Source organism: Trichomycterus rosablanca, chromosome 9 (assembly GCF_030014385.1).
Source record: "Trichomycterus rosablanca isolate fTriRos1 chromosome 9, fTriRos1.hap1, whole genome shotgun sequence".
Taxonomy (NCBI): Eukaryota; Metazoa; Chordata; class Actinopteri; order Siluriformes; family Trichomycteridae; genus Trichomycterus; species Trichomycterus rosablanca.
In genome coordinates, this window is record NC_085996.1 from 3,359,723 (window position 1) to 3,503,901 (window position 144,179).

The 144,179-nt window shown below is 41.7% G+C and overlaps 5 protein-coding genes and 1 long non-coding RNA gene across 15 annotated transcripts in view; 2 read left to right on the plus strand and 4 right to left on the minus strand.

Moving 5' to 3' along the window:
• The first annotated feature begins 20,566 nt into the window (after positions 1-20,566).
• LOC134320301 (uncharacterized) lies at positions 20,567-36,815 on the plus strand. 5 transcript variants are annotated; one of them, XM_063001650.1, is made up of 8 exons: positions 20,567-21,857; positions 22,194-22,455; positions 22,550-22,587; positions 22,691-22,760; positions 23,487-25,949; positions 26,650-26,681; positions 27,033-34,082; positions 34,800-36,815. In XM_063001650.1, the coding sequence occupies exons 2-5, from the start codon at positions 22,200-22,202 to the stop codon at positions 24,164-24,166; spliced, it is 1,044 nt and encodes a 347-aa protein (XP_062857720.1). In that variant the 5' UTR covers positions 20,567-21,857; positions 22,194-22,199; the 3' UTR covers positions 24,167-25,949; positions 26,650-26,681; positions 27,033-34,082; positions 34,800-36,815. The 5 variants fall into 5 exon arrangements, with proteins under 5 accessions (XP_062857720.1, XP_062857721.1, XP_062857723.1 ...); XM_063001651.1 differs by having other exon boundaries at positions 34,051-34,082; XM_063001653.1 differs by having other exon boundaries at positions 34,051-34,082; positions 35,703-36,815.
• Positions 36,816-40,471: 3,656 nt separating this feature from the next.
• Positions 40,472-99,448, plus strand: LOC134320409 (dynein axonemal heavy chain 8-like). Its single transcript, XM_063001778.1, has 94 exons — positions 40,472-40,496; positions 42,171-42,301; positions 42,385-42,519; positions 44,401-44,485; positions 44,863-45,014; positions 45,104-45,293; positions 45,842-46,005; positions 46,540-46,716; positions 46,838-46,951; positions 47,774-47,881; positions 47,982-48,083; positions 48,162-48,308; positions 48,395-48,592; positions 49,779-49,855; positions 50,598-50,697; positions 50,784-50,903; positions 51,226-51,361; positions 51,442-51,626; positions 51,725-51,805; positions 52,456-52,572; positions 52,649-52,768; positions 52,845-52,980; positions 53,069-53,172; positions 54,202-54,308; positions 54,391-54,472; positions 54,562-54,701; positions 55,185-55,198; positions 55,424-55,596; positions 56,202-56,328; positions 56,650-56,885; positions 56,976-57,080; positions 58,076-58,189; positions 59,374-59,436; positions 60,060-60,160; positions 60,319-60,456; positions 60,543-60,783; positions 61,469-61,668; positions 63,043-63,196; positions 63,276-63,439; positions 64,544-64,646; positions 64,723-64,827; positions 66,083-66,244; positions 66,341-66,565; positions 67,407-67,579; positions 67,651-67,829; positions 68,696-68,883; positions 69,142-69,228; positions 69,313-69,420; positions 70,356-70,490; positions 70,600-70,761; positions 74,694-74,940; positions 75,237-75,478; positions 76,550-76,690; positions 76,875-77,106; positions 77,816-77,958; positions 78,049-78,183; positions 78,261-78,383; positions 79,224-79,437; positions 79,996-80,105; positions 80,182-80,345; positions 81,344-81,536; positions 81,769-81,891; positions 81,969-82,099; positions 82,186-82,339; positions 82,934-83,098; positions 83,251-83,477; positions 84,090-84,208; positions 84,292-84,395; positions 84,475-84,651; positions 85,465-85,632; positions 85,723-85,938; positions 86,462-86,599; positions 87,661-87,788; positions 87,865-88,036; positions 88,422-88,577; positions 88,659-88,814; positions 89,298-89,480; positions 89,568-89,673; positions 90,567-90,819; positions 90,898-91,088; positions 92,179-92,300; positions 92,647-92,765; positions 93,716-93,918; positions 93,997-94,070; positions 94,457-94,609; positions 94,705-94,860; positions 94,934-95,050; positions 95,576-95,677; positions 95,776-95,936; positions 97,087-97,243; positions 97,366-97,518; positions 97,629-97,818; positions 98,513-98,634; positions 99,004-99,448. The coding sequence occupies exons 2-94, from the start codon at positions 42,173-42,175 to the stop codon at positions 99,289-99,291; spliced, it is 13,791 nt and encodes a 4,596-aa protein (XP_062857848.1). The 5' UTR covers positions 40,472-40,496; positions 42,171-42,172; the 3' UTR covers positions 99,292-99,448.
• Positions 98,877-102,013, minus strand: LOC134320415 (SAYSvFN domain-containing protein 1-like). The gene is made up of 2 exons (XM_063001786.1): positions 101,978-102,013; positions 98,877-100,876 (listed from the first exon to the last, which is right to left on the minus strand). Exons 1-2 carry the CDS (start codon positions 102,011-102,013, stop codon positions 100,541-100,543), a joined length of 372 nt encoding a protein of 123 aa, XP_062857856.1. The 3' UTR covers positions 98,877-100,540.
• Positions 102,014-110,551: 8,538 nt separating this feature from the next.
• Positions 110,552-111,538, minus strand: LOC134320322 (uncharacterized). The gene is made up of 3 exons (XR_010013686.1): positions 111,437-111,538; positions 110,745-110,900; positions 110,552-110,638 (listed from the first exon to the last, which is right to left on the minus strand). It is a non-coding gene; the product is annotated as an uncharacterized LOC134320322 (long non-coding RNA).
• Positions 111,539-122,668: 11,130 nt separating this feature from the next.
• The window catches only part of LOC134320292 (uncharacterized), a 150,331-nt gene continuing 128,820 nt past the window's right edge, over positions 122,669-144,179 (minus strand). Inside the window, exon 5 of the transcript XR_010013656.1 lies at positions 122,669-122,749. The gene's annotated coding sequence lies outside the window, so the exon portion shown is untranslated. The remainder of the gene's footprint in view (positions 122,750-144,179) is intronic.
• Positions 122,743-129,600, minus strand: LOC134320291 (uncharacterized). 6 transcript variants are annotated; one of them, XR_010013649.1, is made up of 5 exons: positions 129,448-129,600; positions 128,370-129,000; positions 127,624-128,289; positions 127,334-127,543; positions 122,743-123,683 (listed from the first exon to the last, which is right to left on the minus strand). XR_010013649.1 is itself a non-coding variant. In XM_063001632.1 (3 exons), exons 1-3 carry the CDS (start codon positions 128,998-129,000, stop codon positions 127,416-127,418), a joined length of 1,425 nt encoding a protein of 474 aa, XP_062857702.1. In that variant the 5' UTR covers positions 129,001-129,061; the 3' UTR covers positions 124,125-127,415. The 6 variants fall into 6 exon arrangements, 1 of the variants encoding a protein (XP_062857702.1); XR_010013652.1 differs by lacking the exon at positions 129,448-129,600 and having other exon boundaries at positions 122,743-123,029; positions 123,428-123,683; positions 128,370-129,061; XR_010013651.1 differs by lacking the exon at positions 129,448-129,600 and having other exon boundaries at positions 122,743-123,194; positions 123,428-123,683; positions 128,370-129,061.

Here is a 144,179-nt window from a genome sequence, read left to right on the forward strand (position 1 = left end):
GCAGGGAGTGCTGGAGCCTATCCCAGCTCTTCAATGGGCGCAAGGCACACAGTAACACCCTGGACGGGACTCAGTCCATCACAGGGCACACACACACACACATTCACCTACAAGGCAATTCAGTGTCTACAATGAACCTGACTGCATGTTTTTGGACTGTGGGAGGAAACCGGAGCTCCCGGAGGAAACCCACACAGACACTGGGAGAACATGCAAACTCCACACAGAAAGGACCCGGACCGCCCCACCTGGGAATCGAACCCAGGACCTTCTTGCTATGAGGTGACAGTGCTACCCACTGAGCCACCGTGCCGCCTGGTAATAACAAAATTAGCCAAATAATGTTTTACCTAATAATCTTATTATACATGTATGTACAGTATGCTCTATATTTCACTGATGAAGTATATTTTACATGAAATGCTGAATGGTGAGAATGGTATGAGTGTATTTGTATTTTTTACTGTTTTATTAAAACATTTTACTACATTTTACACTGTATGTTTCTTCTGTATGCTTTGAGAACTGGAGAAAAGCTGTAAATGTTTAACAATATTCAATATTCAAGTGTTTATATAAATTTGTTAATGAGCCATTTTTACTGGCACACACTGGGATAAAAGGCTGATGAAGCACTGAGGTGGTTCATGTTGGGGTCACAAACATTAAGACCTTAAAATCAGATCACTGGCCAAAATGTTATGACGTGTAACATCCATAATCTCAGACATACGATCTTTACAGGTTGTACACAGATTGTATAAACGTATCTCAGGGGCTCAAAAAAAGAGCAAAACAACTTTAAATCTTTCAGCTCAATCACATTAAGAGCGCCGAGCTCAAGCTGCTCTGCAGGTAAACAGAATATAAATAACCTAACACTCACATAACAACTCTTACAAGAACAACATTTCAGTCTGTGTTTCATCTTCAGACTCGTTCAAACAAATACAGTAAATTCAGAAAGTATTCAGACCCCTTGACGTTTACAGGCTCTGTGATGTGAATTTGATTTTGCAAGAATATAATTTATCATTTTTTACTGTTTTTAAGTGAAAACGTTTTGAGTTTTCCGAGATGTAATTTAAAATAAAAAACCCTGTAATCTCTCCCAAAGATTACACCCAAACTCACGTGTGCAAAGCTTGTTGAGACATATCCAAGTGCAACTTGCAGGTGTAATTGCTACCAAAGGGCTTCTACAAAGTATTGGGTCTGAATACTTTTGTGAATAAGAGACTTCAGTTTTCGTTTTGTTAGCTTTTTTTAAATTCTCCAAACACCAAACAGCAAGTTTCGAGACATTCGAGAGGTCTGAATTTATTTTCTGAATTTATTGTACATATCGTCGCTGTCTGTTGAAAAACACGTATCTCCAAAAACCCAACTTTTCAGGAACTTTTTCCTCTGACAGTAACGGTGCAAACAAACCACAGATACGCAATTTAGATACAATAGGGCTCATTTACCACTGCACATAACTTATCTAAGATGTTTCTAGTCTGAAAAAGACTGAGTTCACGCAAAACATAAAGTGAACTAGTTAGTTTTTGGTAAGTTAGCTGGCTAAGGTTAGCTGGCTAGTCAATATGCAAGCTAATCTTCAAGTAAACATGTAATAAGAACCACTCATATGAACGCGAGCTCACACACGATTGTGACAAATAAAAGCGTATTTTAGAGACCAAAGTGCTCATTTTAAGAAGAAACAGAAGTTTCATTCTTACCTTAAAGGCTTGAACTACTCGGACGCAGCAAACAAGTTCCAAATCTTTCAACTCAACTCAAACTGAGCTTTATTAGTTACATATTAGTTACAATATAATCACAAAATAAAGCAAAAATAAAAGCAGTACCAAGGGGTGGGGGGGGGGGGGGGTGGGGGGGGAGATACACGGTTTTGATGGACAGGTCTAGCAGCCAATGGAAATACTCGTTAAAGAGATTGAATGATTTTTCATCTTTTTATTGGTCATTTTGATATTCGCTGCTAAGGACAGACAGAGATTTATACCCATGTAAAAAAACTCCGCCAAGGACGGTCCCAAGCCCGGCTGCAAAAGGAGGAGGGTTGGGCGTGGGGCTAGCTACCCCACCCTGTAAAAAAAACCCCTAGCTACAGAAACGCCAACAAGAATACTAACAGACACCACGGACCTGGGAGAAGATGGACCTCCAGCTGGAAGGCGTATGACGTCGGACGGTGAAAGCCAGAGTCATCTAGAAGCCGTCGGGCCGAAGACCATCGTCTCCACCAGGACCACCACTACCATCGCTACATGGAACGTCCGGACCATGTATGAGACTGGAAAGACAGCGCAAGTGGCCGCAGAGATGAGGAAGTTTAACCTCACCGTCTTAGGAATCAGCGAGTCAAGGTGGACTGGCTCCGGGCAGAAGCGACTGACTTCCGGCGAGTTACTGTTGTACTCGGGACACGAGCAGGAAGAAGCCGCACACACCCATGGAGTGGCCCTGATGCTTTCCAAGTCGGCACAGAGAGCGCTCATTGGGTGGGAGGCGCACGGACCACGGATCATGACAGCCTCCTTCCATACAAAGAGGAAGAGGATCAATATGGACATAATCCAGTGCTACGCCCCGACGAACAACAGTGAAGAGGAGGAGAAGGAGAACTTTTACAACAGACTGTCAACCACCATACAAGACAGACCAAAGAGGAACATCGTCATCGTAATGGGTGACTTCAACGCCAAGATCGGCAACGACAACCGAGGGTACGAGGAGATCATGGGGCAGCAAGGGCTGGGCGAGATGAACGAAAACGGGGAGAGATTTGCCGATCTATGCGCCGCAAGTAACCTGGTCATCGGAGGAAGTGTTTTTCATCACAGGAGGATACACAAGGCGACTTGGGTGTCACCAGACCTGTCGACGGAAAACCAGATCGACCACGTGTGCATCGGGAAGAAGTTTCGCTGCTCTCTTCAAGACGTACGCGTCAAACGAGGAGCAGACGTTGCTTCCGACCATCATCTCCTTGTGGCTAGATTGAAGCTGAAACTGAAGAAGAACTGGACAGGGGGGTCCAGCCAACGACAGCGCTATAACATCGCTACGCTGAAAAACAGCAAGAAGAAAGACGAGTTCAAGGTCACCCTCTCCAACAAGTTCCAGGTCCTAGAAGAGCTGCTTGAAGATGAGACGATAGAACAGAAGTGGCAGAAAGTGAAAGAAGCGGTGACTTCAACATGCCAAGAAGTTCTGGGCTTCAAATCTTACACACACAAGGAATGGATCTCAGCAGAGACGCTACAGAAGATAGAAGAAAGAAGAGAAAAGAAAGCAATGGTGAACAACAGCAGAACAAGAGCAACAAAAGTAAAAGCACAAGAAGAATATACAGAAGCTAATAGAATTGTCAAGCAAAGCATCAGAGTAGACAAGCGGAGTTACATAGAGTCACTGGCAATAGAAACAGAAGAAGCAGCGCATCAGAACAGCACCAAGGACCTGTATCCCATCATCAGGAAACTATCTGGAAAGTTTGCCAAGCCAGAGAGGCCAGTAAAGAACAGGAATGGAGAGGCGATAGCAGACGAAGAAGGACAGAAGAAGAGGTGGATCGAGCACTTTCAGGAGTTACTTAACAGGCCAGCTCCTGCAAACCCACCGGAGATACCGCCAGCCGAAAGCGACCTGCCAATCAGGTGCTGTGCACCCACGAAGGAAGAGATCCGAAGCGCCTTCAAGCAATTGAAGAACGGCAAGTCTGCAGGACCTGACAGCATCCCGGCAGAAGCGCTAAAGGCGGACGTCGAGACCAGTGTGGAGCTCCTCCACCCACTCTTCTGTAAAATCTGGGAAGATGAAGAAGAACCAACTGAGTGGAAAGAAGGCTACCTCATTAAACTCCCCAAGAAAGGTGACCTCAGTTCTTGCTCCAATTACCGAGGGATAACGCTGTTGTCCATCCCAGGGAAGGTGTTTAACCGCATCCTGCTTAACAGAATGGAAGACGCTGTTGACCCGCAGCTTCGTGACCAACAAGCCGGCTTCCGTAAGGAAAGATCGTGCACGGACCAGATCGCAACCCTGCGCATCATTCTGGAGCAGTCCCTAGAATGGAACTCGCCTCTCTACGTCAACTTCATCGACTACAAGAAGGCGTTTGACAGCGTCAACAGGCAGACCCTCTGGAGACTACTGAGACACTACGGAGTGCCAGAGAAGATTACCAACATCATCAGGAAGTCATATGAAGGAATGACCTGCAGAATAGTGCATGGCAGACAGCTCACCAACGCCTTCGAAGTAAGAACTGGAGTGAGGCAAGGCTGCTTACTCTCGCCCTTCCTGTTTCTGCTGGCCATAGACTGGATCATGAAGACATCTACAGACCAGAAGCGTAACGGCATTCAGTGGACACTTTGGAAGCAGTTGGACGATCTAGACTTTGCCGATGATCTGGCTCTCCTCTCCCATACCCAACAACAGATGCAGGAAAAGACCAGCATCATTGCGGACAACTCAGCTAGATTGGGCCTTAGCATCAACAGAGGGAAGAGCAAGGTGTTCAAGATCAATGCATCTAACGAGACACCCATCGCAGTCCAGGGTGAGGCGCTGGAAGAGGTGGATAGTTTCACCTATCTCGGCAGCATCCTGGACAACCATGGAGGAACAGATGCAGACGTCAGAACCCGCATCGGTAAAGCACGAACAGCCTTCCATCAGCTGAAGAACATCTGGGGATCCAGCGAGATCAGCATCACCACCAAGATCAGGCTCTTCAACACCTTAGTAAAGCCAGTACTACTCTACGGAGCAGAGACCTGGAGAACCACCGCCATCACCATGAAGAAAATCCAGGTCTTTATTAACACCTGCCTCAGGAAGATCTTAAAGATCCGCTGGCCCGACAAGATCAGCAATGTAGAACTGTGGCAACGAACAAAGCAGCAGCCTGTTGACCAAGACATCCTTCAGAGACGCTGGCGATGGATTGGCCACACCCTCCGCAAACCTACATCAAACATCACCAAACAATCCCTCACCTGGAACCCTCAAGGGAAGAGGAAGAGAGGACGGCCTAGAAATACCTGGCGCCGAGACCTGGATGCAGACGCCAACCAGATGGGCAAGACGTGGGGACAGCTGGAGAGACTCGCCCGGAACCGTGATGCCTGGAGAGAGCTTGTCGGCGGCCTATGTCCCAGACGGGACCACAGGCGGAAATGAAATGAAATGAAAAAAAGTGAAAACTGCTTTATGTTTTTCATCAGACAGCAACGATATGCTATATAGTGGAAGCCAAAAGACCAGTAGTGAAAATGCTTTTATTTTTATTAATGGGATTTTACTGAATTGAAATTTAATAATCAGTTTAAAAATTAAATAAAAAAGTAAATGGCTGATTTGTATAGCTGTGTGTCATCTGCATAACAGTGGAAATTTTTTATAGATACTAATAATAGATAATAATCCAGGTATGCCTTCTGTATCAGGTACTAAATAACCATGATGATTTTTATTTAATCAGGAATAATCGCCGAGGCACCTGACTTCTGTGAAGAGATTAAACGGAGCTCTTACGTGGGCACCTTATTCCCTTATAGTGACCATCTGCGAGAAGCGAGGATCACCAATCCTGCTTTATCCTCTTAGTCACTTGACTAGTGGAAGAAGGCACGGCACAGATGAGAAACTTCTGGTTATACTGATTTGTTTTTGAAGGAAAGATTTTGCAGGGAATAATAAGGAGCCAAGACAGGAGTCATAGGATGAAACTGAGAATCTAAGAAGATGACTGTGGAATATCTGTGATAAGTAAGGTTTGCTTTAACTCAATCTAATTTAAAAAAGCTACGGATCATTTTCATTTGGTTCATAAAAAATGGGATGCTCACCTTTGAAAGGTCAGCTCTGTACTGGAGTCTACAACCACAGCCAGAAAGATCTGCAGCTTCAAAGCAGCAGTGACTTCTCGTCTAACAGGACAGAAGTACAGAGCTGGACCGAGACAGGTGAAGTTCTCACTGGACCAGCGGTTTCAGAAGAAGAAAGCAGTGCTGCACCACTCCAAGGTAAAATATCTGCACCCAGTGACGTGTTATGTGAAACTACTACAACTGCTGATGAAAGTGTTGATGTACCAGAGACAAACTCACAGGAGGAATTACTGACCGAGGAAACAACAGACATGAAGGATAAAAACGGCAGCAAAACAGCCAGGAGGAAAAGAGGCAAAGAAAAAGTGTCGGTTTTCTTAAAAGAGCAGCAATTGATCAACAAACAGCTTACAAGTACCTGAAACCCAATTCCCCCAAATACGAGTCCCTGCTAGGACTCTTGGACAAGACAACCCAAACCCAACTGTCTATACAACCTTTGGTGGATTTACTAGTATTACAGTATGAGGAGATCATCCAGACCTTAGAGGAAATGACGACTCAGGGGGAACAATTGCTGGACCTTCGCAAAGACATGGCCGACTGGCCGACGGCACAAAAGGATCGACAGATAGACCCAGACATCCGAGAAGATGATGTGAATTCAGATGAAACCCCTCCAGACCTACCGCAGATGCTCCAACACTTCATTGACGAAATGAAGCAAGTTGGAGATTCACTGAAAGGACTTGGTGACGCCGCCATAGAGGAAGCAGCTGAATATTTTGGCTCAGTCTCACAACTGCTGGGGGAAAAACTGGCAGGCCAAGAGAACAGCTGAGGAACAATTGAATCAAGTGTTGGCTAGTGTGGAAGCTGCCAGCTTAGGGAAGTCCAGTCCAGAAGACTCCTCTCTGCACAGCGAGGACAGCGGCATCGGTGCAGACAACGACTGCCAGATCGGTTCAGCACGAGTTCGCGTCCATCGCAAAAGCTCTGGGTCTGGAGCCAAACCTGGTTCTTCCACTGGACATCCTGAGAATCCTGAAGATTCACCTGATCAGCTTAGAGAAGATAAAGGGGATAAAAATGATGAAGATTTTGCTGATGATGATCATGCTGACAACACGCCTGATGTGAAAGAGGAAGTACAAGATGAAGTGGAAATGAATAGTAATTTGGAAGCCAAAAATATGTCGATTCAGTCTCAGAAAGACCTCAAAGCGCAGCTTCAGTTCAGCCTACAAAATAACTGGCCAGACAATAGTACTGTTGATCAGACTTATCGAAAAGATAGAAACATCAGACGACCCCAAACTGTAAATAACCCCCCTGTACCTTGTCCAGGTAAACCTATGTATCCTGGTTTGAGAGGCACATGGAGGTCACAGTCTGCTGATTGCTTATACAGTAAAATAGACTACATGGTGCAAAGGCAGGACAGATGTCAGAGCATCAAAAAAAACAAGACGGCACAAAGTCCACAATATGGAAACAGGGTAACAGTTAAACCTAACCTAGTTCCTCGCTTGCCTCCTGTATTTGTACCTGAACCACCTGGGAAAAATGCTGTCAAACGACTTATCTGCACCTTCAGCCAGGGGGTACAGGACACGTCCAACCACAAGCCCAGCAACAGGTCTGCAAGATTTAGAAGCAGAAGGGTCTTTCCTGCCTGCATTAACTAACTACAGGGCAAGTGTTTCCACCACTGACCACAACAATTATCCTCCTGAAAAGGAGTTCTCGGTACAGCCTGAGGAAGTGGACGCTGACAGTCTTCCACCTCCTCCACCCGAGGTACTAATGGACAGCTCCTTTAACAGCAATGATGATTGCAATCCAAGACAGGATCGTGGTAGAATTCAGGGACTACGAGTGTCACTACAAACGGTACCTTTGCTTCCCAGCCAGGACAATAATTCAGAGGGATCTCTGACTGACTGCCACATTTGCTTCAGATAAACAGGAAGCTGACAGACTTTTCCAGCATTCCCATAAATTCAGCCCAGGAGATTACACTACTCCACCGGCCTCCAGGGCCCAAATTCCACCCTCAAGTTACTCTGTACGCCACAGAGATCCAAGTCTACCCACTGTATCTTCATCTTCAACCTGTCCTGTTCAGTGTGAAACCTTCACAGCTCCACCATCTTCATGTGTCCAAAGCTGGACCAGAAAAAGCAGTGATGATGAAAACGGATTTTTGTTGGCCTCTAATTCATCATCATTTGGTAGCGCTCAGACCCAGCTGAAGACTCAGTCGTCCTCCCAGGCTCTGACACCTTCCTGTAGGTCCACATTACCACGACCGTGGGGAGAGGTATCCAGAGGGAGACTGCAGAGTTCCTGCTCTGGCCAGACCTTTACAGGAAGTTGTTTTTTAGCCTACAGACCAACTCCCAGGCAGCGACCATCTTTATCCAGTGTCTCAGAACCACACAATGAAGGCAGTGATGATAATACGTCAGCCAGTGAGAGGTAAACGTGTCCCAACACATAAAACACCATGTAAACGATGTGCTATAACTTTCTTTAATGTAACAGGACATGCTGCAGGATTGAAAAATGTTCTAATCAGGTCAGATAAATATCATGGTGAGGAATGTGTGTTCTGTTTTTGTGGTGAATCTTCATGCCATCAAGATGATCTGCAATCACTATAAAGGATCTTTATGTGAAAATGTGTGTCAACCCATCTGCAATACACTATATGGTCAAAAGCATGTGGACACCCCATCCTAATTATATTTATGGGACCATCCAACTACAGGCCTTGATCAGGGGCAGTTGTGGGGCTTGACTGGCAACCTGATTACTAACCCAGTACCTTAACTACTGAGTTACCACCACCCTAGGTATTATTGAGTCCTGGTGTAGCCATACCAATCACTCTAAGTGTGGTTTAATGTGTGTGGTGTGGAAGAACTCCAGTTGAATGCACATCCTGTCCCAAACCACACTCCACACCTTTTTTAGAATTTGGAATTCTGACACACTTCATGACCCTGTTGAAAGCCCTTCTAGAAAAGAGGAGTGAAGAAGAGCCCTTGGTTTTGTACCGAGAGGTTCAACAAACGTTTGTCCATATAGTGTGTGACAGTGAGGTAAATTAGAGGTAGACGTGTAAGAACCTCATGAACCTCAATAGTGCTTTTTTAGTCAACTATTAATAAAGACACTGCGCTCCAGGTGAGAAGATTCGTGAGTGTTTATGTAAGAACCAAGACGCTTCCACATTAGCTGCTGAACCGTTCTGAACTCGTGACCAGGATGCAGCGTGGAGCTGCAACACTAGCGCATTCACCTAGTCTGATTGGGAGGATTAAGTTTAATCCCCCTAGATTAAGATTTACCTGATCATGACTGAACAACAGCTTAGACGCCTGCCCTGCTGCCTTACATACAATTCCCCTGCATTCTCCAAACCCAAAGCTGAATAATAATAATAATAATAATAATAATAATAATAATAATAATCCTTTCAATGAGTTTTACTATTAGCTTCACTGCATTTGAAAATCTTGGCCTTAGCAGATACTTCAGAGCCAAAATAATGCAGCATGGTGTGCCACAAGGTTCTGTTCTAGGGCCCTTTTAATCTTCTAAAATATGTAACAGAGTGTGTAACTATTTAAATAAATAAGAGTTATTCTAAACAGTTTATTCAGACTGAGCAGCTCAGAAAAACTGAGTTTTGGATAGATAAAAATAAATAAAATACATTTAAAAATGATTTTTGATTGTTTACTTATTCTGTCATAATTCTTTTGGCTGCTCCGGTATATTAGGGGTCAACACAGCATCTGTATCTGGTCTTTACATAGCTTGGCACAGCTTTTATTCTGATACAACCCTCCTGTTTCTGTCTGGGCTTGGAACCAGCACTTACAAGTGCACCTCCTAGTGCTGTTTTGACCATCCAAACCCTGGATCCCCAGATCTCAACAGTAAAGGACAAATGTACCACTGTGCCAACCGAGCGCCGCTTTATTCTGTCATTATAAGATCACTGATTTAATTCTTGACCTTAATGCTTGTTTTGTAAAACCAAAACTTCACTTAAGGACTCAGCCGTAACCCTCAACACTACTTTCATAATTCTGATATAAACTTTTCTCTTAAATCTCATCTGTTCGGTGAGTAAAGCTTATAATAAAATAATCAGTGAATGTCGGTAAGTTTGTAATGATTCACCTCTGTTGGATCTGATCACAATGGTTGCTCTTTTATCTTTGCTCTTTTCTAGAAGAGACTTGGAGCAGGACAGTGTTTACAGCGCAGCAGGTCGAACCCGAGTCCAGCCAGATTAAAGATAATCAGGATTAAGTCCTTTTTTAACCTCTCCATCATTCTGAGGGGCGATTTTAAAAAATACGTCCAGATGCTGAAATAGGAGACACTTTGTTGTCAGGTGATCATGTGTTTATAATGGTGTAATTATTTGTGTTTGGATGCAAATTTGTTAGCGTTTTTATGTTAATTAAATGTAATACAGGTCACTTATTACGAAATACTTGCTGCTATTTAATACAAGATTATAAAAGGTCCTTGTTTTTGATTGGCTGACAGGTGTATTAAGTAATAATAGGACAGATCTAGGATAGAGCCAGTAAATAGTTTAAACATGACCAGTTTTCCATTAATATTATTAGATATTTTACAAAAAAAAAAAAAAAAAAAAAAAAAAAAAAAAAAAAAAAAAAAAAAAATATATATATATATATATATATATATATATATATATATATATATATATATATATATATATATATATATATCTTATATATATATATATATATATATATATATCTTATATATATATAAGAGCTGAAAATAAATAGGCCAACTGCCGTTAGCACTGAAAGGAAACGTGCTTATATGTGTGTTGCCCTCTCTTCTTGTGAACCACAATGGGACCAGATCATACATAGCAAACAGGCCCATCCTTCTCATTGAGTAAGTGAATTTTGTTTGTTTTGTGTTTTAGTATACATTTATAGAAATATATATTTTTATGTTGCCTGGGTCGCGTTAAAACATCATGGACAAGATGTGGGTCACCAGAAAAAAGTTTGAAAAACCCTGCTGTATTGAATGCAGTGTAGTGGTTCATTTTGTATGTTCTTAGTTCCACCTAGTGGGGAATAAAAATGGCTGCACTGAGAAAAATCTAAAGTTGTGCATGAAATCCTCTTTTCTTCATGGGATCATAGAGTCAGAGTGAGCATCTCAGTGTCAGTGTAGCAATCCTCTTAAACCCAAGACCTAAGAGTCCAGTAGCCCAAGAGTCCAGTAGCCATGAATTGAGTATTGGGGGGACCAACTCTACTGGGGGTCCCTGATGTTCTAAACATTTCTGCCAAATCAACGACTAATGCTAGAAAGTTCAACAGGTTTATTTGTCATTTTTATGTCAGTATATGTCCCTCACATTTGAGAATTGGGGTGTTCCCCTAATATATATTGTGATTATTACAGCTCTTGGGGTACCGTATTTTTTGATGTTGGTTAATTTATTGTCAGCTACATACAGATAATTTAGTGTTTGGTGGTTAAAGTTTGGGTTTTAAAACGTTTAAGTTTGATATCTGTGTTTTGGACATGTCTTCTACAGGAAACTCTCATCTGCACATTTATTTTAAAGCTGTTTATATCTAATTATTACAAATAGTGACATGTATTATTTTACTTTATGTCACTAATGTATTATATGTGCATGCACACTGTAAAAAAAAAAAACTGGGTGCCAAACAAATGCCAGCCACTGTGGGACAGCTCGGTGTGACTGGGCATTACTGCTGGCAGGGACACAGGGAAGAATGTGGGTATTATTTCAGACTGGTAGTGAACTCATGCTCTCTCTGGCCCTAGAGCACGAGATTTAGCTTCCCTTAAGAGCTTTAACTTCACACTTTAATAATATCGTTCACAAATGTTAGTCATGGCCGTGCATTAGGCTCTCATCCCACATGTTAACAGAGCGTGGGCATGAATTATGCATATTGATAAGGTCACCAGCAGCTCTCTGTAGGGTTGTTTGTTCTAACACACTGTTTGTTTGCTGTACAGGCGCCATGGCAGAACTCGGTGCAAAGCATTTTCTGAAGAAACACCAGGCGGAACTTATCAAAAGGACAAGAAATCCATTAGGTCTGGCTGATGTTCTGCGTGGGAAGGGCATTATTAAAGCTGAAATGTATTCTAACATCAAAAGACAGACAACCAGCCAGAAACAAATGAGAGAATTATACGAGCACCTGAACAGCGAGAAAGCCTATCAGTGTGTTTATGATTGGCTAAAAGAGAACGAGTCTGATTTAATGAAAGAACTGGGTAAGCCTGACTTTTGAGTTTTGTTTTTAAATCATAATAATAGAACTAATAGAATTAATTGCTTCTGTGATTTTGTTCCAGCTGACGACTGTGTTTTAGATAAATACCTCTTCCCCTTACCAAGTCCTAATGGTCATTAGTTGATGGTAACCAGTAACCAATGGGCATATATAGTGATCCTTCAGAATAACACATCACTGAGTGTGAGGTCAATAAGTTTTCATGCTTTACTGAATCAAAAACCAGCCCAACATAACAAACATGGCAGTAAAACAGTAACATCAAAAGAATTTGGTCACTTTTAGCTTTAAAACTAATAATTATTAGACAAAAAAGAACATACTTGTTATGAATTGTTGCTACACCTGCCGGTTTGGAGATGGGGGGGGGATTCATCTGATCCCAGGGGTGCAAAGTTAAGCATTTTACTGGTGTAGCTTGATAACAAGTTCTGTAGAGAACTTATTCACTAAAGGAGCCGAATATTAACTGCTGGCTGTAAGAAATGACAGAATTGATCATGATCATTGGTTTGTTGGTTGATTTATTAACATTTCTAACAGAAATGAGGTTGACAATGCCGAACCAGAGAGTAAGTCACAGTAAAACTCTGACCTATAGGGCTGAGGTCCCCAATCTTTTTTGCACCATGGACCGGTTTTATTTAAGACATAATGTCACGGACTGGCAGGGTGGGAGGATTTAAAATAAAATAACTATGTAACTGTGTAATAACTAACTCACAATAATGGAAAATCAGCTTTTTTCAATGCAACAAGACGCAGCTCCCACCTAGTGGTGATAGGAGGCAATAGCGCCTGAAGTGTGTTGAAAATTGGCGCAGTGTTTTCATTGCTATTGTAGCGTCTCTAATTATTTTTTCTTTCTGTGCGGCCCAGTAATAAATGACCCACAGACTGGTAGCGGTCTTTTTTTTGCGCAACGAGATCTGATCTGCACATCAGTTCAGCATGGCAGAAGCTCAAGTTATGCCTGGTTCACACTACATGATTCTAGCCCTGATTTTCGCTCGGTGACGGGTCGGTGCTGGATTCGGGAGGAACTCGGTGTTCGCTCTGCGATCAAAACTCGGCTCTCAATCAATGTGAGAAACAGCGAGGGGAAACACAGGGGCGAGGTTGTAAACAGGTGGTTCAGGAGCGGAATATAGTTTCTATCAGAATACATCAGCACACGCGAGTTTTACAGTATTTCTGACCTGATCGTTCTCTACAAAACAAAATATTTATTAACCTCCAACTCACTATAGAACAAGCCATGCTGCTCGTGTTGCCAAATCCACTCAGATTCATTTATTTCATCGGCGCACAAACTTTCATCTCTCGCTACTTGTTGATGTGCATGTTTGGACGTGGTATCATTAAACCTTTCATCACTTCTCACGTGTGTTTTCGTGACAGAACGTAGTTTTGGAGAGCAGAGAAGCTCACCTGTGATTCCCCCTGGTGATAGATGGTGTAGTGTAAAAACCCCCATCGCCGATCAGTCGTGTAGTGTGAACATTACAGCGACCAGGTGTTAATCAGAGTGTCGTGTCGTGTAAACTTGGCATAAGCTGTTCAACAGCCAGGTGTATGTTTACATTACATTTACAATGTTGTAGCGTGTCAGACATATAAAATAATAATAAAAAATGAATGTTACTGTTTTCTGTTTTGGAGTAATTATTTATGTAAACAAAATACACAAATATTTTTAATAATGAAAATATTATGTTCTTTGTACAATTAGCACATTCGTTCTCTGAACATCTGTACATATTTAAACAAAACCTGTTAATGTAACTCAAATATGCCTAAATGTGTTGAATCGAAATCGAATCGAATCGGGACCTTGTGAATCGAATCGAATCGAATCGATCCAGGAAATTAGTGGCGATACCCAGCCCTACTCTTTTCCAGACATTATTTATTTCATATAACTGATTTGGCTGAAACACTTAAAGTAAATCATTAAAATACCTTTATACATTTAGTCATTTTTAGGTATATTAAGGTCTTGCTTGATGATTTGAAGGTATTTGTGATTTTTCTGTGTGTGTGTTATTTTTCCTTATATGTTTACACAGGGAAGAGGTTTAGGAGTCAAACAGAGGACGGCGTGGATGAACCAGATAACCGTCTCAATAATTCTCCAAGTAAGTAAAAACTAAATTCTTACTAACCCACTAAAATCTATTAATGCTTTAATGTCGTCATCCCATCCAGGGTATTCCTGCCTTGCACCCAGTCTTTCCTGGTGAAACCAGACCATCCGCGACCCTGACCAGGACGACAATAAAAAAATTCAAAACTACGGCAATCATTTATTAATCTGTAATTGAGCAACACAGACGGGTCACGTTTAATACATGACAGTAAAAAGAAGAATGTGTGATGTGTTACTTCCCTTAAATCTTTATTTAACTGATAAAAGTACAAAGAAAAGATTCTTAATGTTTCACTGATCAACCTCATTCTAGTTTGTAAATAGAAACACGTTTAGAATTTGATGCTGTAACTCCAAAAAAGTCAGGACGGGGGTGTGTTCCCTACCAAGTCCCATCAGCATTTTTATTAATGAGACTTTTTAATGCGTCTGGAACTGAGGACACTGATTGTTGCAGTGTTTCTTGTGGATCTGGACTGCAGGCAGGCTGGTCAAGCACACACACACTCTGTGTCTAGGAAGCCGCACTGTTGTAGTGCAGGCAGAATGAGGCCTGGTATCACCGTGCTTAAATAACTACGAACTTCCAAAGAAAAGATGCCTTGATGGTAACTTGTATCTTTGTTAAGTCCCAAAACCCTTCTCCACTTCAACATTCTGTAACTTTTATTGGAATGTGTTATACGCATCAAATTCAGGGTTTGGGTTTCAATAATTCGGTCAAAGAAAAGAAACCATTGCAGAAAATTATTTAAAGTGTAGTACTGTCATGATATGTGTGCTGTGACAAATTATCTGCCCCTTGTCTTATATTACACTTTTTTAAGAGGTGCAAAAAAACTAAAAGTTGCAAATATGCAAAAATAAAATAAACCAGTAAGGACACAAATTCCTTTTTACGATAATGTGTTCCCTACCAGTGTTTGCAAAGCTTTGACCTTCAACTGCAGTAGCCAGTGTACAAATGAAAATCTGATACACTGTGTAAACAACTACATTATCTACATTTCAACAGATCTCAAGACCTTATCCACCATGGCCAAACTGGAAGACTGGGTCTCTGATCCTGAAAACAGCCAGAAACTGATTGATGACCTGGAGAAGAAGCTCAAACAGGGTGAAATTGAGGCTTTGAAAGATTCTCTGAAGGATAAGAAGCTGAAAAAGAGTCTGTGTCTCACTGCTAAAGAGATTAACGAGATCAGTCGTAAAAAAGAACTAAAGTTGTTTCTCGAACAGAGAAAAAGCTACATTTCCTAAATCGATGTTAGGGTTGTTTTTTGAAAAGGACAAAGACCACGTTACAGCTGCAAAAGTATCGATGTTGGTAGAAAATGATGATGATTAAGAGTTCATGCAGATAAATGCAGAAGAGTCAGGCAGCAGTAGATATGGATCGTCATTTAGCTTGACTGACCGCTCACTGTCACAAACTAATGATCAGTTACAGGTTGTGACAAGCCTTCATACCATCAGTCACCCAATAGTCACTGGCGTTCCATGTAGTGAGAAGAAAACTAGCGACAGTGAGTCCAAAAACGCTGATCTGGGCTGTGTATCGCCAGCAGAGGAGCTTGGTTCTCGATCATTACAGACATGTGAACCAACAGTGGTCCAGGAGAAAGATAAACTTCTACCAACAGAGGACCTGCAGGAGGTACAGTTTAAGAATACACCTCAAATATCAGATGTTCCGAGATCTGAGAAAAATTTTTATGATGGTCATCAGAATAAGTGTTTTGGTACCTCTCTACATGCAGTAGTGGACGAGCCAATGAAAAACAAGGGGCTGCAAGATCTTAAGATCAAAGCAAGAAGTGGTTCTGATGTCCCAAAGCATCCATATGTTCTTCATGGTGATCAGAATAAGTGTTACGGTACCTCTCTACATGCAGTAGTGGATAAGCCGATGCAAAATGAGGGGCTGCTAGAACTCCAGTGTAAGGAAAGATGTGGTTCTGATGTCCTAAATCATCCAGATGTTTTTGATATCCTTCAGGACCAGAATGAGCATTATGTTACCTCTCATCCTGCAGCAGCAGGTGACCTGATGCAAAACGGGGGACTGCAAGATCTTCAGTTCAAAGAAAGAAATGGTTCAGATGTCCTAAAGCATCCAGATGTTCTTGATGGTGATCAGAATGAGAATTACGCTACCTCTCCACATGCAGTAGTGGACGAGCCAATGGAAAATGAGGGGCTGCAGGATCTTAAGATCAAAGAAAGAAATGGTTCTGATGTCCCAAAGCATCCATATGTTCTTGATGGTGAACAGAATGAGCATTACGGTACCCCTCTACCTGCTGTAGCAAACAACCTGATGCAAAACGAGGGACTGCAAGATCTTCAGTTCAAAGAGAGAAGAGGTTCTGATGTCATAAAGCATCCAGATGTTCTTGATGGTGATCAGAATGAGCATTACGATACCTCTCCACATGCAGTAGTGGACGAGCCAATGCAAAACAAGGGGCTGCAAAAACTTCAGTGTAAAGAAAGAAATGGTTCTGATGTCATAAAGCATCCAGATGTTCTTGACAGTCATCAGGACCAGAATGAGAATTATTGTACCTCTCTACCTGCTGTAGCAGATGACCCAATAAAAAACGAGGGGCTGCAAGATCTTCAGTTTAAAGAAAGAAAGGTTGATATCTTAAATCATCCAGATGTTCTTGTTGATAATCAGAATAAGCATTACGGTACCCCTCTACCTGCTGTAGTGGATAAGCCAATGCAAAACAAGGAACAAAAAGATATTCAGTTCAAAGGAAGAAGTGCTTCTGGTGTCCCAAATAATCCAGATGTTCTTAATATCTATCAGGGCCAGAGTAAGTGTTATGGTACCTCTCTACCTGCTGTAGCAGACAACCTATTGCAAATCAAGGGGCTACAAGATCTTCAGTTCAAAGAAAGAAATGGTTCAGATGTCCTAAAGCATCCAGATGTTCTTGATGGTGATCAGAATGAGAATTACGCTACCTCTCAACATGCAGTAGTGGACGAGCCAATGGAAAATGAGGGGCTGCAAGAATTTCAGTGTAAAGAAAGAAGTGCTTCTGATGTCATAAAGCATCCAGATGTTCTTGATGTTGATCAGTGTTATGGGACCTCTTTACCTGCAGTAGTGGATAAGCCAATGCAAAACGAGGGGCTGCAAGATCTTAAGATCAAACAAAGAAATGGTTCTGATGTCCCAAATCATCCAGATGTTCTTGATGGTGAACAGAATGAGCATGACGGTACCTCTCTACCTGCAGTAGTGGATGAGCTAATGCAAACTGAGGGGCTGCAGGGTCTTCAGTTCAAAGAAAGAAATAATTTTGATGTCCCGAATCTTCCAGACAATCATGATTATGATCAGAATATGCGTCACTGTACCTCCCTACCTGCATTAGCAGATTTCCTGATGCAAAACAAGGGACTGCTAGATCTTAAGTTACAAGCAAGAAGTGGTTCTGATGTCCCAAATCATCCAGATGTTCTTGATGTTGATCAGAATAAGCATTACGGTACCTCTCTACCTGCAGTAGCAGGTGGCCCAATGCAAAACCAGGGACTGCAAGATCCTAACTTAAATGAAAGAAGTGCTTCTGATGTCCCGAATCATCCACATGTCCTTGATGGCCATCAGGGCCAGAATAAGCATTATGGTACCCCTCTACCTGCTGTAGTGGATGAGCTCATGCAAAATGAGGGGCTGCAAGATCTTAAGTTCAAAGAAAGAAATAGTTCTGCTATCTTAAATCATCCAGATGTTCTTGATGGCCAGCAGTGCCAGCTACAACCAGTAGAAGAAAGCATGGATGTGCAGGAGACGGTCAGTGAACCAAATATGCAGTTTTACAAAAATTCTTTAAAGCCTCTGCAGCCTGATGGTCTGTTTGAAGCAAATCACAGTAAAACTTAATTTTCATCCCGTTTTCAAAACACATCAGTCATGCAGCTCCAGTCTGAGGGTCGAGATGATGCACGGCTAGAGGAAAACATGGACATACAAGAGAACGTGTATGAACCAAATGAGCGTTTTAACCCCACGTCTGTTTACAGTAGGTTTAGTGATCCAGCTGTGAGTTCTGTGACTGGTGCAGTGAAGGATCAAGATAAAGTAGTCACTGGGTCATGCTGAAAGTTCTTCAAAACTATTTGCTACAGACATTACAGGTCAACCCTTAAACCAAAGTACACCTTTAAATGAGACCAAGAAAAGAAACAATAACAGAAAGAAAGTGCTGAAGGAAAATAAGCTGAAGAAGATGAAGAAAATGACGGAGCGGGACATTGTGCTCCGTAACTGGGCTATGAAACAATGCAGCGGCAGTGAGGGGGAGATAAAGGAAGTATTTGATTGTATATTGATCAGTGATGTTGTGGAACACAGCGAGTACTCGTTTCTAAAGGCTGAAAATGTCATGAACTATAAGAACCCAAAAACTGGTGTAAATAAAATGATTTACCTCACTGATGAGAAAAAGTTCTCAATCGACACACAAACTCTGCTCCAGTATCACATGTACGTGTGTGACATTCCATCGACGATCGTCTTAGGTCCTCAAGAGGAAGAGAGGAGCATCGACAGGTCTTTCACTATAGACCCGTATCTGTGGTGCATTTCAAAGGTTTTTGTTCCTGCTCTTGCTGTGTACAAAAACATCCAGCAAAAGAAAAAGCTGTACTCTCTGATTTGAAAACGTGCAAAGATCCGAAGCCATCCGGTCACATTTAATTGTACAGAATTTTTAAAACATTTTCTTAAAGCAGAACTAAATGAAACACGAAAGTATTCATTAAACGAGTTATAATCACCTTCAATGCCACCACCCACTTGGAAGGACAAAGGTCAGGTGGGGTCACTTACAGCTGCCGCTGCAATATGATATCTTTGGGAATGGGGTTAGGCACCGTGACTGGCCAGCAGAGGGTGTTGCTGCAGCGCTTGACCACTGTCCCTTCCACTTACAGACACCCAGCCAGTCGTGTGCCTGTGCAGCCACCTTGGCCGGTCAGTAGCACAGCTGAGATTCGAACTTTGATCTCAAAGTTATATAATGCTTTATGCTTATTAAAAATGATGCTTTTTGTTGTTTGCAGTATAATTACTGATTTATTTTCCTGATTACAGTTGACTTATTTTAAAATGTCTGCAAATTATATTAAAATAAAGTGTTTTTCATTATTCAGTTTGTAGTTTTTGTTGTTCATACACTTCATCATTTATGTTCAACAGGTAGATCAGTTCTAACAGTGACAAGCTGTAGCTCTCGTACCACAGACAGACTGTTGACATCACTTCATTGTTGATGTCACGTTGGTTTACACAATTATTAGTATTGTTACCGGTCGTCTGGGTGCCCCTTAGCAGGCACAATCGGCAGTGCAGGCGGTGCAGCGGACAAAATCAGTCGCTAATCTGCTGGGTGAGAGAAGACGGGACTATAAAAAGTGGACGGGGTCTTCAATGCTGTGTAAGCACCCCGGTTAGTAGTCCACAGCACCAATCCTGCTCCTCACTGGTAATTCTTTCCAAAAACAACAGTGTGTTTTTGTGGTTAAAGTATGCATTACAGTAATTCACTCACAGGAAAAAAAATACCATTAAATACTCTGTGGTCGAAACTATATGGACATTTGATCATGAGCATGTTGGTCATTTTTTTTCAAAACCAACGTTAGTATGTGGTGCCCCTCCATGATTTTGGAGTTTGTGAGAATTGGAGCACATTTTATTAAAAGAGCGCATTTATGTCTTGCACACAGTGTCCGGGCATGGTGCCTGACCCACTGTGACTCTGACAATGAAAAGAAGATATACTTTATTTGTCATATATACGTATACAGTTGTACAGGGAGCTGGGGTCAGAGCGCAGGGTCAGCCATCATACAGCACCCCTGGAGCAGACAGGGTTAAGGGCCTTGCTCAAGGACCCAACAGTGGCTGAATAGCAGAGCCTGGATTTGAACCACCAATCTTCCGGTTGATAGTCCAAAGCTCTACCCACTAGGCTACCACTGTCCCTCAAACAGTTGTCCCTAAAGCAGTTGAAGGTCTGAATAAAGAAATGAATGAAGGTTCCATGTTGGTTTCTCCTCCCACACGTGACGAGTCCTGACACGAGTCTGAAGTTCGTCTCTCTGTGTGACATTTTTTACCTTTATTCTATCTGACACAATCAGGAGCAGGGCATTTCCTCTTTGCTCTACAGTCTGATCTCCGCCAGGTAAGAACGTTTAATATTCACGCTGCTGATGTGAGAAATGCTTTTCTTTATTACGGCTGCAAAATGAAACATTTATTATTGTTAATTTATTACGTGTTAATAATAATTTATTAACACTGTCGTGTAAAATATGCTTAAACTAATATAATGAATAAATGTGTTACTAAACTGAAAGTGAAAGTTTATATCTTGCACCAAAAACACGATTCTTATCTACATTTTCGGCATTTAGCAGACACTTTTATCCAAAGCGACTCACAATTATGACCTGAACATGATTTTGAGCAGTTGAGGTTAATGGTCTTGCTCAGGGGCCCAACAGTGGCAACTTAGCAGTGGTGGGGCTTGAACCGGCAACCTTCTGATTACTAGTCCAGTACCTTAACCACTGAGCTATCACTGCCCCTGAAGATAAAATTCTGGACTATTAATGTGCATCTCCTTATATTCAGTGATTCATTTATTTATGTAACTATTCATTTGTTAGTTATGATGCTGTATATCACAGTGTTATTAGAAAGAAACCATGTAAACAGGAAACACTGATCTAAAAGCACTGATCTAATGTAAAAGAATATTGCTGAACTGTGATAATAACATGAATTACAGCCCTAAGTGGAGAAAAAGACATATTTTGTTTATACTGACGCCATTTCTACCCAACAGTTACATTCATGTAATAAACAATGAACAAAATTATTATTTTTTGTGGCAGAGTGGCGCAAAGGGTAGTGCTGTTGCGTCACAGCAAGAAAGTCCTGGGTTCGATTTCTTAGCAGGCTGGGTGAGCAGGGGTCAGTGTGGGTTTCCATCAGGTTCTCCGGGTTTTCTCTCACACACGCAAAAACAACTGGAGCTGCAAAATTTACTCGTGTGTGTGTGTGTGTGTTCTGTGATGGACTGGCGACCTGTCCAGGGTGTTTCCTGCCATTTGCCCAGTGAATTAGTATTTTGCATAGAAAATAGGACAATCTGATTTTTTTGCTGTTCTCACTCTTTAACGGTTCTAACAGGCACATCAGTTATACATCAATAACATCAAATAAATAAAATATTCTCATATTTATAGCAACAGTATGGTGAAGGGCCTTTCCTTTATTTCTGTGCACAAACAGCCATTTTCAAACAGTGTTTTAGTTTGTAAACCTAATCACTCTTTTTTGTCTTCAACATGCCGTGCCAACATCTGAGGGCGTGTCAGGCTGTAGAGGAACAAGAACGTTCTCTTATCACAAATAGTTGATCCATACTACCTGTACATCTGTAACAGCTGCACAAATCCTCACAGGTAATCTATGCACTCCTTCGGCTTCTTGCTCATGTTTACTCCAGCCGTGCATTGTGCAGCGCCCCGTCTGCTGGTGACACATCCTCGGGTCCAATAGCACCGGCGGTTCTCAGAATAGTACAGAGATTCTTAAAAGCCTGAACAGAACCAGTTCACGATTCAGATTTATTTAGATCGAGAGAGTGAGGTCCATCATGACACAGGGCGAGGAGTTTGGTGTGAATGTTGCTGAAGCTCGATTCATGCTGACTTACTCTTAACCAGTTTGACCCACTTAACCATTACAGATGCTTCAATATAAAAAAGTGCACCGACATTGTGGTTGATTTTGAACAGGTGAAGATGGCGTCCCCCGCCGAACGGTTCCTGAAGGTCCACAGGAGTGAAATCGTGGGCCGAGTGAAGAGCGTAAACGGTCTGGCTGATTGTCTGCTTGAGAAGGAAGTGATTTCTAAGGAAGCATTGAATGAGATCAGTAGCCAGAAACCAGAAGAGGAGCAGATGAGGACAGTTTATAAGCATCTGAACAGCAGTAAGGCCTATGAATTAACATTAGAATGGCTGAAGAGACACGAGTCTCATGTGATGGAAGATCTGGGTAAGTAGCTTCATGCGGTGTGATTCATCCTGAAGATTAAAAAGATGGAACATTTTCTGAATTCTCAGTTATTCATGTTCTTTTTATTTTAAAGCAGAAAAGACAGAGACTCCGGAACCGAGCCACTCGAGAGTGAGTAACGTGGTGAAAGCTTCGGTTCTGTTTGTAACTCTGGGATTTATAGACATTTAGAATTGTATTAGAGTCACATTTTCTCTCTGGTGAACCCACATAGGAAAAAAGACAGAGAATCCAGAACCATGAAGCCATGGATGAAACAGATTGTGATCTCCAAACATCACCAGGTACTGAGTTCAGAGTATGTTGTGCGCATCTTGCTGCCACTTCTCATCTGCTTTTCGTCTTTTCTCTGTTTTTTTCCCAGTTTCTCTTTCACTGTTTGAAATCAGAGAATTGCACTGGCTTTCAATCACATCATGCATCAAATTCAAAATTCTGTTTCTTACATTTAAAGCTCTCCATGGTCTGGCCCCAGCTTTTGTTTAAGAGCTCTTACACCCCTACACTCCCTCTCGCTCCTTAAGGTCCTCCGGTGGAAGGTTCCTCTCTACGCCTCTGACTAAACTGTCCTCAAGGGTGGCAGATCTTTCAGTGCTGTTGCTCCTAAGCCCTGAAACTCTCCACCCCAAGATTGTTCTTATATCACTTTTTTAAATCTCTAGACTTTTCTTTTTAGTCAGTATTTTGGTTTTTCCCTCTACTGTAAAGTGACCTTGAGACTGTGAAAGGTGCTATATAATCAAAACATTATTATTATTACTATTATTATTACTGTTATTATTATTATTACTTTTGAAGATTTCTGTCGATTGTAGTCGGATGTGGAATTAAATTGCTGCAATTCTGACATTTAAGATTTTTTATTAGTAAATGTTTTACATTAATTGGTAAACACACACATTGACATTTTTGTTAATTTGATCTTTAATGATTAATTGTTTAAATGCTCTACCAAGTCAGGAAATGTAAGTGTATTTTATTAACAACAACTTTGTGTGGTTTTGAAACAGATCTCAAGACCTTATCCACCATGGCCAAACTGGACGACTGGGTCTCTGATCCTAAAATCAGTGAAAAACTGGTTAATGACCTGAAGGAGAAGCTTGCTCAGGGTGAAATGGAGGGTTTGGAGGATTATCTGAAGGACATAAAGCTGAAAAAGAGTCTGTGTCTCACTGCTAAAGAGATCAACGAGATCAGACAGAGAAAAGATCTTCGTTCATTTCTTACAGACGTTAAAGGAGCCAAATTTCCTAAAAATACACTTGACCACTTTTTTGAGAAGGTCAGAAGTAAGGCCTCAACAGCCAAGAAAAAGCCTGAACAGTACAGTAATTACGACGACTCCATAAACCATAATGCAGATGATTTGAACAGCAGTGGATACGGATCTTCATGCAGCTCAAGTTTTAATAGCAGAGTGTTTCCTCACACTGTGTTCCCAAATGAGGACGTGTTCATATGTGAAGGTGTCACTGATGTCAGTCACACACACAACATGGAGGTCACGGATTACGAGTCCAAAAGCGCAGACCTAGACTTCAAAGCGGACGTTCCACACCCAACAGAAAACGCAGATCAGATTCAGCAAGCTGTCAGAAGCAGTGGAGGAACCAGGGAATTAAAAGAAAAGCAGGAAATGGACGACACTGACTGTCCTCCTCAAACATCCTCTCAAAACCTTTTTTAATGTTCCTCTGTTTGCCAAAAAGAGCAAGTTGTCCAGCTACAGTCCAAGCTACAGGACAAAGTCGATACCTCATTTGAAGAAAGAGCGGTGGTCTGGTTGTGGAAGGTTTGGAGCCAGAAGATAAGCAGCAGAGCAGTTACAATCATGGAGATGATTTTGATGAGCCGGATGGACCACAAGGAATGATCATTTTTCCAAAGCTTGAAGACGTTCCCCCTAGTACTTGGAGCCGAGACCTTCAACTACAGTCCGCAGATGGTGGACGGCTAGAAAAACGCACGGACACACTAAGGAACACGGGTGAAGAGCTTAAGAAAGCCAACTGCTCCAACATGTCTTCATTAAAGAACCCAAAACCAAAAAGAGAGAAGAGGAGGAACGTGGAAGGACAGCCGAACAGAAGAATCGAGCAGTACGGCACTGTGCTTTGTAACTGGTTAATGAATCAATGCAGCGGCAGTGAGGAGGAGTTCAAGAAATTATTCGACCGTATCTCAGTAAAACACGTAGTAGAACACAGCGAGTACCCGTTCTTCATAGCTGAAAACATCACAGTGTTTAAGAACCCACAAACTGGTGAAGAACAGATCATCGTCGTGAAGGATGAGAAGAAGAACTCCACAGAGACCACAAGTCTGATCCATTATCAGATGTTTGTGTGTGACATTCAGAAAACTGTCCTCTTAGGTTCTAAAGAGCCTAAAGAGAAGCAGATCGGCTTTGAGGAGTCCGAGGTTCCTGTAAATCGCTGCCTGAGGAGCATCCTGGAGGTGTTCGCTCCTGCTCTCGCTGTGTTCAAAAATATTCAAAGAAAAGAAAGACTGGACTCGTATCTGAAAACGATCCAAGGGCGGAAAGAAAATCCTCGTTAGTGTATTTGTGGAGGATCAGAGAACAGTACATGGAACAGGAGTTTTGCCTAGGTTACAAACCCAAACTGTCATCTTACGCTGGGAAAATACGTCCATTTGTTCAGATATAATCCAAGATTTTGATTATTTCTCAATATTTTGAGTCTTTAACGTTCACGGCTTCACACTGCAGCCCCGATCATGAATGTTTTTTAATCCATTGTTTTGTTTCCACACTCGTCGACTGGCTGATTAAGGACGTCTGTGCTGAAAATACTCAGAAAAAAAATATTTACTGTTTTTTTATTTCTTTTATTGATTTTTAAAACAATACCTGCACAAAGCTGTAAAATTTCTCCTATTTTTGCATATTTGTCACACAGAAGTTTCAAATCAAACTACTTTTAATATCAGACAGACTGAAAAAATCATTCCAACCTTCTGAGACCGCATTCCAACAGAAGAACATCGTACCAGGGTTTTTAATCACACACGACTCCTACATACAGGAGCAGCCGAAAGAAGAAAAGAAATCTCATTTTTTATGTTTTTTTAGGTTTGACAGGGCAGTGGTAGCTCAGTAGTAAAGGTACTAGATCAAAAGGTCACTGGTTTAAGCCCCACCACTGCCAAGCTGCCACTGTGTACTTTGGTGTCCTGCACAGAAAACTGAAGCTGAACGTTTTAAAGTTTATGTTCCACTAATTCAGTCACTGTATAAGATCAGCTGTTAATATTAATAAAATCCCAAGAATAAAACTGAGCATTTTATCTTTTTTATCACTCATGTCATGATATGATTCCAGTAGTTTTCAGCAGTGTTGGACTTTGCCTCATTATGACGTCCACACACTTTATTATTCCAACCGCAGTGAGGGTCACAAGAACCTCGGTAAACTAACACAGAGCTCCACAATCCAACCACCACAAAGGTAAGTGAAGATTTACCACAGAGATCAGCTTCTAAAATCAAAACTTTGTGTTTTTAAAGCTCTACAGGTTTAATAATGGAGATTATTTACTGTTTTAAGTTTACTTACTTACATCAGACAGATTCTATGTAGTCAAGAGATATGATTAGCTGCAAAATGTACAGTTTCATGTTAAATTTTTCCCTTTTATTTAAGTTTTTTGTGTTGATTCTGTCACTTATTGGAAATAAAAACAAATAAAAAGTATGTGGACGCCTGAAACTAATTATTGACGTTTTTGTTTGGCTTTCTGTAACATTAGTGTGACAAAAATAATGACCAGAGCATGAGAGCAAGTTTAAATAAACCAAGATTTGTTAATTAGATTTAAAAATAGTAAAACTTTAAAGTAAAATAACCCACACCCACGAACTACAGGAAACCTACAGAGAACTTCACACGTGTCTGAAGAGGCAGCGCTGTGTGTAACCGGCAGAGGCCGCCAAATTGCACAGAATTCAATCCTAACTGACACCCTGTGAAGAATCACCTCTATTCTACCTCAGTTCAGTGAAACAACGATTATTTCCATTTTTAAAACTTGCGTGCAATTAAAAAAGTCCAAAGACAAGATTTTTATATAATAAATTTTTATTGTTTTTATGTACCATGGATTCATGGAAAGTTTAGTTTTATTAATTTTTTTTCTCGTTATGTGCAGGATCCAGACTGACGAAGCTATGGGTGCAATAAGTAAGTTCAGAAATATTATAAATATTATAAATAATAAAACTGAGGGGTTCTGCCATGGCTCAAAACTTCTAAACTTTATTCAGAATTGCCAGTCAGTTAAAAAAAAACATTTCTCAAAGCAAGATTGCAAATAATGTGGGTCATTCACCATCTACCCTACATAATATTGTAAAAAGATTCAGGGAACTCACAATCTCAGTCGATGTAGGGCAAGGCTGGAAGCCACTTTTAAATGTACGAGACTTTCATGCCCTCAGATATTGCATGAGAAACAGTCAGTTACTGTTTGCTTTAGTCAATTAAAAATAAATGTTTTATATTGATGGTTTTTCACTATCCAATTTGAAACAGATCTCAGGTCTGTATCCACCACTGCCAAACTGGAAGAATGGGTCTCTGATCCCAGAATCAGCCAAAACCTGATTGATGACCTGAAGGAGAAGCTCGCTCAGGGTATAATGGAGGGTCTGGAGGATTATCTGAAAGACATGAAGCTGAAAAAGAGTCTGTGGGTGTGTTCGAAAACCTAGGGAGCTGCCTTGCTGTCTTACTGTCTACATAGGCAGCTGACTTAGTAGAGAGTATTCTAATAAGTCAGTGACTTAAAAGGCAGGTTATTCGAACGCACTACTTAGATAGCGATAACATCGGGTTTAGCATTTCACGTTTAGCATTTAGCATCTTGCCATTAAAACCAATAAACTGAGGTAGCACAGCACGCTAACGTCAATAACATCTCCCTTCATGTACCGATAACGGTTAAATTTCCTGACAAGCCCGAACTTGCAAATAAAAACACTCGGTACAAGTTTATACAAGTTAAAAATCAGTAATATTTTATTTACGTTTGAAAATAACTCCATTCGTTTCTCCGCCCCGTCAGCCATGAATGCTGGGATTGTCTTGATCACTAAGGCAGCGTCGGAGCTCACTCGTTCTTGAGCCAAAATAACATTGAAATAATAAGATGCCTCAGAAGTGAGGATTTTAAGGCATCTAGGATTTCGAACAGCCTCCTTCTCGGGAGCGCGCACAGGATGACGTAAAATGCTGCCTATGTAGACAGCACACTAGCTTTTCGAACACACCCTGTGTCTCACTGCTGATGACATGGATAAGATTAGAAACAACGATGAACTTGGGTGGTTCCTTGATGTGATGAACGGTACTAAATTCCCTTTAGGTTTACTGGATTTGTTTTTTCAGAAGGACACAGACCTACCGAATCATTTACAGGTGTGTGAGGTGGGAGAATAATAATAATAATACTTTAAATTTATATAGCGCCTTTCAAGATACCCAAGGTCGCTTTACATCGAACAATAAACAGTTCAGTGAGGTACAAAAGAAAACATAGTTAATTGAAGAGATGGGTTTTTAACAGAGATGTAAATTGTGGAAGTGAAGAGACAGAGCGAAGAGAAGAAGGGAGAGCGTTCCACAGAGTGGGGGCAGCCACACTAAATGATCTGCCACCCAAGGTTGACAGCCTAAATCTAGGTGTGGCCAGCAGGCCAGCATTGGAGGACCTGAGTGAACGCCTGGGTTTGTAAGGTGTCAGCAGATGGTAGAGGTAGACCGGGGCAAGTCCATGAAGGGCTTTAAAAGTAAGGAGTAGTATTTTAAATTGGAGGCGTTTATGCACAGGGAGCCAATGCAATTGCTCCAAAACCGGGGTGATATGGTCGTGTTTTCGAGTGGATGTGAGGATCCTGGCCGCAGCATTTTGAATAAGTTGTAGAGGGCGTATCGACTTGTTAGGAAGACCATAGAGCAGTGAGTTGCAATAGTCCAGCCGAGAAGTAACAAAAGCATGGACCAAAAGCTCTGCTGTCTGAGGTGAAATCATGGGGCGAAGACGAGAATTGTTACGTAGGTGGAAGTAAGCAGACTTTGTGATGGAGCGGATGTAGGGCTGAAAAGTTAGGAGAGGGTCGACTGTCACACCAAGGTTCCGTGCAGTAGCAGCAGGAAAAACAGAGGTGTTCCCAATGAGAAGAACAGGGCAAGAGAAAGAGGAAAGTGCAGCTTTCGAGCCAATATACAGAAGCTCAGTTTTATCAGTATTTAATTGAAGATAATTCACCCGCAGCCATAGGATGAGATCTTGAAGACACCTGGAGAGAGCAGTAGGAGGAAAGGGATCAGAGGGCCTAAGGCTAAGATAAATCTGTGTGTCGTCCGTGTAGCAGTGGAATTTTAACCCGTGATTTCGGAAAATTTCACCCAGGGGAGAGATGTATAGAATAAATAGCAATGGTCCAAGGACCGAGCCCTGCGGCACACCCTGATGTATGTATGCATTATTTGAGACATGGCACCCTAGCTGCACAAAATGTTGCCTGTCAGAGAGGTATGATTTAAACCATGCAAGTGGCAGGCCGGAAAGACCAATATTGGACAGTCTGGACAGAAGAATAGTGTGGTTTATAGTATCAAATGCGGCAGTGAGTTCGAGAAGTAGAAGCATAGAGACCAGCCTTTTGTCAGCGAACAGAAGGAGGTCATTTAAAACGCAAAGCAATGCAGTCTCTGTACTATGATATGGACGGAAACCAGATTGAAAATCTTCGAGCAGGTGATTAGAATTTAAGAAATCAAGCAGCTGGGATGCCACGACTCTTTCGACTGCAGCGAGTTTCCATGATGGAGGAACATAGCCAGAAGAAAGTGATAAATTGACCATGTGACAGATAGGGGCAGCAAAAGCAGGCACAGAGGACTGAAGGAGGAAGGTAGGGATTGGGTCTAGACGGGCGGATGTGGTAGACTTTGACTTAGTGATGATTTGTGAAACTTCAGCAAAATCAACTGGTAGGAACAAAGAGAAAAGTTCAGAACCAGGCACCAGCGAAAGATGGGATGGGGCATATGCAGGTGCACCCTGAAGCCCCCTATAGATAGTTGACACCTTGTCACTAAAAAAGTTAAGGAAGGCCTCACACAAACCAGGGGAAGGGACAACTGGGTCACTGGGGGGGCATACTAGTTTTTTGACTGTGGTGAACAGCCGTTTAGGATTTTGACCAGCTTTTTTAAACACCTCAGTGTAGTACAAACAGCGAGCTTTATTTAGGGCCGCTTTATAATCGGCCACGTGGTCCGTAAATGCCAAAAAATGAACCGTGAGGCCAGATTTCTTATAACGCCGCTCTAGGCGCCGACCCAACGTTTTGAGGGCACGAAGCTCGCCGTTGAACCAGGGTGCAGAATGAGAGGAAGGCACAAACCGGGACTTAATCGGTGCCAGGGTGTCAAAAATCCTTGCCAGTGTTGTGTTGTATGATAGTGTAGCCTCATCGAGAGAGTGAAGTAAACAGATGTCATTGAAATGAGACACACTAAGAAGAGTAGACAGGGAAGAGGGATCAGCAGCAGAGAGATTTCAGTATGAACGTAGCAGTTTGGGATGAGACTTGGGAACGGGTAAGGAGGCACAGAAGGAAATAAAGAGGTGATCAGATAGGCCGGTAGAGTGCCCAGAGAATTTACTGACAATCCCATTATTAGAACAGATGACATCTAGAATATGACCATATTTGTGAGTTGGAAAATAAATAAAAAGTTGGAGAAGAACCCTCAGCCAGTAGTTCTGCACCTTCAGCTCTGAACAAGGACAATGAAAAGCTTAGAAGAAAGGAAACACAGCACCGAGTTCTTCTGGATTGGGCAATGAAACTATGTGATGGGAGTGAGAAAGAGTTAAGCAAGGTTCTTGAGAACATCTCAATAAGAAATGTGGTAGAACACAGTGAGTACCCATTTCTTGTAGCAGAAAAAGTCATGGTGTACAACGAACCACTAACTGAAGAACAAAAAAACCTCATGAAGTACAATAAAGTAGAAATTGACAAACAAAAAAATCCTGGTCATCACTGATGAAAAGAGAAACTCGGTCAAAATGATGAATCTGATTAATTATCAGATGTTTTTGTGTGACATTGACACAACAATCATGTTAAGGCCCGAAGAACCTAAAGAGCAGCACATCAAGTATAACGAGACTCTGGTTCCTACCAATCTGTGTCTGAGGTGCATTTTAGAGGTTTTCCTCCCCGCTCTGGCCGTCTTAAAAAAAAAACAGAGAAAAGAGAAGTTTTCACACCAGAAAACAAACGAGTAATAATAAACCTCAGTGATCTCAGTTCATCTCAGTGCACGTGGAACATCATTCTGTTCATTTATTTATGTTTTATAGAGTAAAAGTTTATTTCCTGGATGTGACCTGAAGTAAATGTACAATCTTCAAAACGCTTTGATGATTTTTACTTTTAGTGAAGATGTTCTCTACATTACTCTTTATCACATATGTAACATGATTCATGTGCACAAATGATAAATGTGATATTCTTTTGTTTTCGCCGAGCGAAAATCAGGGCAAAAATCGTGTAGTGTGAACCAGGCATAATATGTAAAAGATAGTGGTGCTAAATTCGGTTCATTTTATGGACTCAGGTTAATCTGAGTCACTCAGTAATGTGATCCGGTTCACTTGAGTCATTTGAGTCACTTGAGTCACTTTACTGACATCTTGATTGCGATTGATTTACTGCATGAAAATGCATCTAGATATCACTTGTCCTCCGTGCTCTTGTCTTCTGTAAATAAATCCTTCTCTCTTAATTCTCTTGTCTCCTCACACTTCTCCTGTCAGTGACAAGTTGACACTTTTTTCTAAGTGGAATCTTGATCATGGGGGAGAGGGGGGTGGACTCACCTAGCAATCAGATGGGTATATTAATGGGTCAAGGGTTCAAGGGGGATGGTCAACAATAAATTGCCATTTTAACTTCACCCAGTCAGGCAGCCACAGTGGCACAAAAACAAACAGTCAATAAATTACCATGGGGGCTATGATACTCCTTAAGTGGTACAGTAATTAAGTAGTCTGTAAGCATTTGCATGTTAATAATAATAATAATAATATAACTATATTTTGTTGTTGTTCTGCTTACAAGGAAATATGCTGCATTACTAATCTACATCACTACTACTGATAATAATAATAATAATAATAATAATAATAATAATAATAATAATAATAATAACGTGCATAAAATCAGCCACATAACGAACACCAGTGTGTTTAACCGCTTGTTTATCAGAATATTTATCTTATTACTGAGATTCACGGACTGGAGTGAAGCCGGTTCAGCCAAATCATCCCGGTGTTTCCGTGAGTCTGATCACTGGTCTTGTGTACTTAACAGCAGCCAGTCAGAGGACTTATAGGATCCAGGTTCATTGACATCTCAGACTCGTGATTCCTGATTCAGTACAAAGATTCGAATCATTAACCCGGGTGATTCAGGAACCACCCAGCTCTAGTTTGCACACACACACACACACACAAACACACACACACACACACACACACACAAGTCCAATTTTTGATAAAACGGGAGAAAGGTACTGAATGTAGCCGAGAAAAAAACTGAAACGTAAGTATCGATCCCATCACGTTGGTATCGATCCGATTCCAGTACCAACGTTGGTATCGATACTATCGATATTTGGATCGATCCACCCACCACTAGTGTGAGAATAATAGAATAAGGAAGTTACTTCTGAGCTCTACAATCCAGCCACCTGAAAGGTAAGTGAAGATTTACCACAAACAACAGCTTCTAAAATCAGAACTTTGTGTTTTTAAAGCTCTACAGGTTTAATAATGAAGATTAATTGGTGTTTTAAGTTTACTTATGTTCACACTACACGACTTTCCAAGTGGTCAGGTCGCTGTACAGTTCTCACTACACGACTGGATCTCTTGTAATCGGGAGTCTTTCAGGTCGGTGTGTATTTTACACTACACGACTGATGGGTGATAGGGGGTTTCACACACTACACCATCTATCACCAACTGGAATCGCAGGCGAGCTTCTCTGCTCTCCCAAACTACGTTCTGTCACAAAAACAAACGTGAGAAGTGACGAGGGGTTTAATGATACCACGTCCAAAAATGCACGTCAACAAGTAGCGAGCGATCAAAGTTTGTGTGCTGATGTGCAGCGTAAAATCAAAGAGAAAAATAAATGAATCTGAGTGGATTTGGCAACACGACCAGCATGGATTGTTCTGTAGTGAGTTGGAGGTTAATAAATATTGTTTGCAATGCAGCGTGGGTGTTTTGTAGAGAACGATAAGGTCAGAAATACTGTAAAGGTTGTGTGTGTGCTGATGTATTCTGATATAAACTATATTACGCCCCTGTCCCACCTGTTTACACTCCTCCCCTGCGTTTCCCCTCACACCGTATTTTGCGTTCCCATTGGCTGTTTGACACAGCACTCATTGCCAGTCGGGCAACTCAGATTCAAATATCTGACATGCTAGATATCTCTCTTCAGTCGTTTGGATCGAGTTGTTGAGTAGTTCACACATAGCGATTGAGAGTCGAGTTTCAATCGCAGAGCGAACGCCGAGTTGCTCCCGAGCGCCGACCAGAAAATCTGGGCAAAAGTCGTGTAGTGTGAACCAGGCATAACTTTCATTAGACGGAAAGTAAAAACTCTGTTTAGTCTAGAAATATGATTAGCTGAAAAGTTTACAGTTTTATGTTTATATTTTCCATGTTCTTAAAGTTTTTTTTGTGTTGATTCTGTCGCTGGAAATAAAACAAATAAAAAGTATGTGGATGCCTGAAACACATTATTGACGATTCTGTTTGGCTTTCTGTGACATTAGTGTGACAAAAATAATGACCAGAGCATGAAAGCAAGTTTAAATAAACCAAGACTTGTTAAATAGATTTAAAAATAGTAAAACTTTAAAGTAAAATACACCCACACACACACACAGGAAATCTACAGAGAACTTCACACGTGTTGGAGGAGGCAGCGCTGCTGTGTAACCGGCGCCAAAGTGCACAGAATTCAATCCTAACTGAGACACTGTGAAGAAAAAACCTCTCTATTACACACACACACACACACACACACACACACACACACACACACACACACACACACACACACAAATACAAACCCAAGTTAAACCAGAGGGAAAACTGACAATTTTTTTCAATTTTGATAAAAAAAATTTTAAACCTGTGTTCAATTAAAATAGTCCAAAAACAAGATTTGTTTTATGTACCATGGATTCAGAGATTGCGATCTTAGCGCAGGTCCCAAGCCCGGACAGAAATAGGAGGGTTGTATCAGGGTATTTGGGGAAAAACTGTGCCAAGTCTGAGGACCAGATTTTTCCACACTGGGTCATTTGATTTTATATACAGTACAAGACAAGAACTGTATTATTTAAACAAATACGCTAAAATTAAATAAATCAGGAAGGAGCAAATTCTTTTTCATGCTGTATTTATGGTTTAGTCTGTATTTTATTGAATTTTTTTTTTCATTATGTGCAGGATCCAGACTAATGTAGCTATGGCTGCACTAAGTAAGTTCAAAAATATTATAAATATTATAACTGGGGGCTTCTGTCATGGCTCAAAACTTCAAAACTTTATTAGGAATTGCCAGTCAGTACAAAAACAACATTTCTCAAAGCAAGATTGCAAATAATTTGGGTCATTCACCATCTACCCTACATAATATTGTGAAAAGATTCAGTGTATTCTCAGTCTCAGTCCATCGAGGGTCGAGGGTGGAAGTCACTGTTAAATGTACGAAACCTTCAAATGGTTCACCAATCGTCTCACACCTAGTCGCCTTCTAAATCTTTTAATAGTTCATTATATTAATAGATAATTATAAAAACAGCACAAACACTCACAGGTAATCTACCTGCTACACCATTGTGTTAGTACTGTTACTTTTCTCATGCCACGCCCACTGTTTATGACGCATTGCGGCTCCCAATTACTGGTGGAAACGCTACCAGTTCTTTAAAAAGCACCAAGGTTTTAAGAAGCCTGAACCGAACCTGTTCAAGAATCCTTTTGGACAAAATGGGCTATCAGATATCATTGCATGAGAAACAGTCATGATACTGTGATAAATACAGCCACTTAGGCTCGGGAGTACTTCAGAAAATCGCCTCTGCTTTGAGAAATACAACCTGAAACTCTGTTACACAAAGAGAACGCTGTACAGCAATTCTATTCAGAAGTTCTCTGCGCCTCAACTTGTTTCATTTCATGTTTTATTTCTTTAGCTGAAATCATTCAGTGTGACAAACATACAGTAACTGAGACTTTCAAACAGACGGGGGGCCAAAAGGTTCTTACAGCACTGTAGGTGTACATGTGCGTTTATGCCTGGTTCACACTACACGATTTTTGCCCTGATTTTCGTTCGCGACTGGTCAGCGCTAGATTTGCCGGCTCGGGAACAACTCGGCTTTCGTCAAAGCGAGATTTCTAGTATGTCAGATATCTGATCTGAGTTGCCCAACTGGCAGTGAGTGTTGAACAGCCAATAAGAACGCAAGATCTGGTGTGAGGGGAAACGCAGGGGAGGAGTGTAAACAGGTGGTACAGGGGTGTAATATAGTTTATATCAGAATACATCAGCACACACACGAGTTTTACAGTATTTCTGACCTTATTGTTCTCTACAAAACACCCACGCTGCATTGCAAACAATATTTATTAACCTCCAACTCACTATAGAACAATCCATGCTGGTCGTGTTGCCAAATCCACTCAGATTCATTTATTTTTCCTCTTTGATTTTACGCTGCACATCAGCACACAAACTTTGATCGCTCGCTACTTGTTGAGTGTATTTTTGGACGTGGTATCATTAAACCCCTTGTCACTTCTCACGTGTGTTTTCGTGACAAAACGTAGTTTGGGAGACCAGAGAAGTTGGTGATCCAGTTGGTGATAGATGGTGTAGTGTGAAACCCCCTATCACCGATCAGTCCTGTAGTGTGAAATACAGACACACCTGAAAGACTCCCGGTTACAAGAGATCCAGTCATGTAGTGTGAACTGTACAGCGACCTGATAACTCGGAAAGTCGTGTAGTGTGAACTTGGCATTAGTTATCTTACAATAAATGTTTTATGTTGATGATTTTTTTACTATCTGAAAATTGTCTAAATTTAAAACAGATCTCAGGTCTGTATCCACCATGGCCAAACTGGACGAATGGGTCTCTGATCCCAAAAACAGCCAGAATCTGATTGATGACCTGGAGAAGAAGCTCGATCAAGGTGAAATGAAGGCTCTGGAGGATTATCTGAAAAATAAGAAGCTGAAAAAGAGTGTGTTTTTATGCTGATGACATGGATAAGATTAAAAACAACGATGAACTTGGGTGGTTCCTTGATGTAATGAACGACACTACATTCCCTTTAAGTTTACTGGATTTGTTTTTTCAGAGGAACACAGACTACAACCCGTCGAATCATTTACAGGCATGTGAGGTGGGAAAAGAACCCCTTAGCCAGTAGTTCTGCACCTTCAGCTACGAACAAGGACAATGAAAAGCTTAGAAGAAAGTGCAGGAGCGAGTTCTTGTGAATTGGGCAATGAAACAATGTGATGGGAGTGAGAAAGAGTTAAACAAGGTTCTTGAGAACATCTCAATTAGAAACATGGTGGAAAACAAAGAGTACCCATTTTTTGTAACTGAAAATGTCATGGTGTACAACAAACCACTAACTGATGAGGAAGAATCAGGAAGTAGGTTCTACAGCCAAGCACGTAGAGAACGTAAAATTCTGGTCATCACTGATGAAAGGAGAAACTCGGTCAAAATGATGAATCTGATTCATTATCAGATGTTTGTGAGCAACATTCACACAACAGTCATGTTAAGTACTAAAGAACCTAAAGAGCAGCACATCAAGTATAACGAGACTCTGGTTCCTACCAATCTGTGTCTGAGGTGCATTTTAGAGGTTTTCCTCCCCGCTCTGGCCGTCTTAAAAAAAATGCAGAGAAAAGAGTTTGTTTTCACAGTTTAAGTTGTTTTTACACCTGAAAACATGTAATAATAAACCTCAGTGATCTCAGTTTATCTCATCATCATTCCCTCCACTCATTTATGTTTTACAGAATAAAAGTTTATTTCCTGGATGTGACCTGAAGTAAATTTTACTTTTAGTGAAGATGTTCTCTACATTATTGTTTATCACATATGTAACATGATTCATGTGCACAAATGATAAATGTGATATTTTCTTTTGTCTTCTTTCAATAAAGTAAAGACACACCGCTCATTATTTACCTGTTCTTGTTGAGAGAAAAGTGGACAGTTCTGGAGAACACATGATTAAAGCACAAATCGGCTTGTTTTACATTCCTCCTCTAGTCATGTGATAGACATGCCCCCATAAGCCAAATCAACCACCCCACCACCCTACTCCACAAAAATTATAACGAGAATGATTTTTTAGGTCCACTGGTCCATGCACTTGTAATGGGCTCAATCAAACTAGCCCATGTAGCGGAATGCTGCTAAAGGACTAAACCATAAATTCAAATAAGCATAAGTGATTCAACTACGGTTCTCTTCCTGCAGAGACTTCCTTCATCAGCCGACAGGTACGCATGTCTCACGTGCTCATGGTGAAGTCTTTGGTTTCAAATCCTTTTTATACGCTTCAATCAGGCTCTAAACCTCCTGGTTCTACCCACTATTCAATCCACTCTAGATAATCATATATTATTTCCCAGTAATAGTTCACCTACAGATTTATACTTCTATAATTACCACTTAGTTATGTAATTTACTGATTAACTGTTATTATTTTTGTTAATTCAATGAACATTATACTGATTTAAAATTTAGTACTGTGAGTTTGATTACCTGGGTGAGAGAAATAATCAACTAACAGACTTTACCTCAACAGAAAGTGACTGATATGATATGAATTTGGTGTTCTTTCAGATTGTAAGATTCACAGTTTTAGTATTCAACTATCAATAAAAATAACATTTATTATATTTTTTATGTTACACAAAGAAGTGTGTTATTAAAACCTGAAACCCCCAGGACCATTACACACTCCAACTAGGGTCATAAACTTTTGTCTAAACCGTAACCCTGCTTCAGGTTTCAGACTCAAACACCACGCATTGTTCAAGCAAGACTGTCGACTTTATTTAAATCCAATGAGCACAGTTTAATCTTCACGTCTAATGAAAAAGAAACAAAAGAAATAAAAGTGGCTCTAAAGTAAAACGAGACCTTCAGGAGAGAGAAGAACGCTGATCAATCACAATGGTGCTGCACTCATTAACGTGGGGTTTGGACCGTCCACCTTATTCACATTAATGTTTAAGAAATTATGGGTTAAAAGCATCCTTTGGCTGTCTTTAAACATTAATTTGTCCAAATGTGGATATATGTGGTGAAAATTGACTGACCAACACTGTACTGAACAAACACACACTTTACACTCTCATACCTGCAGCAATCCACCTTCCGCATGAGCCCGGTGGTTATGAGTGCTGTAAATCCACCTCAACCCTGACCAAGATGATTTGCTTAGTGAAAAGAAAATAAATAAAGTATTTTGAGAGCTGTTATTATTACTTATATGCCACCATTTCAAATGTTTTGTTCGTTTTGTTGTAGTGATAAGTTGGACCTTGACATGGAAACGAATGACAACCCCTGATTAAGTCACTTTAAATTCAAGCTTCCATCCTTGTGGTGTTTCTTGCTGCTTTGACATCTTATTTAAACAATAAAAACTAAACATTTTAGAGCAAAAGTTCCTGCAATGAAAGACACAAGCAGCAAGAATCTGATCAGGTCTGACCTGCCTAGCTGTGCTCATTCAAACTGATGATGCAGGAAAACCCGAGCAAACCTGTATTATATATTAAACACAAAACACATATACATTTATATTTAAATAATGAGAAATCATGTGTTATATACTCACAGTGCTCACAGTCCCAGCAAAGCTCAGGATTCAGAGTGCTGGATCAGCTTTACACTCATACTGAACTACACGGTCTTGCCTGAAAACAGGTGTTTCCACAATCTTCACCCTACCCGTATTCAGACGAACCCGCCCTTGTGCAAATATCACTTTCTTCCGCGTGGTATGAGCCAATCATATCCTCTGCCAGTCCTCCAATCACGGATTAGGAGGCGGGATATTTAGAATACTACCGTACTCGATAGTACTCTTCTCACCGCTCATACACGCACACTAGTTTATTCTGCTTACACACACACTGTTAGTATAGTAGTATGCATTCTAGATAGACTCTTCTACCCACCACGTAGGGGCATCAGTTAACACATGGACTTTGTATCTCAAAACCTTGACCTGAGATAATATTGAAGTCGTTTTTTTTTTTTTTCACTTTAACCAGAACAGATAACTCTAAAAACAGATAAAGGTCAATTTTGTTGCAATTAAAAATAGAAAAAATTCAACCTAGTGTAAATAACCACACACCATGTGTGTATTTTGTCTGTCAGCTCTTAAATCTGTATTTTATTCATTTATTTATTTCATTTTTAATGTTTCTTCTTAGTTGTTGTTTCTTTCTATTCTTTGCCACCCTTGTCTTGTACTGCTATAACAACTTAATTTTCCTAGGAGGATCAATAAAGTCTTATCTTGTCTTAATATTTTAAAGTCGGACGCTCTGTTGGCACGGTGGTAAATCACACCATCCCGCAACTGCTGAAATATGGGGTTAAAATCCCTGTGGTGCTATCAGCCAGTCTGGCATCTATACAGCCACTATTGGCTATGTCTGAGGGCTGGGGTATGCCAAACATCCTACCCATTGGAAGGTGCACGTGTCAGTGCCATATCCTTGTACTGGTGTTGCAACACAAAGTTAAAGCAGGTAAAGCAGGAAAAGGTTGTCAAAATGTGTTGGGTTTACTGACACTACCCTATTTACAACCTAAATACCAAGAAGTAAGAAGTCATATTTAAACATACTGCTATAATTTTTCTCTTTTAGGCAGGGGAAAGAGCGCCCATTGATATAGAATGTAACCAAGCTTTTTTGGCATAAAAAAATGCCTGTATATATGCCTTAAAAGGTCAAAAAAAAAGTTTTCCCTGCACATTGGTTTTAGAAGTTGGAAGGAAATTGATGATTGATTTAGACCACATGTTTAAGCCTGGTAAAAAAAAAAAGCCAGATGTACTATGCATAGGGGACAGTTCCCTCTGGACACTCAGGCTTTCTCCCACTTTCCCAAAACATGTTACTAGGTGGATTGGCTGCCCTAACGTGGCCCTAGGTGTGTGAACGAGTGAATATAAAAGTGTGTAGCCTTGTGATGGATTGGCACTCTGCCTAGGGTCAGTGACAGTGGGGACAGTGGTAGCCTGGTGGGTAGAGCTCTTGGCTATCAACCGAAAGGTTGAAAGTTTGAATCCCAGCTCGGCCATGCAGCCACTGTTGGGCCCTTGAGCAAGCTTCAGGGGGGCCGTACACTGGCTGACCCTGCACAAACAAGCTGGGATGCGCGAAGAAAGAATTTAATTGTACTGTACATATGAATATGTATAAATGACTAATAAAGTTTCGCATTTTAGTGTGTATTCCAGTCATGCCTTACACAGAATTAAGAAAAGAATGTAACTTTTATTTCTGTTATGTTAATTTATCAATCTTTACATTTCTGCATATGTGTCCAGGTTATTATTAATGAGCGACCTATCATAATCGTTTTAATGATTTTGTAAGTGCATTCTGGTTTTATACCAAACATATGCGGATTCCTGGCTGCGTTATCTCATACAGGTTTAATATATAGGATGCCTAACGAGTGCACAATAACATGGTATCTATGGTGTTTTTACACACTAGTTAGTACAGCAGTGTGCGGTTTGGGACGCGACCATTCCTTCGCGCCCTTTCTTCTCACGAGACTCGAAATAACGGTTTTCTACCAGACGGTTCTTCTCTTATCGGTAATTTTCTATCCAAACATTTATAACTTTTATATTTGAAATCGAAATGAAACTGAAATATTAGCCAAAAATTCGAGGGAAATTCATTTTTAAAACGTTATTTTGAAAGGTAAAGTTAAGGTAAGTCCGTTAAAAGGTAAGCTAACGTTAATGACAGTTACTACTGAATCGACCCTGGCTCTGAGCTAGTTAGTAAGTCCTGTTTAATATTCATTTAGATAAATTATTACTTAGACCGTTCGGTATTTATTTTCATTTCATGATTTTGCAATGAACCCGTTTTATACCGGTTAACGGTTTCAAATGATTTACAAATTATTCTTTTTGGTGAGTCGGTTCGTTTTAGTCAATGTGTAAATGAATCGATTCCTCTATGAATTCTCGGTGCAGGTCCTACTGAATCGATTCTTTTACTTACTGATTCCTTCAGAACGAATTTAAATCTATTTATTTATTAGGATTTTAACACACTCTGGTTACATTCATCAGGGGTTTTGCGAGCGGCCGACCGGGGGGGGCGTGGCACTACGAGATTAATACTATGAGCCGGTGGCACACGGGACTGACGGAAGATGTTCCAGGCATCCGCGATTGAGCCGTGGCTCACTGAGGGGAAGGGGGGCGTTTGCTCCGCGCTCTATCAAGGGGAGGGGGCGTGGCCGCGGTAGGGCTTAGCACGCGCTTTCGCGCTCCAACAAGGGGAGGGGGGGCGTGGCAGAAGCAGCGCTCGTCACACGCGTTTGCTCCGCGCTCTATCAAGGGGAGGGGGCGTGGCCGCGGTAGGGCTTAGCACCAAGGGGAGGGGGCGTGGCCGCGGCAGGGCTTAGCACGCGCTCCCAGAAGGGGAGGGGGGGCGTGGCAGAAGCAGCGCTTGTCACACGCGTTTGCTCCGCGCTCTATCAAGGGGAGGGGGCGTGGCCGCGGTAGGGCTTAGCGCCAAGGGGAGGGGGCGTGGCCGCGGTAGGGCTTAGCACGCGCTTACGCGCTCCAACAAGGGGAGTGACAGAAACGGTATTGACTCGTTACACAAGGACAATTTTGTTTCTCCAGTTAACTTGGCACGTCTTTGTACTGTGGGAGGAAACCAGTGTTCCCGGAGGAAACCCACATGGACATGGGGAGAACATGCAAACTGCACACAAAAAGGACCTGGGTATCGACAAATCTGTTATGTAACTAACTACAGTGCACGGGTGCGCAGCAGATCGAGTAGATGTGGCCTAGCAACATGAACTCCGAGGGTCTGGATTCGAATCGCCCCTCCGGCTGCTGACTATGAGAAATTTTGCACGTTCTCCCCAAGTCCACATGGTTTTCTACTGTGTACTGTGGTTTGATAGCACCATCCAAAACATGCAGATGGTGGAATGGCTAATCTAAACTGTACAGTACACACACATTCTAAATTGGGGAGGTTGGGCATTTGTCTGTGTACTATTAAGTAGGGAGGGTCGCCTCAGGAAGAGCATCCAGATCCATTGTGGTGACACATAAATACAGTAGTACAAAACAAAAACTCTTATTGTCTATTAAAAAACACTGACGATCCTTTAAAGTTCATGTCACATCAGTGTTTGTCCTGTTACAGGAAGTGATGTGACTGATTCATTTTATATGGCAGCTTTAAATATCACATAAATTTATATGGATTTAATGCACTTGTGCTTTTGATAGACATGAGTGGAGCTTCGCAGGCAGAAATGGGGGACACGAACCCATCAGAGTCTGTAAAGCGAAGGCCAGGCAGGTATCACCAGTCTGCTTTGAGCATGCTGGCCATTCACAAATCCACAATGGAGAAACAGGTGAGATGAATTTACATTAAACCATAATGAAAGACCTGTTCTGTAGACGTGAAGCTGACCAGCAGGACTTTGTTAACCTGTAGGCCAGATTCAGACAGGAGAGGGAGGTGAGGAAGGCTAGTCTGACGCCAGCACACCAGTACATGTTTGAAGTCCTGGCTGTTGGGCTTGGCCTGGAAGTTTCAGCGGTAGAAGATTTTATTCTTGATGCCCCATCAGTAAGTTTTACAGCAGATTTATAGGGCTGGGCGATTTTGCAAAAAAAAAAATCTCGATTATTTTAAAATTATACCCGATTGTCGATTATGATTTAGATTTTTTTTTGTTCTTGTATAATGCAATTAAAATAAGACTCAAATTTCTTTTTTTGCATTGTAATTAAAGGCTGCAGAAGTGCAAAAATAGTAACAGCACCACCTATAATAATCCTTTTAAGGGACTCAAACTTTATAACAATAACGATATCACAATAATTAAAACAAAATAGATCTAAATGATCTATATCCTTATCTATCTATATCTAAGAATAGCTCACAAACAACTTTAATTTTAAATGATGTTCAGCAGAACCTCCTTACATTAGGAAAAAAAACTACAAAAAGTCCTTTACAGGTTTCTTAAAAGGAACTCGTACGAGCCTGTACTGTGCTGTTTCCACCACTGAGTGAGTCTGTATCAGTATCTACACTGGGGGGGGGGGGCATCAAGCGATCACTCAACTCAGCTTTGATTTTGTCCTCTTGTGATTTGGGGGGTGGATACAACATTTTAAACATGTAAGGATGTGTAATGTGTCATTTTAGTCCCATAAAACCTTCAAACTGTGTTAACCACTATTATGTGTCGTAGAATGATTCGATTCCATTGAACGGCCCTTTAAGCCAAAATAAAGGAACCGATTCGCGCATTTGGGAGTCATTACATACATACGGCTCTTTAAAAGGAACCGAGACAAAAGATCCGACTCCCTATCGCAGAATTCACTGCAGCAGTTTCCCAGACGCGATTTCTTTACTCAGTAACGGATGTGATTTAAAATGTAGTGAATTACAATTCTTAGTACAAAACTTACTTAAGGCTACGAGGCTGCGCGAGCCTTAAGGTCGTCATCTCAGCTACTTCTTTTTGTTCCACGATCCAGATCAAAGCAAAAAGGAGATCGGGCCTTTTTAATTGCGGCCCCAAGATTGTGGAACAGTTTGCCGCTAGAGATTAGGGCTGCATCATCATTGACCTGTTTTAAAACTAAATTAAAAGCTTATTTTTATGCTATGGCCTATGATAATAGTTGAGATTGATGGGTTATGTCGTTGTGTTTGTGTATGTGTGTATATGTATGTGTGTATATGTATGTGTGTACATGTAAATTTGTACTTTTTGTGAAGCACTTTGGGCAGACATTATTGTCTGCAATAGTGCTATATAAATAAAATGAACTGAACTGAACTTAAGTAAAAGTAAAATGACAGGCTGTAAAATCTACTTTAAAAAGTACAAGTACACAAAAAGACCGACTCAATTACAGTAACGCGAGTAAATGTAACTCGTTACTTTCCAGCCAATCCTGATCGCGCTCATCGGCTCCGTATTTTGATTCAGTTCAGCGGTGTTTGATTCAGTGAATCTTAATGAAACTCTTCTGTTTGTGTCTCGTTTTGCCGATCGTGTTTGCGCTCCTTATTTCTGAATCTAACCGTTAGCGTGTATAATCCTTGTTATCTTCCGTTTACTGTTTTGGTTTTCGCTGGTTTTGGACTCCAACTGGTTTTGTACCCTGTTTTTATATGAAACTTTCCCTGATTTATATTCCGCGAGCGTCTGCTCAGTTTCTGCTTCGTGACATGTTGGTATTTTCATTAAAATATAAAGTATGTAAACAATCGCGATTGAAAACGTTCATGCGAATTAACCGAATTAATCGTGAAAATCGCCCAGCCCTAATTTATACAGTGAAAGCAACAGAGGTGGACAAAATAACGGAAACAAACTACAATTAAATGTATTGCTTAGCCAAACAGTGATGCATAACTCAGTTTCTTTCACTTATTTTGCATTTAAAATGCACCACATAACCAGGCCTTTCTGTCTTTTTTTGATAGTTAGCACCGTTTGATGATTTCTTTGCCAAAGGAGGGTCAGAAGTTATTTCATTTGCGTACCAGGAATCAGAGGTTCCAGGAGTAGGTGAGGACATGAAGAGCTGAACGTCTTTATGTTGCTTTTTATCTGTATTAACAGAACAAATTAAAGAATATCCACAAATCAGCTATATTGTTATAACAACAGCATAGTCGTGTCATGCACAGTAATAAACAGCATGTATGTTCTGCTCCCTACGTCTCTTAAACATTGTGTATTAATTCATTTATTTACATACATTTATGTTTTATTATTGACAGGGTGTTGCTGTTATGTATTGATTCAATATTTGTTAAGGAAGCATATTATTATTATTTAAACAGGATTTGGCCAATTAAGGACATTCACTATAATATTACACAAAGGTAATTTCTGCTACTGAACACTCTCTTTTCTCATCCTGTTCATATTAAATGCTGTAGAATGTGGTCGCACTTTTCCTGGCGTGTCGAAGGGAACCAAAATGATGCGACTGTTCCTGGCCGATATGTCCGACACATGCTTTGAAGGACTTTGTTTGTTTTTTCTGAGAACCAACGCGGATGTTGCACTCAACCCAGCGAACATCCACAAGGTGACAAACTGCACTTAGTTAGCACATTGTTATTATTTCTGCAGTGAGCTGTGCTCATTTCAGAGATGCCTGGTCTGTTTTTATTGTAGGAGATTTATCTATCCATGCTCAGCGCCACAGAGGGGATGCTGAAAGGAATAAGAGATTTGTTATCAAATGTGTACATACCAGCAGTTTGTACAACTGAGAACTGGGGGGCTTTAAACCAGTCTAAACATGGAGAGAAAATCAAGCAGAACTTTAGAGATGACCTGTTTCACTTCACGCACTTTCTGGATGGTAAGAGTATGTTTTAAAAATATGTGTTTTTATATCTTCTGTAATTCTAAAAAGGTTATAAACAGTGGTATGTAGGCTGGTTCTGATAAAGAATTAAAAGGCAAATAGAATCCTGACTGGTGTAATTTATGTTTAGATAATGTAAATTAACTGAGGTTATTTCTAGGTTTCTTTTTTTATTGTTTTTATGCATTTTCCCTTTTTCTCCCAACCTAGTCATATCCAGTTCTCTCGATTATATCGCCCCTCCACTGCTGCAGACCTGACCCTGTTTGAGGAGGGCAGTATCTAACACACGCCCCCTCTGACACGTGTGCAGTAGCCAAACGCTTCATCTGCATGAGTCGGGTTCTTTTTGATGTGCCTCTCTGTGATATGCTGTTCCTGGCAGGAAAAAAGAAGCGGTCAGTGACTGCACATGTGTCAGAGGAAGCGCTTGATAGTCTGTGCTTCAGCGTGGGAGTAGTTACAGTCGAGGAATCGGATACGACTAGATTGTGTTTAGACCCCCCCGTGTTTAAGCTGGTCATGTATGATTCATTCTGCAGAGATGCAGCTGAGCATCGAGGGTACCGTTAAACTAACAAAAGCCTCAGAGATCGACTTCTCCAGACTTGTGACCTTTGAGAATATAAAAGCGGCGGCTGAAGACGCGGACATGGTGCGCAGACTCGAGGAGATTTTAATGGGGTGGCACAAGCAGATCGAACAGGTGCGCGCCTTCACATAACAACAGTACAGTCATGTTACCTGTGTAAATTTGCCCTTACAGCACATGTACGACTTTTTAAAGTGTTTCAGTCACATTAGCTTTCAATTTACCATAAATGACCTGTTAAAATTTAAATCACGTCACATGGTTTCTTATCAACAAGGTGTTTAAGCTTCATTTAATTAAAAACAGCTATCAAAATCACAGCAAACATGACAGAACAGGAACATGAAGATGTATACTATAGCTAGAGGTACAATAGCCCCGTCCAGGGTGTTTCTGTGTGCCTTGCGCCCATTGAGAGCTGGGATAGGCTCCAGCACCCCTTGCAAATAAGCAGCTTAGAAACTAGAGATATTCCCTACAGCTTTGGGTAATATTAATGTACCATACTAATGTACCATACATGTTATTTATTAAGTTATTTTAGCACGTCTGACACACTGCCTTGCCACAAATCTATGGTCTTTGTACTGCCACTACATCCTGTCGTGCAGATTTAAAGGTGACCGTGTGAGACCTTTTGGGTTGTAGGTGCTGACAGAAAGGAATCAGATTCGTAGAGAAGATGATGCGTTGGGGCCTTTGACAGAACTCGAACACTGGAAAAGGATGTCTGCAAAGTTCAGCTCCATCATAGAACACATCAAAGGCTCAGAATGTAAAACTGTGGTGAACGTCCTTCATATAAACCGATCAAAGACCATAAAGGTACAAGACATCATAAAAAATATCTGTTTTTTAATGGTGATGTATAATGACGTACAGAGATAGGCATGATATCGTACACCACAGTTTATTGTGGCTCTAATAAAATGGTTTTGTTCTTCAGCTATGGCGGGAGCTAGATAACAGAATAACTGACTGTGCGAACGAGGCTAAGGACAACGTAAAATATCTCTCCAGCCTGGAGAAAATATGTCGGCCTCTTTATAACTCTGATCCAGTAAGTGTACTTTACTCCAACGTGCTCAGAATTAGTGGCTCACTAGGGTAAGTGAATAAAAGAAAATAAGAATTTAATCTTTGTGCTCCTAAGTATATGACCTATATGCACACCCATGAGCCAAAACATTAGGACTACCCGCCATATGTGCTGCCTAAACAGCTCTGACCTGCTCAGACATCTGAAAGAGTCCTGTGGTATCTTATAGCAGGACATTATCAGCTACTCCTTTAACTTCTGTATGTTCTGAGGTGGATCGTTCTCTTGGAGTTTGAGGGTGCCCCAGTTTGACTGCACCCCATGCACATAACCTGGTTAATACAGACATGGTTTAATGAGTTTGCTGAGGGGACTGAAGTGGCTCGCATAAAGCCCTGACCTTAGCACTACTGAACATGCTAGGAAGAAATCAGGAGCACAAATTCCTATAGATATTTTAAGATGTTGTGGAAAGCCTTCCCAGAATTGAGTAGGCTGTGACAGCCTCAGTTTGGGTGGGAACACTATACTTGCACCCATGGTTTTGGTATGGGATGTACTTGTTTTTCACCTCACTCATCATCTTCTCAGTACCATGTACAGGCCAACACTACTCTTGCCTCTATATATTGTTTTTTTAGATTAGAAATGTCTTTTGTATTTATTGTAGGCCTTTTTGTTCTGTGTTGCACCCTGGTCCTGGAGGAACGTTGTTTCTTTTCAATATGTACTTCTCCCTCTAGCGCATGCTGTGTGTCCACATACTTTTGGCTAAATCGCTCTTCCCTAATACTATCACCGTTTATTAGGTTTGTATCACTTCTGTGTTTATATTATTTTTAGGTCACCATGACTAAAAGTATCCGGACTCTCATCACCACCATTTGCATGATACATGATGTGTCAAGATATTACAACACGTCTGAACGAATGTCTACACTTTTTATTAAAGTACGTGCATACTTGTATATTTGATTGGATTGTTTTAGTTACCTGGTGGTTTCATTTGATCATACAGAGAATCCGAAATACTGTGTATACATCATTACAGGTTACTAATCAGATGGTGACCGCCTGCAGAGCTTACCTTACTAATAATGGCACCTCAAGCATTTGGGATCAGGACACACACGATCTCATTAAGAAGATGCAGGTAGGGTGTGGTTTGTTTATTCGGCTCTCCTCGTTTTATATCCAGTTAAACGAATCGTCTGTTATCTTTTTGCAACAGGAGTGTATCTGCCTGTTTGAGGAGTATCGGTCATGCTTCCAAAGTACGAAGAAGCAGAGGCTCGAGACGCAGCCCGGGAAATCATTCGAGGTGTCGGAGATGTACATCTTCCGCAAGTTTGACGATTTCTGCAAGAGGCTCGAGAAGGTGACCAGCCATTTTCACATGACCACGACACCGAGCAGAGCCGTCCTGGTCCATCCCTGAATCCCTGAAGTGTTTTGTGTTTTTAGATAACTCAGATGATCACAGTGATAAAATCGTTCTCGGCCCTCGGCCAGTCAAGAATCGAAGGGCTCGAGGCTCTAGCTGCAAAGTTTCAGAACATCTACATCAACATAAAAAAGAAGGAGTACGACATACTGGCTCAAAGAAGAGAGGTGTTTGAGGTGGACTTTACCGAGTTCATGTCTCACATCAGTAACCTGGAGGTGAGTGGAGTGTTTGACTTAAGAAACATTAAACAGACTAAACTCATTAGTACTTTTTTCCAGTGCCGTTGTTAGTAGTTAAAGTTGGAATGTCTACACTAAGACATCATTTGCTTTTTATAGCAGCGGTCCCAAACCTTTTTTGCACCATATACCGGTTTCATATAAGATATAATTTCACGGGCCAGCGGGCATAATAAAAACACAAAGTGCATAACAATACTACTCACCAATAATGGACACCCCCACCTAGGGGTGATAGGAGGCAATAACACCTGAAGTTTGTTCCTTATGTTCGGTCTAATCCGTAACTTTCACCACTGCAGAAAATCCCGCTTCACAAAGATAGGATGTTAGAAATGGACCCAGTGTTTTACATTTTACATTTTCAGCATTTAGCAGACGCTTTTATCCAAAGCGACTTACACAATGAGCAATTGAGTGTTAAGGGCCTTGCTCAAGGACCCAACAGTGGCAACTTGGTGGTGGCGGGGCTTGAACCGGCAACCTTCTGTTTACTAGTCCAGTACCTTAACCACTGAGCTATCACTGGCCCCAGTGTTGTCATTGCCTTTGTAGCGATCTCTAATTATTTATTCTTTCTGTGCGGCCCGGTAATAAATGACCCGGCCTGTGGCCCAGTGGTTGGGCACCACTGTTCTACAGCATTACAGGTTGGATTTGGCCCGTTCCATTTCACAATTGTGGTATTTCTGATGTACTCACAGTTTAAAAAACTGTTAAATTTCCAAAATAATTTATGTCCGGAGATTCGGGCATTATCATTTTATTTTAGAATCACGTCTCGAGTTATTTTCGTAATATTACGATTATTTCTGTAGTAAGTTCTGGTATGTTCCCAGATTTTGTGCTCTTGTAGCGTTTACAGAAAAGCAGCCTTATATCCTAATGCTTTCAGCTTCATACTTCTTTGTAGGTGTGCTGTTTTATGGATATGTGCCATCCTTCTCCCTCCAAACTGAATGTGCCAACCAAAGAGTTCTATTTGTTGTGTCTGACCAGAGTAGATTATCCTTTCATACGTCATTTATCATTATGATTAATGTAATATAAACGTCTAGCATAATTACAGGATAATTAATTCAGCTGCAGTTTGCACTCTTTTACATGTATACAATTACTTTTACATATATACAATTAAACATATCATTTTTTTTTTCTTCAGCACCAACTTCAAGATTTAATGAGAAAATGTTTCTCCAAGATTTTTTCATCTCAACAAGCCTTAAACCTCCTACAAAGGTGCTCTTTAACATACAGCTATTCAAATCCACATCTTACAGTACAGACAGTGTATCGTATTGGGTTTATAATAGTTAAATCGGGGCTTCAAATGCTTTTGAATTTGCCTTCAACTGGTTAATTGTTTGAAAGTCTGATGAAAAAAATAGAGGAAGGACTGGATCAGAGATCTATACAATCAGGCATTGGCTGATATGATGTAAAAAGTCTTAACCGGTCTTTGTAAGTTTGTTTTATTCACACTGAGTATCAATAAAAAGGACTGACCATTATAGCAGTGGGTGACAGAAACACTCCAGACAGGATGACCAGTTCTCAATTCAGACACCCACATCAGAGAGACTGATTTAGCTGGAAATGTGTGTGAATAATTTGCCAGAAACCGGTCGCTGTAATAAGGCAGTATGACGTATAAAAAGTCACTAAAAACCCAGATTACATTATGGCAGGATAATTAAGTTACACTGGCAGTCTGGTACATTTGTTACTACAAAGTCCGGTTTAGCTCCTGCACGTCTTGCTGATCTCTTTAAGTATTATAGCTGATTTCTATCACTTTGTTCAGAACTATGTTATTGTTATTGTAATTATTATTCATGCAGAACTATTTAATGGTACAGTTTAAGGTGGCAAACAGACTGACCCTAACCCTAACCCTAACCCCCCCCGTGTTATCTTATATCAGCTAATGTTTGACAAAGCAGATCACGTTCAGTCGTTAATGAATGTGTTTGGTTTCTAGGTTTCAGAAACTGAACATGTCGTGTCTGCAGGCAGAAATCTCCACAACCCTCCACCTGATTCTGCAGCACTACGTCACAGAGCTCGAAGCTGTAAACCAGGTCTCTGCTGGTCTAAAGATCTGAGGATCATTGTCACACTAAAAGAACAACAGAATTAACATTAACTCCTGTGTTTATATGTGTAGCACTATCAGACCTACAGAGAAGATCCTCCCATAGGCAGAAACATGCCTCCAGTGGCGGGCAGGATTGTCTGGGTCAGGCAGCTGTTCAGCAAAATACAGGAACCCATCAGTTACATTGAGGTGCACACAGACTTTATGAACGCTCCTTGTTTTTAAAGGAACATTTCATATTGTGCTACACTGCTTTCATAAGCCTCCCTGACTCACTGTTTCATTTATTTATACAATCACTATGATTTGTTGCTAGTGAAAGGTCCTGCAAAATAATCTAATGCTAATAATTCAGTATAATTAAAACAAAATAGCTCAATCATTTAATAAGAATTGTTAGTAGAAGTCCCAGTAAATGTGTATTTGGAACAGTTCAGTTTTATGTAATAATTAAAAAACATTTTCACCATATACACCAAGTACTTACACATGCTGTATAAACAATATGCAGAAAAACTCAGAGGTCCTGTCCACATCTGAGGGGCAGGATGTTGTGCAGCTGTACAACAGGTCTGCAGCGGTGTTTGTGGAGTTTGAGATTCTTTACTATACAGCCTGGATGAACAGGTTCCCACAGTTGGAATATGGCAAGTATCTTAAGCGTTTCTGTTACATTTGAACCCTAAAGGAATGATGGAAAACACTCATGATTTTACCTCTTTTACAGCCCTGTATGAAACCCTGCTTGTTCGCGACCCAGAATCAAAGAAACTGCTGGTGAACAGTTCTACAATAAACGAGACATTACGAGAGATTAAATGCTTGATTAAACTGGGATTGAAGGTTCCCGAGAAGGCTCTGTATATGTTTAGGACAGAGAAACACCTAAAGACAACACAATTCAGATTAGAGGTGGGAAAAAATGAGCTTTCAGTTCATTCACTTTACAACAAACCTGCTAATCACAGTGAACTGTGTGTGTGTGTGTGTGTTTGGTTTGTGATGTGTAGACGTTTATCAGCAGTTATGAGGATACGCTTGAGGAAATTCCTGCTATGTTTTACAGTCTGATGATATCAAAAATAAAAAAGGTATGATATTCTTCTCACTGGCTTTTATATCTGATAAATTATTAAATAGAATATATCAACATGTAAATATGAATTAATGCCAGATCAGTGTTTTTCGAACCCTGGGTGGGTCGTGAATCAGACAAAGTGGGTCGCAGAGAAATGGAGGCTTTATATTACATCTTGTAAATCACAGTGAGACCAGATACAGTAAATAGCATTCTTTGTGTTGCCTGGGTTGTGTAAAAAATCATGGACAAAATGAATTTGGGTTGCTTAAAACCCTGGTCTAGATTAAGTGTCTTATCACAGTGTGCATCAGCTGGGTCTCCCTTAAATTTCTTCCATGGCTTGTTTCACACTGTAGGTCTGATTGCTTCAGAGTAAAGCAGAATACACAACAGCAGTAAGGGCCTGGGCTTGATTCCCCTAGGTCTAGGGTCCTTTCTGTGTGGGGTTTGCATGTTCTCCCTGTGTCCAAGTCCAAGGACATGCAGTCAGGTTAACTGGAGCTACTAATAATTGCCCTAATTGTGTGTGTGTGTCTGTCTGGGGTGTTTTCAGCATTTTGCCTGGTGAATCAGACCCACTGCAGCCCTGACCAGGATAAGGCAGTGGTAAAACAGAGAATGAATGATTATATTATCTAATGCAGTTGCTCTGTGTACCAGGTGGACTCTGTGCTTCGTCAAGGCTTGGTGTTTCTCAGCTGGTCGTCTCTCATCCTGGACACATTTTTCAATGATCTTGATGCTGCCATGGCTGAGCTGCAGCATGTTCTAAAGAAGGTACATTCTGAGTGTGTATGTGAGAACAATAGTGACATGATTAACAGTATCTTCTAACTGCATGTAACATGTTCAGGTGACAGATCTTTGCGAGATTCGCATTGAAGGTGTTTTACACAACATCTCCGAGACTGTCCTCATCACCCTGCCAGAGGACAGAGCCTCATCTCTACAGGACCTGATTACCACCAACGAGGTAACGTCATGTTACCCCCAGCATTCGGGATGCTTAAGAATACTTTATGATGAAGTAACATTTAAATCTGATACAGGCTCAGACTAAGCTGTGGGCTCAGACTCTCAACCAAAAGAGCAGCCACGTAGAGGAGGCAGTGAAGGAACTGACTTTAATCTTCAGTGCTATTTATGAGCCAAAAGAAAGCAAAGACCCGGCTGAGAAACCTAAAGGTATTTTGATTAGATTGATCTGAACAGGCCTTGCAAACGTTTCTATATAAACAGAAGTAACGAAAATGATGCTGTTTTGTATTTGTAGGACACAAACGTGTTGCATTCTCAGAAGATCTGGGCTCATCAAACGATAAAGACAGGTTCAAGGCAGAAGCCCGTGAAGCTGATAAAGACGAAGACTTTAAAAACGTAAATGCTGGGTCCACTATTTGTCAGCTAAAATAAATACTTCACCTATAGTTAAGATTAATCTATAACTAAAATACTGCCTGTAAAACAAACTGATATATATATGTATATATGTATATAATATATATAGACCTTCTAGTTAGAGCTTCCCATGTTCTACATAAATCAAGGACGGTGTTAAATAAGTACAGGATGTCAATTTATCACATGGCTTCAGCTACCCATCTCCCTTTAAGACATATCCAATCATGCCACTGTAGATGCTTGCCTGCCTGGTAGCACCTCTGAGTTTCGAACCCCTGATCTCAGCAATAGTAGGCCAAAGTAAATGACCACTGCTCCACCTAATATTTGTTATACCAATGCACCAAGTGAAATGTTAACCACTAATACCCTGAAGCCACCGTATTACTGTCTCACACACAAAACCTTTAGCTGTAAATGGTAAGCAACACAGTGATGTGCATCGTGTACTCATACTTCCCGTGGAGCATCAGACACAACAGTAACACTTCTGCATCGCTTTCACTAGCAATCTGGTTTCTGCTTAGCAAACAGCATTCTCTTCTTATTATTATTTTTATTTTTATTATCACAAGTAGTTCACAGTTCCAACAAGGAGCTGGCAAATCTGATCCAACAGAGGTGCTAGCAAATCTGTAAGTGTGAAACTGTAATAAAAAGAAACATCTCCACCTGGAACAAATGAAAGTTCAACCAGGCGCAGGTGACTGTCTGTTACGCGGAAACAATGGCAACCATCTGCACCTCCATGCCTTCTCTCCCGACCAGATTTGGAAAGGCAGAAAGACATTATTCTGTAATCGAGCCACACCGTCAATCTCCACCTAGTTCTGTTTGGCCTGCAAGGGCACCAGTTATGATGTAAAACATACCATGTATAAAACAAACAATAACAATTTTATGTTCATGTGATAAAGAGACCTAAAAACAATGTAATTACATTTAAATCATTTTTAGATTTAAATCATTAATGGCCCTGCTGTTTATTTTCCTGGTTATTTGTAGGAGTGCAGAGAACTGTATGCTCACTTCAGCGCAAAACTTCTGGACGCTTTGGTGAAGGCCACATGTTTGTCTCTGGACACGTTAAAAAGAAGATTGTTTATTTCCAGGTGAGAATGAACATGTTTCACCATGTAAATAAATCATTAAAAAATACACAAAACATTTAAAGCAGTAATTTTTTCTTTCTAGCTCATCTGGCGGCCATCCCAGTGTCTCAGATGAGGTGATAACTTTAATAAAATCTGAGATCCACCTGACCATACCCAATGTGGTAAGTGTTTATATTACTAATGCTTTACTCTGTGCTGTTACTGAATCTTGGAACCATAAGCACATTGAGAGTTCTGTGTTCTGATGAAGGTGATGATACCGAGTCTTGATAAGATCCAGCAAGCAATCATTCACCTGGTGCATCTGGTGCTGGAGGTGAGCCGCGGCGTGGCATGCTGGAAACAGGATTGCCGCTCAGACGACGTTGGAAAGTCTGGATGTAAGAGGCGGCATTAACAATCATTAAGAATCTTCCACGGTTTCCCTTCAGCTTGATGCATTTGGAGTTGTTTTGTTTCCTGCAAAAAACAGAAAGACATATTCTGTACTGTAAAGTCCGGAAGCGTATTGCTGCCACACAGATGAAAAGAAATGTCAGTATGTTGTTATAAAGAGAATCAAATTTTACTTCATGCTTTTTTTACTTCATGAGTTTTGGTGTCACTGAGCAGCACAGATGATATTTTTATCACTATTTAAACACTGCGAAGGATTCTTAAATCTTAGTCTTTATATAGACGTAAAAACCGCTCACATATCTTAGACATGCACTATTCCTAATGGAGAATCTTGATCGGCACAGCAAGCTACAAGGTTACAAGCTACAGCATCTTAAATGTCTTCAAGCTGGGTTCGGCTACGCAGCATTTAAGGAAATGAACTTTTCTCGTTATTACGACATACTGACGGCTTTTTTTTCATCTGTGTGGCAGCATGGGCACCAGGTGTAAACCAAAGTATAATGTACACGCCTTTGTTAATATGTTTTTAATTGGTTCTAATCGATTATAAAGGCTAACACAGCTTTTTAAAGCACTAAGGCTGTGAATGTTAAATAAAGATCGTGAAATAATTCCAATAAAACATTATTAACTTTTTCTCCTCGTTTTAACATTTGAAAGCATCCGACATTTTGAGTTTAAAAACGTTTAAATGGAAATTTCTTCTCTAGCTGGGCGGCTGAGGAACTTCTTCCAGAGTGTTTCTGAAAACAAGGATGTGTGCAAGCCTGTAGGACTTCTAATGTCAGGGGTGAACCTCCTGGGTAAACAGCCCGGAGATGTGCTCAGTCAGTTCAGAGCCTTCAAAGTAATCTGGGATCAGGACCGAGACGACCAAGTCAAGGTAGCTCAACACTCAACTCAACTTATTAATGTAAAACGGACAAAACTACTGGACTTGGATAAACAATTACAACATGTTAAATTTGTCACAGACATTGATTAGATCAAACCCAGGTCATCAGTCCATGTCACTGTGCAGCTCTCACTTTCTCAGCGGCACCGATGTGCCACCTGAATAGATCATGTTATGTTTACATTTTGTTAGGTGTAATACAGCGGTAATACAACAGTAATACTCAGGCGGCAGGTGTTTCCAAATATTGTGCCGGCCTCATGATTGAGGAGCCGACAAATCTGTGAATAAGAAACCATGATGAATGGAAACACTTCCTACTGGAGTGACGGGTGACTGCTGTTGATCTGCGCCTTCATGCCCCCTCTGTTAGCCATATTATAGCTCCCAGTAGATGGACTTGTTACAGATAGAATGTGATATTCTGCTGGAGTTTTTTACATTGTTAAGGAGGATTGAAAATAGTTTGTAAATGGTGATTATAAGTGGAATAAACACCCAAATTTTGAAGAATCACATTTTAAAGACATCACTATAACAGTGTACATTTGTTTAATATGAAATCATAAACGCATGTTTGTGTTTTCTGTCAGGAATTCATCAGTAGCAACCCCGACCTATACCTGATAAAGGAGCAAATTTTACACTATGAAACGGTTGAACAGGAGATCGCGGACATCACGCCCATCGTCGTTTTAGGTGGAATGGAATTGTCAACAGGTAAAATAATACCAAATATTCACATTAGCTATTACAGTTGAGGTTTTTATGTGTTATGTGTGAAAAATGGCACATTAATGTCATCAAAGCTGCAGTGCATCACTGGTTTTGTTTAATATAATTATATTGCACTGTTAAATATTGAAAAAATAGGTGGATTGAAGTTAGGGTTGGGATGTGCCAGGTACGCCTATTCCACGTCTTCTGTGCATACGGCTGGTTCAGCTCAGACTCTGAAGTCATAACCTTAAATCCTACAGAATTTTACAGTGTTGCTTCATTTATTCACATGCTTGTTGTTTGTGTTGGTGATGTCTGTAGCTCCACTGAAGATGTCCCTGAGTGTGGAAGCGAAAGCCTGGAAACTGATGCTGTGCAAGTACGTACAAAAGGAATACAAGAAGAAGCTGATGGACATGATCGCTTTCATTAGTGAGCAGCAAAAAAAACTCTCACGCCCTATAGCTGACCTGGACGACGTGAGATTCGCTATGGAAGCCCTGTCCAATATCCGGGACTCAGAAATTATAATGGACATGACCATGGGGCCCATCGAGGTCCGACATAATGATAAGCCATATTTCTAATCCTTATCTTACTAATCTATGGTTTATTTTAGACATGAAATTGATTAGTGATGTTTTTAGGAAGCCTATTCTATACTAAACAAGTTTGAAGTGGAAGTGACGAAGGAGGAGGCCGAGGGTGTGGATACACTAAGATACTCTTTTGCTAAACTGCAGTCCAAAGAGGTACGTTCCTCATTCTCAACTCAGATTCCACAGTGTCTGTCTTTATGAAAGATCCATCACAGATGATTCATGGCTGATTCTTCCTTCATTTAAACATTTATTCAATCATTTATCCATTCTGGTCAGGGTCACCGTGGCTCTGGAAAGCAGTGAAAACACTGCTGGTGATGCCCTAGGTCTAAGTAATGTGTTTAGTAGTGTGTTATTAACTGCAGTCCAGCTTATATGAAATATATACACCGATGAGGCGTAACATTATGACCACCTTCCTAATACTGTGTTGGTCCCCCTTTTGCTGCCAAAACAGCCCTGACCCGTCGACTCTGACACCTTTCTATCAGAACCGGCATGAACTTCTTCGGCAGTTTGAGCTACAGTAGCTCGTCTGTTGGATCGGACCACACGGGCCAGCCTTCGCTCCACACGTGCATCAATGAGCCTTGGCCGCCCATGACCCTGACGCCGGGTTTACCACTGTTCCTGACCACTGCAGACCGGTAACACCCCACAACAGCTGCGGTTTTGGAGATGCTCCGACCCAGTCGTCTAGCCATCACAATTTGGCCCTGAAATGTAACCTTCGAGGATAAAACATTCACTTGCTGCCTAATATGCCCCCCCCCCCAACAGGTGTTGTGATGAAGAGATAATCAGTGTTATTCTCTTCACCTGATAGTGGTCATAATGTTATGCCTTGCCAGTGTATAGTTATACCCAGTAGTATAGTATTACCCAGGAAATACATCTAAACAGTGTGCCAGTGCATCACCAGGCATCCCTGACTACCTTACCCTCTCATTTACTTGCATGAGATATGTTTGTGGAAAACATACCAAACTCCTTATAGACCATTTAAAGCGTTGCTTTGAAATCGAGTCCTCTGTTCTTTCTAAAACCATGTTACATATTCTGGTGTTTTAATGAAACATGTGGGAGACGAAGGGACAGCATTTAGATGAAGTCTAATGTGTTTTTTATATAAAACCCCTACACAGAGAGCAGTCCAGCATGAACTGGTCAGTGCGCAGCCCAAGTTGAAAGAGAATCTCCTGGAATCAGTCGGCACGTTTCAGAATGACTTGATGACTTTCGGCCAGAAGTATGAAACGGTGAGCAATCAACTCATTCCTGAGGGCCACACTGACACTTTTGTTTCAGACCCGAGTCCATCTAATTGTAAGGGTGCAGGGATTTAAGTGAGTTCGGGAATAGAATAATGCAATTGACTAAATAAATCATCTTATTTTTTGTTTGAAGTAAACAGCAGACAATGAGACACTGACTAGCAGATAAACTGAAACACTTTCTTTAAGCATGATGTGCAAATAAAACAAGTACATATTTATTTAAGAACTATTGAAATGTATTTAAAAGTTAATTCTTCTGTATATAAGCAAGCAGCTTCAATTACAAAGTAATTATACCTACACAATTAATCTATTAAAGGAGCAAATATAAGAATAATAAACATTATTAAGTGAATATGTTTTGTCACCTCTGATGTTTCTGCTTTTGTATTTGTCACTAGTCATTGTTAAAATAAAGACAAACTAAAGTTTAAACACCACCCGGCCATAATAAAAAAAATATCTGGACAAAAAAACAGACAGGTTAAATTAACTAGCCAAAGATCTGAACAAGCAGCAACTATGTACAGATAATTGTCTGGTTTGAGTTTTGTCCTTGTGTGGCATGTCATCTTTCTGGTTGTTTGCTGCTGATGGTTTTCTCACTTCCCCTGTCTGGTTCCTGCAGTGATCGTCTGAGTTACACTTGCTGGCGGAGCTGCCCAGACGTTTTTGTTTTGTTTGTGCTTGTGTCTGTCTCTGTGTTCTCAGTGTTTCTGCTCTCACATAAGCTTTTTTGTCCTCGAGTCACTTTAGGCTGTGGCTTTGGTATGGTTTTGTGAATTTAAAACTGAACCAGTGATATTAACCGACCAAAGTGTGTGAGAATCACATTAGATTAGAATAAATAGAAGAAAGCCGATCATAAGAATATTATTATAAAACGGATAGTTCCGGTCCTAAAATCTGATTGGCTGAGCCGCGTTCGAAGCCGTTGTAAAATCCCCGATAAACTCACACCTATGACCGCCTCACATCATTTATTATATTTTATGTTGACCGCCGTTTTATAAAAGCAATAAGCCACTCCGCTTCGCGTCGTACCAAAAACGTCATCCCCGTGCTAAAATCACAGTAACGTACGGCCTCTCGTGGCTTATTGCTTTAATAACCTGTTGTATGACACTTAGCGATTCATATATGGTTCCTTGTCTGTCTGATATCAGGAAGGCCCGAATGTTTCAGGCATTTCACCTGAGGAGGCCAGCATCAGACTTCAAATCTTCCAGGTATGACAGATGCAGAATTCAAAATGCTTTTATTCATTATTCTTTCTATATAAATCTCTCACACCTCGGCTCGTTTATACTTATAAATATTATTCATGTGACATTAGGTGGTCCCAGACATGCACTCAAAAGCAAATGTATTATAACTGTTTCAAAAACTTACTGTAATCAATACTTAGGAATATAACTCAGGTGGGATTAAGCCGGATAGGGACTCTCTCTCATAACTGATGCAATTACGACCTCTGCTGGCTAATTGATGGCACCTGCACAGAGATGGGAAAAGAGTACTGTCAGGGTGTGTCTCTCCGTACACAGTGCTGATCCGCATTGCACTCGTCAAAGTGTAGGTGTTAAGATGCATACCGCTGCTGCCCGCTTGTCGGAGGGGGCGTGTGGTAGCTTCTTTCTCCTCAGTCAGAGCGGGGGTCAGCATTGGTGGAGAGGAAGCGTGACACAATCGGGCAATCGTACGCGCTAAAAGGGGGGAAAAAGGGAGAAAATGCATAAACAAAATATTATATATATATAAATCAGCCAGACTAATGCCGACTGTACATCTAACCATTTTATATTAAATATAATTTTATTCCACCTTAAACGTGCTCTGATATTGATCTCAGACTGGGTTTGATAACCTGTGGAGGAAGTTCACCACATATTCTTCTGGAGAACAGTTGTTCGGCCTGCCCGTCACTGAATATGATGTTCTACAGAAAGCTCGGTAATTACAGTCTGTCACTGTCTGGTAAACACTCTCCAGAAACATGATGATGCTCACTGCTGATTGGCCTAAAACATGCATACAATTCTGTATTATTCCCGTGTCACTTTTCTATTCTATTATAATGGTGTTCCTCTCTCTTATGTTATTGAAACTAGGAAAGAGCTCGGGCTTCTTCAGAAGCTGTACGGCCTCTACGATGCGGTTATGAATAAGATCAGCGGCTATTACGAAATCCTCTGGACCGAAGTGGATATTGAAAAGATCAACACGGAGCTTTCAGAATTCCAAACCAGGTAACCGTCGCGACTCTTGCACAGTGTTACAGCAGCAGCTCCTCTCAGAACTGTAAGAACTCCTGTGTGTTTTGAATTGTACTCAGATGCCGAAAGCTCCCCAAAGGACTGAGAGACTGGCAGGCGTTTTTAGATCTGAAGAAAAGGATCGATGACTTCAGCGAGTCGTGCCCTCTCCTGGAGATGATGGCTCACAGAGCGATGAAGCAGAGACACTGGGAACGCATCGCTGACCTGACGCAGCACAAGTTTCACGTGGATTCGGACACGTTCTGCCTTCAAAACATAATGGAGGCCCCACTGCTGAAACACAAAGAAGACATAGAGGTAATGCTACACTGAGGCTCTGTGTATGTAGACACTGATCAGTCATAACATTATGACCGCCTTTCTAATATTGGCCCCCCTTCTGCTGCCCCATACACAACAACCCGTGATGCTCTGTGTATTCTGACACCTTTCTATCAGAACCAGCATGAACCTCTTCAGCAGTTTCAGCTACAGGAGCTCGTCTGTTGGATCCGACCACACGTGCATCAATGAGCCTTGGCCACCCATGACCCTGTCGCCGGTTTACCACTGTTCCTGACCACTGCAGAACGGGAACACCCCACAAGAGCTGCAGTTTTGGAGATGCTCTGACCCAGTTGTCTAGCCATCACAATTTGGCTTTTGTCAAATTCCCTCAGATCCTCACGCTCGCCCGTTTTTTTTTTTATATCAACTTTCAGGATAAAATTTTCACCTGCTGCCTAATACACCCCCCCCCCCCCCCCCCCCACTAACAGGTGCCATAATGAAGAGATAATCAGTGTTATTCTCTTCACCTGTCAGCGATCATAATGTTATGCCTGGTCAGTGTATGTACATACTGGTGTCTTTTGCTCTTTAGATGACATACATTGTTTTGGGTTCATTTAAGCTATCCCTGTGCTAAAGTCATGCTTAGTCTAACCAGGGTTTGAAAGAGACTTGTGTTATAATGATGACCTTACTTTTCTCCTCACACTAGGACATCTGCATCTCAGCAGTAAAGGAGAAGGATATCGAGGCCAAGCTGGCACAGGTGGTTGATTTATGGTACAGTCAGTTGCTCACATTTATGGCTTTTAAAGGCAGAGGAGAGCTGATGCTTAAAGGAGCTGAGACGGCAGAAATCATCACTGCCATGGAGGACAGTCTGATGGTGCTTGGATCACTTCTAAGCAACAGGTAAGTTTCATCAGGTTCTGTTCATGTCTCACACACTGATGTTCTCATTAGAAATAACAGTCTAGACTAGCACTTTGTAGATTTTTTGGTATTGCTTTGACCATTGCTTTGATGAAGTTTAAATATAGAGACTATTCTCCTTTATACGGATGTATAGGGGTTCAGTAAGCTTAGCAAGCTTAAACAAATAAAACAGTGATGACTTCTGTCTGTTTAAACACTGGAGCATAGTCATAATGCACATAAAACTTTCTTTGTTATGGTAATTTTGGTAGATTGAGGGGTGCAAGTCATAATTCTGATGATTCTACAGATTCATTATAGGGTAAATTAGTTTAGTATTTCATTGAACTTAATTAATCAAACTAAAGTTTATTTAACTGTGTAGTGGGCGCTCTGTGTGGGTGGCACATGGGTAAATAAGATAAGATAAGATTCCTTTATTGATCCCCATGGGGGAAATTCGAGTGTTACAGCAGCTCCAGTACAGTGTAAGTAGAGTAAATACAGTAAATGAAAATAGAGTAGAATAAAATAAAAAATAAGGAAATTATCAAATAAATGATGGTAAATAAAGTATGGTAAATAATGCTCGCTTACTACCACTGGCATCCAGGGTTCAGTGCTATCGGTCAGTTCAGCGTCTACATACAGGCATGATTGGCTATGCCTGAGGTGGGGGGTAGCCAGGACCCTGCAATGGATCGTCGTCCTGTCGGGGGTGTGTTACTGCATTGCGCCTGATATTTCCAGGACCCACCAAGACCCTGACCAGGATAAAGCAATGGTAAAAATGAAATGAAACTGTGTAGTTCAATTTAATTTTGTGTTTGTACGATTTGTGTAAATTCTATTTATTTAAAGTATCCTCCAGGCCACCCAAAGAGGACGGGGGTCCCTGCTGAGTCTGGTTCCTCTCAAGGTTCCTTCCTGTATTTTTAAGGGAGGTTTCCTTGCCACTGTGGCCCTCGGCTTGCTCAATAGGGGTTTTTGATCTGTTGGTCCCGGACTTTGTAAAGTTGCTTTGAGACAATGTTTATTGTAAAAAGCGCTATATAAATAAATGTGACTTTACTTGACTAGTAAAAAACTCTTTTTAAGGAAGGGACACAACCCAACACTCACAGCTGTAATCGATCGAACCAGTTTGTTTCAATCCCAGGCAGTGGTGCTACCAACCTGGCTGGGCAACCAACAGGCACATTAGGTTTCATTGCAGCTGTACGGTTGTGCCCTTCGTTGTCTGGCCGAAGCACCTGCACTAGCGTTGCTCATGATTTGCTTAGCGTGGCAGCACTATATGAGACTCAGCCACTGGCAGGTGAATAGATGTGGCAGCGACTGGTAATCTCTGTTTGATTTCTCTGTACATAGATACAACACTCCTTTTAAGAAAGACATCCAGAACTGGGTTTTTAAGCTCTCCACATCATCAGACATCATCGAGCAGTGGCTGCTTGTTCAGAACCTGTGGGTGTACCTGGAGGCCGTGTTTGTGGGTGGAGACATTGCCAAGCAGCTTCCACAGGTACATCATTAATCTGCAGCCTGTATGTTTACTCACCTGTAATCATGAACTGCTTCATTTACGTATTATTACCTTGTAGGAAGCGAAGCGCTTCCAGAACATCGATAAATTATGGATAAAGATCATGCAGAGAGCCCATGAGATCCCCAGTGTGGTGCAGTGCTGCGTGGGAGATGAGACCATGAGCCAGCTTCTACCTCACCTGCAGGAGCAGCTTGAACTCTGCCAGAAATCTCTCACAGGGTATGAACACAGCCCCACACTGTACAGGGTGTCGATCTATTTCAGGGCAGAAGAAAACCCATATGGACAAGCGAAGAACATACAAAACTTCTCATGGTGGATGTATATCAAGCAACAAGTGGCAGTGGTGTAGCTTGAACCAGCTTATATATTGCCCATTGACCAAAGGCACGGATCAAACCTAGGTCTGCAGAACTCTGGTTTCACCCCTTCTTATTATTCAAATGATTCACATGTTTCAGACACAACCGCTGAAATTCATGATATAAAACTATAATACTGTGCAGCAGCAGTTTAGGGAAGGTCCTTTCTGTTCCAGCATGACTGCGCAAAGAAGCTCCAGTGTCCTGCACAGAGCTCTGACCTCAGCCCCACTCAACAGCTCTGGGATGAACCAGAACATTAACATCGATGCCCAGTCGTACTAATGCTCTTATCACTGAGTGGGCACAAATTCCCATACTTCAGAACAGAGGCTGTTGTTCGAGCTAAAATATCACACAGAGGTCACTAGATAGGGCAAGCCGTAGCCTGGCGCTTAGGGTACTGGACTAGTAACCAGAAGATCGCTGGTTCAAGCCCCACCACTGCCAGGGTGCTGCTGTTGGGCCCTTGAGCGAGGCCCTTAAACCTCAATTGCTCAGACTGTAGACTGTACTGTAAGTCGCTTTGGATGAAGTCGTCTGCTAAATGCTGAAAATGTAAATAGGATGTCTAACACGCTCACGGTCCAAATACTTTTGGCCATATAGCATGCATCTGTGTAGGCATGAACACAGTGTGAGCCATGTCTTTTACATGATAAATCACTAGATCAGTGCTAACTAACTAAACCTGGACATACAATTCAAAGCAAATGTCCTATTTATTTTTTAATTAATTAATTTATTTATTTAATTGAATGTAGAAAATGTCAGCAAATCACTGATTTGATGCTAACAAACAAACAAAAACACTCACATTATTATTTTCCTCACTGTCCACACATCCCTCATCCCAAAACCCTGTATTATTACCGTGCATTAGTGAGGCTTTATCTAAGCACATGTGACAGCAGCTGTCTCAAAACATCTGCATCATCAGGCTTCACCTGTTTCTGTACAGCTACCTGGAAAAGAAACGACTGCAGTTCCCCCGCTTTTTCTTTGTGTCCGATCCTGCTTTACTGGAAATCCTCGGACAAGCCAGTGACTCTCACACCATCCAGGTACGAGCGGCGCACCAGTATAAACGCTCTCCACGTCAGTCCAGCTTCATAACCATCTTTGCACTCGTGATTGCAGGCTCATCTCCTGGGAGTGTTCGACAACGTCAGTGAGGTGGAGTTTCATGTCAAGGACTACGACAAGATTTTGGCGGTGATCTCTCAGGAGGGCGAGAAAGTACCCGTACGTATCAGCTGGAGCTCAGAAGTGTGCGGTTGTATTTATTTCCACACACACAGGGGAACAGAGTACAGATGAGAAGTAGGGGTGGGTGATGTTTCCAAAATCCTTCATCTTATCACGTCAAATAGAGATCAGTCGTAGTTAGTGATCAGCCAGGATTATAAAGGGCAACGGTAGGTGAGGCTGGGACAGTGGGAGCCTAGTGGGTGGAGTTTTAAGCTGTCAACTGAAAGCTTGAGAGTTCGAATCCCGGCTCTGCCATGCAGCCACTGTTGGGCCCTTGAGCAAGGCCCTTAACCCTCTCAGCTCTAGGGGCGCTGTACGATGGCTGACCCCAGCTTTGACCCAAGCTTCCGAAACAAGCCGTGATATGCGAAGAAAGAATTTAGTCGTTCTGTACGTGTGTATATGTATATATGACAAATAAAGGCATTCTATTCTATTTTATTGTTGTGTTAAAAACACTATATAGACAAAAGTATTGGGACGCCCCTTCTAATCTTTTAATTAATGTGTTTTAGGCACAACAATCTATAACATGTGTAATAAATCAATTATACAAGAAGTCATGAATTCAACTTTGCAGCAACAGTTTAGGGACTTCTCTTTCCTGTTCCTGTTCCAGCATGACTGTCCCCCTACATGAAGAAAAGCTCAATTTAATGAAACTTCACATGCTGCCATCATCTGTACTACTGAATGGACACAAATTCCCATAGACATACCACAAAGTCTAACCCTAGAAGCTTCTTAGTAAAGCGACTGTTCTACCTGAAAAAGTCACTTTATTTTAGACAGTGTATTGTCTAAGCAATTAGGGGTTAGGGCCTTGCTCAACAGTGCCAACCTGGCGGTGGTAGGGCTTAAACCAGTGACCATTTGGTAACTGGTCCAGTACCTTAACCACTAGGCTACAGCTGCCCTTAGTGAGGCGTTTTGCAAGCTCATGGTCAGGTGTCCACATACTTTTGGCCATACAGTGTAGATCCAGTTGCCTCTTACCTTATTTGATGTTATGTTATGACATTTTTTAATGAACGATCTGAAGTAAAGACTCTCGCAACCTGTGAGTTAATGAAATAAATTGATGATAGAGATAAACAGTGCACCTCTAGTGGTGTGGTATTTTATATATACATTATATATACATCCTACTCACTAAGAGGAAGAACCAGTAATAAAGTTTTTATTTCTGTGTTGATTATGATAATTGATTTGGATGGAGCTGCTCTGATGTGCTGTGTGTGTTTACCAGCTGGACAAACCAGTAATGGCGCGCGGTCCTGTGGAACTCTGGTTGGGAGAGTTACTGGTGCAACAGCAAGCCTCACTGCACTCAGTCATAAAAGCAGCTCAGCTGCAGATTAATGAGCCCGACTTCCAGCTCCTCACCTTCCTTAACCAGGTCCAAGCTCAGGTACGCAACAGCTCAGAGCGTGCGTATCATAACAATGCGTATAACATATAGCACAGCCTTAAAAATACATGCACCGGTGATGTTCCTCTCCTTCAGGTGGGCCTGCTGGGCATTCAGATGCTCTGGACTCGAGACTCAGAGGAGGCACTGCAGAATGCCAAGAAGGACAAGAGGGTCATGTCTGTGACAAACCAGAAGTTTCTGGATCTGCTGAACACGCTGATAGCACAGACGACTCACGACTTGTCCAAGTTCGAGCGTGTTAAGTTTGAGACGCTGGTTACAATCCACGTCCATCAGAGAGACATTTTTAATGATTTGGTAAGAATATGACTTCTGTAATCACGTGATTCCTTTTATGGCATGTTTATCAGCATCTTTATCCTGGTCAGGGTCGCTGTGGGCTCGCTTTCACCGGAACCCACCCATCTCAGGACTTCAGCTATCCCCACACTCCTTAGACATAGCTAATTATATCTGTGTAGACGCCTCGCACCGCTGAGGTTCGAATCTGGATCTCAGCATGAGTGTGATAGACCTCTGCACCACCCGAGCACCCAGTCCTTTCATTTTATCTTTATATCTTTATATTCTGGCTTATAAAAAGAGAGTTATTAAATTAACATCATTGTTTATCATCATTTTTTATATTTTTGTTGTACAGTCTTGGGCAAAAAAGGTAAAAATGGAGTCAGAAGATGTTTTGAAAACATTTAATCATCTAGACATGTTACTTTGAGTTTTATATCAAGCATTGAAATCCGTTCATGAATTTTTCTGTGTATAAGAAGATTTTCCACCCAACCGAGCAGTGCGGAACAAACGGTGGCTCAGATCTTCCTTCTGGATCATTTTCTGACCGGCCAGTTGTTGTTAGGACCATTATAAGGAATTTTGGGTTGTGTGCACACACCACACACACACACACGTAGTTTACGATGAAATAAATCTCTTTCCTCTCTGTGATGTTATCTGTTCAAAAAAGCATCACACTTTTTTACCCACCCATTTTATATTCCATACAAACATGAATGTTTACTTTGTCTAGCGTCAGTAAATCCTTACCAGCGTGTTATTATTTTATATACTAATAAATACAAGGTTAAAGCGCAGTTGTAGTCTGTATCAGGAATAGAATTAACCGTAGCCCTGTGCTTGTTAGGTGAAAATGAACATCAGGTCCCTCGGTGACTTTGAATGGCTGAAGCAGAGCAGATTTTATTTCCGGGAGGATCAGGATCACGTCGCAGTGTCGATCACGGACGTCGACTTCATCTATCAGAACGAGTTTTTAGGCTGCACGGACAGGCTGGTCATCACTCCTCTTACAGACAGGTGCTTCTACTCGTCCTTTAGGAGGTCCTCGTGTACATTCAATAGAAATAACAATAATGTTTTTCTCCCAGGTGTTACATTACCTTAGCTCAGGCGTTAGGTATGAGTATGGGCGGAGCTCCTGCTGGTCCGGCTGGGACGGGCAAAACCGAAACCACCAAAGACATGGGCCGCTGCCTGGGGAAGTACGTCGTGGTCTTTAACTGCTCCGACCAGATGGACTTCAGAGGACTGGGCAGGATTTATAAAGGTGATTTTATTTAGTCAGTCAACACGGCGCTACACTATAGGTCAACAAGTATGTGGACACCTGACCCTGAGCGTATTGGTTACCCGTTCCAAACTCATTAGATTTAATATGGACTTGCCTTTCTATACGATTTTGGTAGTGTGCATGTGGAAATTTGTGTCCATGTAGGTAAATGTTGGGTGAAAAGACCTGGCTTACAATCAACATTCCAGTTTTTGCTCACTTGTGTTCAGTGAGATTGAGCTCAGGGTGTTCTACATCGGGGGAGCCAAAAAAATGGGTTGCAGAGAAAAAATTAACAGAAATTAACTTGTACATAAACGCCCCCTTGTGAAGGCTTTACGTTACATCTCGTAAACCACAGTGGGACCAGATTGCTACCATTTTTATTAATGAAGTATTATTTGTTTTGTGTTTTGTTTTAATGCATTGTTTGTGTGGCCTGGCTTGCTGTAAAAATCATGACAGAGAACATGTGAGACGTTTAAAAAAAAGTTTGAAAAACTCTGATTTACATGATACTTGAATTCTTCCACACCAGAGACTTTAACCTTTGTGCATAGTTCACAGAAGAATAGTCATACTGGAACAGGAAGGGACCTTCCCCAGAATGTTGTCTAAATGTTTATAGCATAACATTATAGCATATAGCATTTTTACCACTCTTAGTATTGTGTATAGAGAAACATGTAAACGTAATGATTAGGAGGGGTGTCCACACTTTTTGACCATATAGTGTGTAACAGCAGAATAAGTCTGTATTAAAGAGACGTATCTGAGTGTGCCATCAGTCCAGATTTTATTCAGAATGGTACTGAGGATAAAACGATCACGTATATCCACTCTAATAAAGGACTTTCTGTTAGGTCTGGCTCAGTCTGGGTCCTGGGGATGCTTCGATGAGTTTAACAGGATCGACCTGCCCGTGCTGTCGGTCGCTGCACAGCAGATCCACATCGTCCTGAGCGCTCGCAAAGAGCGCAAAGCTCAGTTCCTCTTCACCGACGGAGACTGTGTGGATCTGAACCCCGAATTCGGACTCTTTATTACCATGGTAACGTATTTACAGATGTTCAAATATACACGTGTGGTCCATATTTTAGCACCTTTGATTGTTTGGTATAAAAAGCCAATCATTAGATAAAAATGGACATGGAGTAAGTGAACGTTGTGTCATCAACATCTTGCCCAAATACATTCAACACAACATTGACATTTCAGTCATGTAAGAACAGTAATATAAGAAACACAGTGAATGACACGGGCAGGATTAAAGGCGTCCTTTACTTTAAACTAATGTGTCTTGTTATAGAACCCGGGCTACGCCGGTCGCCAGGAACTGCCCGAAAATCTAAAGGTGCAGTTCAGGACCGTTTCTATGATGGTTCCTGACAGACAGGTGAGGTTTTTATACACTGGTACTGGTACGTGAACTCATTTCCCTTCTGTAGAAGCTCAGCTAAGCGAACCCTCTGTGTTTCAGATCATCATGAGAGTCAAACTGGCCAGCTGTGGTTTCATCGAGAACGTTATACTGGCTCAGAAGTTCTTTGTGCTTTATAAACTGTGTGAGGAGCAGCTCACGAAGCAGGTACATGTCAGCAAACACACACCAAATGGCCAAAAGTATGGAAACACCCATCCTAATTATTAAAGGTGGATGGAACGCGCAGCCTTCCTGACTCAGCAGTGTACTGAGCATGTGCAGTTCATCCAGTTTCATTATTGATCAGTGGTGTATCTGTGAGATCAAATTCAGATGTTGAATGCTTGCTTGTAGTTAAATCAAACATATTTTCATACAGTTTGTATTATAATTAATAACAAAATGGGCGCTCAGGTGGTGCAGGGGTAAATTCCGCGGGCGTAGCGTACTACCGCTGGGATCCAGGGTTTAAATCGGCGCTGCTGTTGGACGTCTACATACAGACATGATTGACCATGTCTCAAAGCTAAAGGTGGCCGAGGGTTCGTTTCTGACCAGGGTGTGTTTCTGCATTGCGCCCAGTGACTCCTAAAAAAGTGGACCCACCGTGACCCTGACCTGGATAAAGGATAAAGTGGTAAATAATAAAAAAGAAACAATAATGATAAAAGTGATTAAAGCATTCGTGGTAAATTGCGCTGAGCCACTAACACTGAGATCCTTGGTGCTATCGGCCGGTCGGGCATCCAGATACAGATATAATTGGCTATGCCTTGGGGGATTTGGAATTGGGGGCTGAACAGCCTAGCCATTGAGAGGTGCACTCGTCAGGGTGCATTCACTGCCGGTCCCAAGCCAAGATAAAATAAAAAAAGGCATCCAGTGTAAAGACTGTACACACACCAGATCTGCTGTGGTGACCACGAATATGGAGCAGCCAGAAGATCAAATAAATCTGGTCAGTTAGAGTTGATCAGTGAACAGTTACAGAATATAAATAAGGATTTTTTTTTTTCATACTGGATTGTATATAATTCTGTTCACTTGTTGTTAAGAATGTAAATCAGAATATTCATGTATAAACTCTTCTCTCTCTGTAGGTTCACTATGATTTTGGGTTGAGGAACATTCTGTCGGTTTTGAGGACTCTGGGAGCTGAGAAACGGGCTCGACCCTCAGACTCTGAGTCCAGCATCGTGATGAGGGTTCTGCGTGACATGAACCTCTCCAAACTGGTGAGAACCGTAACCATTGCAGTATCAGTACTAAATGACGCCACGGAAAGGACCCACGTTGTGCTCCTGGTTTTGGGGATCTTCATGCACCCTGCTTGTGCTGCTACAGGTGGATGAAGACGAGCCTCTGTTTCTCAGTCTGATCAGTGACCTGTTTCCTGGGATTCAGCTGGATAACAGCACCTACGCTGAGCTGCAGGCTGCAGTCGCCACACAAGTGCAACAAGCAGGAATCGTTAATCACCCGCCGTGGAACCTCAAGCTCATACAGGTAAACTCACCTGAACATGTGTGTCTGTGTGTGTATGTGTGTGTGTATGTATGTGTGTATGTGTGTGTGTATGTATGTGTGTATGTACAGTATATATATATATATATATATACTGTATATGTGTGTATGTGTGTGTATGTGTGTGTGTATGTGTGTGTGTATGTATGTGTGTATGTACAGTATATATATATATATATATACTGTATATGTGTGTCTGTGTGTGTATGTGTGTGTGTATGTATGTGTGTATGTGTGTGTGTATGTATGTGTGTATGTACAGTATATATATATATATATATATATATATATATATACTGTATATGTGTGTGTGTGTATATGTGTGTGAGGATGTATGTGTGTATGTGTGTGAGGATGTATGTGTGTATGTACAGTATATATATATATATATATATATATATATATATATATATATATATATGTGTGTCTGTGTGTGTATGTGTGTGTGTATGTATGTGTGTATGTGTGTGTGTATGTATGTGTGTATGTACAGTATATATATATATATATATATATATATATACTGTATATGTGTGTGTGTGTATATGTGTGTGAGGATGTATGTGAGGATGTGTGTGTGTATGTATGTGTGTATGTACAGTATATATATATATATATATATATATATACTGTATATGTGTGTGTGTGTATATGTGTGTGAGGATGTATGTGTGTATGTATGTGTGTGTGTATGTGTGTATGTACAGTATATATATATATATATATATATATATATATACTGTATATGTGTGTGTGTGTATATGTGTGTATGTATGTGTGTATGTATGTGTGTATGTACAGTATATATATATATATATATATATATATACTGTATATGTGTGTGTGTGTATATGTGTGTGAGGATGTATGTGTGTATGTACAGTATATATATATATATATATATATATATACTGTATATGTGTGTGTGTGTATATGTGTGTGAGGATGTATGTGTGTATGTATGTGTGTATGTACAGTATATATATATATATATATATATACTGTATATGTGTGTGTGTGTATATGTGTGTGAGGATGTATGTGTGTATGTATGTGTGTATGTACAGTATATATATATATATATATATGTATATACTGTATATGTGTGTGTGTGTATATGTGTGTGAGGATGTATGTGTGTATGTATGTGTGTATGTACAGTATATATATATATATATATATATATATACTGTATATGTGTGTGTGTGTATATGTGTGTGAGGATGTATGTGTGTATGTATGTGTGTGTGTATGTGTGTATGTACAGTATATATATATATATATATATATATATATATATATATATATATATATATATATACTGTATATGTGTGTGTGTGTATATGTGTGTGAGGATGTATGTGTGTATGTATGTGTGTGTGTATGTACAGTATATATATATATATATATATATATATATATATATATACTGTATATGTGTGTGTGTGTATATGTGTGTGAGGATGTATGTGAGGATGTGTGTGTGTATGTATGTGTGTATGTACAGTATATATATATATATATATATATATATATACTGTATATGTGTGTGTGTGTATATGTGTGTGAGGATGTATGTGTGTATGTGTGTGTGTATGTGTGTGTGTATGTACAGTATATATATATATATATATATATATATATATATATATTAGGGCTGTCAAACGATTAAAATTTTTAATCGCGATTAATCTCAGAATTTCATATAGTTAATCGCGATTAATCGCATTAAAAAAAATCTGTGTAAATGTTATAGAAAACAAGGATTTTTAAGTGAAATGTTACAATTAAAATGGTGAACACATTTTATGCTAAATGTACTGATGTTAAAAACTGCTGGGACAAGAGAAAACTGTAAGGGAGTTTTATTCACTCACATACTAGGCAGTAAATGTCAGATTGTAGGTTAGAATTTCTCCATCAGCAAACATTGTAGATCAGCGGTGCTTTAGGTGGGATAAGGCGTAGTTATTGTAACAGACTTGTCTGTGGTTGTATCGTGACGATGGTTTGATGGACGTTTCTACACGAAGTGAGTGTGTTTTGACCCTTTGGGGCTTCCATAGTTCATGAACTAACGTGCTCGACTCAGCTTTCCGGTATTCGGTACAGAAGAAGAAGTTAATTAAGTGTAATAAAGTGTTCTGCTCCCGACAACTTGTGAATATAGCGTGTATTTATTTCTTTATTATGCAAGTGCATCACTACCACGATCGGTTACATTATGTTAACAAACCGCAAATGAACAACGGTGGCAAGTCCGACATTAAAACGTTTGTTCTACCAGTCAAGTCTCAACATGAACTAGAATTTGCGTTAATGGCACTAATTTTTTTAATCGCGTTAAATTGAGGTCGCGTTAATGCGTTATTATCGCGTTAACTTCGACAGCCCTAATATATATATATATATATATATACTGTACATACACACATACACACACACATACATACACACATACATCCTCACATACATATACACACACACACATATACAGTATATATATATATATATATATATATATATATATATATATATATATATACTGTACATACACACATACACACACACATACATACACACATACATCCTCACACACATATACACACACACACATACACACATACATCCTCACATACATCCTCACACACATATACACACACACACATATACAGTATATATATATATATATTAGGGCTGTCGAAGTTAACGCGATAATAACGCATTAACGCGACCTCAAGTTAACGCGATTAAAAAAATTAGTGCCATTAACGCAAATTCTAGTTCATGTTGAGACTTGACTGGTAGAACAAACGTTTTAATGTCGGACTTGCCACCGTTGTTCATTTGCGGTTTGTTAACATAATGTAACCGATCGTGGTAGTGATGCACTTGCATAATAAAGAAATAAATACACGCTATATTCACAAGTTGTCGGGAGCAGAACACTTTATTACACTTAATTAACTTCTTCTTCTGTACCGAATACCGGAAAGCTGAGTCGAGCACGTTAGTTCATGAACTATGGAAGCCCCAAAGGGTCAAAACACACTCACTTCGTGTAGAAACGTCCATCAAACCATCGTCACGATACAACCACAGACAAGTCTGATACAATAACTACGCCTTATCCCACCTAAAGCACCGCTGATCTACAATGTTTGCTGATGGAGAAATTCTAACCTACAATCTGACATTTACTGCCTAGTATGTGAGTGAATAAAACTCCCTTACAGTTTTCTCTTGTCCCAGCAGTTTTTAACATCAGTACATTTAGCATAAAATGTGTTCACCATTTTAATTGTAACATTTCACTTAAAAATCCTTGTTTTCTATAACATTTACACAGATTTTTTTTAATGCGATTAATCGCGATTAACTATATGAAATTCTGAGATTAATCGCGATTAAAAATTTTAATCGTTTGACAGCCCTAATATATATATATATACTGTATATGTGTGTGTGTGTATATGTGTGTGTGTATGTATGTGTGTATGTATGTGTGTGTGTATGTGTGTATGTACAGTATATATATATATATATATACTGTATATGTGTGTGTGTGTGTATATGTGTGTGAGGATGTATGTGTGTATGTACAGTATATATATATATATATATATACTGTATATGTGTGTGTGTGTATATGTGTGTGAGGATGCCAGGGCCTTGTTTACCCCCAGACATTGCCAGTAAAGTCTGTGTGCACCACTAGGGATTTGAACCCTGGATCCTGGCATAGTGGCCACCCAAGCGCCCATAAATAAATATACCGCCTCTATATGCATTAACTACTAATAACAAGCATCTAACTCACCCCACAGTCAGTTCCATTACATCAGTGAAACCAGAACCGATGATCATGACTACACTATAATCACCTGTTTACGTTTTGTAAATGTTTCCGGCAGTTATACGAGGCGTCGCGGGTGCGTCACGGCCTGATGACCCTCGGCCCGAGCGGAGCCGGAAAGACGACCGCCATTAACATCCTCATGCGCGCCATGACAGAGTGCGGCGCTGCTCACAGAGAGATGAGGATGAACCCCAAAGCCATCACCGCGCCCCAGATGTTCGGCCGTCTGGACGCCGCTACCAACGACTGGACCGACGGGATCTTCTCCACCCTGTGGAGGAAAACTCTCAGAACTAAAAAGGGTGAGCATGAGCTGGGTTTTAAAAACTCTTCCAAAGTTATCAGCCATTTGAAGGGCAGAGTGAACCATTGTTCTGGTCTGAAGTGAGAAAAATTAACAACTTCAGGCTTTAAAACCCCCAGGATTCTTTGCTGTATTTGAAGTAGCAGCATAAACCAGTACAAACACATAACTGCAGCTCATGTATTAAACATGACATTAATATTATTCAATTATTATCTTTAGGCTTTGTAAATGTTTTCACTCCCTCAGAATGAGCACTGCACACTGCACATCATGTATTTATTCTTTATTCAGGAGAAAACATCTGGATTGTGCTGGATGGGCCAGTAGACGCCATCTGGATCGAGAACCTGAACTCGGTGCTGGACGACAACAAAACTCTGACCCTGGCGAACGGTGACCGGATCCCTATGTCCCCGAGCTGTAAGCTGGTGTTTGAGGTGCACAACATGGACAATGCTTCTCCCGCTACCGTCTCCAGAGTGGGCATGGTGTTCATGAGCTCCTCCGCTCTCAGCTGGAGACCCATTCTGCAGGTTCTCATTTATAACTGCTAACTCTCACTTACTGCTTAGTCCTGATCAGGGTCAAGGGGGATTCAGATCCACCCAGGAAAAAAGCTAGATGCAAAGAAGAAATACCACATTGACAGACAGACTCAAACCTAGAGGGAATTTAGATCTGCTAATCCACCCACTGGCAAGTATTAAGAAGTAGGAAGAAAATAAGGATTCTGTGGGAAAGTGGATCTTATGATCTTAAGTTCTAATGGGCTGAAGGGATTCCTCATTACAGGCAGCTGTAGCCTAGCGTTTAGGTACTGGACCAGTAATCAGAAGGTTGCTGGTTCAAGCCCCACCACTGCCAGGTTGCCAGGGCCCTTAACCCTCATTTGCTTAGATTGTATACTGTCACAGTACTGTAAGTCGCTTTGGATAAAAGTGTCTGTGAAATACTGAAAATGTAAATGTACTGCTGCAATAGCGGCCTCTGCTGGCTGGTCGAGACACCGCATGACACAGATGGTGAATAGCGGAGAGCAGTGCGTGACTCTCAGTACGCCATACTGATCCCTGCCCACCTAATGCAGGTGAAAAGAAGTGGCTGCTACACATGTGTCGGAGGGGGCATGTGTTAGGTACTGTGCTCCTCAGTCAGGGTCGAGATTTACAGCAGTAGAGCAGATATTTATATGAGATATTTATACTACAGAGATACCATCAGCCAGAACCAAATTCCTTGTGTTTATCCGATAAATCTGATTCTGATTCTGAGATATAACTGGGGAATTGGATGTGATTAGATTTGGAGAAAAAGGGAAAGATGCAACCATGCTGCTGTAGAAATAAAGTCTCAAATAAAATAAAACATGATGTGTCGTTTTCCCTTGGTGGTTACAGTGCAGTCAAACTAAATAAAAATATAAATGTACAATATTTATTCTTCCGTAACAGGATTCCTTAACAGGTCTCACTCTCATCATCTGCTTAGTAAAATAAGGAATAATAATAATGAAGCTTTTTGTGACCAGTTATAAGTCTGGTTAATAACAATTCAAGCTGCAGTATATCAAAGTGTGTGTGTGTGTGTGTGTGTGTGTGTGTCAGGGCTGGACCAACAAGCGCAGTGCTCAGGAAGCTGACAGCCTGATGAGCCTGTATGATAAGATATTTGAAGATGCTTATATATTCATGAAACAAAACCTCAAGCCAAAAATGCAGCTCTTGGAGTGCAACTACGTTATGCAGGTAAACTACAGTCATGCAGTATGAAAGAGTGTGGTCAGTACTTCAGTACTTCATTATCAGCATCCAGATCAGTTTTAAATCTTTATTAATGATCATTACACTTGAATAATTACTCGGTTACTATTACGTTACTTTACTGCGCTGATACCCGTACTGGTGCTCACCACCTGACGTGTGTGTCCAGTCGGTAAACCTGCTGGAGGGTCTGATTCCTCCTAAAGATGCTGGAGGCACGTTGAGCAGCGAGCACCTGGAGCGCCTCTTCGTGTTCTGCATGATGTGGAGTCTGGGAGCTCTGCTGGAACTGGATGACCGGGACAAGATGGAGCTGTTCGTTCGCTCTCATGAAAGCAAGCTTGACCTGCCACCGACAGAGCCTGGCCAGACCATGTTCGAGTACATGGTCAATCAGAACGGCAAGTTTACCACATCGACTTAATAAAGCTGGAGGCAACAGGTATTCCTGGTGTTTTTGGGACTGTGGGGTATTTTGGTGATTGGAATCGTGTCTCTGCTTCCGGAAGCAGATCAGGGAACAAACGACTGCGTCCAGCCTAATAAAAAATGAGCCCTCACTATTAGGGATGTAACGATGCACCACCAGACAGTTAAAAATCCATTCACATGTGTAACGATTCAAATCGGTTTACATGTACAGTATAATGAATCGATATTGACTTTAAGCAGCAGAGGGCGCTGGTGCTATTCACCTCGCCTGGTTGAAGTCACTACAGGGTTGCCAGGTTCAGAATGTATTTATGTGAGGATACTTTCTTTATTTGTATCATTTATGTATTTATTTAATGTGGGGTTTGTTTTAAAATTTCATTTCAGCTTTTTTACACAAAAAGGGAAACGTGCAGCATTGTTTTGCATAGTTTGCACCTACCTCAGAAATAAAAGGACTTTCATTATTTAGATAAATAAAAGATAAGCACAAATGCAGTATTTTTTATTTTTTTTTAAAGAGAATAATAAAAGGAAAATTTGTCTTCAATTTAATTTTGTTTAAAACAATCTGGAAAAATTCGTATCGTGAATCGCATCGTGGGTAGTGTATCGTTACATCCCTACTCATTATTGCTGATTATTTGCAGCCTATAAAGTGGATTTTTTTTATTTCAGGTGACTGGGATCACTGGAGTAAATACGTCGTGCAGTACGTCTACCCCACAGACTCGGCACCAGACTACACGTCCATTCTCGTTCCCAACGTGGACAACACCAGAACGAGCTTCCTGATTGAGGCCATCGCAAAACAGCGCAAGGTCGTCACATATCTAACTGCTGGAACACACGTGGACTGTGTGTCTCTGACCCTTGATTAGAAATTTTGTGTGTGTGTGTGTTGTGCTTAGGCTGTTCTCCTCACCGGTGAACAGGGGACTGCCAAGACGGTCATGATTAAGGCCTACACGAAGAAATACAACCCTGAGATGGATCTGTTCAAATCCATGAACTTCTCCTCCGCCACGGAGCCGATCATGTTCCAGGTGAAGGAAAGGAAGGAGATGCAGTAAAACTCACCATTACCGATGACTGATTCTGATTAACGCCGTTCTGATTACAGCGGGCAGTAGAGAGTTACATAGAGAAGCGGCTGGGCAGCACATACGGACCCCCCGGCAGACGGAGACTGACCGTTTTTATTGATGACATCAACATGCCTGTCGTCAATGAATGGGGAGATCAGGTCGGAAAATTAAACATCGATACAAATATACACCGATCAGCCATAACATTAAAACCACCTCACTGTCCATTTTATCAGCTCCACTGACCACATAGAAGCACTTTGTTTTTAACCTGCTTTCACCCTGTTTTACAATGGTCAGGACCCCCACAGAGCAGCTATTATTTAGGTGGTGGATCATTCTCAGCACTGCAGTGACACTGACATGGTGGTGGTGTGTTAGTGTGTGTTGTGCTGGTATGAGTGGATCAGACACAGCAGCACTGCTGGAGTTTTTAAACACCGTGTCCACTCACTGTCCACTCTATCAGACACTCCTACCTAGTCGGTCCACCTTGTAGATGTAAAGTCAGAGACGATCGCTCATCTATTGCTGCTGTTTGAGTCGCTCATCTTCTAGACCTTCATCAGCGGTCACAGGACGCCGCCCACGGGGCGCTCTTGGCTGGATATTTTTGGTTGGTGGACGATTCTCAGTCCAGCAGTGACAGTGAGGTGTTTTAAAACTCCAGCAGCGCCGCTGTGTCTGATCCACTCATACCTGCACACCACCACCATGTCAGTGTCACCATGAGAATCATCCACCACCTAAATAATACCTGCTCTGTGGGGGTCCTGACAAAGCATGTAGACAAACAGATGGACTACAGTCAGTAATTGTAGAACTGCAAAGTGCTTCTATATGGTAAGTGGAGCTGATAAAATGGACAGAGTGTAGAAACAAGGAGGTGGTTGGAGTTAAAGTCCAGTTTAATTGTTGTTTGTCCAGTAATGGTGATAAGAAGTGGAGGCCACACAGTCTATAAATAATCTGTAATATTTCATGTTTTTTTTCTGTAGATCACAAATGAAATAGTGCGTCAGACGATGGAGATGTCGGGCATGTACAGTCTGGATAAACCCGGTGATTTCACCACCATAACAGACGTTCAGATGATGGCCGCCATGATCCATCCCGGCGGTGGCAGGAACGATATTCCTCAGAGACTGAAGAGACAGTTCACAGTGTTTAACTGCACGCTTCCGGCCAACTCCTCCATCGACATGATCTTCGGTAATAATCACGTCGGTACTGCGCTCGGTCAGGAGTGAAATATGATGGGGTAACTGGATACGACTAGATTGGGAGGAACACTGGGGCAAAATGTGGGGATGTTTTGGTGTTTTTAGCTGCTTTACACTGATTGCTGATGTAACCGAGCGTCTTTAATGTTTACTGAGTCTATAAAGAAAGAAATCAACTGAACACAGACAAACTATTTAGAGCAGAAAACTTTACTGGTTTGTTCTTTTTGAGGTGCAGCACAGAGACGATCACGTGTGTAGAGAAACACACTTTTACATTCATTATGGATCCACAAAGGGACAAAATGCACTTAATACGTAAAACACACATCAAACACGGTCAGGTAGTGAAGTCTCGTAGGTTAATGTAATTACTGTAAGATTGCTAGGATGCCTTATACTGCACATTTCACGATCCGTGCTGTGATTTTCACGGTCTGAATTAGGCAGGACCTTAATTATTCATTATTAGTGGGTTCTGTCTTTCTTTTTCATGCCAAACCTTTGAAGCTGTTTCACAGAGAACTGACCAGTACTTTTCTATTAGGAATTATTGGCTGTGGATATTTCCATCAGTGTCGAGGATTTACACCAGAGATCTCTGACACTGTACAGCGTCTCGTACCCGCTTCCCGGATTCTCTGGCAATGGACCAAGGTAAAATGCATCGTTAGTAAAATGATCACTCCCTGTGAGGTGAAAGAGTCCAAACCTCTCCTGCACTGTGTTACAGGGGAAGATGTTGCCCACTCCATCAAAGTTTCACTACTTCTTCAACCTAAGAGATCTGTCCAGGATTTGGCAGGGCATGCTGAAGATCAGAGCAGAAGAGTGTGAGACAGTCGCCACCCTCCTGTCCTTGTTCAAGTGTGAATGCACTCGAGTCATCGCAGACCGGTAAGGTGTCTGTCTGGCTGTCTGTCTTTCTGTCTGTCTATCTATCTCTCTCTATCTATCTATCTATCTATTTGTCTATCTGTCCGTCCGTCTATCTATCTCTCTCTGTCTGTCTGTCTACCTGTCTGTCTATCTATCTGTCCGTCCGTCCGTCTATCTATCTCTCTCTGTCTGTCTATCTCTCTGTCTATCTATCTATCTATTTGTCTATCTGTCCGTCCGTCTATCTATCTCTCTCTGTCTGTCTATCTATCTATCTATCTATCTATCTATCTATCTATCTATCTATCTATCTATCTATCTATTTGTCCGTCCGTCTATCTATCTCTCTCTGTCTGTCTGTCTATCTATCTATTTATCTATCTATCTATCTATCTATCTATCTATCTATCTATCTATCTATCTATCTATCTATCTATCTTTCTATTTGTCTGTCTATCTATCTCTCTGTCTGTCTGTCTATCTCTCTGTCTATCTATCTGTCTGTCTGTCTGTCTATCTATCTATCTATCTATCTATCTATCTATCTATCTATCTATCTATCTATCTATCTATCTATCTATCTATCTATCTATCTATCTATTTGTCCGTCCGTCTATCTATCTCTCTCTGTCTGTCTGTCTATCTATCTATTTATCTATCTATCTATCTATCTATCTATCTATCTATCTATCTATCTATCTATCTATCTATCTATCTATCTATCTTTCTATTTGTCTGTCTATCTATCTCTCTGTCTGTCTGTCTATCTCTCTGTCTATCTTTCTATTTGTCTGTCTATCTATCTCTCTGTCTGTCTGTCTATCTCTCTGTCTATCTATCTGTCTGTCTGTCTATCTATCTATCTATCTATCTATCTATCTTTCTATTTGTCTGTCTATCTATCTCTCTGTCTGTCTGTCTATCTCTCTGTCTATCTATCTAGGGTCAATCTATCTGTCTGTCTGTCTGTCTGTCTGTCTGTCTATCTATCTAATGACTAGCTGTGTGTATTCCAGGTTTGTGTGTGAGGAGGATAAGCACTGGTTCGAGAAGTCTATAGCCCAGGTCATTCAGGAACACGTGGATCCTGCTTTGGTGCCACACCTCCACCCCGACCCTTACTTTGTGGACTTCCTGAGAGAGGCTCCAGAGCCTACAGGAGAGGAGGCTGATGACGCCTGTCTCGACGCTCCCAAAATCTATGAACTGGTACGTTTATTTTAAAACATGGTCCTGACCTGGTCTCAGCTGGGCTGTAATGAGAGCTGATTAAATACACCAGCAGCTCCTGCTGTCTGCTCGAGGTTCCTCCAGGACATTGCATGATGCTCCATACACAGTAAAGCACCTGGCCGGTGTCACAGATCAGCCAGGCACATGTGGGAAGGGACGAGGGCTAGTATAAATCTTACACACATCACACTTCTGCTATATTTCCCAGGTGCCGGACTTCCAGTTCCTGTCGGAGAGACTGCGGTTCTATCAGAGCCAGTATAACGAGGCTGTTCGGGGCTCACATCTGGACCTGGTCTTCTTTACTGATGCCATGACCCACCTCATCAAGGTCAGTGTAAAGTTCTGACCACAGCTCAGCCTTTAAACCCAGAGTTTATAAAAACTGCTAGTTTCTCTCGGCCGCAGATCTCCCGCATCATCAGGACCGATGGAGGAAGCGCTCTGCTGGTGGGAGTGGGAGGGTCGGGCAAGCAAAGCCTTTCACGGCTCGCGTCGTACATCGCCGGTTACAGGATATTCCAGATTACACTCACTAGGTGAGACGGCGTAGTTCCCTGGGTTGAGTGATTTGCAGAATATCAGTGATTCTGCACTTTTTACATCTTTATCCTGTATCACTCAGAACCTATAACATCAGCAACCTGATGGATGACCTGAAAGTGCTGTTCAGAACGGCCGGCGCTGAAGGAAAAGGCGTCACGTTCATCTTCACGGACAACGAGATAAAAGACGAGGCCTTCCTAGAGTACCTTAACAATGTTTTGTCATCTGGAGAGGTGAAGCAGCTTCACTAATCACTAATAACTAAGTCCCTACCGATTCACGGACGTGAGAATGGCGCCATGGACCGTGAAATGAGCCGTTCCCCGTGTAATATGTAATTTGCTGTGAAATTTAAAATGTACGGTTTAGCGATTTACCATTTTTTATTCACGTGCAGTACAAATGCATCAAGATTACTGGTTAATCCGCACTGTGAGGCGCCCTAGTGTAACCGAGCGTCTTTAGAGTTTGATGATCACGTGTGTAGAGAAACACACTTTCGATTATGGAATCCACAAAGGGACAAAATGCGCTCATTATCAGCAAACAACATCACAGAAAAGTCTCTTACACTAGCAGTCCTACGGCAATTCAGTTTGCAATGAGTTAGTCAAAATGACCAAGATGTGGAACACGGACAAGAGCTTTAATATTTAAATTAATGACATTTTTAATTAATGACATAAATTAATGAAAGACTGTAAAGACGTCCGTAAAATGAAGCACATTTCCCAGTGAATTTAGTCGAGCCCTAGTAATACGGATCATTTCTGCGGAAGTAAAAACACACTGCACTTGATATTCACTTTCTCATGTTTCTCCTCTAGGTCTCGAACCTTTTTGCTCGTGATGAACTGGACGAGATAACACAGAATCTCATCCCCGTAATGAAAAAGGAGACGCCCCGAGTGCCGCCCACCTTTGATAATCTGTATGAATACTTCATCTCCCGGGCCAAAAAGAACCTCCATGTGGTGCTGTGTTTTTCCCCGGTGAGTCTCACCCCTCTGTTTGATGCTCTTCATTTTATTCTCTCAGAATGTGAGTCAGATTCACTCACAGTAAAAGAGCAGTTACAGAAATCGTTGTAATTTTAAGACTGAAGTGAATTAACACGCTTCATAATGTGGAATATTTTGATCAGGTGGGGGAGAAGTTCCGCTCCCGCTCTCTGAAGTTCCCCGGACTGATATCCGGATGCACCATGGACTGGTTCACCCCGTGGCCGAGTGAAGCCCTGATGGCCGTGTCCCAGTATTTCCTCTCGGACTTCCACATGGTCTGTTCGCCTGAGGTGAAGACTGCGGTGGTCCAGACTATGGCCGTCTATCACGACAGAGTCTCCTCCACCTGCGAGAGCTACTTTGAGAGGTACCGTACTGTACTTAGAGATACAGCCATGTTAGAGAACCTCAGTTTTATAGACACTAAGTCACCCAAACTAGTAAAGAGGGTCAAGACGAGGATCAAACCCAGGTCCTCGGGGCATATTTTGCTGCCTCATCAATCGAATCTCACAGTGATGACGTCTAACATTCATTTAAAGGGAATTTATTTAATGGGTTAAGGGCCTTGTTCAAGGGCCCAACAGTGGCTGCACGACAGAGCCTGGATTTGCATTGACAGTCATTGACTGGTAGCCCAAAGCTCTATCCACTAGGCTCCCACTGTCCCTTGTACCTTATATCAAGGGTTTAACCTATGCTGTTATCTTTTAACTTAACGGGCACAAATTCCCACAGGCATACTGTAATATCAGAGTCATTTGAAGCGCTTTATTAGAGAATCGGCTATTGTTCTAGCTAAACAGCTCATTGTCAGGTGTCCAGATACCTTTGGTCATACCAATTCCACTTATACCAAAAGGTATTCATGTATAATCGAGCTGAATTCATGAAATCTGTCCCTTTCTTTTGCTACAGATCAGGTTTTGTGGTCCAAAGTCTGGAATCAACCTTTCTGTTCCTCTTTCTTTTTATTCAGATTCAGACGAAGGGCCCACGTCACCCCGAAATCCTACCTGTCCTTCATCAATGGATACAAAACCCTCTATACAGAGAAGCACACCCACATCAACACTCTTGTTGAGCGCATGAATGTCGGTAGGGACAAGGCCAGTACATTTGTAATGTGTTTTGTGTGTGTACGAGTGTGTTTGAGTGATCAAGCCCTGCTCGTTTCCCAGGTCTAGCCAAGCTAATGGAAGCCAGCGAATCCGTCGCGCAGCTGTCCAGAGACCTGGTGGTGAAGGAGCAGGAGCTGGCGTTGGCCTCGGCCCGAGCCGACAAGGTACATCATTCGATCAGAACTGAGCAGAGCGTTTTCACTTTGCTAGATCGATCGTGAGCTCATGGACTTGGTCGTGCAGGTCCTCAAGGAGGTGACTGTGAGCGCCGAGGCCGCCTCTGTGGTCAAAAACGAGGTGCAGGTGGTGAAGGATAAAGCGCTGAAGATCGTGGAGGAAATCGAGAAGGAAAAAGGTGTGGCAGAGCTGAAGCTGCAGGCGGCTGAACCTGCACTCATGAAAGCTGAGGCGGCTTTAAACGTGAGTTCCAAAAACTGATGTAGCAGCTCAAAAGTATTTGGACACCTGACCATGGGCTTGTCAGACCTCCCATTTTAAAAACACACAGTGGCGTCTGATCTATTCAGCTAGAACGACAGCGGCTTTTCTAATAAAGCCTCTTTAAATGACTTTGAAATACAGAATGCCTGTGGGAATTTGTGCCCGTTCAGTCGAAAGATGACAGCGTTTGTATGGCTCGGCACATGAATTCGATAATTAAAAGAAGTGTCCAAATACTTTTGTACTATATATACAAACCTGAAGAAGTGAGATCCAAGAGTTACCTCTCTTTAAATTTTAATGACAGAAGAAACCTAAAATAGAAATAAGCAGGAAACGCTTATAGGTGCTTATAAAACGATTTCTGAAGCACAATGCTAAGTGAGACCCAACCTGCCACGCCCACACAGGCCGACAGAAAGCGTAGTTCTCTCTGAACTAAACTTCAAAGCATTTTCTGCGCCTCATTAAAGGTTCCTCACTACCTGAGAAGCACCGTCTAACAGCGTACCTCTGACTGACTGGCTTTGCCCTCTGAATTATTTGCTAGATCTCCTGCTAGCGCTCTCTAACTTTTGTCATTAACTCAGTTGATACAGGGTAGAGTCGTTCTGGGTCTTTGATTCTGTTTTATGAGTTGACTTGTTCGGTTCCCTGCCGAGTGTGTGTGGTTCTGTTTGTGTGGCCTGTCCTTTCTACCCTTGTCCTGTCCTGTTCACTGGAACGACTGTAGGATCTGAAACCACTATATCCTAGATTTGTAAATCGTTTTTGACCTCGTGTCTTTAACAGACCATCAAACCGGCCGATATCGCAACAGTGAGGAAACTGTCCAAGCCACCACATTTAATCATGAGAATTATGGACTGCTGTCTGCTTCTCTTCCGCAAGAAGCTGGACCCCGTCGTCATGGATCCAGAGAGGCACTGCCTTAAGCCCTCCTGGAGCGAAGCCATGAAGGTAAAATCCCTGAAACACCGTGCAGGACCTCACGAGATCTGATGGTTCTAATGAGACTAATGATACGAGTCTCCTCTCTTCACCCCTAAGCTGATGAGCGGCGGCGGCTTCCTGACGTCACTGCAGCAGTTTCCTAAGGACACGATAACCGAAGAGACGATGGAGCTGCTGGAGCCGTACTTCCAGATGGAGGATTACACGCTGGAGAACGCCAGTAAAGTGTGCGGAAACGTGGCGGGTCTGCTGTCCTGGACACAGGCTATGGCCACCTTCTTCAGCATCAACAAGGAGGTGCTGCCACTGAAGGTAAAACACGAGAGCCGGACCCACAGAAATCACTTCAAAATACATACGGTGGTTTATTAATCATGGATATATACAATCTATACGATTAAAAACTCAAAGATTAAAGGCTTTTCTTACAGGTCTCACTTTTGTGTGTTGTGTGATTATAAATATGGACATGCTGAGGCAGCAAGACTAAAATCACTGCCAGTCATTAGACTCCTAAATTGTGAGCTGGAGTGGTGCAGGGGGTTTGATTTTGGGCTACGATCGCAAATTTAATTTTCATTAACCTCGAGACAGGAATACCCTGAACTCGGTGCCAGTCCATTGCAGAGCAGGGTGCCAGTCCCAGATCTCAGCTGTGATGGGCGAGCGTAATATACGATACCCCTGCACCTAAATGTAACGTGTGATGTTCACTTCTGGTTCATCAGCGGCAAAAGCACATTCGTTACCAGCATCCCAACACACACACACACACACAAGACTCTTCTCTAACTTTATTAGTAACACTGGCATATCCTGCCTTCTTCCTACCCAGGCTAATCTCAGCGTTCAGGAGAACAGGCTAACGGCAGCTAATAAGGAACTGGCTAACGCTCAGGCCCAGCTGGATGAAAAGCAGGCAGAGCTGGACATGGTGCTGGCCAAATTCGAAGCAGCCATGAAGGAGAAGCAGGTACGTCCTCTTCTACTGGTGACTGGTGCATCATACATCAGTTTTAACTGTAGATACTGGGATTTTCATCTCAACAGATCAAGCACTCAGTGTGTGTATGTGTGTGTGTGTGTGTGTGTGTGTGTGTGAGCGCTTCCTACCTAATCAGTCCATCTACCTGCACTAAAATTCACTGTAGCCAATCAGACTGCAGTTACCACCTTAAATTTCCAGTCACCAGTCAGACTCCACTTCAGACACTCAACGTCAGTCGGTTCTGGGCGTGGCGTTGAGTTTTAAAGACGTTGAGTTTCGAGGTATTTTCCCCCATAAGGATGTTTGGGGAACCTGTTAATGCGTCCATGGTCCCGGTGAGCTGCAGATATTTTAGTCTCATGTAAAATAATGAGGTTGTTTTTGACTCTTAAACACTGAAAATAACACAAATATAATATAAACACACTGAAATACAATTACTAACTGTTAAAAATGCAATAAAAGCTGCACTTTAGCTTTACTTTATTGTTTTGTTATGCTTTTTAATGAGTGGAGAGAACTTATGAGCAGTAATAATGAAGAGAGGTTTAGTGTTTTTATGTTGTTCTTTTAATACATTAAGTTAAGAGTTTTAGACTCTGGGAGAAGCTGATTCTGATTCTCACCATTTCTCAGAAGCTGGAGCTGTAACACAAAGTGAAACAGGAAGGAGAATCATGTGGAGCTGTAACCCTGGATCTGACGCTTATTCCACACTAATGCAGATTCAGCTCATGTTCACATGACATCTTACCACACCGCTCAAGCCAAGCGCTGATCAAAGCACACGTTGAGTTTGAGGGAAACGTTGAGTTTAAGGGTACAAATTTCTCAAAGAAGGCCGTCGAGTTTCAGATTTTGAGTTTAGGGGACGTACAGTTACAAGGTACCACAGTACTAACATTAGCTGTTGATCCAAGTCCACATTCCCTAATACCCGGGGCCCAATCAGAGCATTTCGTGGCCTTTTTATTTCACAAATCACTGTGTGTGTAAACGTGCATCTAATGCTTACGAGACACTGGAATAACGTTAACTGTTTTCAGGATCTGCTGAACGACGCCGAATCGTGCAGAAATAAAATGCAGACGGCCTCCGCTCTGATCGACGGGCTGAGCGGGGAGAAAGTGCGCTGGACCGAGCAGAGCAGAGAGTTCACCTCACAGATCAGCAGGCAGGTTTCTCTCAGTCTCTCCACGGCTCCTGGGGTCGAACCGAGGTTCACGTGTCTGTCTCTGCTCTGCTCTCAGGCTGGTTGGAGACGTCCTGCAGCTGACCGGCTTCCTGTCCTACTGTGGTCCGTTCAACCAACAGTTCCGTAACATGCTGCTGAAGGAGATCTGGGAGGCCGAGCTCACGAAGAAGAACATTCCCTTCACTGAAAACCTGAACCTGATCTCCATGCTGGTGGACCAGCCCACAGTAGGATTTTATTTAACATCCTGGTCTTAATACCACCTACATGATGTGGGATTTAGTCCTAGATACTCAGTTCTGGTTACAGTGCTGGTACTGGTGCTTTATCTAAAGCGACTTAGAGTAGAGTGACAGTACAGTCTCAGCAATTAAGGGTTAAGGGCCTTGCTAAAGGGCCCAACAGCAGCAATCTGGCAAAGGTGGGGCTTGAACCAGCAAGCTTATGATTGGATGAATCCAAAACAAAACAGTAAATGTTCTGAGTGTAAAGAGAAGCCCTGATTAATCAGTAGTCAGTACTGATGCCTGATGAGAGTGGGATCAGTGAAGGCTGTTGATGGAATGTTGATGGAAGACCCTCACAGGTGGTATCTTCTCCCCCCTCGTTCAGATCAGCGAGTGGAATCTGCAGGGCCTTCCGGGTGATGACCTGTCGGTGCAGAACGGCATCATTGTCACCAAAGCTACCCGCTTCCCCCTCCTCATCGACCCCCAGACTCAGGGCAAGGCTTGGATCAAGAAGAAGGAGAAAGCCAACGAGCTCCAGGTCAGATCCGTGGCTCAGGCTAGCTAACGTCAGCACTAGGTACACGACATGATGCTAACGAACGCTCCGTATCGTTCCAAGGTCACGTCTCTGAATCACAAGTACTTCCGCACCCATCTGGAGGACAGCCTGTCCCTGGGTCGCCCTCTGCTCATCGAGGATGTACCCGAGGAGCTGGACCCAGCGCTGGATAACGTGCTGGAGAAGAACTTCATCAAGTCTGGATCCTCCTACAAGGTGAGCGTTACATTTACATTTCCGGAATTTAGCAAAAGCGACTTACAGTCTGAGCAATTGAGGGTTTAGGGCCTTGCTTAAGGGCCAAACAGTGGCAGTGGTAGGGTTTGAACCAGCGACCTTCTGCTTACTAGTCCAGTACCTTAACCACTTGGCTACAACCGCCCTACATGTCAATCATTTCTATCACATTTCATCCAAAGGCCCTTACAATTATGACTGAATACAGTTTGAGCATTTAAGGATTAAGGGCCTTGCTTAGGGGCCCAACAGTGGCAGCCTGGTGATGATGGGGCTTAAACAGACAACCGTATGATTACTAGTCCAGTACCTTAATCACTGAACTACCACTGCCCATGCATGTAAATAAATAAACAATGAATGGATTAATCACAGGGCAGATGTAGGTGGGTACCAGAGCTTTTACATCAGGACGTGCCTGCATATCCTGTTCAGTGTTAACCGAAACACTGCGTACGACAGGTTAAAGTCGGAGACAAAGAGATCGACGTGATGGACGGCTTCCAACTCTACATCGCCACCAAGCTGCCCAACCCGTCCTACACGCCCGAGGTCTGTGCCAAAACCTCCATCATCGACTTCACCGTGACCATGAAGGGCCTGGAGAACCAGCTGCTGGGCAGAGTCATCCTGACCGAGAAATACGTACGTCTGCACACGTTTCACGTCATCCCTTACATTCCTTTCAGTGATAAATAATGAGCCGGTCCATCACTGACTGATGTTACACAGGAACTGGAGGCTGAGAGGCTGAATCTGATGCAGGACGTCACGGCCAACAAGAGGAAGATGAAAGAGCTGGAGGATAATTTGCTTTACAAGCTCAGCACCACAAAAGGTGCGTATATAAGACCATACCAAAATAATAATTTAGTATTTAGTCATGAAGTCATGAGTATATTCATGTATTCATCTGTAACAGATCAGGTCTAACAACCGCTACTGTAACGTGGCGGAATGAATTTACCATGTCGGGCTTAGTGGGTAGCACTGTCGCCTCACAGCAAGAAGGTCCTGGGTTTGATCCCCAGGTAGAGCGGTCTGGGTCCTTTCTGTGTGGAGTTTGCATGTTCTCCCCATGCCTGCGTAGGTTTCCACCGGGAGCTCCGGTTTCCTCCCACAGTACAAAGACGTGCAAGTGAGGTGAACTGGAGATACAAAATTGTTCATGACTGTGTTTGATATTAAACCTGTGAACTGATGAATGAAGTGCGTCAAACATGATGTTAAAATCCTCATAAATAAATAAAGAGTCATGTCCTTCTGTGTTGCTATGCTGGCTGACAGAGGGGGCACGGAGGCGCAGATGATTGATGTGTCCAGCTCTCTGCTGGCATGGGAAACCAGCATGGTCTCAGCAATGAAAAGTTAAAAAGTTATTTATTTAATTTACTTTCTTTTCTTAGTTTTTTGGGAGTAAACTAACACGTCAACCAAGGAGTAGATCTGGCCCAAACAAGAAATACAGCTTATTTTTACCCAAGTATTTAGACTCAAAGTAAACTCAGACAAATGGTTGAGCAGACCATTAAAGGGTTAATAATGTGCTGACTGGACACAACTGTGATTCTTACAAATATCACAATTACCGGTTGAACTTGAGTAAACTTACTGGTCCATGTAGCACAAGGTCACCGTAAGTTATTTGAGTAAGTAATAAAGAAACTTTTAGAGGTCTTGTAAATGAAAATAGACTTGTTGTTTAGTCCACCCCCGTCTCTGTCTGTTCAGGCTCTCTGGTCGACGACGAGTCCATGATCGGGATCTTGAGAGTCACTAAGGAAACAGCAGCGGAGGTGAGCGAGAAGCTCAACGTGGCCACCGAGACGGAGACGAAGATCCTCGCCGCTCAGGAGGAGTACCGTCCCGCGGCGTCCCGCGGCAGCATCCTCTACTTCCTCATCACAGAGATGAGCATGGTCAACGTCATGTACCAGACCTCGCTCGCCCAGTTCCTCAGGATCTTCGACCTCTCCATGTCGAGGTGCCGTTAACCCCGCACCTCCATCTGTAACCACTTTATTATGAGTGCGTATTTTAATTATGAGTGAATCTTTTCCAGGTCAGAAAAAACCCCCCTGACCCAGAAGCGCATCGCTAACATCATCGACTGTCTGACGTACGAGGTGTTCAGATACACGGTCCGAGGCCTGTACGAGAATCACAAGTTCATCTTCACTCTGCTGCTGGCTCTCAAGATCGATCTGCAGAAGGGCAACATCAAGCACAGCGAGTTCCAGATTCTTATTAAAGGTGCCACCTGAGACAGAAAGCTACAGCACACGAGGGAATATTTATCCCTCTGTCTCTTTAACTTTCTAATTTAATGCCCTAAACTCATTTTTAACTCGCACAGGGCAAATTAACACTGTAAACACGGTAAAAACAACACAAAGCAGGCGATGCTGTCCTGACAGGATATAAAAGGAGCATTGATGAGTTCTTATAGAAGATTGTATGCAGTAGTAGACCTAGAGCTGAACTCTTTTGGAAGTAACATGTTTTCATTGCTGTAATGTTTAAACCTGACGATACTGTGACGGTATTGTAGGACCATTCCGCCGAATCGGTGCCATTTCTGTCCCCAGGAATCTTTAAAATGCATTTATATATTTATTTATTTATATTTATATATATATATATATAATATATATACTGTATATGCATTGTCTCCCTTTTTCTCCCAACTTTAAGTGCGAGAACGAAGCCAACCCACGCCCCCTCCGACACGTGGGCAGCAGCCGTATGCATCTCATCACCTACACTTTGACGAGTGCAGTGCGGATCAGCACTGTGTACGGAGAGACACACCCTGATCAGCGCACTCTCTCCCAGTCTCTGTGCAGGTGCCATCAATCAGTCAGCAGAGGTCGTAGTTGCATCAGTTATGAGAGAGTCCCTATCCGGGTTAATATCCCACCCCTATATGAACAACAGGCCAATCGTTGTCCATGTGGCTGCTCAGCCCAGCCGGCAGGCAGAGCCGAGACTCGATACGATGTATGTGAGATCCCAGCTCTGGTGTCCTAGCGCGTGTTTTTACCGCTGCGCCACCTGAGCGGCCTTAAAATGCATTTTTAATTAAGCAAAATATCCTGCACATTGATTTAATAACGAGTTCGGGAGATATAATTTAAAACGTTCATTAAAACTCCCTACAACACTGAAAAAGTAGTATTTCTTCATGTCCCCACTTTGACACGACAGCTTACAGTGAAATATAAGGATTAATGGTTGTGGATCCCTCTGATGTTTGGAGCCAGGTTCAGTTTATCAGAGCAGAACTGAGAACATTTCACAGTGATTGTTTATCTGAATTTTGTTTCACTCTCTCTGTTTAAAGGTGGTGCCGCCCTGGATCTCAAAGCTTGTCCTCGTAAACCCTTCCGCTGGATTCTGGACATGACATGGCTGAACCTGGTTGAGCTGAGCAAACTGCCCCAGTTCACCAACATCATGAGCCAGGTCAGTAACATCCTGTAAAATGTGCTTTATAATATAATAACTTCTAATGGCAAATTCACCAAAAAATGTGCAGATAGAAAAATGATTTAAACAAATATGAACACTTGTTTGAAAGCTGTGGTCAGAGCTCAGGGTCAGTCATTGTACCAAGAGATTTAAGGGCCCTACTAAAGGGATTTAAACTCACAGCCTTCCAGTTGATACCCAAAGCTTGCTTTTTACTCTGACACACTGTAGCCTATGAATAATGATGATTACACATTTGTGTTGAGTTTTATTGGCATACAGTTAATAAATAGTATTATTATATTGATGTTTATGCACACGTTCCTGTTCATACACAAAGGTGTCCCGGAATGAAAAGGGCTGGAAGGCGTGGTTCGATATGGACGCACCAGAGGACGCAGTGATTCCCGATGGTTATAATGATTCACTGGAGATCTTCCACAAATTACTGCTTATCAGGTACAATATCAGTCGTCTAAGGGTACGATTCTTCTCCCTCTGGCTGCTGCAAATTAATTTGATGCCAAAAGTTTTACATCAAGAGTTACATCAACTCAAGACATCATCAAAAAGCATCATCAGCCGTGCAATCATTGTAAAATTTAGCAGAATGCACCTCATTTTACTTGGAAGATGGGTCTGGGTCTGGATCAGGTCTGATTCTGTGTTTTAAGTAAATGGGCTCATTCAGATACATGAGCTCTGATTTGCTCATGATGGTTAATGCCATTACTCCAAACCAGAGAAAAGTTCAGCTCTCCTTACTCCTGATATTAATAATGTATTTATTTTTATGACTTCAGATGGGGTGACCTTAAAGATGCTGTAGATCTTAAATCTAAATCTACTTTTTTTATTTTCTCCCATTTTTCTCCCGATTTAGCATAGCAAATTAGTCTTCCACCGCTGGGGATCCCGACTGCGTCCGAGGAGGGTATATTCGCCTGTCCCATGCCCCCTCTGACGCGTGCACAGTCCCTTAACCCCTTCTTATTTGCCCACGCCTCAGTGGATTGGCACATGAGGCCGGATATCACGCGCCTCGGGCTACTTATCAGGGTCCTTACACAGCATCGAAGACCTCGCCTACTTTTTAGTCCCGTCTTTTCCCACACAACAGACTTCGATTGCCAATTTTGTCTCACATTTGTGCCCGCTAGAGTCCCAGCACTGGTGTGCTAGCGGAATATATCGCTGTGCCACCCGGGTGCCCTAAATCTACTTTTGTGATAGTTTCAGTGTTTATTAACAGAACCATTCATTAAATTGCTTTCTCAGTTAAAAAGAGGATGAAAATTAATCACCGCTTGTGATTAACCATGTGTGGATCATTACAGTATCAGCAGACCAGGACTTTTAAAGCACCACCATTGTGAATGAAGTGAATTTAAACAAATGTCATGTGACAGATCCTGGAGTCCAGATCGCACGCTGTCTCAGGCCAGGAGCTACGTAGGGCACGCATTGGGCGCGAGGTTCGCCCAGTCTGTTATTCTCAATCTGGAGGCAACGTGGGGGGAGAGCGACCCTCGTACCCCTCTGATCTGCTTCCTCTCCATGGGCTCGGATCCAACCAACCAGATAGAAGCTCTCTCCAAGAAACTCAGACTCGGTAATAAAGCCGTAACTAATTACAGTGGAGCAAAAAGTGGAGGACTGTTTTTTACTGTATGTTGGGTTGCTTGTTTAGAATGCAGAGCTATATCTATGGGACAGGGACAGGAAGTGCATGCGAGGAGGCTGGTGCAGATGTCCATCGCACAGGTACCAACACTACCTACAGAGACGTTTATTATATTCAGAAATTAAATCCTGTGTAAATAAGATTTAATCACACTAAAGATAAGTCTGAGAACTGGTATAGGGTACTGGGGTTCCAGTCTCAGTGATGCTATAGGCTGACAGGGTGTCTGCACATACATGATTGGCTGTGTCTGAGGGAGGAGGGATAGAAGGAAGTCCTTGCACCCAGTATGCGGTCTGTGAAACCGGACCTGCCGTGACCCTGACCTGGCATAGCCATGACTAAAGCATTTCTGTATGGAGCAAACATCAAGTCTTATTTAGAAGACCTTACAAACCTTCTTGTCATACATTCAGTTTAAAGCTCATCACCAGTAATTGTGTGTCTGACCGTCTGTGGTCCACAGGGAGGCTGGGTCCTGCTGCAGAACTGCCACCTGGGTCTGGAGTTCATGGACGAGCTGCTGGACACCGTGAGCACAGTGGAGAACGTTCATGAGAGCTTCAGGGTGTGGATCACCACGGAGCCACACGACCGCTTCTCCATCACGCTGCTGCAGGTAATGTAACATCATCAACAGGGGGGAAACTTGGGGGAAACCAGGGGGTCGAGGTCTCCGATCATCATCATCAAAGAATCTTCTTGTCGTTTTAGTCCTCCATCAAGTTCTCCAACGATCCTCCTCAGGGAGTGAAAGCCGGACTGAAGCGAACGTTCGTCGGGATCTCTCAGACTCAGCTGGACGTCAGCAACCTGCCCATGTGGAAGCCGCTGCTGTACAGCGTCGCGTTCTTGCACACGGTGGTGCAGGTAGGAACGACCTGGCGCTTACAGGATACGTGGTTTCCCAGAATTACACAGTCTTCACCTTTTTTTTACGCAGGAACGTCGCAAGTTCGGACCCCTGGGCTGGAATATTCCGTACGAGTTCAACTCGGCAGACTTCAGCTCCAGTGTGCAGTTCATCCAGAACCATTTGGATGAGTGCAGTCCCAAAAAGGTTCGGAATAATGTCTTACTTTGATAAAAAGTCTTTGGGTCTGTGTGAAACCGAGCTCTCTCTGTACATAGACGCGTTTCCCATCATTCTACACTCCCGAGAAGAGGGCGTGTCTAAATTCTTAGCTCCCTTAAAATGCTCCTACTGAGGCGCCTTAATTCTGAGTGATGATCTGACTGAGCGTCTCCTTAGCGCTGAAGGCAATCCCAGCATTCAGTGCGGCACAACTTTGCTCACAAAAAACTACAAACGTGGCGGATGAATCAATCCAGAGCAACTAACGGAGTTCCTTTGACATGTAAATAAATTCACATTGATGTTTAATTTGTATAAAGGTGCAGGAGTGACGTTTATTTGTAAATTCAGGCGTAGAGCGTCTAAATAATCTGATTATGAGCTCCATGTCTGATTAGAATGCTCTGTACTGAGGGAGCTGATCAGGTTTACAGTGGGGAGCGGGGCGGGTCACTAGGTTCAGTGTGTGTCCTTTGCTCGTGCTGACCAGTTTGGCTTGTTTATCTGCAGGGCGTGTCGTGGGACACCGTGCGCTACATGCTGGGAGAGGTGCAGTACGGAGGCAGAGTGACGGACGACTACGACAAACGACTTCTGAACTGTTTTGCACGAGTAACACACGACCCCCCCAACCTAATAATAAATATAATAACGTTAGCGTATGATGTACGAGAGACGTTTTTAATCGTAACCGCCGCTCTGATTACCAGGTGTGGTTCGGCGACCGGCTGTTCGAGCCCTCGTTCTGCTTCTACACCGACTACAATGTTCCCGTGTGTAAGACGGTGGAGGAATACCTGGAGTATATTCACACTCTGCCCTACGTCGACACCCCTCAAGTGTTCGGTCTGCATCCCAACGCTGATATCACGTAAGAGTCCATCAGAGCTGCTCACACACACTCACACTCTCACCTGAACACAACACCTCACTCTCCACCCAGAAACCCCAAGAAAACTTTAAGGAATTATGTGCTTCATCTTTGCAGCAACAGTTTAGGGAAGGCCCTTTTTTGTTCCAGCATAACCCTACTAAACTTAATAACCTCACAATGAAGTTAAATGTCTTAATAATAAAATAACGACGTGGGTTTTACTCTCACATTTACACCGATCAGGCATAACATTAAAACCACCTCCTTGTTTCTACACTCACTGTCCATGTTATCAGCTCCACTTACCATATAGTAGTCCATCTGTTTCTCTGCATGCTTTGTTAACCCCTTTCACCCTGTTCTTCAATGGTCAGGACCCCCACAGGACCACCACAGCGCAGGTATTATTTAGGTGGTGGATCATTCTCAGGACTGTGTTTGTTGTGCTGGTATGAGTGGATCAGACACAGCAGCGCTGCTGGAGTTTTTAAACACCTCACTGTCACTGCTGGACTAAGAATAGTCCACCAACCAAAAATATTCAGCCAAGAGCGCCCCGTGGGCGGCGTCCTGTGACCGCTGATGAAGGTCTAGAAGATGAGCGACTCAAACAGCAGCAATAGATGAGCGATCGTCTCTGACTTTACATCTACAAGGTGGACCGACTAGGTAGGAGTGTCTGATAGAGTGGACAGTGAGTGGACACGGTGTTTAAAAACTCCAGCAGCGCTGCTGTGTCTGATCCACTCATACCAGCACAACACACACTAACACACCACCACCATGTCAGTGTCACTGCAGTGCTGAGAATCATCCACCACCTAAATAATACCTGCTCTGTGGTGGTCCTGACCATTGAAGAACAGCATAAAAGGACTACAGTCAGTAATTGTAGAACTACAAAGTGCTTCTATATGGTAAGTGGAGCTGATAACATGGACAGTGAGGGTAGAAACAAGGAGGTGGTTTTAATGTTATGGCTGATCGGTGTACGTCTACGCTTACAACTGTGACCGAACACAGTTCAAGCCATTAAGGTCTAAGGGCCTCGTTTAGGAGCCCAAACCAGCAATCCTCTGTTTACTAGTTACTGGTAAGTTGTGAGGATAATTGTCTTTGTTAAATGCTAGAAATGAACTTCTGACAGGTATCAGGGTAACACCTCAGCCGAAGTCCTGGACACCATCACAAACATCCAGCCTAAAGAGAGCGCCGGAGGTTCAGGAGAGACGCGAGAGTCGATCGTCTACCGCCTCGCCCAGGACATGCTGGATAAACTCCCTCCCAACTACGTACCTCATGAGGTATAAGAGTGTTTAACAGTGCCGTTTACTTTATAAAGAAATGAATTTATAAGTGGTGCTTATTAAATTACAGCCACGCTTAAATGTCCCCGATTAATAATCTGTGTAACATCACTGACCAGGTGAAAGCCAGGCTGGTGAAAATGGGAGCCCTGACCTCCATGAACATCTTCCTGAGGCAGGAGATCGACCGCATGCAGAGGGTCATCAGCGTGGTCCGGACTAGCTTGATCGATCTCAAGTTGGCCATTGAGGGCACCATCATCATGAGTGAGGTAGGAACTGATGACTGGGTCTTACCCACTGTTGCACATTTTCACCACCACTGTAGCTCGGTCATTCTGAGGCTGCCTGGCCAGTAACGAGCGTTTGTATTGGCTTGCAGAGCCTCAGGGACGCGCTGGACAACATGTTCGACGCTCGAGTCCCAAACCTGTGGAAGAAGCTCTCCTGGGAGTCGTCCACCCTGGGGTTCTGGTTCACCGAGCTCCTGGAGAGAAACGCTCAGTTCCATAGCTGGCTGTTCGATGGGAGGCCCAAAACATTCTGGATGACCGGATTCTTCAATCCCCAGGGTAACCAGACTGTAATCACTTTGTTCTGTTTATTAAAAATGTAGAAGATGCACATTTAATCACTAAATTTGGAGTTTTTTTAGATTGTATTAGGAATTAGAATGAATGAAAAGCCAGCCAGTATGAGACACCAGCTCACGTCAAACCAGTACTGCATGAGTAAGGCTGGATTAAACACTTATTAGTGCCGGCTGTGCCACTGTTCCTTGTGAGGCCGTGCCGTTTACCTTGCCTCGGTGCTACCTCAAGTAACATTTACTCCATTTATTCTTTGACGCTCGGTTTTTACCGCTACACTCAAACTTTAATCTGATTTGTCACTTACCTTTTCAAAGCACCACCAGTAGGACAGTGAAAAGTGAAGCATTGTTTCACAAAACCCAATTAGAACCATGGCATTGTGGGAAAAACACAGAAAGGTGAGAGCGGGTTTGCATTATAGGTAGCAGTCGTACATTTCCTAATCCTGGAATCACATCGTAGCTCTTTAATAAGATTTAGTGCATCTTTTAGAGTAATTCAGGAATAAAATGTAATGAAGCCGCTTTATTATTTGGCTGTAAGTTTTTATCTTATCACGTGTCCAAATGACGAGCATTCCTGTTTTACACAAAAGTCCGTATTCTAAACAACTGCATGTAAATAAACCGTCCGTACCATGGTTAGTATTTATTATTGTGTGTGACCGCTGCAGGTTTCCTCACAGCGATGATGCAGGAGGTGACGAGGGCACACCGAGGCTGGGCGCTGGACACCGTCACTCTACACAACGAGGTGTTAAAGCAAACCAAGGAGGAGATCACCACCGCACCCACGGTAAGAGCGCCACACAGAGGGCAGAACACTCAACACCAAATGATGTACATACTGTACATTGCTGTATTTTCATTTTAATTATTTACTATTTATCTGTGCTATTTCTCTATTTTCTGTATATATACAAAATTCTGTCTAGTACATTACCTGTATAATCTTGTCTGTATATTGTAGAGAGATAACAACAGCTGGAAACGAATTCCTCGTGTGTGTAAACATACTTTATATAAAGCAGATTCTGATTTAGGTGGTAAATTCTTTATTCCACAGGGTCACGCAGGGCTGAACGTGAGTCCACAGCACAGCCTGCTCCTAATTTCAACACTGTCCATGCTTATATTTATTCATGTATTTATGTTTGTGGTGTAGGAGGGCGTGTACGTGTACGGCCTCTATCTGGACGGAGCCGGCTGGGACCGCAAGAACTGCTGTCTCGTCGAGGCCACGCCCAAAGTGCTGTTCACCCCTCTCCCCGTGGTGCACATATTCGCCATCAACTCCACCGCCCCGAAAGACCCCAGACTGTACGTCTGCCCCGTCTACAAGAAACCCCGGCGCACCGACCTCACCTACATCACCGGAATCGTGCTGCGTACGGTGCAGCCCCCCGACCACTGGATCCTGCGCGGTGTCGCCCTGCTGTGTGATATCAAATAATCGCACCAACACACACACACACTGACCCACACACGCGTTCCGTTTCTTTGTTCTTTATTCAATTCAGTTCATGGAAAAATATTTTAATTGTTATTAAAAGGTTCAGGTTCTTGTTCAGCATTAAAAATAAAAAAAATATGAGTTTATCTTCACTAAACTGTGTTTGATCTTTGGTACAAGTTCTGTCACCACAACTGCAGTTTTTCTGCATTTATAAACAAGATTAATTATATTATTATCAATTTATAGTCTGAGACCCACGACTTTTACTTTATTAAATTCACTTAAATGACTTTCTGAACTGTAAGTAGCTGATCTGTATTCAGCTGGTATGGTCAAAAGTATTCGGACGCCCGACCATTAGCTTGTCGGACGTCCCATTTAAAAAAAAAACCAGACTGATCCTCTGTGTGATCTCTCAGCTAGAACAGCAGCCGCTCCTCTGAGAAGCTTCTCACAAGGCTTTAAAGTGTGTCTGTGGGAATTTGTGCTCATTCTGTAGTACAACAGAGCATTAGTAAGGCTGGGTACTGATGATGATGATGTTCTGGTTTATCCTACAAACTGTTCAAACTGAACGTGAAATAGGAATTTAGAACCTGTAAAAAACATAAACTTGCCATTTACAAAATCCTGTCCAAAAGTATGTGGACGTCCTTCCTAATTAAGCTCATGTGTTTTAGTAATTATGCTAAAGAATTTGCATGCTTACACACTTTCTACATCTACATACTTTATGGCCCTTGTTTGGCACGACTACAGTTTTAAATTGTTTTTACCGCCTGGTCAGGGTCATGGTGATCAAAAACCTTCTCATCCAGCATCAGTGCCCGACGTCACATGCTCTTTTGACTGAACAGGCACAAATTCCCTCAGACACGCCATAAATTCTTGTTTTAAAAAAAGGTTCTTATTGGACAGTGGTAGCCTAGTGGGTAGAGCTTTGGGCTATCAGTCAGAAAATTGCCCTTGAGCAAGGCCCTTAACCCCGTCTGCTCCGGTGCCATACAATGACTGACCCTGCGCTCTGACCCCAGCTTTCAAACTAGCTGGGATATACAAAGAAAGAATTTCATAGTTTCATGTGTAGATAAATATATAAAATAAAAAACATTCTTCTTTTTTCATCAGTAATTTATATAAATGTACCGACGTCCTCGTTCAGCCCCCGAGGCTCCAGCTGAAGTCTGACCGTTGCACTCGGACCTGGATGTTCCGAATTCCAGCGGTTCCGTCAGGGTCTCGTGCGTTACGTCCGTGCCCCGGTGTTTAGGAGTCTGTAGCCCATCTCGCCCTCCAGCTGTTCGGCGGTGAGCGTCCCCAGGATGGGCTGGCAGTCGGGGTTGAAGACGGAGTAGGCGCTCATCTCTCCGGGTCTCCTGAGCGTGGGGCTGCGCAGACCCTCGTACAGCCAGTAGAACAGAGAGATGAGGAAGAAGGGAAGCCCGAAGTCCAGCTCACAGAAGAGACCCAGCAGAACCAGCCACAGCAGCACCTTCAGCAGGGTCAGGTTAGTGACGGCCAAACGGTCCACGCCCAGCCAGCGGCCCACCGCGCTGTCCAGCAACCAGTCCGAGCTGTCCTGCTACAGGGCAGAGCACAATACAATCAAACTACAGCACTCTCAACAGCACTCTCAACAACACTCTCAACAGCACTCTCAACAGCACTCTCAACAACACTCACAACACTCTCAACAGCACTCTCAACAACACTCTCAACAACACTCTCAACATCACTCTCAACAACACTCTCAACAGCACTCTCAACAACACACTCAACAGCACTCTCAACAACACTCTCAACAACACTCTCAACAGCACTCTCAACAACACTCTCAACATCACTCTCAACAACACTCTCAACAGCACTCTCAACAACACTCAACAGCACTCTCAACAACACTCTCAACATCACTCTCAACAGCACTCTCAACAACACTCTCAACAGCACTCTCAACAACACTCAACAGCACTCTCAACATCACTCTCAACAGCACTCTCAACAACACTCTCAACAGCACTCTCAACAACAGCACTCAACAGCACTCTCAACAACACTCTCAACAGCACTCTCAACAACACTCAACAGCACTCTCAACAACACTCTCAACAGCACTCTCAACAACACTCAACAGCACTCTCAACAACACTCTCAACAGCACTCTCAACAACACTCAACAGCACTCTCAACATCACTCTCAACAGCACTCTCAACAACACTCTCAACAGCACTCTCAACAACAGCACTCAACAACACTCTCAACAGCAGGGAGGGACCCTACCAAGGAAACATGGTAAAACTTCCCATATTGAGTTTATGTTATGTTCCGAAAATCCTAACATCATGATCAGATTACTAAACTGCATCTAAACAGATGATATAACTTGTAATAACCTAATTATTCAGTTTATTAACACAATAATGCTTTTTACTGCAAGTTTCCGTATTTCACTTTATCGCGAGTCGGATCAAAAGTTTATATAAAGAACCGACTCAGTGAGCCGAGTCAAATGATCGACTCTAACATCCGACAGAAAACAGCTTTCTCAAAGATCCTGTTCTTCTAAATACATGAATACAGATCATCAGTACATGCAGATTCTGTACACTTACTGACGACGACTAGAAGGTGGAAATGAGGAAACTGGAATGTTTAACAATGAAATGCTCATTACAAGCTTACATGAGTCGAATCGCAATGATTTGACTCACTCCACATGCGCAGTAACGTTGGCGCGAACAGGACACGTGGCTTAAACCGCGAATCTCTATTGGTTAACGCCGCTTTGCGCCAAAACGTCTGTTCAAAAATACAAGTACTGCATGACAGAAGCGCCAGTTCTGTTATTATTGTGGAGGAAATAAGGGTTATATATCGCTCCGTTTAATTACATCTTTATCTAACCTGCACAGGTAAGAGTCCACATTTACTCTACATAAATGCCCTGGACCCCTTTCCTACTGCTTTAGTAAAAGTGCACACCGTTACTATAAGTCCTCTGATTACAACTGTAGTAAATTTCTCCCTCCAAGCTGGCTATGTTCCACCTTCATTAAAAACTGCCATAATTAGACCACTTCTAAAAAAAACAGCACTTGATCCTGAAGTTTTGGCAAATTATAGGCCTATCTCCAATCTTCCTTTTCTCTCTAAGGTATTGGAAAAAGTAGTTGACACTTATCTCCAGGATCACCTTAAACACAACAACCTTTTTGAAAAATTTCAGTCTGGTTTCCGCTCTGCTCATAGCACAGAAACGGCCTTGGTTAAAGTTACCAATGACCTTCTGATGATGGCTGACGCTGGCTCACCTTCTCTGCTTGTCCTCCTGGATTTATCGGCAGCATTTGACACCATTGACCATGGTATGCTCTTACGCCGGTTATACCACACCATTGGACTCACTGATGCTGCCCTGGCTTGGTTTCAGTCCTATCTTACCGACAGAACAGAGTACATCTCTATTGGAAATGCAAGGTCCCAGTCATATGCTGTGACATGCGGAGTCCCCCAGGGGTCAGTCCTGGGCCCCGTCCTTTTCACCCTATACATGCTTCCCCTTGGCCAAATTATAAAACGCTATGGAGTTTCATTTCACTGCTACGCTGATGATATACAACTTTACATGAAAATTGACACAAATTCCCTCCATTCTGCTGCTCCCTCATCATCATCTTCATCAGCATCTCTTTCAATACTCTCTGCCTGCCTGGAGGAGATAAGTTTGTGGATGAAACACAACTTTCTTCAGCTAAATAGTGCAAAAACTGAAGTGATGTTGGTTGGCACCTCACTCCAGACCCAGTCATCCCCTATAACCAGTATTACACTGGCTGGTCATACTATTTCTCCCTCTTCAACGGTTATCAATCTTGGCATAAAATTCGACCCTCAACTCACTTTTGAAGCCAATATTAAACATCTATGCAAGACCTCCTTTCATCATCTCAGAAACATTGCCAAACTTCGTCCTACCATCACCATCTCAGATGCTGAAAAGCTGGTTCACGCATTTGTTTCCTCCAGGCTGGATTACTGCAATGCACTTCTCATCGGGATTTCTACCAAGAGTCTCCAGAGATTGCAGTATATCCAGAATAGTGCTGCACGGATCCTGCTGAGAGTACGGAAACACGAGCACATTACACCTATCCTTCTTTCACTCCACTGGCTCCCTGTCTCTGCAAGGATAGAATATAAAATTTCTCTCCTTACATATCAGTGCATCTATGGAAATGCACCGCCCTACATGAAAGAACTTCTTACCCCTAAAATTTCATCCCTCCTTTCTGCAAAATCAAATCTTCTCCACATTCCCAGAACTAAACTAAGTACCATGGGTGATCGGGCTTTCTGTTCTGCTGCTCCTCGTCTATGGAATGCCCTTCCTGACCATCTGAGGGCACCACAGACGATTGAGAGTTTTAAAAAGGGTCTAAAAACTTTACTTTTTAACAGATGTTATGACTGTTAAATTAACGCTGATTTTATGATGTATGTCTCATAATGCTATGTTTATATTTGTTTTATATTTCATGTTTTATATTACTGTTTTTCTGTAGCACTTTGAGATTTGTTTTCAAATGTAAAGTGCGTTATAAATAAAATGTATTATTATTATTATTATTACATTCTGGCTTTAAAAGGAATAAATGGTGTAAAGTTTGTGCTCCTCTATTTGATTATGAGTTGATTTTCTAAGTGAAAGTAAGTGAACATGTCTTCTACAGGAAACTCTCATCTGCACATTTATTTTAAAGCTGTTTATATCTAATTATTACAAATAGTGACATGTATTATTTTACTTTATGTCACTAATGTATTATATGTGCATGCACACTGTAAAAAAAAAACTGGGTGCCAAACAAATGCCAGCCACTGTGGGACAGCTCGGTGTGACTGGGCATTACTGCTGGCAGGGACACAGGGAAGAATGTGGGTATTATTTCAGACTGGTAGTGAACTCATGCTCTCTCTGGCCCTAGAGCACGAGATTTAGCTTCCCTTAAGAGCTTTAACTTCACACTTTAATAATATCGTTCACAAATGTTAGTCATGGCCGTGCATTAGGCTCTCATCCCACATGTTAACAGAGCGTGGGCATGAATTATGCATATTGATAAGGTCACCAGCAGCTCTCTGTAGGGTTGTTTGTTCTAACACACTGTTTGTTTGCTGTACAGGCGCCATGGCAGAACTCGGTGCAAAGCATTTTCTGAAGAAACACCAGGCGGAACTTATCAAAAGGACAAGAAATCCATTAGGTCTGGCTGATGTTCTGCGTGGGAAGGGCATTATTAAAGCTGAAATGTATTCTAACATCAAAAGACAGACAACCAGCCAGAAACAAATGAGAGAATTATACGAGCACCTGAACAGCGAGAAAGCCTATCAGTGTGTTTATGATTGGCTAAAAGAGAACGAGTCTGATTTAATGAAAGAACTGGGTAAGCCTGACTTTTGAGTTTTGTTTTTAAATCATAATAATAGAACTCTATTAATTGCTTCTGTGATTTTGTTCCAGCTGACGACTGTGTTTTAGATAAATACCTCTTCCCCTTACCAAGTCCTAATGGTCATTAGTTGATGGTAACCAGTAACCAATGGGCATATATAGTGATCCTTCAGAATAACACATCACTGAGTGTGAGGTCAATAAGTTTTCATGCTTTACTGAATCAAAAACCAGCCCAACATAACAAATATGGCAGTAAAACAGTAACATCAAAAGAATTTGGTCACTTTTAGCTTTAAAACTAATAATTATTAGACAAAAAAGAACATACTTGTTATGAATTGTTGCTACACCTGCCGGTTTGGAGATGGGGGGGGGATTCATCTGATCCCAGGGGTGCAAAGTTAAGCATTTTACTGGTGTAGGTTGATAACAAGTTCTGTAGAGAACTTATTCACTAAAGGAGCCGAATATTAACTGCTGGCTGTAAGAAATGACAGAATTGATCATGATCATTGGTTTGTTGGTTGATTTATTAACATTTCTAACAGAAATGAGGTTGACAATGCCGAACCAGAGAGTAAGTCACAGTAAAACTCTGACCTATAGGGCTGAGGTCCCCAATCTTTTTTGCACCATGGACCGGTTTTATTTAAGACATAATGTCACGGACTGGCAGGGTGGGAGGATTTAAAATAAAATAACTATGTAACTGTGTAATAACTAACTCACAATAATGGAAAATCAGCTTTTTTCAATGCAACAAGATGTAGCTCCCACCTAGTGGTGATAGGAGGCAATAGCGCCTGAAGTGTGTTGAAAATTGGCGCAGTGTTTTCATTGCTATTGTAGCGTCTCTAATTATTTTTTCTTTCTGTGCGGCCCAGTAATAAATGACCCACAGACTGGTAGCGGTCTGCGGCCCAGTGGCTGGGGACCACTGCTGTAGGGCACTATTAGGCCACAAGTTTGTGGACACTCGACCATGAGATTATTGGACTGCCTATAGGCACTGATGTTGAACAAGAGGGCCTCAGTGTTCCAGTGCATCTCAAAGGTGTTCAGTGGGGTTAGGGACAGAGCTGTGTACAGGCCACTGGAGTCTGTACACAGCAAACACAGAAATTCTGGAACAGTCTTTTCTAGGGGTGGGTTTATAAAATTGATTTTTCGATTCGAATCAATCTTTATTTGAACGATCCGATATCGATTCATATAAACTCGAGATCGATCTTTTAAATACGCCCCTTTTTTACGGTGCACACGGAAATCTGTTACCCCCTTTAATCTCGCGTGACCAGCCAGTGTTTTTTTGCGCAACGAGATCTGACCTGCACATCAGTTCAGCATGGCAGAAGCTCAAGTTATGCCTGGTTCACACTACATGATTCTAGCCCTGATTTTCGCTCGGTGACGGGTCGGTGCTGGATTCGGGAGGAACTCGGTGTTCGCTCTGCGATCAAAACTCGGCTCTCAATCAATGTGAGAAACAGCGAGGGGAAACACAGGGGCGAGGTTGTAAACAGGTGGTTCAGGAGCGCAATATAGTTTCTATCAGAATACATCAGCACACGCGAGTTTTACAGTATTTCTGACCTGATCGTTCTCTACAAAACAAAATATTTATTAACCTCCAACTCACTATAGAACAAGCCATGCTGCTCGTGTTGCCAAATCCACTCAGATTCATTTATTTCATCGGCGCACAAACTTTCATCTCTCGCTACTTGTTGATGTGCATGTTTGGACGTGGTATCATTAAACCTTTCATCACTTCTCACGTGTGTTTTCGTGACAGAACGTAGTTTTGGAGAGCAGAGAAGCTCACCTGTGATTCCCCCTGGTGATAGATGGTGTAGTGTAAAACCCCCCATCGCCGATCAGTCGTGTAGTGTGAACATTACAGCGACCAGGTGTTAATCAGAGTGTCGTGTCGTGTAAACTTGGCATAAGCTGTTCAACAGCCAGGTGTATGTTTACATTACATTTACAATGTTGTAGCGTGTCAGACATATAAAATAATAATAAAAAATGAATGTTACTGTTTTCTGTTTTGGAGTAATTATTTATGTAAACAAAATACACAAATATTTTTATTAATGAAAATATTATGTTCTTTGTACAATTATCACATTCGTTCTCTGAACATCTGTACATATTTAAACAAAACCTGTTAATGTAACTCAAATATGCCTAAATGTGTTGAATCGAAATCGAATCGAATCGAATCGGGACCTTGTGAATCGAATCGAATCGATCCAGGAAATTAGTGGCGATACCCAGCCCTACTCTTTTCCAGACATCATTTATTTCATATAACTGATTTGGCTGAAACACTTAAAGTAAATCATTAAAATACCTTTATACATTTAGTCATTTTTAGGTATATTAAGGTCTTGCTTGATGATTTGAAGGTATTTGTGATTTTTCTGTGTGTGTGTTATTTTTTCTTACATGTTTACACAGGGAAGAGGTTTAGGAGTCAAACAGAGGACGGCGTGGATGAACCAGATAACCGTCTCAATAATTCTCCAAGTAAGTAAAAACTAAATTCTTACTAACCCACTAAAATCTATTAATGCTTTAATGTCGTCATCCCATCCAGGGTATTCCTGCCTTGCACCCAGTCTTTTCTGGTGAAACCAGACCATCCGCGACCCTGACCAGGACGACAATAAAAAAATTCAAAACTACGGCAATCATTTATTAATCTGTAATTGAGCAACACAGACGGGTCACGTTTAATACATGACAGTAAAAAGAAGAATGTGTGATGTGTTACTTCCCTTAAATCTTTATTTAACTGATAAAAGTACAAAGAAAAGATTCTTAATGTTTCACTGATCAACCTCATTCTAGTTTGTAAATAGAAACACGTTTAGAATTTGATGCTGTAACTCCAAAAAAGTCAGGACGGGGGTGTGTTCCCTACCAAGTCCCATCAGCATTTTTATTAATGAGACTTTTTAATGCGTCTGGAACTGAGGACACTGATTGTTGCAGTGTTTCTTGTGGATCTGGACTGCAGGCAGGCTGGTCAAGCACACACACACTCTGTGTCTAGGAAGCCGCACTGTTGTAGTGCAGGCAGAATGAGGCCTGGTATCACCGTGCTAAAATAACTACAGACTTCCCAAGAAAAGATGCCTTGATGGTAACTTGTATCTTTGTTAAGTCCCAAAACCCTTCTCCACTTCAACATTCTGTAACTTTTATTGGAATGTGTTATAGGCATCAAATTCAGGGTTTGGGTTTCAATAATTCGGTCAAAGAAAAGAAACCATTGCAGAAAATTATTTAAAGTGTAGTACTGTCATGATATGTGTGCTGTGACAAATTATCTGCCCCTTGTCTTATATTACACTTTTTTAAGAGGTGCAAAAAAACTAAAAGTTGCAAATATGCAAAAATAAAATAAACCAGTAAGGACACAAATTCCTTTTTACGATAATGTGTTCCCTACCAGTGTTTGCAAAGCTTTGACCTTCAACTGCAGTAGCCAGTGTACAAATGAAAATCTGATACACTGTGTAAACAACTACATTATCTACATTTCAACAGATCTCAAGACCTTATCCACCATGGCCAAACTGGAAGACTGGGTCTCTGATCCTGAAAACAGCCAGAAACTGATTGATGACCTGGAGAAGAAGCTCAAACAGGGTGAAATTGAGGCTTTGAAAGATTCTCTGAAGGATAAGAAGCTGAAAAAGAGTCTGTGTCTCACTGCTAAAGAGATTAACGAGATCAGACGTAATCTAAATAATAATAATAATAAATAAGCGGTTTTAAAGCGTCTGTGGTTTTTAATACGTCGCAAAACTAAACTGCGCCGCAGATCCGAAACTCCAGAGTGAAAATTCATCCCAAGTAAATTATTCACGCCGCCGAAATCTAAAACAGGAGAAAAATTATTCTGGGACGCCGAATTTTTCATCTTCAGCATCACCTCACAGAAAGAGAGAAGAAATCTCCTTGTTTTTACGCTCACTGTCCATTTTATCAGCTCCACTTACCATATAGAAGCACTTTGTAGTTCTACAATTACTGACTGTAGTCCTTTCACCCTGTTCTTCAGTGGTCAGGACCCCCACAGAGCAGGTATTATTTAGTTGGTGGATCATTCTCAGCACTGCAGTGATACTGACATGGTGCTGGTGTGTTAGTGTGTGTTGTGCTGGTATGAGTGGATCAGACACAGCAGCGCTGCTGGAGTTTTTAAACACCTCACTGTCACTGATGGACTGAGAATAGTCCATCAACCAAATATATCCAGCCAACAGCGCCCCGTGTGCAGCGTCCTGTGACCGCTGATGAAGGTCTAGAAGATGACCGACTCAAACAGCAGCAATAGATGAGCGATCGTCTCTGACTTTACATCTACATGGTGGACCAACTAGTGTCTAATAGAGTGGACAGTGAGTGGACACGGTATTTAAAAACTCCAGCAGCGCTGCTGTGTCTGATCCGCTCCTACCAGCACAACACACACTAACACACCAGCACCATGTCAGTGTCACTGCAGTGCTGAGATCCTGCTGAGATCATCCACCACCTAAATAATACCTGCTCTGTGGGGGTCCTGGATCATCAACAGCATGAAAGCAGGTTTAAAAAGTATGCAGAGGAACAGATGGACTACAGTCAGTAATTGTAGAACTACAAAGTGCTTCTATATGGTAAGTGGAGCCAGGAAGAAACCAGGAGGTGGTTTTAATGTTATGGCTGATCGGTGTATATTAGGAATTGTGATCCTGATCTGTCCAGGCATCTGAAGAACGAATCTGAATCGTTTCCACCCAACAAACACACAGAGCTGTAATAAACATATTCAGGATGTTATTTATGATCCAGTGAGTCTGAGTTACACCAGTACAGCTATGAACCCCAGTGAAACGTAAAATAAATACAACATTTTAATATTCATTTATATTTATAAAATAACACAAGGAATAAACGACCTGAAGGAACAAAATAACACAGAAGCCCTGCACAAATACTCCTCTTATTACCAAAGAGTGTGTGATGCAGGGTTCAAACCCAGGCTACCTGTACCCGGGAGCTGAGTGGCACCCACACTACCTACTGTGCCAGTAAAAAAATATATAGAAGTACCAGTAAGGTAGAATTGTGGTAAAATCTATGTGAAATATCACATTTAATGTATACAAACGAATCAAAGATAAAGTAGAATATTATTAAACTGTTGTTCTAGGTAAAAACAAGATATAATAAAGATTATTTAACAAATAAATAAATAATTGTTTTAAATTTCATGTGGAATATAAACAAACATTTTCAGAACAAAAAAGAACAGGTTCTTACTATATAACAGGCTGCCCCGCCCATCTGAGACATACCGGCTCTCAGAAAAACAGGATCAATCAAAATCTAAAGATGAGATTTAATAAGTGACTCAACACCCCAATCCATCTAAATTACATAAATAAATAACATAAAGTAATAATAAAATCAGCCTACACATTTTTGTGAATGATCGCACTGGGCCCCAAAATGGATTTCAACTGCAATATTCTCATCAGAATTATTATTCTATTTACTGTATTTTATTACCCATATTCATTTACATGCTAACAAGTCACTGGCAATAAATTGCCAAAGAGCAGGCATATTTTGCTTTTTCACCATAGTAAAAATCCATACTGTCACAGCCCCATCATTACAATATTGATATCTGACTTGGCTGATATAGAATTTCAATAAATAGACATTGTAAAGTTTACAAAATATTAAAGATAATATCTGGGCATCTGAACCTCAAAAATAGTACTCACCACATACTCTCTAAAGAGGTTTTCTGGATCCTCGTTGAGGTACACACAAATTGCCTTGATGATACATTCTCGTCCTAAATCAACATCATCATTCTATTCAAAGGGAATAAGCAGAGCAAGTTGTTTGCTTAAAGTCTTTTTCCTTTTAATCAAATGCTACATCAACAAAGCAGTACTTTTTTCAAGGAAGCATTCTTACTTGAGCCATGGGTGCTATGATGCTCTCTAGGTGTTTGCCTATTTGTCCTCCTCTTTTTTTAAACAGAACCATCAGTTTCTCAGAGTGCACATCTAACTGAGAGAGAAATCTGGACTGAAGGGGCATGGTGGTAATCCGCTTAAATTCAGCATTTATCTAAAAACAAGAATGATTAGACATAAATGTGCTGTGAAGCAGGAATTTGGAAAGAAATACAATGAAAACGTTTGTCACCCGTTTATTTACTATAAGCAAGAGGAAGCTTAAGTTTAATTTGTACAGCAGTTCCAAAGTTCACAAATAATTAGTATTATGACCTCTGGAGCTTGGCCTGGGGGTAGTGTACGACGGGGAGTTCCTGGTGGCTATAGGCAGCCCACATAACCTGGTCAAGCTCAGCCCAAAAAGGCAACATGGGAGGATCTTGTGGACCCACTACCCAAAAAATCCAAAGTAAGGGTGTGGTGCAGTGTTTGTTGGCCACATGTTTGTTGGGCACATAAGCGGACTACATAATGACGATAATTTGTCTAAAACTAAGGGGGGCCGTCAAGCAGCCAGCAGATAATTTTACAAAAATATGCCAAATGTTTAGCTTTGTGGCAAAGCTCAACAGTTAGGCTTCATACAAACAGCTTTTGTTTTAGCTTGTTCATAACATCTCTGTGTGTAGAATGTTATAAATTACATACCTCGCTTACGTCAAAGAGTGCTGGCCATCTTGCCTGAAAGTCTTGTATCATTGGTGTATCACGAACCACTTCATGTCTCCTGTATGCAAATGTCTTTTCCATTTTCATTCTCAGTACTTCCCTGTTGTTCTTCTTCTTAACATCTGAAAGAAGCTCAACTATCACACTCTCAAGGCTCTTAACAGATTCTCCAGCAGGATAGGAGGGACAGTAGTTCACTTCAGACCTCCTAGGTTTTTTATGCCAAAAGCAGCACTTGATTTGCCCTCTGGTTTGTGCTTAAGAGAGTTTATTGTCACCTCTGGACACCCAAGCTTTCTCAAGTGAGTGCGGTAGATTGCCAGTTTATTCTTCAAGCTAGCTTTCCATCCAGCAAATCCAGTGAGGGAGCCTTTCTCAGTCAGGCAAGGATGCTTTGAGATGAGGGCCTCTCCAACAGTGTTAAACTCTTTATCAGTGACATAAACGTAACTATTTCTTGCACCAGGCCGTCAGGAATGTTTGACTTCAGTTTTGGATCTGGAATAAGCAATGTACCATTTTCCTTGTAAGCTGCATTGCCCTGATGAAGTGTTAACTCTGCATCATAACAAAACTTAGGAACATGAAAGATTTTAGGCCAAAATGACCGAGAGCTTGATGACGATGACTGGTGAAGAGAGTATATCTGTGTCAACACTAGACAGAGATGAGGATTCATCAACCGAGCGATGGGCAGTAGCTGAGGTAAAAGAGATATTAGCACAGTGGGGAGCTGAAGCGTCACTTATGGGAATTACTCTGATTGTCCCTCTATCCTGTACTTCATCAACTGAAGTAAGGTTCATAAACTCATTTCCAAATAGTGCATCCATAAATTGAAGCCTAAAATTAAAGTGAACTTCACACTGTCTTTGTACCTCATCAACAAGTTCTTTAATAGATTCAGGAAGTCCATTTTGGAAAGTTATCCTCTGACTGCTGTTGTCACCCAGGATAACTCTGATTAGGTTAAAGCATAATTACTTATTATTTTAGGTTAATCAGATTTTTTATTTTATTTATTTATTTTTATTGTATTGAAACAACCATGTATTGAATAGGATGTCAGGTTTCTCATTTTTAAACTGATTCTAGCCCAGGCTTTTATTTTGTAGTCAAATCATAAAACATCATCAACTACTCCACTTATCCTTTTAGGGTCATGGTGGCAATAGGGCAAGCAAAAAACCCAGATGTTTCTGCCAGGGGCCCCTTCCCCCACACTGTGCCCAACAAACACTGCACCACACCCTTAATCTGGATCTTGCGGGTAGTGGGTCCACAACATCCTCCCACGTTGCCTTTTTGGGTTGAGCTCGGCCAGGGTTAAATGGGCTGCCTAGCCACCAGAAACTCGTTGTTGGACACTACCCCCATGCCAAGCTCCAGGGGTAGGTCCTGGTAACCCTTTCCTGGGCAGGGCACACAGTGTGCTCTCCTTTGGGTTCATAAGGGCGAAATATGGATCGTGTTTGTTTGGATCTTCACTCCAGACCTGTTCACCTTGGGAGACCCTACTGGGAGCTCTTGGCAACCTAGCCCTGGAGTTCATTAGATCACACAAGCCAACAAAATTGCATATATGTACAAAACAGAACACTTTTAATGACAACTTTGGGGAGGGTTAACCAACCTTTAATAATGATATGCCTTTTTAAGGTCACCATACGGCTTGATCCAACCATGTAACAGGCCAGTGGATATGTGTCAGTGAGTTCACTGAGTGCCACAAGTTTTATTTCTCTGGACGGGGACAAGCTTAGTTCAAAGGCTCTGTAGTGTTCACTGTACCACCCACACAGAACTTTTACAATAAAAAACAGACTCTCATGTATTACACACATCTGAATAATTTCAGCAAACTCTGGTAATCCACCTGCTGATCCATGGACAACTATCATGCCATTGCTGTAGGCTATGCCACTACTTGATGCATTCTTGGCAAGATGAACTTCAGACATGCTAGGGCATTTTAGCCTAATAGCCTCAGCCACTTCCTCCTTCAGTACATCAACTGGAACTGTGGATACATTAGATACATTTAGGCTAGATGTACCATAGGATGGTGAGTTTATGTGAAAAGCAATCATCATTTGATGTTTTGAAGCCAAAGTAAGAGGTATATTCTTAAAGCAACTGGTGTGTTGCACAATGTTCTTAAAGAAGCCATGCTTGGCTTCAAATCGCATTGTCCAAACTGCAACTACTGGTCCAAAACATCTTATCATCTGAAGGATAGTGCTCAAGATAGTGGTGCTTCGGTAGAATTCGGACATCAGGGAACAGCTCTTGGTACTGTCGTGGCGAAAATACTTTTCCGCGATAATAACCAAACCAGACCAGTTTGCCTTAGGAATTAAGAATACCCTTTATTCTTAAGAACGTAACGCCGGCAGGAAGGCTTCAGAACAGATCTGACAAAACCTTCCTCGAGATGTTAACACTTGTGTCTTTTATACTTTCAACATCAAATACATACAGTTCGTATCCCATTGACTAATTCCCCATGCATTGTTCAAGAGAATCAAGAGACCCCCCCAGGGTGAAACAGATGTATAAACTTCAAAAACGAGCCCAGTTGTAAATTCCAGACCCCCCATGAGTGAATCCTGTCCCTGGTGTTACCTTCCAGTCGTAAACTTCAGTTGTAAACCATTTGTTAGCTCCTAAATTACCCCATACACATCATAAACCTTACAACAATTAAAATCACACAAGTTAATACATATATACATATATACACAAATTATTATATACATAAAATCCAGCACAATTTTTTTTTTTAAGGTAACTAAATATTACTGAGTTTGTTCAGGAAATAAGAAATACAATGTACAGATGTAAATCGTAGTAGTCATCTTTAACTGCTTAGATCAGGTGTGTGAATTTTCCTGCAGTGTGAACAATGAATCCAGGAATCTCTCTCAGCTACTCGAACCGCAGTCTAAGCAGTTAGCAGCACTTGAAATAATCCTGTCCATCTTTCCATGTTCTACCCGGTTCATCTGAGATAATTCACAATTCACCACTACCCATCGGTTTCAGGCTATGTAGAAGTCCCTCAGCTGGTTTGGGTAAAGAATCCTTCACCTTCCTGTGAACAAAATTCAGAATAGAAAGCAAAGTGACAGTAACCAAGCATTACATTTTCCTTTTGGCCTGTGTTTAATTGTTCAGAATTATTTGATCCTATGCCTGTGTAGGGGTCATCCAAATAGAATTTCAAAAGGCCTAAAGCCATGTTTCGGTGTTTATCTCATCCTCATCTGCATGAGAATTATTGAAAAGGCCTTTGGCCTCTGTTTGTTAGTTTCAGCACTTAGTCTATTTTATTTTATTTTATTATTATTACTATTATATCTATATATATATTTTTTTTTAACAGTGCCCATTTCCCTAACCACAGCTCCTCTAATAGCTGGGTGATAAACACAGTGGTATCTCAGTTCAGAAGGTTTATCAAAGACAGGATGTCCTGCACTAAGAGCCTTTGTTGCATTTGGCAAATTTAGTTTTGCATAAATTGTTTAATTGGTGTTTCCCTCCCCCTTTTTTCTCTCTGACACATGGTCCTACACATGGGTCAATTTGGTATAGTACAGTAAAGTAATTTAGGAAGGCATGTTTTCCCTCTGAATGTATTTCTCCTGTTGGAAAACACAAAATTGAATGTTAGTTAAATCAAAATCCGGTGTGATCTGGACCTATAAACTAATAGTTTGTTAGTAAGCAGTGGCGGTGTGCAGCTGCTTTGTCAGCACTGTCAACTCTGGCATTGTCCTGTGAAATTGGGACAAAAAACATTAACATTTACAAACAGTCATTTGTTTGGGCCATAGAACTGCATCCACAAGTTATGCAACAAGGTAATGGTGGGCATTTTTCAAAACTAGTCAAAAACCTCTCTCTCATCAAATACAATTGTGTTCAATTCCTATGAAACACGTAGTTCATAAACACGTAAGCAGTTTTGCTTTCACTTTCTATAAGCTGTCATTAAAACCTGTAGTTCAGCAGCTTGAGCCAATAAATTGGATAGGAGGGACAAATGATATAAAAATATCACGTGTTAAAATTTCAGCTAAGCCCACTTGTTTCCTGTCTGTTGCAGCATCCGTGGAAGCAATTCTATCCACAAACAGCTCCAATTCAGTATTCTAATCAGGCCTAGAAGAAATAAGATTAGAATAATACAGTCACAAGGTTCACCATCTCCTGCAATTAGTGAAAAGAGCGTGGGATTAAGCACATTAAGGCATATGAGAATAATGTTTATTTTAGGGACTACAATGTAGTTTTTTATTCAATCACTGTTAAGTTGATAAGTGAAAAGTTCTCCTTTTAGTTAAAACAAAAACATCATTCAGCACCAACAGGGTTTAGATATGAGTAACCCTCATGATCACATGGTATAACTACAGCCTTTTCTGCAGCAGACAAAAAGAAAGTTAAAACTACTAAGTTATCACCATGAAATTGTACAAGGACAAAAACCATGGTCCACCTTTCTTGAACAACTTTTTTAGCTTCAGGTGTCCTTTGAATATGACTATGGGCTTTTAGGTCCAATGTCACATAACAGAGCCTCAAGAACATAAAAATAAAAAATATGGCACCAAAAAGAGCACAATGGCACCAAAAAGAGCACATACTCAGAAAAGTATGTCAAGTATGTAAATATCATTTTACCCTGAAAAAAAAATCATCATCCAAAAAATTTTTTTTTTTAAAGGTGTCTGAATTTTCCATTAAAACTAAATGCAACTCAAAATTAACTATGCTTGTGCCAAGGAATGTTAAAGAAGGCCTTAGCTAGATCAAAAACCATTTGCTATCATTTGACACCTGGCTGAGAATAGTTCACAGATTTTGGGATCCCAGATGCTCCAGAGATAACAAAATTTACTGCCTGTTTATTGCACTTAGGGATAAGTTTCTCTGGGGCATCATTTTTTTATTTTTTTTATTTGAAAACAATGTTAGCATTTAGCAACGAATGAAGAATGATCTGTAATCTAATTTTGGTTTGATTTGCACCGGTGCAGCCCCTTTTTCCAAATTTACATAATATTTATCTTTCCACTGACCTATCTTTGGTGTAATCAAAAAATGTGGCTAGTGGAATCACAGTCATTAAACACAAAACTGGCCAAACTTATTCCAAACGCGGTCAAAAACAATTATCCATGCATCGCTTCAATTTTACTGAAAAAACAGTACTGACTTCCATTCAGAAAAGGAAAAATAAAAATCTCCATCAAAAATTAGATGTACACTGGTCAATAAACCAGGAGCGCTCAAAAACTTAATCTGGTCCTTTATGCAAATAAGCAGTACAATGCAAAACATTTAAGTCTAATCCCACCAGCTAAAATTCTTTCCCTAACCAAAAAGTTTAATGATTATTTGTTTGTGTCAAAACATCAGCTACCAACTTCCATTCAGAACAATTAAGTGGACAATTTTGGCAAAATTTTCCCAGCTTTAGAAGAGATCAGACCCTGTCTTTTACAGAAATAGTGATACCTCCAGGCATTGTTTCCAATTTAATTCCAAAAGGCACACATAAGATAGCTCCCCATAAGATTCATAGGACAGATCGCAGAAATTAGGAACTGATGTTTTTAAACTCTTTGTTACTAAAACATATATGAGTAGAATGTTATGTTTTATGAATACATTAGTAGGTTGCTCCTAAGTTTATTAAAAATCTGAAATCTCTATACATGCTATTAGCTATCCAGTAGATACCTAGGTGTATGTATCATATTGGTATAATCACAATAAAATATTGGGTGGGTGTATGACTACTCATCTGTTGATCAGGTTGCCTCTTTCTCTGGACTCCAGCCCTCAGTTGTTGTAACCAGGTATAGTTTGTGCACAGTCTTTGGCAAAATGTCCAGTTAATCCACATTTGAAAACAGGCCATGTTGTCAATAAACGTTTGTAAGTCCATCCTGTATTGTTTTGCAATGTGACCTGTTCTGCCACAGGTGTAACACACAGCACTTGCAAATGATGATTTTCCTATTCCTCTGTCTCTGTTGCTTGGTTCAGTTCATTTAAGAAGTTTTTTTTTGTTTGTTTTTTTGTTTTTTCAGCAGTCCAATATCAATACTATGGACCTTTTCCAGTCGTTCAGGATAATTCTGCACAGTCTCTTTGTCCTCCTGTATGCAAGCTGTTATCTTTACTGGAAACACAGTTCTTATTCCTCCCAGTAGTCCTCTGACCACATCTCTGTACGTTCCATCATTGTCATACTCCAGTCTACGTCACTCATCCTCTTGAGCCTTTTCCTCAGGATGGTTATATGTGTCATTTCATCCCTGATATCAGCAATAGTCCATAGTCTGTTGATCAAAATCATATTTGCTGGACCAAAACTCCGTATACAGCAACTGAAGAATCACATTCACCTTTCCCATTTTGTCTGCCCCCACTGGTGAGTTTGTCATCTGCTTCCAAAACTGCAGGCCAGAACGTGTTGCTTGTGATGATAACAGCTGAATGTTAACGGGGAGGTGAAGTTTGGTTCTGTGGCTCCTCAGGATAGAATGCTGGGGGAGCTGACACTATTGCTTCTCCTGTATTTCCTCCATTTGCTGCTGGTTTCTTTTCCTGGTTCTTTCTCCTTCTGGCAGGGCAGGAGTCCAGATGAGATTTAACCTGTAACTTTTACTTAACACATAACTTGGTTAAGTTTGTCCCTACACTTTCTCTGTTCCTTCTTCTCATTTTCACTTTTTTTATACCGTCTTTTCTTTTCCCTACTTGCACATTCCTTTTATTTTAACTTAATTTGAACTCTTTTAGTTGTCTTTTACTAAAACCACCTTTTTCTTAAAAACCCATTTTCTCTGCCCACCTTGCAAAATGTAAAACAACATTTTTTTCATAGTTTTTACATAAATATAACACTAATGTGTGTACAGAATCTTAATTTAAACATGTATTTGTTTTTCCACAAACTTTTAAATTCCTTTTACTTTTACCCATTGTACTTCTTAAGTTCACCTGGACAGATTATTTAAACAATTACAACACAAACAACAAAGGCAACACTAGTATCTAACTCCTCCTACATCTTACTTCATCAAACATATGTTGCCACATACAACACAGACACACAAACACACCAGTTCAATAAACTGTTCAATTAAGTCACTCCCCTTCTCTTTTATATTTTGATTGATAGTATTAGTAATTAGTAATATTAATTATAGAATATTAATAATAGAGTAATCATTTAGCGCTATTATAAATAATATTAACATCACACCTTTATCATTAGTATCTGGACAGTACCGTAATTTCTATGCATTAAGCTAATACCTATGTATTTATATATTCCGGAATCTTCAGGTTCCTATAAACCTGGGAACCTCGTCTTAGAATCTTCGAATTCTTAAGTGAATTCGGAACCCTACACAAATTCTAGTTTGCACAGTCCAGAGAATAAATTATTCCAAAACCTTGTCTTAAAATCTTCGAATTCGTAACAAATTCGGATACCTTATTAAATTATTCCAAAACCTTGTCTTGGAATCTTCAAATTCGTAGTGAATTCGGTATCTGAAATAAAATAAAACAAATAAAAATATTCTAAAACCCTTGTCTTAGAATCTTCAAATTCGTAGTGAATTCGGTATCTGAAATAAAATAAAAAGTAACAAATAAAAATATTCTAAGACCTTTTTGTTGTCTCAGTTTCAACAAAAAAATGAACATTAGAACCTTAAAGAAAGTAAGACTCACTTCAGGGCTGTTGGAAAAAAGTACATAACAATGATGTGCATCTAAAAAAATAGAAATTATCTATATTCTTGCAATTCTTTTAGCAAATTTTTTAAGATGAATAGCATCAGTCATGCTGTGGAACAAGTAAACCAACAAATGCATTTGAATAATAATGCTCACCACTAAAGAGCCTTTGACACAGCACTCAGAGCAAAGTTGGAGGATACCTATAAAGTACAAAATAAATTATATTATTTCATTTAAAATAATTTTAAACTTTTTTTTTTTTTAAACTAACTACTTCATAGAAATCAAGTAAATCTAACATCTAATCCACATTTCAATTTAGAGAAACACATTTGTGGTCTGTTTATATAAATTTCAAACATATACTTTTAAGTGTTAAATCATTACATTTACATTAAAATCTCAGTTCAACCACCAAGATTTTGTTCAAAATGAAAAAAAAAATTTACTCATCACAATTGCACAACCTTTGGAACAGCACTCAAGAGGCCAAACAATGGCACTAGATGAAAAAAACGTCTAAACGTCAAAAAGAATGTTATTTGTAAAGTAAAATAAACCATAGGAATATACAGTGAGACTCCATAAAGGCTTTTATAATGAGAAAACTGACCAACACCGTCTAAAGAATTATAATATTATTTAACTAATGAAGTTATCTCATATATATAAAGTCTATTTACACAAGCGTTAGCTTGTTTTACAATAGTAACGTTTTAAAAAAAAACTACCATTTATTACGGATTTTAAAAGAGAAGTTCTGTCACATACATTTTCAAAATCTAAAACACATTCCGTGCAGCATTACCGCATAATAAAGGTTTCATGGCTAAATTGGACCAGTCTGGTGGCCAATCTTCATTAATTGCACATTGCACCAGTAAGAGCAGAGTGTGAAGGTTCAATTAGCAGGGTAAGAGCACAGTTTTGCTCAAAATATTGCAATGCACACAACATTATGGGTGACATACCAGAGTTCAAAAGAGGACAAATTGTTGGTGCACGTCTTGCTGGCGCATCTGTGACCAAGACAGCAAGTCTTTGTGATGTATCAAGAGCCACGGTATCCAGGGTAATGTCAGCATACCACCAAGAAGGACAAACCACATCCAACAGGATTAACTGTGGACGCAAGAGGAAGCTGTCTGAAAGGGATGTTCGGGTGCTAACCCGGATTGTATCCAAAAAACATAAAACCACGGCTGCCCAAATCACGGCAGAATTAAATGTGCACCTCAACTCTCCTGTTTCCACCAGAACTGTCCGTCGGGAGCTCCACAGGGTCAATATACACGGCTGGGCTGATATAGCCAAACCTTTGGTCACTCGTGCCGATGCCAAACGTCGGTTTCAATGGTGCAAGGAGCGCAAATCTTGGGCTGTGGACAATGTGAAATATGTATTGTTCTCTGATGAGTCCACCTTTACTGTTTTTCCCACATCCGGGAGAGTTACGGTGTGGAGAAGCCCCAAAGAAGCGTACCACCCAGACTGTTGCATGCCCAGAGTGAAGCATGGGGGTGGATCAGTGATGGTTTGGGCTGCCATATCATGGCATTCCCTTGGCCCAATACTTGTGCTAGATGGGCGCGTCACTGCCAAGGACTACCGAACCATTCTGGAGGACCATGTGCATCCAATGGCGGTGCCGTGTATCAGGATGACAATGCACCAATACACACAGCAAGACTGGTGAAAGATTGGTTTGATGAACATGAAAGTGAAGTTGAACATCTCCCATGGCCTGCACAGTCACCAGATCTAAATATTATTGAGCCACTTTGGGGTGTTTTGGAGAAGCGAGTCAGGAAACGTTTTCCTCCACCAGCATCACGTAGTGACCTGGCCACTATCCTGCAAGAAGAATGGCTTAAAATCCCTCTGACCACTGTGCAGGACTTGTATATGTCATTTCCAAGACCAATTGACTCTGTATTGGCCGCAAAAGGAGGCCCTACACCATACTAATAAATTATTGTGGTCTAAAACCAAGTGTTTCAGTTATTTTGTCCAACCCCTGTAGTTATGGCTATATTGGCCCAATCCAATGTGCAATACTTGTCACTTATCACTTCACTTTATATTTAATATTTAATCTATATTTAATCTGGACCGTGTACTGTATACTTGGAACTGCACCTTCCTGCACTTTTACTTTTAATTCCATTCCATTTGGTTATTTTGTTCAATCCATCCTCATCATTTATAACTGCTCTGTAGCTATGCAGCAGTGGCGATTTCTCTAAGACTGCAAGGGAAGCTCAGCTTCCCCTAAAATGTCCAAAATTAAATGGTCAAATATGTACAGTTGTGTTAACATTTCATTGACTACAAATGCGTTAGAATACGTATATCTCGAGGATGAGTTCGTTCAGAATCAGCTAATTATCACAAATCGACTCGATTTTCTTAACTTAACTCATACATTCCCGTATAGATGCATTTGCCCACAGAAGCTGAGCGTCTCTTCACTTCTATGGGACTGCGTTGAGGTTTTTTTTTCATTGCTTCGAAACTCGCCGGTCATTGGATAAATGCCTCGATTTTGTCCCGCCCCCGGACGCTGAGCGTCTCTGGGGGTGAATGGAGCTGTGGGCGGGTGTGGACGCTGAGCTTCTGCAAGATGATTGGAGGATCAGTCGAAACGCTGAATCCCGTTTTGATTGACAGCTAGTTTGAGCGCTACACCGTCACTTCTCAAACTCAAACTCAGAAGAGGCTTTATTGGCATGACAAATAGGGACATTCGTATTGCCAAAGCAATACACTTCATTAGTCACTTAATCACTAGGAGCTTCAGTCCCATCGCGGATTTTGCAAGTGAAGTCGAAAGACAAACTGCTGTAACCCATTTCAGGCCATTTTCTTGTAAAAGGAACAGAGGGCAGAATTTATGTGTAAATAAATTGACAAATTTTATGATGTAAGCCGACAATGAGCTTCCCCTCTTTGAAAGACCAGCAGCCGCCACTGCTATGCAGTATATGTAAAACTCAGGTTACATTCAATCTGTCAAAGTGTTTGTACTTTTTTCGAATTTATATTGTTGTATTTTTTCTTTATAGTGTGTATTTGATTTGATTTGATGTACAATGCTACTGGGACTCTAATTTCCTTCGGGATCAATAAAGTATCTGTCTGTCTATCTATCTATCTATCTATCTATCTATCTATCTATCTATCTATCTATCTATCTATCTATCTATCTATCTATCTATCTATCTATCTATCTATCTATCTATCTAATACCTGCTCTGTGGGGGTCCTGACCATTGAAGAACAGCATGAAAGGGGGTAACAAAACATGTAGAAACAAATAAACTACAGTCAGTAATTTTAGAACTACAAAGTGCTTCTATATGGTAAGTGGAGCTGATAACATGGACAGTGAGTGTAGAAACCAGGAGGTGATTTTAATATATTTATTCTGTTTGCTTTATCCTGGTCAGGGTTGTGGTGGGTCCGATTAATTGAGCAAAAGGCAGAAAACACACACACACACACACACACACACACACACACCTCTTTACTAGAAAATCTTTTCATTCTTTTATGTTTTAGTTTCTTTGTGTTTATTTGACTTTTTCCAGCTTCTGTTTTTTTTATAAGAATTAAAACCTAAAAGAAACCTGAAGAATCTCAGTATGAATGAAAGTCTCTGTTGTGAATGTTGGTTCGGATCCACTGCTGAGCTTCTGCTGAGCTTCTTCACGGTTCGATTCGATTCTCTAGATCAGAGGTCACTAACAGGCGGACCACGGTCCGGGTCCGGACCCAGAAGCTGTCCCATACGGACCCGGACCTATAGCCAAAACAGAAAGTTAGGATTTGAAACCTGACGGAGCGCTTCTATTTTAACCGGCGCAGCTTTTGTAGTCTTTACGGTAGCGGTTTAGCGGATGAGAACCAATCACTTGACACCACTCAGCCAATCAAGTCTGTGCATTCCAGCCGGTAAACACTGCGACTGCAGTGCAGACAGTTGAGAGAGTTAGAGGCGAGTTACATGTGAAAAGACGGTGGAAATTAAAAGAAAGATAGCGAATGTAGAAAAAATTAAGGGAGAGATACAGACAACTGTGCAGGAGAAAGTTGAGAAAAAGACGAGTGAGACAGGAGACAAATGGCGCTCTCCAAAAAAGAAACGTGTACAGCGAAATTACAGCATTTAATGATGGAGAGACTCATTTCTGTTCTTACTTCCCACTGGAACACAATTTATTGTCCGGTCCGGGTCCTCTCTGTGTGTGCATGTTCTCCCCGTGTCCGCATGGGTTTCCTTCGGTGCTCCGGTTTCCTCCCACAGTCCAAAAACATGCAAGTGAGGTGTATTGGAGATACTAAATTGTCCATGACTGTGTTCGATATAACCTTGTGACCTGATGAATCTCGTGTAATGAGTAACTACCGTTCCTGTCATGAATGTATCCAAAGTGTAAAACATGACGTTAAAATCCTAATAAATAAACAGACATTTGATTTGACAGTTATTGATAACATGCAGATGTTGATACAACTACTAGGCTACATTATACTATATTGTATATATGTTATAGTGGTTAAGGTACTGGACTAATAAACAGAAGGTTGCCGGTTCAAGCCCCGCCACCACCAAGTTGCCACTGTTGGGTCCCTGAGCAAGGCCCTTAACACTCAATTGCTCATTGTGTTCCGCTCATTGTGTAAGTCGCTTTGGATAAAAGCGTCTGCTAAATGCTGAAAATGTAAATGTAAATATCAATATATTTACATTATATATATATATATAGTTAAACATTTCGGACCTTCGCTTCAAGAAATTTTCTCTAACTGGACCCCTTTAAATTTTAGTTGAATACCCCTGCTCTAGATGATTGTGTGTAAAATCTCATCACAAACACGATTCCTACAACCAGCATTCATCTGACACCAGCTTTATTGATGGAGAAGAAGGGAAAGGGAAGAGAAGGAAGCAGCCGGCCGGAGATATTCACGTTCTCAGCTAGATCCACATCTCGTTTCAGAACCTGGGTAAGGAGCGGGCGTCACGTCTTCGGCTTTATTTGCTACGGAGCTCTGTTCTGCCCCCAAGAGGAAATGATTTAATTTTCCAGATCTAAGAGTTCCACAGGGTAGAAGACATGCTGAGCAGGTACATCAAGAATATGACGATGCTGAGATAACTGATGATGCTCTGTATGGGGTGGTGAAGCCAGAATCCTGGTACTGGAGGAGCCCAACATCTCTCAAGATGAAGCTCAGCTCACAAAGTCCCAGAATTCCTTCAGAAATCCAACACGAGGTGTTGAAGCCAGAATCCTGGTACTGGAGGAGCCCAACATCTAAGATGATCAAGCTCAGCTCACAAAGTCCCAGAATTCCTTCAGAAATCCAACACTTGAGGTGTTGAAGCCAGAATCCTGGTACTGGAGGAGCCCAACATCTAAGATGATCAAGCTCAGCTCACAAAGTCCCAGAATTCCTTCAGAAATCCAACACTTGAGGTGTTGAAGCCAGAATCCTGGTACTGGAGGAGCCCAACATGTAAGAAGATGAAGCTCAGCTCACAAAGTCCCAGAATTCCTTCAGAAATCCAACACTTGAGGTGTTGAAGCCAGAATCCTGGTACTGGAGGAGCCCAACATCTAAGATGATCAAGCTCAGCTCACAAAGTTCCAGAATTCCTTCAGAAATCCAACACTTGAGGTGTTGAAGCCAGAATCCTGGTACTGGAGGAGCCCAACATCTAAGATGATCAAGCTCAGCTCACAAAGTCCCAGAATTCCTTCAGAAATCCAACACTTGAAGTGTTGAAGCCAGAATCCTGGTACTGGAGGAGCCCAACATCTCTCAAGATGAAGCTCAGCTCACAAAGTCCCAGAATTCTTTCAGAAATCCAACACTTGAGGTGTTGAAGCCAGAATCCTGGTACTGGAGGAGCCCAACATCTAAGATGATCAAGCTCAGCTCACAAAGTCCCAGAATTCCTTCAGAAAGCCAACACTTGAGGTGTTGAAGCCAGAATCCTGGTACTGGAGGAGCCCAACATCTAAGATGATCAAGCTCAGCTCACAAAGTGCCAGAATTCCTTCAGAAATCCAACACTTGAGGTGTTGAAGCCAGAATCCTGGTACTGGAGGAGCCCAACATCTAAGATGATCAAGCTCAGCTCACAAAGTCCCAGAATTCCTTCAGAAAGCCAACACTTGAGGTGTTGAAGCCAGAATCCTGGTACTGGAGGAGCCCAACATCTAAGATGATCAAGCTCAGCTCACAAAGTCCCAGAATTCCTTCAGAAATCCAACACTTGAGGTGTTGAAGCCAGAATCCTGGTACTGGAGGAGCCCAACATCTAAGATGATCAAGCTCAGCTCACAAAGTCCCAGAATTCCTTCAGAAATCCAACACTTGAGGTGTTTAAGCCAGAATCCTGGTACTGGAGGAGCCCAACATCTAAGAAGATGAAGCTCAGCTTACAAAGTCCCAGAATTCCTTCAGAAATCCCACACTTGAGGTGTTGAAGCCAGAATCCTGGTACTGGAGGAGCCCAACATCTAAGAAGATGAAGCTCAGCTCACAAAGTCCCAGAATTCCTTCAGAAATCCAACACTTGAGGTGTTGAAGCCAGAATCCTGGTACTGGGGGAGCCCAACATCTAAGATGATCAAGCTCAGCTCACAAAGTCCCAGAATTCCTTCTGAAATCCAACACCACCACCACGAGCAACCAACAGTTCTCAGAAGCACCCGGAACTAGAGATGTACCGATCAGGGTTTTTGGCACCGATTTCGATCTCTAATCTTCTTTGAGGGTGATAGGCCGATAGCCGATTCGGATTGGGGGGGGGGTTGACGGGGGGTTTACTTTTTAAACTAAAGCAATTTATTTTTTCACCCACAGGAGACATATTTCATTAGTCTAACTGACCACACACGCAGGTTTAATGTTATCCAGTTCAGTCTGAAAAAAACTTGAAATAGGGAAACAGTGAAGATAAACCGGTGCCAAATGCTGCCACGTGTGTGTGTGTGTGTGTGTGTCTTTAAGAGAGACGATCTGTTCGCAGTATTGATATAAGTGATTCACGAGTCGATTCATTTTATGCGAAGCGTTTCTCTTCTCAGTTATCTCTCCGTGTTAATTAATTAATTAATTAATGTCGTGGTTTTAAATAAACACCAGCTACTACAGAACATTCTGTGTGACTCTCTTACATTAAAAAGCTTCATTAAACCGCTATTACCACAGAGCGGTAACCGAGTCAGAGTCGTTCTGTCTGTGGAGCTAAAAGTTTTCTGTCAGTCACTGCAAATGATCCTGAACTAACCAACTTAGTAACTAATAAACTTTTGCCTCCGATTGGCTCTGTAACGTTTTCTGCTCTCATCTACATCAAAAGCAAGAACCGCTTACGATTTACCAAAGTGAACCACGAGTTCATATAATGTGCTCATAGAATTGACTTAGATGGGGTCGGGTTGAATTATCTTTTTAAAGTAAATATTTCAATCGGCAAAATTCCATCGTATGTATGATGCACAACGTTAATTATGTTATTTTAGGTTGTAAAGTGCGATGTTTGTTGAATGGTGATACGATGGTTGGAGCTTTGTAGCTCAATGTCTGGATCAATCCACTGAGCTGTTAAGCTTAACATGGAGATGATGTTTGTATATCACACGATCGGATCTGCTGAATTTAGGAAATATCGGCCGATCGCATATTTTGATAAAAAATCGGCCGATTTCGATACATAGCCGATCGATCCTCCCATCTCTACCAGGAACCACAGACTCTGGTATCATGAGGACTTCTGGTACCAAGATGGAACCAAGTCTGTGGAACAGCGATCGTATCCTGCACAGAGAAGTTTAAGACAACCCCGACCCTAAGAGCACCGGAGAACATTCCGGTACACCGGAGCTCTCAACCACGAAGCTCTCAGCCAAGAAGCAAGAGGGAGCAAGAGGGAACAAGATGGACCGGTCCAGGTCTGGAGGGACCAACATGGGGCAGAACGCAGCAGTGCCAGGCGGATGGTAAAGGGAACGGCATTTTCACGTCGATAAAAGCTGAAGTCCTGAAGGTGAAAAAGCTGGTTTAAGTTCTGAATCTTCTGCTCCTCACCAAAATGATCTTACATGGAGAATTGTCTGAGAATGTGCTATATAGCTGAGGAGGGAATATCATTTGGGGGATTGTGGGGAAATTAGAGGGGGGAAACTTTGTTTGATCTCTTGTTGCAGATCCTCTTCATGGTCTGCCAGGATCTTCTGAAGAATCCCAGGATCTGGTCCTTCTTCTTCTTCTTCTTTTTCTTCATCTTTTCTGCGGTGCCTTTGGATGAGAGAAGAAGAATGAAACACGGTTTGGTGATGATGGTTTGATGAAGAACTGGATGTAGAGCCGTTACTCACAGATTGCTTCTTTAGCTGGAGCTTCAGCGGGCAGCTTCTTTACCGGCTGAACCAGGATCTTCCTGCAGGTTGGATCGATTTCTGGTATCGGGTCAGTCATGGTGGATTTCTCACTCTTCTCCTTTTGACCAAAAGTATCCTTGATCTCGTCCAGGACAGAGTTGGTCTGCTGACAGGAGGCCACATTAAGCTCCTTTGACATGATGCTGATGGTGGACTCAGGGCCCCTGACCTTCTGGTCCTTATTTTGAGGGACGTTGGTCACCTCGATCTTATCCAGGACGGAGTCGGTCAGCTGACAGGAGGCCACATTAAGCTCTTCTGACATGATGCTGATGGTGGACTCAGCGCCCCCAACCTTCTCGTCCTTATTTTGGGGGACGTTGGTCACCTCATCCTCATCCAGGACAGAGTCGGTCAGCGGGGAGGAGGCCACATTAAGCTCCTCTGACATGACGCTGATGGTGGACTTAGTGACCCCAACCTTCTCTTCCACACTATTGGGCAGGTGGACGTAGGTGCTCCCCAGTGAGTCCTGGACCTGCTTGGTAACGATCTCCATGTTTGATCTCTTGTTGAAGATCCTCTTCGTGGTCTGCCAGGATCTTCTGAAGAATCCCAGGATCTGGTCCTTCTTCTTCTTCTTCTTCATCTTTTCTGCAGTGCCTTTGGATGAGAGAAGAAGAATGAAACACGGTTTGGTGATGATGGTTTGATGAAGAACTGGATGTGGAGCCGTTACTCACAGATTGCTTCTTTAGCTGGAGCTTCAGCGGGCAGCTTCTTTACCGGCTGAACCAGGATCTTCCTGCAGGTTGGATCGATTTCTGGTATCGGGTCAGTCATGGTGGATTTCTCACTCTTCTCCTTTTGACCAAAAGTGTCCTTGATCTCGTCCAGGACAGAGTTGGTCCGCTGACAGGAGGCCACATTAAGCTCCTTTGACATGATGCTGATGGTGGACTCAGCACCCCCGACCTTCTCGTCCTTATTTTGGGGGACGTTGGTCACCTTGATCTTATCCAGGACGGAGTCGGTCAGCTGACAGGAGGCCACATTAAGCTCCTTTGACATGATGCTGATGGTGGACTCAGCGTCCCCAACCTTCTCGTCCTTAATTTGGGGGACGTTGGTCACCTCGTCCTCATCCAGGACGGAGTCGGTCAGCAGGGAGGAGGCCACATTAAGCTCCTCTGACATGACGCTGATGGTGGACTTAGTGACCCCAACCTTCTCGTCCACACTATCGGACAGACGGACGTTGGCGCTCCCCGGCGAGTCCTGGACCTGCTTCATGAATTCTCTGTTAATGTAGATGGTGATGATCTCCATGTCGTCGTCCTCAGGCGTCGGTGTGGATTCTCTCTGGATCTCCATCTGATTCACCCAGGAGAAGAAATTTAATTCAGTTCTTTTATTAAAAATTCATTTCAAATCATTTCTGTTATTAATGCTGCAAAATTCTTTTGAACTGATTAAATATCGAGTCTGAAATGAATTCACAACACTGGTGATGTTGTGGATCAGTTTTTATTATTTATTCTTTTTTATTTCATATACAAATACTAAAACGTCCTGAAACGTCTCATTTATTACATTCAGATAAGAGCTGAAACTGTCAAATGTTCATTAGATCAGATGAAATGAGATATTAGATTATTTTAGATCAGATATTTTAAGATTACATGAGATCAGATTAAATAAAATGAGATGAAATGAGATATTAGATTATTTTAGATGAAATATGATGAGATTATATGAGATCAGATGAAATGAGATATTAGATTAGACATTAAATAAAATCAGATGGTTGTTTGTTCTCACCTCTCTCTCTCTCTCTCTCTCTCTCTCTCTCTCTCTCTCTCTGTTGCTTGTTGCTTCTCTGGGTGCAGAAGTAAAATGATGAACTCTCTCCCTCCTCCTGAAGGACCTGCAGCACCGCGATCAGGAATCATGTGACGTCACAGTAGGTGAAGCAGCCGCTCAGCGCAGGTGTGTCGCGTCACCGCACCGCTGCCAAGTCACGTGATGAGTTTAAAATAACGGTTTAAAAGTATTATGTATTATTGTAATAATTGGTTTTAAAGCGGCTTAAATCATCATGAAGTTTTAAACTAAGATCAGTAACTGGTTCCAGTGATCATTCAGCTCTGTACATCTCACACCTCAACACTGAGTGTAGGTTTAAACTCCTGCATGTCACGTTTTATAAAGCTTCTGTGGAATTTAGTTAAAGTTGCAAATGCTGCGAATTCTGAGAATGTACAGAGTAAAATGCACTGTTTATGTTTTATCTAAAACTATTTTATATTATAATTCAATAAACAAAATAAAACTAAAGGATATTTGAGCAAATCTTAGATCAGAACCGTCCTGCAGAAATCTCACACAGAGACGTGATTCCTCCCACTCTTATAAATGCAACTGACTTTATTTTAACAAAAAAGTGACATATTGCAGCTTTTAAACGAACAAATAAATAAATAAACAGCGTAAACATCAGTGAGTCTGTTCAGGAGGTTTAAAGCTGCAGTGTGGAACTCTTCAGGATTTGGAGAGTTGGAGACCCCCTGTGGAAGAAAAGCGCAACTGCAAGTGATTGATGGAGGAAAAAATGCTGCATCTAGATTTCTTTTATTTTTCATTTATTTATTCACTGTCTGTTTCACCAGTGCTTAATCCTGGTCAGGGTCGCAGTGGGTCCAATTCATTGGGTGAAATGTAGGAAACTTTTACCTGTTGTTTACTGCTGAAAAGAAAACAGCTCTGTTGTGATCAGATTGTTTAAGTATAATTAATTTAATTTTTAATATAAAATCTTTTAACACTTTAATGTTCCAGGTTTATAAGAGTTCTTTCCTGTGTTAAACCCTCACCGATGCTGCAGTCAGTTCCTCACAACAACCGCTTTTATTCACCTCCATTAAATCCCTCCGTCTGAACGAAGTGGGGTGACGGTAAAATATAAACATGGATCTAATAGCACTAGCACTATTGCTGATTGTAATGTTTAACCTGTAGCGTCAGCTGTTCCGTCATCCGGTAACCATCGGTGACCTGGGTATAAAATGTATTAAATAATGAACGAGTTCCACACTGCAGCTTTAACCTCGAACATCTTCACATCGTCTCACGTCACGTCCAGTTTTATGTTTAATTTTCTTTCAGCTTTTCACAATGATAAAACGCTGATGACAAAAATCTAGTAAAAATGGTGACGTTTGGTTTACAAACTTCGGTTTTTTTTAGTAAGGCAGGAGCCACGTTACTCATTTTACAGGTTGGAATATAAAAACAGGTACTTTCATTGCATCCATAATACAGGTTAATATATATACAGTGTATCACAAAAGTGAGTACACCCCTCACATTTCTGCAAATATTTCATTATATCTTTTCATGGGACAACACTATAGACATGAAACTTGGATATAACTTAGAGTAGTCAGTGTACAGCTTGTATAGCAGTGTAGATTTACTGTCTTCTGAAAATAACTCAACACACAGCCATTAATGTCTAAATAGCTGGCAACATAAGTGAGTACACCCCACAGTGAACATGTCCAAATTGTGCCCAAATGTGTCGTTGTCCCTCCCTGGTGTCATGTGTCAAGGTCCCAGGTGTAAATGGGGAGCAGGGCTGTTAAATTTGGTGTTTTGGGTACAATTCTCTCATACTGGCCACTGGATATTCAACATGGCACCTCATGGCAAAGAACTCTCTGAGGATGTGAGAAATAGAATTGTTGCTCTCCACAAAGATGGCCTGGGCTATAAGAAGATTGCTAACACCCTGAAACTGAGCTACAGCATGGTGGCCAAGGTCATACAGCGGTTTTCCAGGACAGGTTCCACTCGGAACAGGCTTCGCCAGGGTCGACCAAAGAAGTTGAGTCCACGTGTTTGGCGTCATATCCAGAGGTTGGCTTTAAAAAATAGACACATGAGTGCTGCCAGCATTGCTGCAGAGGTTGAAGACGTGGGAGGTCAGCCTGTCAGTGCTCAGACCATACGCCGCACACTGCATCAACTCGGTCTGCATGGTCGTCATCCCAGAAGGAAGCTGACGCACAAGAAAGCCCGCAAACAGTTTGCTGAAAACAAGCAGTCCAAGAACATGGATTACTGGAATGCCCTGTGGTCTGACGAGACCAAGATAAACTTGTTTGGCTCAGATGGTGTCCAGCATGTGTGGCGGCGCCCTGGTGAGAAGTACCAAGACAACTGTATCTTGCCTACAGTCAAGCATGGTGGTGGTAGCATCATGGTCTTGGGCTGCATGAGTGTTGCTGGCACTGGGGAGCTGCAGTTCATTGAGGGAAACATGAATTCCAACATGTACTGTGACATTCTGAAACAGAGCATGATCCCCTCCCTTCGAAAACTGGGCCTCATGGCAGTTTTCCAACAGGATAACGACCCCAAACACAACCTCCAAGATGACAACTGCCTTGCTGAGGAAGCTGAAGGTAAAGGTGATGGACTAAACCCAATTGAGCACCTGTGGCGCATCCTCAAGTGGAAGGTGTCATATACGGTAGTAAAAAATGTGTTTGCGCTTGTACGATGTTATTTACGGCAGTAGAGAGCCGAGGGCTGGGAGGGGAGATAAACACAAGGAGAGGGTTACCGAGACGGTGTGTGTGTATGCTGTTGCATGGCTGAAGCTCATTAATAAAAGTTAACCTGAGCAAAGTAAAGCCTCCGATCCTTTCCTTTACATGGTGTCAGAAGTGAAAAAGTAATGGCGAAATTCAACCCTCCGACAAACTTTTCTTTCGACAAGCCGAGTGAGTGGCCGGATTGGAAGCAGCGTTTCGTGAGATTCAGAACCGCTACTAAGCTGGACAAGGAGGATGGCGCTGTGCAAGTGAGTAGCCTGATATACGCTATGGGAAGCGAGTCTGAAAATGTCTACCGTTCGTTCGCATTTGACGAAGAGGGACACAGAAATGACTTTGACAGAGTGCTTGCAAAATTCGATGAGTACTTTGTGCCCAGGAGGAATGTAATACACGAACGCGCGTGTTTCCATCAGCGAGTGCAAAGACCCGGTGAGAAAGCCGAAACTTTTATAAGAGCTCTGTATGAACTGTCTGAACATTGCGACTTTGGCGCTAGTAGAGACGAGAATATTCGCGACCGAATTGTGGTGGGAATACTCGATAAAGATGTCTCACGGAGACTGCAGCTAATGAAGGACCTGACACTAGCACTGACCATCGAGACAGTCAGGCAGTCGGAGGAGGTTACTTCACAAGTCAGCATGCAGGGAGAAGCAACAGGAGTAATACATGAGGTCACGCACAAGAGCAGCAAATACACCAAGCACCAAGGTAAGCCAAAAAGTTGATATGATGGACAGTGTGGGAAATGTGGCAAAAGAAGGCACAGTAAAGATGAAAACTGCCCAGCGAGAAAATCCAAATGCAATGCATGCAGTAAAATTGGACATTGGGGTAGAGTGTGTCGAAACAGGAAAGCTGTGAGAGAGGTGACTGAACTAGAAGCGCAGTCATATTTTCTAGGGGCCGTGAGTAAGGCAGAGGGTTCATCAGAACAATGGGCTGTCAAGCTGCTGGTGGGCTCCACACCGGTAGAATTTAAAATCGACACTGGCGCTGATGTGAGCATCATTAGCGAGGAGGCCTACCACTCACTCATCCCCAGAAGACCACTAGAGCCTGCAAATATTCCATTGGATAGTCCAGGTGGTGAGCTGCAGTGCATAGGGCGAGTTCAGAGCACTGTGACCTATAAAGGAGAAACACACCCAATCACAGCATATGTCATCCGCGGGCACACTGTAAGCAACCTGCTTAGCAGACCACTGTCAGTGAAAATGAATCTGGTAAAAAGAGTAAATCAATTAGTGTGCAACAGAGGACATTCACAAGCATTCGGTGAGCATGGGACATTAAAGACTGAACCTGTAAAAATACAGCTGAAAGACAATGCTCAGCCATATGCAGTACATGCAGCACGGCGTGTACCTTTCCCCATGTTGCAAAAGGTCAAAGAGGAGCTCCAGAGGATGGAGAGAAATGGCATTATTGCGAGAGTGACGCAGCCCACTGACTGGTGTGCACCTATAGTGCCAGTCTTAAAGAAGAGCACAGGTAAAGTCCGTATTTGTGTTGATCTCAAGAAACTGAACGAGGCTGTAAAAAGAGAACAGTATATACTGCCTACTACAGAAGAGATCACAGCAAAACTAAGTGGAGCCACTGTATTCTCCTCACTTGATGCTGCCAGTGGTTTCTTCCAGATACCGCTGCACCCAGACAGCTGTAAACTAACCACTTTCATAACACCATTCGGAAGATTCAATTTCAAGCGTCTTCCATTCGGGATTACCAGCGCTCCAGAAATCTTCCAAAGAAAGATGAAAGAGACACTACAGGGGCTGTAGGGCGTTGAAGTCTTTATGGATGACATTCTAGTTTATGGAACTACAACAGAAGAGCGCGATCGTTGCCTGGAGATGGTGATGCAGCGCATTGAGACAGCTGGCATGAAACTCAACCGTGAGAAGTGCTCTATCAGGCAGAACCAGCTACGGTTCCTCGGACATCTAATTGACCAGTCCGGTATCCGCCCAGACCCCGACAAGGTGGAAGCCATTCGGCAGCTACCGCCACCTGCAGACGTGCAGGAGTTGAAAAGAATACTGGGAATGGTGAATTATCTAGGAAGATACATTCCCAACCTCTCAACTGTAGGACAACCACTATATGAGCTTCTAAAAAGAAACAAGAACACATGGACATGGGATCATGCACAACAAACAGCTTTTGAAAACATAAAAGAACTGCTGACGACTGCACCAGTACTTGCCTACTATGACGTAAACAAGCCCACTGCTATGCCAGCAGATGCAAGTAGTTATGGACTGGGAGGAGTTCTCCTTCAGCTCCATGGAGAGCAGTGGAAACCTGTGGCATTTTGCTCCAGACGCCTAACTGAAGCAGAAACGCGCTACGCTCAAATAGAGAAGGAGAGTTTGGCTGGCGTGTGGGCATGTGAGAGGTTCGACAGATACCTCAATGGACTGGAGAAGTTTAAACTTGTGACAGACCACAAGCCATTAGTACCCCTTATCAACAACCGCAGCCTGGACAATGTACCTTTACGTTGTCAGCGTCTTCTCATGAGGCTTATGAGATTTAACCCCATTGCAGAATATGCTCCAGGAAAAATCTGGTCATCGCTGACACCTTGTCACGCAGTCCGCTGGCTGCCATGGGGGTAGAATCCAAAACGCACAGTGAGGTAGCATGTTACGTGGCTAGTGTAATAGGGGGAATCCCTGCTTCTCCAAGCAAAATGGAGGAAATTAGAGCAGCTACATCCTTTGATGCTGAATTGCTGTCTGTCATGAAACTCATAAGAACTGGATGGCCTGAGCACTTAAGCAGCGTACCTGAGAGTGCAAGAGAGTACATCCAAGTGAAATCTGAACTGTCAGTTTACGATGGCCTTGTCCTCAGAGGGAGTAGAATTGTTGTGCCACGGCTGATGAGGAGCGAAATTCTCCAGAAAATCCATGAAGGGCACCAGGGACTAGTGAAATGTCGAGAGAGAGCAAATTCATCTGTGTGGTGGCCCAAGATTAGCAAGGAAATAAGCGAGCTTGTGACATCATGCCAGGTGTGCCGTGAACTGAAAAGAACACAACAAAAGGAACCTCTCATCTCTACAGCACTTCCTGAACGACCCTGGAAGAGAATTGCAATGGACTTGTGTGAGTACAAACACCATCAGTACCTGGTAATTTCAGACTATTACTCCAGATTTATTGAAATTTTACACTTGCCAACAACAACAAGTTTACAAGTGATAAATAAACTGAAAACAGTTTTTGCTAGATTTGGTATCCCAGATGAGGTAGTGAGCGATAATGGACCACAGTTCTCATGTGCTGAATTTCAGGACTTTGCTAGACAGCTTGACTTTAAGCACTGTACTTCGAGTCCCCACCATCCACAAGGTAATGGACATGCTGAGAGAGCTGTGCAAACGGCAAATAAAATTCTCAAACAAAATGATCCTGTGATGGCTCTGATGAGCTACAGGTCCACTCCATGTTCCTCCACTGGTTTCAGCCCAGCTGAGTTGCTGATGGGGAGGAAAATCAGAACTACACTACCTACCTTGGAGAAGAATCTACTACCAAAATGGCCAAATAGAACTGCAGTGAAGGTAAAGGACAGTAAGGAGAAGGCTAAACAGGCTTACTACTTCAACCGCCGTCATGGAGCCAAGCCCTTACCTGCACTGCAACCAGGAGGTGCTGTGTTCTGTAGGTTGGATCATGAAAGGTCGTGGTCTTTACCAGCAGTGGTCTCGAGTGAGAGCACAACCCCAAGATCTTTTGTTGTCAGGACGCAGCAGGGAGCGGAGCTGCGGCGGAATCGCCGTCATCTTCAGTTAGGGCCAGTTTCTAAACCTGCCCAAGTAACAGCTGACCAAAACAAAGAGACAGGTATTCTTTCTGATGTAGTCACTACGTCTGTGACTGTTCCTACTAGTCAGAGTCTGGACAAACCCGCAAACGCTTTGTCTACTCCGACTGTGACTAGGTCTGGTAGAGTGTGTAGGCCAGTAAACAGGCTTGACCTGTAAAACTAACATGGATCTTATTTTTTTTTGAGGGGGTGGCAGTGAATATATATAGAAAAAAAATATCTGTATATGAAAATGGTGAAAAGTTAACTGTAAAGTTAGAAATGGGAATAAGTTGTATTGTTGTCAGTAATGTTGATTTGTGACGTAATTGTGTTGGTGATAATGCAGTACTATGTTAAAGTACGTGAGATACTTAAATATGTTGTTACTAAACATTAAAAAAATAAATAAATAAATAAAAGGGGGAAGATGTCATATACGGTAGTAAAAAATGTGTTTGCGCTTGTACGATGTTATTTACGGCAGTAGAGAGCCGAGGGCTGGGAGGGGAGATAAACACAAGGAGAGGGTTACCGAGACGGTGTGTGTGTATGCTGTTGCATGGCTGAAGCTCATTAATAAAAGTTAACCTGAGCAAAGTAAAGCCTCCGATCCTTTCCTTTACAGAAGGTGGAGGAGTTCAAGGTGGGCTGGGAGGGGAGATAAACACAAGGAGAGGGTTACCGAGACGGTGTGTGTGTATGCTGTTGCATGGCTGAAGCTCATTAATAAAAGTTAACCTGAGCAAAGTAAAGCCTCCGATCCTTTCCTTTACAGAAGGTGGAGGAGTTCAAGGTGTCTAACATCCACCAGCTCCGTGATGTCATCATGGAGGAGTGGAATAGGATTCCAGTAGCAACCAGTGCAGCTCTGGTGAATTCCATGCCCAGGAGGGTTAAGGCAGTGCTGGATAATAATGGTGGTCACACAAAATATTGACACTTTGGGCACAATTTGGACATGTTCACTGTGGGGTGTACTCACTTATGTTGCCAGCCATTTAGACATTAATAGCTGTGTGTTGAGTTATTTTCAGAAGACAGTAAATCTACACTGCTATACAAGTTGTACACTGACTACTCTAAGTTATATCCAAGTTTTGTTTCTATAGTGTTGTCCCATGAAAAGATATAATAAAATATTTGCAGAAATGTGAGGGGTGTACTCACTGTTGTGATACACTGTAGATTAAAATATACACATAAATATGTGATATAAGTGGAAAAAATCGTGTGGACGTATATACTCTTATACTGACTAAATGAGATTGATCTAAATAGATTTAAAAAAAAACATAAAATAAATATAATTTGTTGTTTTTTTCTTTTTTGAGTGCATGAATTATATTATTATTATTATTTTTAACTCCAGTCCTGAAGGATCTGCACAGCTTCATGCTTTACAGACCTGAACATCAGGACGTCTGATCCAGCGTGATGATGCGTCCTGGTGTTCAGGCCGAGCTGGGGTTGGACTGGAGTTAAAAAAACAGACTCAGGCTTCGTACACGAGGACATTTTGTTATTTGCACCCCTGTCTGTTCAATCACTCATCGTTTATTTTATTTTCAGTAACTGTTCCATCCTGGTCAGGGTCATGACGGGTCCGGAACTACCTGGAATCACTGGATGGACAGCAGGTATAAACCCGGGACCCTTTAACCCCTTAATGCTAACAAGCTGATGCTCAGGCGTCCACAAATTTTAATTTTTTTATTTATTTCTGCTTTTTGTCCATTTTTCTCCTGATTTAGCATAGTCTTCCACTGCTGGGGATCCCGAATGCGTTCGAGGAGGGTATATTTGCCTGCTTCATGCTCCTTCCAGTGGCCAATTGGTGTCTGCTGTAGGCAATGCCAATTGTGCCCACTAGATGGCGCCCAGCTGACCAGTAGCAGAGCTGAGTTCAGAATCTCACCTGGGCGCCCTGTCCACATACTTCTGACCACGATGCTTGAACTGGTTTGTACCGGATGACAAAATGTCCTCGTGTACTCGCCCCTCGGCCCATAATTCAGTTCACGTCATGACCCGACGCGCGACGACGTAGCGCTCCGGCGTCGCGGCGGTTCCATCGCAGTCTGAGACAGAGAAATTAGCTCCGTTTCCTCCGCTACAGATTCTCTATTAACTCACTTTAGATTATTTATAGATTCATTCTAGATTCATTCTAGATTCTCTGTAGATTCTCTATAGATTCACTATAGACTCACTGTTGATTCATTACAGACTCACTGTTGATTCATTATTGATTCGTTATTGATTCATTATAGATTTACTATTGATTCACTGTTGATTCACTATATATTCATTACAGATTTATTGTTTATTCATTATTGATTCTCTATAGATTCACTGTTGATTCATTACAGATTTATTATAGATTCACTGTTGATTCATTATAGATTCTCTATAGATTCACTGTTGATTCATTATAGATTCATTATAGATTCACTGTTGATTCATTATAGATTCTCTATAGATTCACTGTTGATTCGTTATAGATTCATTATAGATTCATTATAGATTCACTGTTGATTCATTATAGATTCTCTATAGATTCACTGTTGATTCGTTATAGATTCATTATAGATTCATTATAGATTCACTGTTGATTCATTATTGTTTCATTATAGATTCATTATAGATTCACTAAAGATTCATTATTGATTCGTTATTGATTCACTAAAGATTCACTGTTGATGCATTATAGATTCATTATAGATTCACTATTGATTCACTGTTAATTCACTATAGAATCATTACAGATTTATTGTTGATTCATTATTGATTCTCTATAGATTCACTGTTGATTCATTATAGATTCATTATAGATTCACTGTTGATTCACTATAGACTCACTGTTGATGCATTACAGACTCACTGTTGATTCATTATAGATTCACTGTTGAATCCTTATAGATTCATTATAGATCCACTGTAGATTCACTAAAGATTCACTGTTGATTCATTAAAGATTCATTATAGATTCACTGTTAATTCATTATTGATTTATTATAGATTCACTGTAGATTCACTAAAGATTCACTGTTGATTCAGAATCAGAATCAGAATATCTCATTATACCAGGTATAACGAAATTAAGGTGCCACACTCTCAAGTGTTTACAAACAATAACCAAAGAGAAAAACTAGAATTTACAAAATATCAAAAATGTAAAAATTTACAGACTTTACAATGACAATAGACAATAGACAATAGAATAATAGATTTCTGTTTGGTAGCAGGCTGGTGAAAAATTGCACATAACCATTTGTAAAAAATTCTAAAAATTGCACATTACCCTTGTAAACATAGTGAAATTGCCCGGAAATTTACCCCTGTAAACACTGTCCGAAAATTGCACAGTCCCGTGTGTTCCAAAAACAACCCTACAAAGAAATATTCAAGGTTCGTACCGCGGTGGGGTAGAAGCTATTTCTGAGCCGGTTTGTCCTTGTCTTAAAAGTCCTATACCGTCTGCCTGACGGTAACAACTGAAACAGATGGTGGCCGGGGTGAGATTTGTCCATTACAATTTTGTTAGCTCACAATCCTCTGTAGTTCTTTTTTGTGTGCTGCAGCGCTACTGGAGAACCACGTGAGTGAGGATGCTCTCTATGGTAGAACGGTAGAAGGACACCAGCAGTCTCTGATCGATGTTATTTCTCCTGAGTGTCCTCAGAAAGTAGAGTCTCTGCTGTGCCTTCTTCATCAGTTCTGTGATGTTCACACCCCAGGTTAGGTCCTCCTCGATATTAATGCCCAGGAAGCGAAAGTATGTGACCCTTTCCACACAGACCCCATTTATGGTTATGGGTTGAATGACACTTCTCACCTTCCTAAAATCAATAACCAGCTCTTTTGCCTTTGCCATGTTCAGAAGCAGATTGTTGTCCTTACACCACAATGACAACCGCTCCACTTCGTCCTGGTTGGCAGTCTCATTGTCTCCAGAGATAAGCCCTACAATGGTGGTGTCGCCGGCAAATTTAATGATGGTATTGCTGGTGTGAGCAGTGGTGCAGTCGTAAGTATACAGGGTGTAGAGCAGGGGACTCGGCACACAGCCCTGTGGAGAGCCTGAGCTGAGGCTGATGGATGTAGAGGTGTGAGGTCCCACTCTAACACAAGGTGTGATAAGGCAAACCCAGGGACAAACACCATATTAAAGTCCATAGTTTTGGAATGGGATGTCTAACAAGTTTGTCAAACAGAAAGTTATGAACTAAAATCTAACTTTACATGTGTAATGCATATATTGCAGACAGCTCCACCCCGTGTGCAGAATTAGATTCAATTATTTCAGTTTTCTTGATGTATTTTATATTGATGGTGGACGCTGGCGCATTTGGCTGCCGCTACCGTTACCGTATTTTATCGTATTTTACTGAATTTTTATCGTTTTTCGTTTTCATCTTTTTACACACCTTGTGGCTCTATTTCTTTTATGTTACTTTTGATATTTTTATTTGTTCTTTTGATACTTTTTGTTCTTTCTACTGCACATCGCGTCTGCGGCCGGTGGTGAACGGTGGATGAGTTTTCCTGGGATCGGCACAATGTTGAACTATTCCGTTGACCAGCTGAGGAAGTTCAACAATTGCACTACTCCATCGTGTATTTCAGTCATCAAACAGCTTGGACTCCTTCGCCGGCCTCGTTATATTCACAGGGGCTCCCGGAGAAAGCTTGTTTATTTTCGAAACGGTAACGCTATTCCATCCTTCTGGTCAGCCGTGCGCACTGCTGCTCCGCAAACACATCTTCAGAGCACTGCTGCCTTGCACACTAGTAGCGGTGTAGTCTCCATGACAATGCTGTCCACGGAGTGGGATGGGAAACGCGGAGTGGACTTTGCAAATCTCCGTTCTCTTCCTCGTTCCTCACAGCCAACTACACAACAATATTACTTGAAAATGGCATTGCTTAATGTTCATTCACTAAACACAAAAAGTACTGTACTCAGTGAATTTATATCTGACAGTGAACTAGACTTTTTCTGTCTCACTGAAACTTGGCATAAACCCTTGGATTATTTTACGTTAAATCAGACCACGCCAATGGGATACTCGTATATTGATGAACCTCGTATGGAAGGGCGAGGTGGTGGTGTTGCTGCAGTCTATAGGGATGATATTAAAATAACCACTTTGTCTTTTCCTGCTGCTCTTTCTTTTGAACACCTGGCTTTCAAGTTTTCAGGGCCTACTCCTCTGGTCACTGCTGTGGTTTATCGTCCGCCAAAGCCAAACGCTTCCTTTCTCTCTGACTTTTCAGATTTTTTAACCCAGCTTAGTGCCCTCTCATCCTCTGTACTGCTTATGGGTGATTTTAACATCCATATTGATGACAACAACTGTAAATTTGCCAGGGAATTTTTGGAAGTTACAGTGTTTTAATTTCACACAACATATACATTTTCTAACTCATAAAGAAGGTCATACTCTTGACCTTGTATGCTCTACTGGTGTCCTAGTTCATCAGCCGTCCAGCCATGACCTTACTGTCTCTGATCATTTGACAATCATCATGGACATTGAGGTCACTAAACCCATCACTAGAGCTAAACATAAAATATCCTTCAGGAATCTTCAATATATCTCTCCCTCTGCTTTCTCAGATTCTCTTGTTAAAAAGATGTCTGTCTGTCCTGTACTGTCTAGTAATTCATCTGACCTTGTCGATTACTATAATGACATACTCGCCTCATGTCTTGATGAGCTGGCTCCTTTGAGAACCAAATTTGTTTCATTTAGTCATTCTGCACCATGGTACATAATTGAGCTTCACCAAATGAAATCCCATAAACGCCAGCTTGAAAGACTTTATAAGAAAACCGGTCTAACAGTACATTATCAGATTTATTCTGATTATCTTCAACATTACAAAGACGCTCTTACGGCAGCCCGATCCACTTACTATTCCGAACTCATACATGCTGGATCAACAAATCCTAAGACTCTCTTTTCCACAATAAATAAACTTCTCAAACCAGTTGACAATACTACCAATTCCTTTACAGTTGACAAGTGTAACTCTTACCTCTAATTTTTTCAAACAAAAGTTGAGAATATCCACAATTTTCTGACAGTTTCCCCTGTCATCTCTGTTTCTCCGCCTGTCTCACCTCAATTTATTACCCAGCCTCTGTCTCAGTTCTCACCTGTGTCTCATTTGGACCTATCTGAGATCTTGACAGGGATGCGAAGCTCCACTTGTGTTTTGGATCCTGCTCCATCAAAACTTGTTAAGGGTTGTTTTCCAGATATCTCCTCACTTATCACAGAGATAATCAATTCCTCTCTTAGTTCTGGCTCAGTCCCTCAATCACTCAAATTGGCTGCTGTTACTCCCATACTTAAAAAACCTGGACTTGACTCTAACATTATGAGTAACTTTCGGCCCATTTCCAATCTTCCATTTCTGTCGAAAATACTGGAACGTGTTGTTGCCTCACAGCTCAAAGATCACCTAAATTCCAATAATCTATTTGAATCATTTCAGTCTGGTTTCCGCCCCCAGCACAGCACTGAGTCAGCCCTCCTCAAAGTCACAAATGACCTTCTTCTTTCCTCAGACTCTGGACAAATTAATATTCTCGTCCTCCTTGATCTTACTGCAGCTTTTGACACCATTAATCACTCCATTCTTCTGTCCCGCCTTGAATCCTCTGTCAACATCACTGGTACTGCCCTTTTGTGGTTAAGGTCATATCTCGTAAACAGACAACAGTTTGTTAATATCAACAATTGTAGTTCTGCCATTGCTCCACTGTCCCAAGGCGTTCCCCAAGGCTCAGTGTTAGGTCCCCTTTTGTTTATTCTTTATATGCTCCCTCTTGGTGACATCATACGTCGGCATGGTTTACATTTCCACTGCTATGCTGATGATATTCAGCTTTACATCTCCTCCAAATCCATTAATACTGAGCTTCACTCCACTCTGACAAATTGCATCACTGAAATGAAATTGTGGATGAAAGCTAATTTCCTCAAATTAAACTGTGAAAAATCTGATATGATCATCGTAGGTCCTACATCCCTGGCAAAAACCACAAAAAAATTTCAAATTACCATTGATAATGACACTTTGTCTCCGTCTTCTAACATCCGAAATCTTGGTGTAATTTTTGATAGCAACCTCTCTTTTGACCTCCATGTAAATCACATCACCAAAATTGCTTTCTTTCATCTAAAAAACATAGCACGTCTACGTCCATCACTCTCCTTTTCTGCCGCCGAAACCTTGATTCATGCTTTTATTACATCCAGAATTGATTATTGCAATAGCATCCTTTATGGTACATCTAACAAAATCCTAAAAAAACTTCAGTATATCCAGAATTCAGCTGCTCGCCTCCTTACTCATACTCGCTCCCGTGATCATATTACACCTGTTCTACAAAAACTTCATTGGCTTCCCGTTGCTCAACGCATTTGTGACCCCTATATAAAGAAATTCATACATGGTCACAATAATTCTTTTTTTTATGCTTGTAATTATTAGGGTCACTCATTCTTCAAATCTAAAAGAAAAAAACCCTTGTAAGTTCATTCCAGCTATGGCCGCTAGAGGGCACTCTTGTACAGGAGAACATGTTCTAGCTAACCGGGAAGTTGCTCTCTCTGGCTCATTCCAGAAGAGACACTAAACGAAGCACAACTGCTGTTCTCCTGTGTCTTTATTTCTCCTGTTTTCACAGGATATATCTGCTACAACATCTTGTATCCTAGATGTGTAACAGATTCATGGGGGCTCGTCCGGGATCGCTTGTCCAGTCTGGTTGAGCAGATCCAGTGATTCCTGAGTGACAGTGAGGCGCGAGGTCCGTGCAAGGAGCTGGAGCTCCAAGTGGGCAGCTAGAGAGGCGAAGGTGACCAAACGAAAGGGGAATCCTAGCCAGGAGCGTGTGCCACAGTGAGCCAAGCATCCAAAAGCGTGCATCATGTCTGACACAGAAAGGAAGGGACTGGTCTGGGCCATCAAGAAAAGCCTGCACAAGTTAACCACCGATGAAGTCTTCCAGATTGCCAAAAGCATCACTCCGGTACCTGAACTAGATCAGTCTATTTTGAGCCAAGATGATGAGGAAACGTGCTTTGAATA

Excerpts from the sequence above, each read along its gene's own strand:
- LOC134320291 (XM_063001632.1), bottom strand. The coding sequence starts at position 129,000 with ATGGAGATCCAGAGAGAATCCACACCGACGCCTGAGGACGACGACATG. Across the intron at positions 128,290-128,369 it reads TCCAGCTAAAGAAGCAATCT|GCACTGCAGAAAAGATGAAG; the intron begins GTGAGTAACGGC and ends TCTCATCCAAAG. Across the intron at positions 127,544-127,623 it reads TCCAGCTAAAGAAGCAATCT|GCACCGCAGAAAAGATGAAG; the intron begins GTGAGTAACGGC and ends TCTCATCCAAAG.
- LOC134320301 (XM_063001650.1), top strand. The coding sequence starts at position 22,200 with ATGGCGTCCCCCGCCGAACGGTTCCTGAAGGTCCACAGGAGTGAAATC. Across the intron at positions 22,456-22,549 it reads TCATGTGATGGAAGATCTGG|CAGAAAAGACAGAGACTCCG; the intron begins GTAAGTAGCTTC and ends TTTATTTTAAAG. Across the intron at positions 22,761-23,486 it reads TGATCTCCAAACATCACCAG|ATCTCAAGACCTTATCCACC; the intron begins GTACTGAGTTCA and ends GTTTTGAAACAG.
- LOC134320415 (XM_063001786.1), bottom strand. The coding sequence starts at position 102,013 with ATGTGGAGTGAGTCAAATCATTGCGATTCGACTCAT. Across the intron at positions 100,877-101,977 it reads ATCATTGCGATTCGACTCAT|CAGGACAGCTCGGACTGGTT; the intron begins GTAAGCTTGTAA and ends TCTGCCCTGTAG.
- LOC134320409 (XM_063001778.1), top strand. The coding sequence starts at position 42,173 with ATGAGTGGAGCTTCGCAGGCAGAAATGGGGGACACGAACCCATCAGAG. Across the intron at positions 54,473-54,561 it reads ACCTGACCATACCCAATGTG|GTGATGATACCGAGTCTTGA; the intron begins GTAAGTGTTTAT and ends GTTCTGATGAAG. Across the intron at positions 70,491-70,599 it reads ACATGAACCTCTCCAAACTG|GTGGATGAAGACGAGCCTCT; the intron begins GTGAGAACCGTA and ends GTGCTGCTACAG.